The sequence below is a fragment of the Schistocerca cancellata genome, chromosome 3 (genome assembly GCF_023864275.1).
Source record: "Schistocerca cancellata isolate TAMUIC-IGC-003103 chromosome 3, iqSchCanc2.1, whole genome shotgun sequence".
Taxonomy (NCBI): Eukaryota; Metazoa; Arthropoda; class Insecta; order Orthoptera; family Acrididae; genus Schistocerca; species Schistocerca cancellata.
This window is the reverse complement of record NC_064628.1, coordinates 705,246,365-705,361,880: the sequence shown is the minus strand read 5'-3', so window position 1 is coordinate 705,361,880 and position 115,516 is coordinate 705,246,365. Positions and strand designations below refer to the sequence as shown.

The window sequence follows — 115,516 nt, the reverse complement described above, 5'->3', positions numbered from 1 at the left end:
TCATTTCCCCCATACATTATTGTATACTTATTTTTGTTTATACTTCCATTACCCGTCCATCTGATTTCTTGTACTGCAACTAAATCCATTTTATACCTTTCAAGTTCCTGTATGACATTTATCAGTGATCCTGATCTATAGAGACTTAATACATTCCATGTTCCCATATTCATAACCTTTAAATTTTGCAAGTTCGTCATCAAGTTTGGTGGCCCAGCATTCTTGTCATTCTGATTCGTAGCAATCCATTTTCTCCTACAGGATCCTGTGATAGGGTCGCTGGCCCTAAGCACAACCCCCAACCTGGAGGACCAGGGTCTTGATTTCGGGGATGCCTACCCCTAGAGCAGTTGCTTTCACTTCAGCTAACGAACTTGCTCTGTCCGGCCTGTTGGTCCGCGGGAGGTATTTGATTTCCCTCCTACCACCCATATCTGGGAGGCGTTCCCCGATCCGCCACCTGGGGACGCGCCCTCTAGGAGTTACAGGCTCTCCCTGCAGTAATTGCTAGAAATATTATGTCGAAGATAACAAATTTTATTTGGCGCGGGGAAATTTTTCGAGTATCTGCCAAAACTGCAACACTCCACCCCCTAAACGGAGGGATGGGCTTAGTCGACATCAAGAAAAAGGCAGCAGCTCTCTATGTCACAAGGACGGTCTCTATCATTAGCAACTACCCTTCGGGCATTACGGCGCAATTATTCACTGCCGTCAGGCCGCCAAGTCTTGACCCCCCGCTGAACATTCAGACCATCAGTTACAAGCTGAAATACATCCGAGATTATTACCTTGCACGCAGCTACATCAGTCAAGAGCTCTTAAGTTCTCGACATTTAGCGGCTCCAGCAATATTGGCATACTGGCGACAACACGAAGGACCGAATCCAATTGTTACGAAGTACAGTGGCATCAACTGGGATATAGTATGGCGTAATGTCAGTTCCAGTGTCCTTACTTCCGCCGCTCGAACTGCATGGTACAAAGCAATCAATGATGTGATTAGCACCAATGAGAGGCTACATAAAATCGGACTTAGTGATACAACTCTCTGCCATAGCTGTCAACTGGTGGATACCGTTATGCACCGTTATACCTGCGGAGAACGTGCACGGAATTGGGGCTGGCTGAGAGAAAAAATAGTCATTATTACCAGGACTACAACCACCAACATACCTCCAACTATGTTGTCTCGACCCGACGTGCGATATTATCAGCCGGCGAAAAATAACGTCGTTATGTGGTTGTTGGGCAACTATTCCAGCTATGTTTTTAATAAACTTGGTGGTGTCGATCACTTGGAATTCAAGATGATTATGGACATCGAATTCGCGCAAACCTGCAGATATCCTAATCATGGCAACATTTTCGGCAATATGCTTAAAATAATATTTAATAGAATGGGTATAGGGTAAGATATGTGAGTTTAAGGGGGTGGGCCCAGGCCGCGGGACACCAGTAGTGCCGCGAAGAGGCCCCACTGCTTCTGTCTCTCGTGTACTGGTTCCCACCCCCCCTATTCGCAGACTCCACTCCAGTACACTGGAAACTGAGGATATTTCTTGTGTTAGCAACGGAGCCATTTTTTTCTAATTTTCTCCAGAAGTAATGACAGACCAGCAAAGAAGTGTGTTTTAATTGTTGATTTCCATTTCCTTTTATTGTAAATGAAGGCGCCAGTGGTAAAAAAAAAAAAAAAGTACTTAAGGCAAAAAAAAAGTGGTCGAGTACTGGTCTCGTAAACCAGGGGTCTTGAGTGAAAAAAAAAAAAAGTGGCAGCGCGCTTGTCTAGTAAAACAGAGGTCGTGAGTTCGATCCTCACAGGAGGCAAATGAATTTTGTAACAGCACCTCCCACCGTGGCCCTTTCGAAAAAAGCGGTCTAGGATAAAAAAAATTATGAATGGGTGCGGTAAAAAAAAAAAAAAAACTGCAGTTCGAGAGGTCCTCGGTTCAATCCCGGGTGCCCCCTTCATTTTTCCGTATCTCGAAAAAACAAAAGACGATTGTCGCGGTGAGTTGCAAATACATGTTTGAGATGCACTCCGCACGCCATACCGAAGGCTTTGGAGCAACATTTCAATGGGAGGATGGCAGCCCAGGGTCTTGCAGGTCATCGTCCTCCCGCCATGAGGTCGAACTGTACGAAATCCACTTGCTTGGGGGAAGAATCTTGTACACTGAATTTTGTAATATGGTGATAGGCAAAAGTTTTCATGTACTGCTGCACGGAGAAACAAAAATTGGAGGAGCTGGGATTTGAACCCAGGACTTTCTGCATGCGAAGCAGACACTCTACCACTTTTTTTTTGTTTTTTCTTTTTTTTTCGGGCCTCCATCCACCCCTTATAGCCCGTCCTTCTGCTCGCCATTAAGTTGCCTTCGTCGGCGCGGCATTCAAAGGCCTTGAATTAAGGAAATTGAAAACGTGGTGGATTACATGCGTCGTGCACGATACAATCATCCATATGAAGGAGATAATAACTGAAATTAATCGCGGCTCCATTGCCTTGTGGTAACAGAAAAAGGCAAAGAAAGTAAAAGAAAAGTGAAAATCCATTTCTGCTAAAATTAAAAAGCTGTGTTCTGATCTCTGCGAAATTGAACGAGAACTAAAAGATTCCTCGAAACAGAAAACTGAATTTTCTTCGTCTTGGAAATGAAGCTTGAAACTCTTGCCATCGATTACGTCTGTATGTTTGTAACTTGTGTTTCGGTCAACATGACAAATTATTCACCTGATAGATGGTCCGTCTTATCTGGAGTGAGTGTCTTCTGAAAGCTCGTTAACATGAAAGTCAATCAATTGATCTGGTAGTCTCTTGTTTTTACGTTACAGTTTTGAGCAGGTAGTTGGCGAAATTATCCTTATAGTTTTTCGTTTTCATTAAGCAGATGGTGCTGAGTTGTTAGATAGACCCAGAAGTCTTCTTTACTCTTTTCTTCTTTTGTAAATAAGTAATGTACCGTTGCGGCTTTTAACCAGTTTAGTGCGTTCCTTCTCGTCCGTGGGTACGGAGTATCATCCGGCGTCAGAAAGGCAGCAGGTGTTATATATCTGGGCGATGTTCTACTGATGAGTGCTAACTTATTCGTGATATATTCCCATAATCTTTTACTTTGTCGCACACAAACCTGTGTTCATCAGTATCTATTAAATTACACGTTGTGCACAAAGGTGATTCTGCGAGGTGTATGGTATGTAGTTTGGAGTTAGTGGCCAATTTTCTGTTAACTGCGAAATACCAAGTGGCTTTCATTGTCGACGGCAAGTACGGACAATGGATGTTCTCCCAGATTACCTTCCAGTCGCAAAAGTTGTATTTTCTTCGATGTTATTTTTCTTCTTATCTTTCATAAGTTCCTGGTACACGTGTTTCACTGTCTTCATTTCTTGTTCGGGGATCCTTGTGTGTACATAACTGTACTCCAGTAAAAACCATTTTAAGTGGTAAAGTCCGTTTGGAATATGTTGCACCGTGATAGGTGGACTGAGGTCGGCCGGAGCTATCTCAGTAAGCAGGTGAGCAGCGAGACTATCAGCTGAGTGTTTCCATTGGTGGAAAGTTTTTGATATGTATAAAGCTTGCGCCTTCCTTCCAACATCGACAAGATTTAAGCCACCATTTTTTGTGGCAAGCGTTAAGGTGTCAAACTGAACTTTAAAAATATGGTGGTGGCTGACAAACTGTCCTAATGCTGACATAATTCGTTTTGCAGTGAGTGCAGGCATTGGTAAAACTTGAGCGATATAATTGAGTTTGGAGGTGAGGTATACATTTGCGACCGTTACTTTCTGAATTTCATTTAGTTTGCGTACTCTGTGTTCCCGTATGCTGGCACGAATAGTCCGTAGAAGCTTTCTATAGTTGGTTGCAATTGTGTGCCGAATATTAGTCTGAAAATCAATTCCAAGACACTTGAAGATCTTCAGCTGACGTAGTTGCCTGTGAGGGTGCGATCCTAGGCCAATATTGAATATTCCAGAATTTGTCCACTTTAGTTGTGCACCTAACGCTTGCTCATATTGCCTGACCATCTGTAGTGCGGTCTCCACTTCAGTTCTATTTAGTACAAGGAAATCGACATCGTCTGCATACGCCTTGCACACTACTCGGGATCCATGTATGACGATGCCCTGTAAACTTTGCGTCAGGGTAGCTAACAAAGGCTCAATGGCAATCGCAAAAAGCGCCATGGACATTGGGCAGCCCTGCCTGACGGAACTGGCTAACTCTATTGCTCGGGTAGGCTGGCCGTTGATGATGACTCTGGATAAATTAGTCGCTACCATCTGTCGTATAATTGCGACGAACCCAGGTGGAAAACCCATCACATACATGGTACGAAAGAGATACTAGTGGTTTACACTGTCAAAAGCTTTGTCGAAATCCAAAGACATGATGGCACATTTCAGCTTACAGACTTCCGCAATAGAGATTAAATCACGGTAGTCGCACAAAGTCTGTTGAATTTTCCGATCCTTGCCCACGCTGGTCTGGTAAGGGCCAATAATATTGGTCATTGTAGATTTAAACCTTTGGGCCAAAAGTCTCGCAAAGATTTTATAGTCGCTGTTGAGCAGCGTTATCGGTTTTAGATTTTTTACGTTTGCACTGCCTGAGTTTTTTTTTTAATTAGAACGATTATGCCTTCACAGAAGCTGGTGGGGATCACGTTGTTGTGGTCTAGAAGTTCGTTACAGATGCAAGTTATCTTCGCCTTTATGGTGTTCCAGAATTTTTGATAGAACTCGGCGGGAATTCCGTCAGGTCCGGGGGATTTATTCTTAGCACTTTCGCAGAGTACATATTCCACGTCTTCTTCGGTTGCCACGTCTAATAGCTTTTCCGCGTCCACGAGACTGACTGTGTTGCGCAAATTAGTCAAAAGATCATCCTGCGCTTGCACGTTAACTTCTTTATTTGACATCAAGGTGGTGAAGTAGTTTAGCACCGCCGCTTTAATCTCGTTGTGCGTAGTCAGCGTTGCGCCGTCCTCAGCAATTAACTCCGTCTGTATTTTACGGGACCCTTTCTTACTTTCTTGGATCATATGGTAGACTGAGCTGACTTCTTGGTGTACAGTAGTCTGGACCCGCGACCTGACTTTGTAGCCTTCTAGCTGCGTCTCCTTAGGGTTAGGAATTTGGCCTGGATTTTCTTAATTCGTTGACAATTCTCGACAGCCGAAGTGCCGAGCATATACAGTTCCCGCAGACAATGCAAATAGAAATTGATCGTCCTTTGAAGCCAAAAGCTCTTTTCCCGTGCGTAGTTCATGAAACACCACCTAATTTTAGGTTTGGCGCACCTGAGCCACCAATCAACGGCCGAATTATAAGAGGCAAATCTTTGCTCACATTCTCAACAGGTATTGAGGAAAGCTTCTTGACACGCCGAGTCTTGTAGATGTGAAACATTTAATTTCCACAGGACCCTGTATCGACACGTCCGTTGTCGGTCTAGAGTGATAGTACAGATGTATGCAGCATGATCGGAGAACGCCACTGGCCACACTTCTGACTGCAGAATGTTATTCCTCAAAGTGGGTGTGACATAAATTCGATCGAGACGGCTTGCCGAATGGGTCGTGATATGGGTAAACCCAGGTGCTGCCCCATGCTTGAGCTCCCAAGAGTCAACTAAGCACAAGTCTCGTACAATTCGTTCCAGTTCAAGTGATTTGTTAAGATTGGGAGTCCGGTCCATTGCACTGATGATACAGTTAAAGTCTCCTCCGAAGATGACATTGTTGTGGCGGACGCCAAAGAGAGGAACCATTTCTTCTGTAAAAAATTCCGCTCTGTGACGTCTATTACTGGAACCGGATGGGGCATATACATTAATTAGTCTGTTGTTATAAAAAGTGCCCGCAAGGCCCCTACTGTTCGGAAATTTTGTGACGTCATTAATAATTATACCTTCCTTCACAATAAAGGCTGTACCTAATTCGCAACCGGCCCCAGGATTAGTGATCACATTATAACCTGGTATGCAATCAAGTCTGATCTCCGTTACTTCTTGTACAAATAAAATGTGTACATCAGCTGCATATAAAAGTCTTTTAAATGTTGTAGTTTAAGAGCTCTACGTATCTTATTAATATTGAGAGTAGCAAGTCGATAGGCCTGTGGCGGAATTGTGGTGGACTAAACTGGAGCAATGCCTAAAATCAGTCCAATATCAAACATAAATAAACTGGAAAAACAAGTCACGTCGAAAAAGCACTTTGGAAGCAATGCCAGATAACAGAAACATGTATTGACAGTCACTTTAAAGGCAGAGTTAAAAATATTCTCCGTTTGAAAAGGGATCAGCCGTGCGTTCTTTTTGCGCGGTAGGTTCTGTCGAGGCGTTATCTTGCTCATTAACATCGTCGTCTTTGGAGACTGAAGTTATGGCTGTCACCGTTTCTGACGTATCCATACTGTCTACTTCGACATTGGGTTCTGTATCGTCTGCCCAACTAGTTGGCGGTGGCTGGGTCGAGGTCGTTACCGACCCTTCAACAGGATAGAGTTTGACCATGCGGACATCACAGTCGGCTCGGAGTTTAGCTGACTGTTCGGGGTTCAGAGGTAGAGCATGTGAGACATTGTCAAGGACTGATGGTAAACTGGCTGAGGGATGATCATGGTTTGTGCTATCAGATGCTTGTTCACTGAGTTGTTCACCTATCTGTTTATCCTTTTCGCGCAGAACCGGTGCAATCTGTTCTGCACCCTGGCGGGCAACTCTCCGTTTTTTAGTTGTTCTGGGAGACGTACGATTTTGTGGGCTTGGATCGTAACCTGCTGGAGATTCCCCCCGTGGAGTACCAGCGGCCGATGGGGACGCAAACGTTTGCATGTCGGATGCGTGTTCTTCTGTGACTACGACGGACGGTGATATTTCTACGGGTTTAGGTGGGGTCTCTTCCGGCGTTGCAACAGTCTCCATACGCGTCACTGTCGCAGGCACTACAGTATTTTCACGGACTTCGGTGACCGTGGATGTAGCCGGAAAGCCCACGCGCTACGGCGACGTACGTCACAGGCAGTGTTGTCATCGCGGGGGGCCTGGCAGCCTCGCCGGCAGGCAGCTGCGCCACTCGCCTCTGAATGCATTCTGCACGCACGTGACCTGTCGAGTTGCATGCGGCACACGTTCGAGGCTGATAATCGTACATTACTATCGCACGATACCCGCATACGTTAACATAAGACGGGATGTGCTTCTGCAGCTCGATTTTCAATTGCCGCACCCCATTAAGAACCGGGAATTTATGTGCACTAGACCAACGTTCCGCAATATTGCTTATGATTTTACCGTACGGACAGAGCACTGCGTTGATCTGTTCACTGGTTATTTCAAATGGAAGTTCAAAAATTCGAACAGTCCGTATTCCTAGGCCGGCATGCGAAACTGCAACTTCCCCCACATTTCCATCGCTGTGTTTAAACTTTAGAATACCACCACAAGATTCAACTATTTTCTCACACATGTCTGATCGAGCTAATTTAACGAAAACGGTGCTACTGACAATCGAAAGATGTATCCCGATTATATCCTCAAGTCCTATCTTTACTTCATCTTCTAACCATTGCTCAATTTCAAAAGATTTAGGTCGGACAAAGTTCCTGTCAAAAGTAAACTTTAGTGTATCTTTCCTACTCGGTTGAGACATCACGAAATCGAGTTCATTTTCAGATCACACCAAAACACTCGTAGACACCGAAGCAAGCGCAGCGAACTCACCACACGTAAACAGCGACGGCGCGGCGCGCAGCACAGCACGTCCGACCTCAACCGCGTCCGCTGGCTGACTGCCACTGAGTTACACCCCCGCCAGAGCAAGTACATCTGGGACGAGTCTCTCCTGGATACTACTGTCATTATTTCTTAGGTTTGAACGGTACAGTAAGTGTTCGAGGAACCTATTCATGACAAGACCTAAGCAGCGTCGACTCCGTGGCGCAACGGTAGCGCGTCTGACTCCAGATCAGAAGGTTGCGTGTTCAAATCACGTCGGGGTCACAATGAAATTTTCGTTTACGAAAGCCATAGGCGAGTATGTCAGTTTAATCAGATACCAAACGATTACAGAGAACGGACGAACATAACTTGCTTGAAAAAAGCTACTAGTGCAATTTTCGCATTCTGAGATTAAGGTGAAGGCGCCGACTCGCACTTTCTCCAGGCGCGAAGTGTCTAGTATTTTTGATATTTATATCGTTTAACGCTAATATATAACTGAGAGATAATGATTACGCGATATTTTGCTCGATTAGACGTCTTTAGCCAGGCAGAGTGTAATATTTTTCCTTAAGTTATGGGAATAGGAAGATCGTGAAAGGGGGTATAGCTCAGTCGTAGAGCATTCGACTGCAGATCGAGAGGTCCCCGGTTCAATCCCGGGTGCCCACTTCATTTTTCAGTATCTCGAAAAAACAAAAGACGATTGTCGCGGTGAGTTGCAAATACATGTTTGAGATGCACTCCGCACGCCATACCGAAGGCTTTGGAGCAACATTTCAATGGGAGGATGGCAGCCCAGGGTCTTGCAGGTCATCGTCCTCCCGCCATGAGGTCGAACTGTACGAAATCCACTTGCTTGGGGGAAGAATCTTGTACACTGGATTTTGTAGAATATGGTGATAGGCAAAAGTTTTCATGTACTGCTGCACGGAGAAACAAAAATTGGAGGAGCTGGGATTTGAACCCAGGACTTTCTGCATGCGAAGCAGACACTCTACCACTTTTTTTTATTTTTTTATTTTTTTTCTAGACCACTTTTTTTTATATAATGTGCTACACAAAGCGTGCTGCTGCAGGCATCTATTCTTCATTGCAGAGCTTCAATCGTGGGTGAGCTCCACCTACTCTTCAGCACGGTCAAAACGGTAGGACTCGTCCGGGATTTGAACCCGGGACCTCCTGCACCAAAGCAGGAATCATACACTTTTTTTTTTTTTTGCGCCAACTGGGACACGAACCCGAGCTCTCCTGCTTACATGACAGACGCCCTATCCGTCTGAGCCTTTTTTTTTTTTTTGTAACATTTGCTCCAATTTGTAATAAGAATAGAATGAACAAAGTGTACATCACTGCTAGGCCGCCGTAGCGCAATATAAGAAATGAAATGTCTTCTTGAAGTTTTTTTTTTTATTTTTATTTATTTTTATTTTATTTTATTTATGTATTTATTTATTTTTTTTTTTTGGGCCAAGTAGTAAACAGAAATTTTTCTGGTGCACAAAGGACTATCACTTCATAAGTGAAGGAAAGTTGCTCCGCTGCTCTGCGAGAGAAGGGAAATGTGAAAACGAAAAAGGGAAAAGAAAAAATGCCTTCTGCATTGGTGAACATCTGAATAGTATCGTAAATTTCCGACAAGTACTAAAGTCCCAGGAAGCAAATGGGATTCATACATACAGGTCACTGGCAACCTCTGCGATCCGAAATATTGTATTTGAAGCATTTAACCGTTAATTATGATGTTCAGCATATTTCCAAATATCCTCCTGTAGTCACAATGTTGGCTCATTTTAAAGTGTTCAATTTCTATGTAAGAATAATAGTCGAGGAAAGTAGCATGCCTATTCTGCATAATAAACGATGCTGTGTGGCCCATGATCCACGTTGCAGCGTTGTTTTTGGCTCGTGGATATCTCAGTTTTTGTGGCTGAATGATCTCTAAAAGATCTACACCACAGGGTGTCGTACGGTCTATCACCGACAATCGTTGACGAAGAAATGTAGTAATTTCTTCTGCATGTCCGCACGTGAACCTATGAAAAAGCGTATCGACCCTTCCGCATGCGTCACAGTTGGGCGTTGGATGAAGGCCAATTTTATGTAGCTTTTCATTCGTTGCTACTGTATCGTTGACTGTTAGATACCAGTCGGCTATGACGCATGACGGTAACACGTCGCTGTGCACATTCCGCCATACTATACTCCAATGTGTATGTGGATGTTTTTCTTCGAGACGATTCCTGTGGTTTGTTGTCGTGAGAAGCCCTATAGCTTCCTGTTCGTCAGGCTTCCGTTATCGACGATGTTGTGTCGAATGTAGCTCATTTCCATGTAGTACAGTCGCACATGTCGGTAAGAAAGTGGAATGCCGGCGATGTTAACGGGTGGGTCAAAGCTATGAGGCTTCCACCGCTGAATGTTTGTGATGATACTGGGCCTCCGGGTACGGAACTCCTTCCTGATGCGATTTAGGAGCAGGGTGACACATTTTTGTGTACTTTAATGAGGTTAAGGCCACCTTTGAACGCAGGTAAGGTTATGGTATCGAATTGAACTTTGAAAATGTGCCCCCTAAAAAGAAACCAACATAACGCTTGTTGTATACTCTTGGCTAGATGGTCGGAGATTGGAAGAATTTGCGCCAAATAAGTCATCTTGCTCGTGATGGCGATCTCGATGGTCTTAACTTTCTGTAGTATGTTCAAGTCACGGTCGGAGCGAAGTATCAAAGCAGCACGTAATTTATTAAGTATGTGTGACCAGTTCTTCGTCAGGAATTTGTCTGGTTTGGCCTCAAAAGTAACACCGAGGGTTGTGTGAGAATCCTTGACCTTGCACCAGGTAACATGGGATTGTCTCCGATACCGCCACCGATCTGCAAAGCTGTGGTTTTAGTTCCATTGAGTATTGCTCCTGAAAGAAACGTGAATGTTTGTAAAAGAGTTTCCGCTGACAGAAGTTGTTGCGATGATGACACAGTTACGCATATATCGTCAGCATACGCAATGCGTGGGATAGTGACAGACTCTACGCTAAGTCCGATCCCGCTATGCGCCAAGTTGTTCAGTAGCGGATCCACTGCAATGGCGTACAAGATCATTGACAGAGGGCATCCTTGGCGGACGGATTGCTCAATGGAAACTTCTTTTGTAAAATGGCCATTAATGATAATCCGTGAGGAGGCGTTTGTAGTAAGTTTGCGAATTAATTCTATGAGATGAAGTCCAAATCCTAGTTTCTTCATGCTTTTAAAGAGGAAGTCATGACGTACACGGTCATAAGCCTTCTCAAAATCTATAAAGATCAGAGCGCCCTGTCCTTTGGTTACAGCATACGAACAGATGATGTCCCTCAAATCGCACGCTGCTGAAATTGCACTTCGGCCTTGCACTGCACTGTACTGGTAACTGCCCAAAACCTTGTACATAACGGTTTGCATCCTTAGCTTAATCGATCTGGTGATGATTTTGAAATCGGCATTCAGGAGTGTGATGGGTCGCATGTTTTCGACCTTCCTGCTGTTCCCTTTTTTCGGTGAGGGCAGGATGATACCTTCCGTAAATGCCTTGGGTATAACTTCCAGGTGCCAGAGTTCATTCGCTATCTCGAGGAGTGTCGGACCGAGGAGGTTCCAGTAACGCTGGTAAAACTCAGCGCTGAGACCGTCTGGTCCTGGTGACTTCCCTTTCTTTGCACTTTGGACCGCCAGTCGGATTTCGTCCTCTGTGAAAAGAGATTCCAGATTTTCATTATCCTGTTGTGACAAGCGACAGCTCAACGTCCTAAGAAAATCGTCGCACGAGTTTTCATCAACGGCTTGCTTCTTGTAAAATTGACTATAATAGTCGTAGACGTGCGAGATGATGTCACGTTGCTTCGTGATGGTATCCTCAGCGTCATCAACGACGGCTTCAATCAACATGGCTTTACACCGTTTCGTCGTTCTCAGGATGTGGTACAGAGGGGCCCGTTCTTCGGCGGCAACGTCCTTGGGGTGGGCTCGCACGATGATGCCTTGCATTCGTTGGCGTTGTATCGCCGTGATTTTCGCTTTATATCGTTTGATCTTTATGTCGATATCGCGAGAAGGATTGGTAGCGCGACTGTACAGTTCTCTCAAACAGCGATAATAAAACTCAATAGCCTGTTTCTGCCAAAAGCTTTTTTGTCGGGCGTAACTCATGAGGGTGAGGCGTAATTTAGGCTTAGCACACTGAGTCCACCACTGGAGAGCGCTATCGTAACGACGTCGTTGCCGCTGGAGCTGGTGCCACGTTATGTTCACCTCCTCTTCAAGTTGGGCATCCTGCAGAAGGCTGACATTCAATTTCCAGTAGCCTTTCCCGCGGTATATTTGCTGGCGGTGTAGGTTAAGGTAACACTGATACGCACAATGGTCGGAGATGTTGACAGGAGCTATGTCACAGTTCACAGCGTGTCGCTGGAGGGCCTCGGACACATAGATCCTATCCAGCCGACTGGCAGAATGACTGGTTACGTAGGTGTACGCTACCCGTTCACCGTGCAGTTGTTGCCATGTATCGTGAAGACGCATGCCATGAATTAAATGTTCAAGTTCGATACATCTGTTCGTGTTAGGAGTTTGGTCTCTATCGTTGAGCACACAATTGAAGTCACCACCGAGGATGAGATGTGCACGATAAGCGCTAAGAAGAATGGGAACCTCGTTTTTATAAAATGTTGAGCGATCTCTCTTATGAGTGCTACCTGAGGGGGCGTACACGTTAACAATCTGCACACCATTCACTCGAAGAGAAATGCCACGACCACTAGGCAGCCGCTGCACATCCGCAAATGGTATACCGTCGCGCAGAAGTATGGCAGTGCCTACAGCATCCTGGAGATTGATGTTATCAATGAGAACGTAACCGGGCACTTCTAAGACTGTGACTACCTCCTGTAGGAGGGCAATGTCAACGCTGGTACCATACAAGAAATCAGTTAGCGAACGGAGTTTCACCGCACTTTGAATTCTATTGACGTTAAGTGTGGTAACGTTGTAGGTTTGGCTATCGCACATGATGGTTCAGAGGACAATGAGCTCTGTGTTGGATCGTCCTTCTCGACGGCTTTGAATCAAACTCGTTGGGAACGTCTGGAGTACGAAACGAAATGTCAAAACCAATAACGGGTCAGAGAGTGGAAATGTCGCAGCGCGATGGTCATGCGCGAGAGCAGCTACTGCTGCATCTCCTCGTCCTGCCGCCACCACGGCTCATTGCTGTCGGGGTGCTGCGCGGTGCGCGCGCCGCCCTGCCCGCCACCGCCGGCTGAGTCTGTCAGCGTGGTCGCGTCCGCTGGCCACCACGCGGGGCTGCGACTGACGTCAGCGAGTTCCTGCGGGAGCGCTGCTGCAGCTGCGCGCTACTCTGTTCGCTCTTCCTCTTAGCCGTTACAGTGCTCTGTTCCCTCTCAGCGCTCAGTAGTGCCTTCAGGTGTTTTGTTTGTTCTCGAATGCGTTCTTGCCTCGCTGTGTCCTCGCAGCGCACGGAGCAAGAAGACTGAGGTTCAGACTCGCTGCCACTTTCTGACACGTGTACGGGTCTCAAATCATCCGACTTTTCCTCTTTGCTACTATTCCCTTTGCTTCTCCTTCGACGGCCTTTCTTCGTTTCTGCTGCAGTCTCTACCGATATGGGTGGTTCAGGCAAACTGATCTGCACCCGCTCCTGTATCTCAGACGGCTTAGTTTCAGAGGTGGCTGGCGCATCGTTGGTATCCAGCGGTAACTGCCCCGGTGAGGATGACGGTGCCGGATCGACGTCCGTCCTACCGCGAATGTCTTTGGCACTGCATTCCACCTGAACTGGCATCTCCGCATCGCTAACACGTTCCGGCTGCCGACGTGGAGGTACCGTCCCCGCGACTACCTTACTCAATAGCGGAACAAGCTTTTCACTAGCGTCTGCAGGATGTTCCCGTGGAAGTTGAAATGGACGTCGACGTGTACAGTTCATCCGCAGATGTTCCGTTGAATGGCAGATGGAACAGGTAGGGGGTTGTCCAATGTAAGTTACCTGTGCACGACAGCCGCCAATGGCAACATACGAAGGTATATGCTTTTTCAAGTCGACACGTACACTTCGCACCCCGCTGTTAACTTGGTAGCGATATGCACTCGACCATTTTTCATTGGTAACTGACAAAACAGCGCCGTACAGTGACAGAGAACGTGCAATCAGATCACAAGGGCATCCGGGTGGCACATTAAATACCCTGACGGTTCTCACTCCGTATCCCGAAGGCACGATTTGGACGTTACTAATACTGCCATCATTACGACGAAATGGTCTCACACCAGCATGCTCCTCAATGAATTTCTCATAAGTGTCACTAGAAATAAATTTGATAAATGACGAGTACTGCACAAAGTCCAACTGGAACGTGTCGACTATATCTTCCGGCAATTTCAGATCCTCAAAAATCCACTCATGGATTTCAAAAGCCGTCGGTCGCAAGGCAGCACGATCGAAAACACACTGAACGCTGTTCGCTCTGTTAATTGTAGACATCTTACTTACAACAGTGGTACAGAAACAAACGTAAACAGCGCTCGCACACGATGCTCAGCTCTCCACCGCAGCACTGCTCGCGACGTAAACACTGGCCCGTGCTACCGCCCGTCACCGCGCGATATGCACTGGCCGAGTGCCTGAGCACGATTGTAACACTGAGTTACACCCCCGCCAGAGCAACTACATCTGGGACGAGTCTCTCCTGGATCCTACTGTCATTATTTCTTAGGTTTGAACGGTACAGTAAGTGTTCGAGGAACCTATTCATGACAAGACCTAAGCAGCGTCGACTCCGTGGCGCAACGGTAGCGCGTCTGACTCCAGATCAGAAGGTTGCGTGTTCAAATCACGTCGGGGTCACAATGAAATTGTCGTTTACGAAAGCCATAGGCGAGTATGTCAGTTTAATCAGATACCAAACGATTACAGAGAACGGACGAACAGAACTTGCTTGAAAAAAGCTACTAGTGCAATTTTCGCATTCTGACATTAAGGTGAGGGCGCCGACCCGCTCTTTCTGCAGGCGCGAAGTGTCTAGTATTTTTGATATTTATATCGTTTAACGCTAATATATAACTGAGAGATAATGATTACGCGATATTTTGCTCGATTAGACGTCTTTAGCCAGGCAAAGTATAATATTTATCCTTAAGTTATGGGAGTAGGAGGGTCGTGAAAGGGGTGTAGCTAACTCGTAGAGCATTCCACTGCAGATCGAGAGGTCCCCGGTTCAATCCCGGGTGCCCCCTTCATTTTTCAGTATTTCGAAAAAACAAAAGACGATTGTCGCGGTGAGTTGCAAATACATGTTTGAGATGCACTCCGCACGCCATACCGAAGGCTTTGGAGCAACATTTTGAAACATCCCCTTTGAACAATTATACATCACTGTGCTTAAACTGACACACAATATTTTTAGCGCAACGCAATCTGACTTTCAAAAATCCCTACAAAAGAATGGCCCTGACTAACATTAACCTATACCTTTCACAAATCACTTACCTCACAAAAATCTTCATTACTCGAACTACTGCAATACAGCGAGCGCCCCTACTGCCAGCTAAATAAAAGATTCAAACTACGGAAGGCACTAACTACTGATAGGCATAGTTAGCAAATGAAAGATTTTTTAGAGAACAAACAATGTATTTACGTTAATAGTCATAATATATATAGCAGTTCATGACATCCAGTCTAACAAATTTCAAAACTCCGCCATCTCTCTCCCCACATCCACCACTGCTGGCGGCTCACCTCCAACTGCGCAACGCTACGCGCTTTTCACATCCAGCTGCCGCTGCCCAACACTACAATGGCAGACAACAATGCAAACTAGCCACAGACTGCACACAGCACAGCCAGTGATTTTCATACAGAGCGCTATGTAACGTTGCCAATAAGAAAACATAAACAGCCTACATACATAGCCCCCATGCTCCCCACAAAAAATTTTACAAATTGTTTTGGGCAGTGGCCAATAATGATTTGATAAAATTTTGCATAATCGTAATTACAATAACAAAGAAATCAAATGCACACACTTATTGATACAATGCTGGTCAAAAGGTAAAATTTTCTCACAGTCCATAAAGATAGTCCTCATCATTCATCATAATAGTAATTACAGTTTTTTTTTCACAAAGTCTCATTAGTAAAAGAAATTGCACTCAGAAGTAGTGGATTTCCATGCAGTCTTAAAGAAGTAGTGTTGTCCTTCCAACGGAAAGACAGTGCTGACTTTTGACATGCAGACAGGTAATGGGCCACAACAGAGCAAACCCACAGCAGAGTCAGTCGCAGTTTTGTAGAATATTGGTAGGTAGGTCATCACAGAGTAGACCCACTGTAGTCCTGGTAGAGATTACGGTATTGGTGGGCTACCAGAGGTGCAGTTCCACTGTAGTCCTGGTAGAGATTGTGGTATTGGTGGGCCAGCAGAGGTGCAAACCCACTGCAGTCCTTGTAGAAATAATGATATTGGTGAGTCATCAAAGATGCAGACCCACTGTAGTCCATGTAGAGACAGCCAGCAGCCATCTGTTGCGACTGTGCAGGTGCACATTCACCATCGAAGAGTCTTGCGGAGAATATAGCAAGTCCATAAACCACCACTTGTACACTCACAAAGTTTTTGGAATTGTCCTTAGAACCAGCAGTGCTGTTATCCAGTCCCTTGCTGAATTATCAACACTCGTGCAGACACTAACAGTCCCTATTTCTCACATAATTGTCCATATAGTATGATCAACAGAAACGCGTGCAGTGAAATGTAACTTACAAGTTACTTAATTTGATGAACTGGTGTCAATATTATTATAAATTTACAACATAAGAATACAATTACAAAGGTACAAAATACTTCATTAAAAACATAACAATACAGATAACTTTTGTAGTAATACAGGCTTTACAAAAGAATAGAAATAAACATATACATCAATGTTACAGGAATTATGACATAAGTAAATACATAAAAGATCAGAATAACTTTTGAAACATCAACTTTACACATGAGCATTAAAACAAAACAGAATAAATAATGTCTAAGCATATTTACAAGGTAAATAACATATTATTAATGCCAATTATATTTGAGGATAACAGTATTCCTCACCATAGTGGATGTAGCTTAGTATTAGAAGAAGAAAAAATTCTATGAAACTACACAGAGACAGGAAAAAAACAAATACACAAGGGTACACAAACACATAGTGGGATAACAGAAAAGGAAAGGGCAGGGTTTGTTTTCAGTGTAACATTTGGTACTGCAGTCCAACCCAAAACTTCATTCCATAGATCGTTCCTCTTATTTCGACATTTGCTCCAGCCAAAAAATTCTATCCAAGCATGCTTTCTGTATTCTGTTCACACATTTCTTATGTCATTATTTATTTACCATTATCTTACCTCAACATTTATTTCCAAGAAAATCCTACCTACACCTGTTGTCCCTAAACCCTACTTTTTTTGTTCATATACTCTTTCAAAATTCTTTTTTTTTTTGGCCACACCATTTTCTTATAGCTTCTCAATGCATTTCTTCCAATTCATCATAGTTAGTTTCTTATATAGTCTACCCCCTCTTAAGCTAACTTAAATCTACTGAGCTCAGATGCTAAACTAAGGGACGAGGCAATGCAGCAGCACAAAACAATTAACACAAACAGCAATGACAAAAAAAAATGGAAAATTGCAAAGCAAGCTACAGTAAATCTAAATGACCAAGCAATGCAACATTACAACTAATATGAGCCAATGTGCAGCAACAAGAAAAATAAATCAGTAGTAAAACTAGCTTAACAGAGTAATACAAATTGAAATTTAGTAGCACTATGCTTGGCAAACAGCAGCAGTAAATGCTATAACTTATACCTAAGCATGACAAAGCTCAAGCAGAAAAATAAGTACACTAAAGACAACAATGCAGATAAGGGAAATGTCTATTCACATCTTAATGTCTATGTAATTAAAGTGGTGCACCACAAGAAGGTATTCTACAAGAAAATTACCAAGTAGTTGAAAAGAAAATTATATATGCAGTTACTGTTATTAGTCCCTTATTATTGTTCTCTCCATTCCAAGAGCTCCTTTTTTGAAGAATGTGGATCATAAAATAATTATTTAATAGATCTGTTGACAGAAAGTGTTCACATTAGCAAATGCATCTAAGTTTATTTTATAAAACTAATGCTGCAACACAGCTGGAAACTAGATATCAAATGAAATAAGCAACTATGAAAAGCAAAGCATAAAAATATCATTCAATAGTCATGTGACATTTCATAAGATAGTAGAAATTCTCTCAACTCTCGTAGAAAGATGCTTGTCATAATCAGGTGTGAAGATGTAGGAATGTTTCCCATCAATTCATAAGCATTTAAGTAAGTAGCACAAAGTACGATAATGTTTCCAACTAATGAGCATGTCGTATTTGCGATGCTTTCTACAAAGAAATGTCAATAGTGCGGATAATGGCCCCTTTTTTTTCCACCTGTGCCTCTGAAAGGCACACTCTAATGGCTTTTTTTCTGGGCATCTGTCGCACAGCTGGGTGCCCACGACGCATTACGTGAAGGTGGTCACTTAACTTTCTTACGGAAATATTTACGACACCAGTTTGCATTACAGTGACAGTCTCATATAAAAAATTTCACAGGTCGAGAATTTGCGTTGCAACTGTGTAGAAACAAAATCTTATGAATATAACAGTGTCCAAAAAATTTTCACCTGCATTGTGATACATTCACGCATTTACACACATTTCATAACTCTTTAAAGTACGATTCTCGGTTTCCAACATCCTTTTTCACAAGTCAGAGTCCCTAACCACTACTCCTTATTCCTTACCTTATTACACATATGTATTTATTATGATGAATTGTTGAAGACGTGTTGATGAATATGTATATCATAATAAAGATTCCTCAACAGCATAATACACATCGTCGTCGTAATAATAACATCATAACACCTCAGTCAAATCTCAAAAATGTCGTAGCTTCCTACAATAATTTCAAAACCTAAAAAAATTCTCTGCTCATTTAAATAGCGTCATCTACCTCAAACGTACTTTAAAAATCGTGATCCCATACCAAATATATCATTCAAAGCTCTCAGAATATCACAATGGGTCCAAAAAAATATGAACCGTTCACAAAGTACAGACAAAATACAATTTCGTAAGTGTAAAGTTACCCAACTGTGTAATTGCATAAACATGTGACACTGATGTAGTAAAAAAAATGTTTGTTTCTCTGTTAAATAATCAGGTGGCTGTGTAATTCTGTGTTGGAGAAATATGGTACCGATGTGTAAAGTTGTATAAGCAAATACCATATTAGCTAGGGCTCCTTGTGGTTGCCAAACACATGGTACACAAAGTAAGCGTGTACCCCCCTGAGGATTAATGTAATTATACCCTCAGGTGTTACAGAGTACAGCAATGGAATGAAATGTATAATGGAAAACCTTTGTGTCATTGTACTTCAAATATCTTTAAAAATAAATGTTTTAAGTATAAAATTAATCACTCAAATACGTGTACTGTAGCGTTAAACTGTGCATCTTGTTGTAAGATAATCTCTGTGGAAGTGTCGTAGTTATTGTCCTCCAAAAGCTAAGTTCTGCAGAAGTCAATGTACTTACCTCATGATAAACAAAAGTGAAATGCTTTGCGTATAGATATCTTAGTTATTACGCTTATTGTTGTGATGAAGAAATTACTGTGCTGTAATGTATTGTTCTGCTATGGAAAAGGCTGTATCATTGTACTATAACACAAAAGTTACTACTAACACATGTTTTACTTTCCAGAATAATACAGAAAAACTGTGCAGATATGAAACAGAAACACCGCAAAAGCAACATTGTAAATTGTCACTCATTAGTAGCGTCGTGATAAAATTGTGTAGCTGTCACATAAACTAACCACTGTCTCATCTGGTATCTCACAGAAAGTACTTTAAATCCAGAATGTATTTTCAAGTAAACCAAAATGGTGCATTAAAATCTCATTAGCAGTACCAGTATATGTTCTAAGTATGTGAGTCTTATAGTTGTTACGTAATCGTGCAACTAACAAGCAAGAATGTACAAATAACAACATTGTGTCATTTGTTCACTATAACAATGCATTCATAATTTCTGTTGAAATAAGTTCTCTTGGTTCTTGACTGGATATTTAACTTCAAACATTGTTGCATGTTAACAGTTTCTTAAGTATACTAGTAACGTGAAGTGAAACGTTTTATGGCAAAGACAAAGTTAAGATGCAGCTTATCTTTCAATAAACGGTTTTACATGTGAAATGTGGTGTAAACCTTTACTCTTCCTAGTACGCAGAGTTTCAACTTTAACGCAATTCTCATGTGGTATACGTCGGTAAAGAATACTGGAATTTTTCTCAAGGTTAGCGTCTATGTTATTTTTCTCTGAGCCAGCTGGCGCACGCGACAGCCTGCGGTGCGAGTCATTGTCTGTTCCTTTGTTGGCGCGCGTCGTTATTGGGATTTGGAGACCTAACTTCTACAAATTCACCGTGACGAGAGGGCCTTGCCCTGTTTAAATCCCGCCAGTTCTGATGCAATTCAGGTCTGTCGTTACGATCACATCGTCTGTCGTCATGTCGGTAGTTACTGTAGTTTTTTCTTGTCGGTTAAGTGGTGAGGAATTTCTCCCTGAATCGTAACTGCGCGCTGGACCGTTGTGTCTAAAGTTATTCTGTCTCCCGTAATAATAATTATTTTGGTTCCCATATTGTCTGTTTCTCTGATTGTCTCTGTGATAGTCATTACTGCGGAGAGGTGATCTTTCCTGTAATTATTACTACTCTGCCAACGGTTATCATATGGGTGGTGTCTGTTTTGGTCACGATTTACGTTATAAGAATAGCCTTGTCGTGTATTATTTCTGTCATCGCGGAATTGTGACAGATGTGACCTGTAATTGTTGTGCTCCTGTTTTCGTGTTCCGCGATTGTCAGTGTCAATTTCCAGTTGTTGTAACAGTCCCTGAAAAACGTCAGTGTCGTCTTTGCAACGTCCTGCTAAAATAATATGTCGTAAATGTTCAGGCAGTTTGATTAAGCAAATGCGGATGAGTTCTGAGGGGCTGTATGGGTTTGAAAGATACTGATTCTTATGCAACATGTCTTCAAAATATTTCATAAGACTGGAAAATTCAAATTGTTCGAAACGTTTCATCATTATGATGCTATGTTTTACTCGGTCTTGTGTAGCTTGAGACCAATACGCTGAGAGGAAGGCATGATAAAATTCTCCTTCACTGTGACAATCGTGAATGACCGATCGCATTCTTACAGCTGGTTCATTCTCCAAGTAGCCACACATAAATTCTAACCTGTGATCCAATGACCAGTTGGGAGGAAAACAATGAGAAAATTGATGAAGCCATGCTTGTGGATGAATGTCGTTGCCAGAATTCTTAAATGTTTTGAATTTACGTGTAGTAATGAACAGCTTATAGTCGAAATCATCGTGTCGGCGAGTAGCATATCGGTCATTGTTACGTCGTGTCGGCGGTTCCATCTAAAAATTCGGTGCACCTTGCGAATTTCTTTCATAATTTCCGAAGTGTCCTGTGTTATTATTTTGTGGTTGTTCCGTATTTCTATGTCCCTCTTCCCGTACTGGAGCGCGAGTGTCCTCTGAAATATGTAATTCTTTCTTGTATTACCTGCGTCAACTGATCTTGTACTGTGTATTGATTTGATTTTGATTTTGTTTGAATTTTCTAATTTGTTCATAGTCTTCTGTGTCAGTGAAGGCTACAGGTCTTGTGTCATTCAGATCATCATCTACCTTTGTAGATAAGTTAGTGACCTGATCTGAAAGTTCTGCTACTTTCTCCGATAGTGAACACATTTCCTCAGTGTGTTTTTCTGAACCAAGTTTCAGAGTGTCCATTTGTGTTGAAATGGAATCTACTGTGTCCTTTAAGTTTTCCTGAGTTTTTGCAAGTTGCGTAACCGAATCGGTAGATGCAACTGAGTCAATTTTAGCCCACAAGGTCTCATGATTTTCATGAACAATGGTTTGAAGTTCTTTTATGGCTGCTTCGTGATTCTGTAATGCATTTTCATGCCATGAAAAAATAGGTTGAAAATACTCGCAAATTTGTGTTTTTACGTCATTACAGACTTTTTGACATTTCGATTCAATGTTATGTAACTCAGTAGTTAAATCTTCACGTGTTTGTTCAAGTGTGGTGTCTAACTTTTGAAGATTTTGTTCCATTGTGTCTAACTGTTGCTGTGTTTGTCTCTGGTGTTGTTCCATTGTGTCTAACTTTTGAAGATTTTGTCCCATTTGTCTCTGATTTTGTTCCATTTGTTGCATTAATTGCAATAATAATGAATTAGTGTCTGGAATCTGTTTCTCTATGCTTTTTGGCAGTGCATTTTCACCGGCAACATTCACATTTTGACAAGCAGAAAATGTGTCTTGACTCATTTGAGAAAACGGTGAGGACCCAAAACCTAAGTCTACAATATTTGCAGTATTGTGTTCTGTCATTTCGGATTCCTGAGGCGAGCTGTTGCCGACCGATCGATCGATAATACTTCCCTGTTCACTACCTGGTTCACTGTCTACACCATTATTTGCCGCCCGCTCCATTTCCCTATGCACAATTACCAAATTACTACTTCGAATGTCTTAATTCACTACACAGTGGTGCTGATAAGCTACGCTCTTCGTCACTATTATTTATCAGTTTACTTTGGAGCCTAGTGTTACGTTTTTCACACGCCATTATTGTCACAATATTTCACACGACAACACAGAAAAGCACAATTTGAATAGCAAAAATAAGAGAACACATTAACATAGCACTGAAAATAATATCTAGTTAATTGCAGGCGCAGCTGCGAAATACGGGGTGCAAATCTAAATGCATGCCACAACTGTGTACAACAATGAAAAACTACAAATACAAAGGAAATTCTCTCTATAATTACGCGCTAGCAATAAACAAAAGCTACACTAATTACACAAACTACAAGAAAAAATCCGAAGATTCCAGTGAGATATCCTTGGCTAAGGGTCGACATATGAAGCGTCCCCTTTGAACAATTATACATGACTGTGATTAAACTGACACACAATATTTTTAGTGCAACGCAATCTGACTTTCAAACATCCCTACAAAAGAATGGCCCTGACTAACGTTTCACAAATCACTTACCTCACAAAAATCTTCATTACTCGAACTACTGCAATACAGCGAGCACCACTACTGCCATCTAAATAAAAGATTCAAACTACAGAAGGCACTAACTACTGATAGGCATAGTTAGCAAATGAAAGATTTTTGTAGAGAACAAACAATGTATTTACCTCAATAGTCATAATATATATAGCAGTTCATGACATCCAGTCCAACAAATTTCAAAACTCCGCCATCTCTCTCCCCACATCCACCACTGCTGGCGGCTCACCTCCAACTCCGCAACGCTACGCGCTGTTCACATCCAGCTGCCGCTGCCCAACACTACAATGGCAGACAACAATGCAAACTAGCCACAGACTGCACACAGCACAGCCAGTGATTTTCATACAGAGCGCTACGTAACGTTGCCAATAAGAAAACATAAACAGCCTACTCACAATTTCAATGGGAGGATCGCAGCCCAGGGTCTTGCAGGTCATCGTCCTCCCGCCATGAGGTCGAACTGTACGAAATCCACTTGCTTGGGGGAAGAATCTTGTACACTGAATTTTGTAGAATATGGTGTTAGGCAAAAGTTTTCATGTACTGCTGCACGGAGAAACAAAAATTGGAGGAGCTGGGATTTGAACCCAGGACTTTCTGCATGCGAAGCAGACACTCTACAACTGAGTTACACCCCCGCCAGAGCAACTACATCAGGGACGAGTCTCTCCTGGATCCTACTGTCATTATTTCTTAGGTTTGAACGGTACAGTAAGTGTTCGCGGAACCTATTCATGACAAGACCTAAGCAGCGTCAACTCCGTGGCGCAACGGTAGCGCGTCTGACTCCAGATCAGAAGGTTGCGTGTTCAAATCACGTCGGGGTCACAATGAAATATTCGTTTACGAAAGCCATAGGCGAGTATGTCAGTTTAATCAGATACCAAACGATTACAGAGAACGGACGAACAGAACTTGCTTGAAAAAAGCTACTAGTGCAATTTTCGCATTCTGACATTAAGGTGAAGGCGCCGACTCGCACTTTCTCCAGGCGCGAAGTGTCTAGTATTTTTGATATTTATATCGTTTAACGCTAATATATAACTGAGAGAGAATGATTACGTGATAGTTTGCTCGATTAGACGTCTTTAGCCGGGCAAAGAATAATATTTTTCCTTAAGTTATGGGAATAGTAAGACCGTGAAAGGGGGTATAGCTCAGTCATCAGTCGCGGCCGAGATGCCGTCGCGGTCGAACGTGTGTGTTGTGTACGGGTTGCAGTCCTCGCCGCGCTCGTGCTTGCTGCTGTTTACAACTTCTCAGTGTTTGTAAGTAACGATAAAAGCGCCTTATAATGGAGGCTAGATACCGCAATTGCAATCTTAAAGTTGAGTTCCCGTTCGGTTGTGAACGATCTACTGTACTCGATATCGACGACTGGCTTTTCGACCAATTAGGTTTACGAGACGGTGATGTTAATGGTTTGCAGTATGATTTTCTCGCTAACGCTCTGTACGTTGGTCTTAAAAATGACGACGTGTGTCATAGGATTATGACGACAACAGAAGGTTCTTCTAATTTTCGTACCTCTAAAGTCGAATTTTGAAAGTGGGGATCAGTTATGCTGGCTTCGGTTTGAGAACGGTCCACGTCTTTAACTTACCTTTCGAAATGGAATTCGAGCACATCAAGCGAACGCTTGAACCATATGGCAAAGTCATTCATATCTATGACGAGAAGTGGCAGGGGAACAGGCATTTCAATGTCGACAATGGTGTCCGTAATGTCAAGATTGATCTGCATCGCCATATCCCGTCCTTTGTAACTGTACGTGGCTTTAAGACCTTAGTTGTTTACGATGGACAGCCACGCACTTGCATTATTTGTGGGTCCCCTGATCATATAAAGGCAGGATGTCCACGTATTAAGTCCCCTCGCCGCGAATTTCGACCTCTCCTTGGTGCGGAGGGCGCCGAGACGGGAGATAAGTTAACGTACGCGCAGACGTTGGCAGACTCGCCTGTCTTACAGCGGCCGACCACACTGGCGGCCGCGTCCGAACCTGGCCCGGCCGACACCGCCACCGAGGTACAGCCTGCGGCCTCCGCTGCCGATCATAGTCACAATATCGCCGAGCAACATGACCGTCAGACTGATAACATACCTGACCTCCCACCTGCCAACCAGGTGCGACTTGAAGGGGAGAAAACGTCGGCTCCGCACCACAGTCGTCAGCAGTTGACGTCTGTAGTTCCAACTCCCACGAAAACACCGACTGTGCTCTCTGGTTCACCTTCCGGTAAGGTGACAGGCTCCGCCATCGGCGTCGATAACGCATCCGTCGGTGGCCCGACAACTGCTGGCAAATCCAGTTTCAAACAACCGGCCGCCAGATCTAAACGTGCTGCTCGGAAACAAAGTCAAGAGGAACTAGACGAGTTGGAAAGTAAGCTGTTGCGAACCCAGAAAATCCTCAAGAAGAATTCCTCTGAAGTGTTGTTGCCCAACACAGACGGGAACGGTACATCCAAGCCGCAAGAGGATGGTGGTTCTATGCATGTCGATGCCCGTACAGGTGAACCAATGGAAACGACGGCCCCAGAAATACCTGCGACGACCATTTCGTGGTCTGAGGACGTGGAATGAGACTAGTAGACTCAGGGATGACACAAGCGTACAAAATTGCAACCATTAATGTCAATAGAACCGTCTCAGACGTTAAATGGAAGAGCTTACGTGATTACTTGTACGCAGCAGACGTCGACATAGCTATGTTACAAGAAGTTGTTTCCACTAAGGTCGAAGATATCCCCAGCTATGAAGCCATTGTGAACATAGGCGATGAATGTGGTACAGCGATCCTGTATAAAGCCGGTATTCAGTGTGAATTAGACACCTTGCTAGAAACTGGGCGCGGGATCGCGGCAAAACTAAACGGGTTGCTTTTAGTAAATATCTATGCCCCAACTGGGTCTGACGGTCGACGCGACAGACGCGACTTTTATAGAGAGGATGTAGTACGCCTCTTCACTAACGTCCGACATAATATAATTTTAGGCGGGGATTTTAATTGTGTGTTACGCCGCGAGGACCAGTGCCCAAATTTTAATTTTTGTGAAGAGTTAAAAGTTTTAACCGATGGTTTAGGTCTGATAGATATCTGGACCCATCTTCGTCCACATGCTCAGGCGTACACCTACGTGTGCCATAGTTCAGCAAGTCGATTAGAATATATGTCACCAAAGGATTCCTGCACAATGTAATTGACTGTGAGATATGGCCTGTAAACTTTTCTGATCACTGTACCTTCCATATAACAGTCAACTCTACTAAGCAAACAACATTTTTGGGACGCGGTGTATGGCAGCTAAATCTCTCTCTCCTCGACGATGTCGAACTGCGACAATCCCTCGTCCGCACTTGGGACAAGTGTATGCGCAATCAAGCGCGATACGCACGACGTGTAGTTTGGTGGACTGAATTCGTAAAAACCACAATTAAAGAAATGTATGATCCAATACGCCCGGGACACAGCATACTGGAGGAAGCGCACATTACAGTTTTATTTCTCATGCTTGCGCGAGTTGTACGGTGATCCCGCACGGATCATCAGCCACAACCTTCAAATCAAACGCATTAAAGCCAAAATTACAACTCTGGTGCGGCGGTCACTGGACGGTCCTAAAGTAAGAGCGCGGACTGGGACTGATATTGTGCAGGAAAGGCCTCCAATTTTCCATGTTATACGGGAAGCTAAACGTGGACAGCAGAAGCTACTCCACAATCTTCAAGACGACCGAGGACGGGAGTACAACACGCAGAACGACATCAAAAATCATGTTGTCACATACTATACGAATCTTTATGCAGAGCCGGAAATCGACTCATCAATTGAAGAAATTCTTTTATCTCCCGTTGCAACGACAGTTACTCCTGACGACAATGTTGACCTTCTGAAAAATGTCACGAATGAAGACCTCAAGGTTATCATAACAGGATCACCACGTCACAAAGCGGCAGGATTAGACGGTCTCCCTGTGGAATTTTACATCCGCTTCTGGGACATTATTGGTGATGAATTAACAACTATGTACAATGAATTGCTGAACGGTGACCCCTTTCCAATAGACTTTACTGAAGGCATGGTCGTATTGATTCCCAAAAAAGCGCACAGCAGTTCTTTGCACGATTATCGACCCATTACATTGTTGAACAATGATTTTAAAATCTTGACTCGTCTTTTAAATCATAGGCTGAAACCCATTCTCACGAAAGTTATCGGCCCGTACCAGACGAGCGTCGGCACAGGTCGGTCTATGACGACTGTTTTATGTGCCTACAGGGACGTCCTACATTTAACTTGGCTCTGTAAATGTCAACTGGGGATTATGGTTTTTGATTTTGAAAAGGCCTTTGACAAGATTAGCCACAAGTTTTTAACAAACGTAATGCACAAAATGGGGTTCAATCATCAGTTCCTTCAGCTTTTACAGCACTGCATCTTTGGAACAACCTCGCGAATAAAGGTTAATGGTCAACTCACTACTCGTGTGCCCATCAAACAATCTGTTCGCCAAGGCTGCCCTCTCTCGATGTCGTTGTTTGCCATAGCGGTTGAGCCGCTGTTATTTAATCTGCATGAACAACTCGCCGGCCTCACGGTCTTTAATGTCAAAACGGTTTGCCATGCTTATGCTGATGACATTAGCGTCATTGTAAATACGACGGATGATATTGAAACGGTGCGCCGCCTGACCACACAGTACACGCATTCCTCCGGTGCGTTGATCAATAACCATAAATCTAAAATTCTTCCTCTCGGTTCAATTGATGAATATATGGTATCATCTTGGTTGCAACGTGTTGACAAGATTAAGCAACTTGGAATGACTCTGCTGCCGGACCAGCGTGAGATGACCAAGACGAACTGGCAACTTATACTCAACACAGTTCGAGCAACGCTCCAGGAACATAAGACTAGATCTCTGAACCGTCTCCAACGAGCCCAGTTTATCAATGTGTATGTTCTTAGTAAAATCTATCACATCGCCGCCGTGTTGCCAATACCCGATGACATCGCTCACAAGCTGCTTGTTGCCATCTATTGGTTTATCTGGAGAGGCAATATCTTCAAAACTCCACTTCAAACGTTAACACTGGCTCGCCACGCAGGCGGTTTAGGCATCAAGGATGTACGTTCACAGTGTCTTGCAGTCTTCATAAATAGAACGTCCTAACTACTTCGCAGTAATCACAATGGACTATCGAAGAGCCTCTTCACCTCTTTACTACCTCAGGATGTGCGGCCGCCAATCCATGTTGGGAGCACTAATTAACAGTTGGGATACGTCCGCGTCTATTACACGGAAATCAGTTACCTGCCTCAGTCGCCCCAACATTTTACTACCTCTACCCTTTACACTCAACTGACGAAGCGGCAGCACCGAAATCCGATCGAAACAAAACATCCGGAAAAAACGTGGCACCGTATATGGGCGAACATCAGCAACCCCATTCTGCCGTTGGACGTAGCGTCGGTATGGTATGATATTGTCACTGAAAAGATCATCACAGGCGAAAAGCTGCATAAAATAAAACTGCGTCCTACACCATACTGTACTCGTTGTCAGCTTATAGATACCCTGGCTCACACCTTCGTTTGCTGAGAGAATGTCGGCATCTGCAACTGGACGAGGAAAAAGCTGTCGATTCTTAACAGGACGTCGGAACATACGATCACTGTGGAAGATGTGATACACCCGGATTGGCGATTGTTCCCCGCCGCGAAGAATAATAGTTACGCCTGGCTCCTTAGACATTGTGCATACTACATTGTTACAAAACATCATGCAGATTTCAGCGCCTTCATTTTGTATCTTCAGGACCACCATTATCATTTGCAACGACGGCCTAGGTATAAACAGTTGTTTCAAAACTTTCTTATCTGCACTGTACCTCCAACCTGAGAGCCGTTCTACATTGGCTTACTTCCTCTCCGAAAACACAACTTTTACATCATTGCGACGCGCCGACACGTCAAAGGACATGTACCCACGCCAGTCAAGGACACAAAATGTTTCAAGAAGAAATGTTATATTTTCTAGGAGAGATTTTTTTTTCAGTGGCAGCGCACTGTAACACATTAAATGAATAACTAACAAGAGACCGTTAGTTGGCTGAATCCAAGAGGAGGAGAATGGGACATCGTGGTCAGGCCTCGGGTTTCGACCCATGACCGCCTTGCCCCTGACGCCTCCAATTGGGAAAATAATACTAAAATAGAAAAGCTAAAAAAAAATAAAAAAAGAACACAAAAAAATAGCTCAGTTGGGAGAGCGTTAGAAAAAATAAAAGTGGTAGAGCACTGGTCTCGTAAACTAGAGTCATGAGTTCGACCCTCACAGAAAGCATTCATTTTTTTAACTTTGCTGCTGAGAGCAGAGCTAGCTCGAGCAGCATCTAACAGATGGCAGTGCACTGAATGACAAAATAAAAAAAAATAAAAAACTAAAAAAAAAGAAAAAAGTGGTTAAGGCGTCTGACTAGAAATCAGATTCCTCTGGGAGCGTTGGTTCGAGTCCTACCGACTGCGTCCGTTTTTCATTTTTTTGTTTAAGAAGAAGGAGCAGAAAATATCGCAGTTTGCCTGTCGTTTTGGTACCTCGCTACACCTCACCTCTCACAGCCGTTTATAGCGCCTGTCCTTTTGATAAGCGCGAATTCCAAGCGTCATCATTATCGTCAACCGAGCAAAGTCGGGACATACTACAGGATGGCCTGCGTGGAGCAACGACGGAAAGAAAACGTCAATGTAACAGCACGTGGCTCACATACTCATACGTAAAGATCTGCGCCCGTTGCGGTGGCTGGGAATCGAACCCCGTTCAACTGCTTGGAAGGCAGCTATGCTCACCATTACACCACCACCGCACAGCCGCTGCTCGCAACGCCGCGCTATGTCGGCTTCCCGCCCGCCGGCAGCGGCCCACGGTGATAGTAGCTGTAGGCGCTTTACGAGGTGGGAGGGTGCATCCACACGCATTCGGGCAGCGCCTCCACGCACGCTGCGTCTTTGGGCAAGACTCGTCGCCGCGGCCGCAACGTTACTCACACAATAGTGATGAGCGGGCGCTTTAAGGCAGTATAGTGGGGGACTCCGCGTGTGTAGCACTTTTTTCGGTTGTATCCGACGTCGCTGGGTGGCAATCCCACTTTCCCTGCAGACAGCTGCTCGGGAATATGCTCGGGAAGCACGGACGTCCGCCTCCAACAAATGCAACTAACAAGATGAGAACAACAACTAAACAAGTGGTAGGTTGTTCGCCTACCACGCGGGCGGCCCGGGTTCGATTCCCGGCCGATGCATCGTTTTGCTGTTCTCGCTATAATGCTGCCGCGCCAATTGCTCGCTAGAGGTGCGTCAGCCTCAGGAATGTATAGCAGGATTCGCTGTGAGAAGAACCAAACATGCAGCACGCAAGAGACCCTACTTGGACGGTCGCGTGCTATTTCTGAACTATAGCGTCGGCCTGGCCCTACAGGCCGTTGTGTTCAGGTGCCGCAAGGGCGATGTACTGTAACCTCAGGCAGTGCCGTTTTCCGTTGAAAAAGCTGCGGCAGCAGTTTAGTCTAGCAAGTCGGGAAAGCACGCGTAGCAACACAGCAGATTCTTGAGAAAGCGCAAACTGTCTATCTCTAATATGCGACACTTACCAAGTTTCCTGGGCGGACGGCTGCGAAGTGCCTCGGTAGCGCAGTAGGTAGCGCGTAAGTCTCATAATCTTAAAGTCGTGAGATTGATCCTCACCCGGGGCATTTAATTTGCTGTACATCATGGCTGAATTAACGGCGTTGCTGTTGCTAGGGAACGAACTTAATTGTCGTTTGTTATCCACAAGGAGTCCACGCCTCAGCGTCACAATGTTTACTTCCAATTGTGGCAAGGAACAACTTTGATCTTTCTCCTCCCCTGTTATGAGTAAAATATGATGCAAACAGCAATGAATAGTCAGTTTCGAGCTTCTGCGCCATGCCAGTCTGCACGCGCAAAAATGCTCGCAAACAGAGAACACCACTGAGTCCGGATTCAGCACGAAGTGCGAGAGGAGAGGGAGTAAATCTCACGGTTACCGAGCAAATCCGGTGTGGTCTAGTGGCTAGGATACCTGGCTTTCACCCAGGAGGCCCGGGTTCGATTCCCGGTACCGGAACGGAAGTTTTTGCGCACACGACCCTCCATGTTTTGGCCTTCCAACCTTCGTTTGTCGCCCTCCTTCCGGAGCTTCAACCGAACGTAATCGGGGGAAACAGGCACAAGATGCAATTACTGTCAGCACCGGGATAAAGGGAGAAGAGGCACTGCTACCAGCGTCAGTGGGAAGCCGGTGAAGTCGCCAGTTGCGCCAGTAGCCAGCAATTACCGTAGTACGCCTACACACGCGTTCCAGTTATTCACATTGCTTGCAGCCGCTCCATCCACAACAGGCGTGAGCCCGGATAGCTAAGTCGGTAGAGCATTAGGCTTTTAACCTAAGGGTCCAGGGTTCGAGTCCCTGTCCGGGCGAAGATTTTAACGCTTCCGTAATGGCTCGTCTCGTAGCGCTGGTAGCCCTGCCGTAATCAGTGCACCGAGTTCGTTTCCTGTCAACATTATGCGCAGACCGGTTGGATTTTTCACGATTCGAGGGAAGCTTCGTCTACGAGCAGTCGTGGCCGAGTGGTTAAGGCGTCTGACTAGAAATCAGATTCCCTCTGGGAGCGTAGGTTCGAGTCCTACCGACTGCGTCCGTTTTTCATTTTTTTGTTTAAGAAGAAGGAGCAGAAAATGTCGCAGTTTGCCTGTCGTTTTGGTACCTCGCTACATCTCACCTCTCACAGCCGTTTATAGCGCCTGTCCTTTTGATAAGCGCGAATTCCAAGCGTCAGCTTTCGCGTCAGCCGAGCAAAGTCGGGACAAGTAGGGACATACTACAGGATGGCCTGCGTGGAGCAACGACGGAAAGAAAACGTTAATGTAACAGCACGTGGCTCACATACACATACGTAAAGATCTGCGCCGGGAATCGAACCCGGTTCAACTGCTTGGAAGGCAGCTATGCTCACCATTACACCACCACCGCACAGCCGCTGCTCGCAACGCCGCGCTATGTCGGCTTCCCGCCCGCCGGCAGCGGCCCACGGTGATAGTAGCTGTAGGCGCTTTACGAGGTGGGAGGGTGCATCCACACGCATTCGGGCAGCGCCTCCACGCACGCTGCGTCTTTGGGCAAGACTCGTCGCCGCGGCCGCAACGTTACTCACACAATAGTGATGAGCGGGCGCTTTAAGGCAGTATAGTGGGGGACTCCGCGTGTGTAGCACTTTTTTCGGTTGTATCCGACGTCGCTGGGTGGCAATCCCACTTTCCCTGCAGACAGCTGCTCGGGAATATGCTCGGGAAGCACGGACGTCCGCCTCCAACAAATGCAACTAACAAGATGAGAACAACAACTAAACAAGTGGTAGGTTGTTCGCCTACCACGCGGGCGGCCCGGGTTCGATTCCCGGCCGATGCATCGTTTTGCTGTTCTCGCTATAATGCTGCCGCGCCAATTGCTCGCTAGAGGTGCGTCAGCCTCAGGAATGTATAGCAGGATTCGCTGTGAGAAGAACCAAACATGCAGCACGCAAGAGACCCTACTTGGACGGTCGCGTGCTATTTCTGAACTCTAGCGTCGGCCTGGCCCTACAGGCCGTTGTGTTCAGGTGCCGCAAGGGCGATGTACTGTAACCTCAGGCAGTGCCGTTTTCCGTTGAGAAAGCTGCGGCAGCAGTTTAGTCTAGCAAGTCGGGAAAGCACGCGTAGCAACACAGCAGATTCTTGAGAAAGCGCAAACTGTCTATCTCTAATATGCGACACTTACCAAGTTTCCTGGGCGGACGGCTGCGAAGTGCCTCGGTAGCGCAGTAGGTAGCGCGTAAGTCTCATAATCTTAAGGTCGTGAGTTCGATCCTCACCCGGGGCATTTAATTTGCTGTACATCATGGCTGAATTAACGGCGTTGCTGTTGCTAGGGAACGAACTTAATTGTCGTTTGTTATCCACAAGGAGTCCACGCCTCAGCGTCACAATGTTTACTTCCAATTGTGGCAAGGAACAACTTTGATCTTTCTCCTCCCCTGTTATGAGTAAAATATGATGCAAACAGCAATGAATAGTCAGTTTCGAGCTTCTGCGCCATGCCAGTCTGCACGCGCAGAAATGCTCGCAAACAGAGAACACCACTGAGTCCGGATTCAGCACGAAGTGCGAGAGGAGAGGGAGTAAATCTCACGTCTACCGAGCAAATCCGGTGTGGTCTAGTGGCTAGGATACCTGGCTTTCACCCAGGAGGCCCGGGTTCGATTCCCGGTACCGGAACGGAAGTTTTTGCGCACACGACCCTCCATGTTTTGGCCTTCCAACCTTCGTTTGTCGCCCTCCTTCCGGAGCTTCAACCGAACGTAATCGGGGGAAACAGGCACAAGATGCAATTACTGTCAGCACCGGGATAAAGGGAGAAGAGGCACTGCTACCAGCGTCAGTGGGAAGCCGGTGAAGTCGCCAGTTGCGCCAGTAGCCAGCAATTACCGTAGTACGCCTACACACGCGTTCCAGTTATTCACATTGCTTGCAGCCGCTCCATCCACAACAGGCGTGAGCCCGGATAGCTAAGTCGGTAGAGCATTAGGCTTTTAACCTAAGGGTCCAGGGTTCGAGTCCCTGTCCGGGCGAAGATTTTAACGCTTCCGTAATGGCTCGTCTCGTAGCGCTGGTAGCCCTGCCGTAATCAGTGCACCGAGTTCGTTTCCTGTCAACATTATGCGCAGACCGGTTGGATTTTTCACGATTCGAGGGAAGCTTCGTCTACGAGCAGTCGTGGCCGAGTGGTTAAGGCGTCTGACTAGAAATCAGATTCCCTCTGGGAGCGTAGGTTCGAGTCCTACCGACTGCGTCCGTTTTTCATTTTTTTGTTTAAGAAGAAGGAGCAGAAAATGTCGCAGTTTGCCTGTCGTTTTGGTACCTCGCTACATCTCACCTCTCACAGCCGTTTATAGCGCCTGTCCTTTTGATAAGCGCGAATTCCAAGCGTCAGCTTTCGCGTCAGCCGAGCAAAGTCGGGACAAGTAGGGACATACTACAGGATGGCCTGCGTGGAGCAACGACGGAAAGAAAACGTTAATGTAACAGCACGTGGCTCACATACACATACGTAAAGATCTGCGCCGGGAATCGAACCCGGTTCAACTGCTTGGAAGGCAGCTATGCTCACCATTACACCACCACCGCACAGCCGCTGCTCGCAACGCCGCGCTTTGTCGGCTTCCCGCCCGCCGGCAGCGGCCCACGGTGATAGTAGCTGTAGGCGCTTTACGAGGTGGGAGGGTGCATCCACACGCATTCGGGCAGCGCCTCCACGCACGCTGCGTCTTTGGGCAAGACTCGTCGCCGCGGCCGCAACGTTACTCACACAATAGTGATGAGCGGGCGCTTTAAGGCAGTATAGTGGGGGACTCCGCGTGTGTAGCACTTTTTTCGGTTGTATCCGACGTCGCTGGGTGGCAATCCCACTTTCCCTGCAGACATCTGCTCGGGATTATGCTCGGGAAGCACGGACGTCATCGGACGTCCGCCACCAACAAATGCAACTAACAAGATGAGAACAACAACTAAAAAAGTGGTAGGTTGTTCGCCTACCACGCGGGCGGCCCGGGTTCGATTCCCGGCCGATGCATCGTTTTGCTGTTCTCGCTATAATGCTGCCGCGCCAATTGCTCGCTAGAGGTGCGTCAGCCTCAGGAATGTATAGCAGGATTCGCTGTGAGAAGAACCAAACATGCAGCACGCAAGAGACCCTACTTGGACGGTCGCGTGCTATTTCTGAACTCTAGCGTCGGCCTGGCCCTACAGGCCGTTGTGTTCAGGTGCCGCAAGGGCGATGTACTGTAACCTCAGGCAGTGCCGTTTTCCGTTGAGAAAGCTGCGGCAGCAGTTTAGTCTAGCAAGTCGGGAAAGCACGCGTAGCAACACAGCAGATTCTTGAGAAAGCGCAAACTGTCTATCTCTAATATGCGACACTTACCAAGTTTCCTGGGCGGACGGCTGCGAAGTGCCTCGGTAGCGCAGTAGGTAGCGCGTAAGTCTCATAATCTTAAGGTCGTGAGTTCGATCCTCACCCGGGGCATTTAATTTGCTGTACATCATGGCTGAATTAACGGCGTTGCTGTTGCTAGGGAACGAACTTAATTGTCGTTTGTTATCCACAAGGAGTCCACGCCTCAGCGTCACAATGTTTACTTCCAATTGTGGCAAGGAACAACTTTGATCTTTCTCCTCCCCTGTTATGAGTAAAATATGATGCAAACAGCAATGAATAGTCAGTTTCGAGCTTCTGCGCCATGCCAGTCTGCACGCGCAAAAATGCTCGCAAACAGAGAACACCACTGAGTCCGGATTCAGCACGAAGTGCGAGAGGAGAGGGAGTAAATCTCACGGTTACCGAGCAAATCCGGTGTGGTCTAGTGGCTAGGATACCTGGCTTTCACCCAGGAGGCCCGGGTTCGATTCCCGGTACCGGAACGGAAGTTTTTGCGCACACGACCCTCCATGTTTTGGCCTTCCAACCTTCGTTTGTCGCCCTCCTTCCGGAGCTTCAACCGAACGTAATCGGGGGAAACAGGCACAAGATGCAATTACTGTCAGCACCGGGATAAAGGGAGAAGAGGCACTGCTACCAGCGTCAGTGGGAAGCCGGTGAAGTCGCCAGTTGCGCCAGTAGCCAGCAATTACCGTAGTACGCCTACACACGCGTTCCAGTTATTCACATTGCTTGCAGCCGCTCCATCCACAACAGGCGTGAGCCCGGATAGCTAAGTCGGTAGAGCATTAGGCTTTTAACCTAAGGGTCCAGGGTTCGAGTCCCTGTCCGGGCGAAGATTTTAACGCTTCCGTAATGGCTCGTCTCGTAGCGCTGGTAGCCCTGCCGTAATCAGTGCACCGAGTTCGTTTCCTGTCAACATTATGCGCAGACCGGTTGGATTTTTCACGATTCGAGGGAAGCTTCGTCTACGAGCAGTCGTGGCCGAGTGGTTAAGGCGTCTGACTAGAAATCAGATTCCCTCTGGGAGCGTAGGTTCGAGTCCTACCGACTGCGTCCGTTTTTCATTTTTTTGTTTAAGAAGAAGGAGCAGAAAATGTCGCAGTTTGCCTGTCGTTTTGGTACCTCGCTACATCTCACCTCTCACAGCCGTTTATAGCGCCTGTCCTTTTGATAAGCGCGAATTCCAAGCGTCAGCTTTCGCGTCAGCCGAGCAAAGTCGGGACAAGTAGGGACATACTACAGGATGGCCTGCGTGGAGCAACGACGGAAAGAAAACGTTAATGTAACAGCACGTGGCTCACATACTCATACGTAAAGATCTGCGCCGGGAATCGAACCCGGTTCAACTGCTTGGAAGGCAGCTATGCTCACCATTACACCACCACCGCACAGCCGCTGCTCGCAACGCCGCGCTATGTCGGCTTCCCGCCCGCCGGCAGCGGCCCACGGTGATAGTAGCTGTAGGCGCTTTACGAGGTGGGAGGGTGCATCCACACGCATTCGGGCAGCGCCTCCACGCACGCTGCGTCTTTGGGCAAGACTCGTCGCCGCGGCCGCAACGTTACTCACACAATAGTGATGAGCGGGCGCTTTAAGGCAGTATAGTGGGGGACTCCGCGTGTGTAGCACTTTTTTCGGTTGTATCCGACGTCGCTGGGTGGCAATCCCACTTTCCCTGCAGACATCTGCTCGGGATTATGCTCGGGAAGCACGGACGTCATCGGACGTCCGCCACCAACAAATGCAACTAACAAGATGAGAACAACAACTAAAAAAGTGGTAGGTTGTTCGCCTACCACGCGGGCGGCCCGGGTTCGATTCCCGGCCGATGCATCGTTTTGCTGTTCTCGCTATAATGCTGCCGCGCCAATTGCTCGCTAGAGGTGCGTCAGCCTCAGGAATGTATAGCAGGATTCGCTGTGAGAAGAACCAAACATGCAGCACGCAAGAGACCCTACTTGGACGGTCGCGTGCTATTTCTGAACTCTAGCGTCGGCCTGGCCCTACAGGCCGTTGTGTTCAGGTGCCGCAAGGGCGATGTACTGTAACCTCAGGCAGTGCCGTTTTCCGTTGAGAAAGCTGCGGCAGCAGTTTAGTCTAGCAAGTCGGGAAAGCACGCGTAGCAACACAGCAGATTCTTGAGAAAGCGCAAACTGTCTATCTCTAATATGCGACACTTACCAAGTTTCCTGGGCGGACGGCTGCGAAGTGCCTCGGTAGCGCAGTAGGTAGCGCGTAAGTCTCATAATCTTAAAGTCGTGAGATTGATCCTCACCCGGGGCATTTAATTTGCTGTACATCATGGCTGAATTAACGGCGTTGCTGTTGCTAGGGAACGAACTTAATTGTCGTTTGTTATCCACAAGGAGTCCACGCCTCAGCGTCACAATGTTTACTTCCAATTGTGGCAAGGAACAACTTTGATCTTTCTCCTCCCCTGTTATGAGTAAAATATGATGCAAACAGCAATGAATAGTCAGTTTCGAGCTTCTGCGCCATGCCAGTCTGCACGCGCAAAAATGCTCGCAAACAGAGAACACCACTGAGTCCGGATTCAGCACGAAGTGCGAGAGGAGAGGGAGTAAATCTCACGGTTACCGAGCAAATCCGGTGTGGTCTAGTGGCTAGGATACCTGGCTTTCACCCAGGAGGCCCGGGTTCGATTCCCGGTACCGGAACGGAAGTTTTTGCGCACACGACCCTCCATGTTTTGGCCTTCCAACCTTCGTTTGTCGCCCTCCTTCCGGAGCTTCAACCGAACGTAATCGGGGGAAACAGGCACAAGATGCAATTACTGTCAGCACCGGGATAAAGGGAGAAGAGGCACTGCTACCAGCGTCAGTGGGAAGCCGGTGAAGTCGCCAGTTGCGCCAGTAGCCAGCAATTACCGTAGTACGCCTACACACGCGTTCCAGTTATTCACATTGCTTGCAGCCGCTCCATCCACAACAGGCGTGAGCCCGGATAGCTAAGTCGGTAGAGCATTAGGCTTTTAACCTAAGGGTCCAGGGTTCGAGTCCCTGTCCGGGCGAAGATTTTAACGCTTCCGTAATGGCTCGTCTCGTAGCGCTGGTAGCCCTGCCGTAATCAGTGCACCGAGTTCGTTTCCTGTCAACATTATGCGCAGACCGGTTGGATTTTTCACGATTCGAGGGAAGCTTCGTCTACGAGCAGTCGTGGCCGAGTGGTTAAGGCGTCTGACTAGAAATCAGATTCCCTCTGGGAGCGTAGGTTCGAGTCCTACCGACTGCGTCCGTTTTTCATTTTTTTGTTTAAGAAGAAGGAGCAGAAAATGTCGCAGTTTGCCTGTCGTTTTGGTACCTCGCTACATCTCACCTCTCACAGCCGTTTATAGCGCCTGTCCTTTTGATAAGCGCGAATTCCAAGCGTCAGCTTTCGCGTCAGCCGAGCAAAGTCGGGACAAGTAGGGACATACTACAGGATGGCCTGCGTGGAGCAACGACGGAAAGAAAACGTTAATGTAACAGCACGTGGCTCACATACACAACGTAAAGATCTGCGCCGGGAATCGAACCCGGTTCAACTGCTTGGAAGGCAGCTATGCTCACCATTACACCACCACCGCACAGCCGCTGCTCGCAACGCCGCGCTTTGTCGGCTTCCCGCCCGCCGGCAGCGGCCCACGGTGATAGTAGCTGTAGGCGCTTTACGAGGTGGGAGGGTGCATCCACACGCATTCGGGCAGCGCCTCCACGCACGCTGCGTCTTTGGGCAAGACTCGTCGCCGCGGCCGCAACGTTACTCACACAATAGTGATGAGCGGGCGCTTTAAGGCAGTATAGTGGGGGACTCCGCGTGTGTAGCACTTTTTTCGGTTGTATCCGACGTCGCTGGGTGGCAATCCCACTTTCCCTGCAGACATCTGCTCGGGATTATGCTCGGGAAGCACGGACGTCATCGGACGTCCGCCACCAACAAATGCAACTAACAAGATGAGAACAACAACTAAAAAAGTGGTAGGTTGTTCGCCTACCACGCGGGCGGCCCGGGTTCGATTCCCGGCCGATGCATCGTTTTGCTGTTCTCGCTATAATGCTGCCGCGCCAATTGCTCGCTAGAGGTGCGTCAGCCTCAGGAATGTATAGCAGGATTCGCTGTGAGAAGAACCAAACATGCAGCACGCAAGAGACCCTACTTGGACGGTCGCGTGCTATTTCTGAACTCTAGCGTCGGCCTGGCCCTACAGGCCGTTGTGTTCAGGTGCCGCAAGGGCGATGTACTGTAACCTCAGGCAGTGCCGTTTTCCGTTGAGAAAGCTGCGGCAGCAGTTTAGTCTAGCAAGTCGGGAAAGCACGCGTAGCAACACAGCAGATTCTTGAGAAAGCGCAAACTGTCTATCTCTAATATGCGACACTTACCAAGTTTCCTGGGCGGACGGCTGCGAAGTGCCTCGGTAGCGCAGTAGGTAGCGCGTAAGTCTCATAATCTTAAGGTCGTGAGTTCGATCCTCACCCGGGGCATTTAATTTGCTGTACATCATGGCTGAATTAACGGCGTTGCTGTTGCTAGGGAACGAACTTAATTGTCGTTTGTTATCCACAAGGAGTCCACGCCTCAGCGTCACAATGTTTACTTCCAATTGTGGCAAGGAACAACTTTGATCTTTCTCCTCCCCTGTTATGAGTAAAATATGATGCAAACAGCAATGAATAGTCAGTTTCGAGCTTCTGCGCCATGCCAGTCTGCACGCGCAAAAATGCTCGCAAACAGAGAACACCACTGAGTCCGGATTCAGCACGAAGTGCGAGAGGAGAGGGAGTAAATCTCACGGTTACCGAGCAAATCCGGTGTGGTCTAGTGGCTAGGATACCTGGCTTTCACCCAGGAGGCCCGGGTTCGATTCCCGGTACCGGAACGGAAGTTTTTGCGCACACGACCCTCCATGTTTTGGCCTTCCAACCTTCGTTTGTCGCCCTCCTTCCGGAGCTTCAACCGAACGTAATCGGGGGAAACAGGCACAAGATGCAATTACTGTCAGCACCGGGATAAAGGGAGAAGAGGCACTGCTACCAGCGTCAGTGGGAAGCCGGTGAAGTCGCCAGTTGCGCCAGTAGCCAGCAATTACCGTAGTACGCCTACACACGCGTTCCAGTTATTCACATTGCTTGCAGCCGCTCCATCCACAACAGGCGTGAGCCCGGATAGCTAAGTCGGTAGAGCATTAGGCTTTTAACCTAAGGGTCCAGGGTTCGAGTCCCTGTCCGGGCGAAGATTTTAACGCTTCCGTAATGGCTCGTCTCGTAGCGCTGGTAGCCCTGCCGTAATCAGTGCACCGAGTTCGTTTCCTGTCAACATTATGCGCAGACCGGTTGGATTTTTCACGATTCGAGGGAAGCTTCGTCTACGAGCAGTCGTGGCCGAGTGGTTAAGGCGTCTGACTAGAAATCAGATTCCCTCTGGGAGCGTAGGTTCGAGTCCTACCGACTGCGTCCGTTTTTCATTTTTTTGTTTAAGAAGAAGGAGCAGAAAATGTCGCAGTTTGCCTGTCGTTTTGGTACCTCGCTACATCTCACCTCTCACAGCCGTTTATAGCGCCTGTCCTTTTGATAAGCGCGAATTCCAAGCGTCAGCTTTCGCGTCAGCCGAGCAAAGTCGGGACAAGTAGGGACATACTACAGGATGGCCTGCGTGGAGCAACGACGGAAAGAAAACGTTAATGTAACAGCACGTGGCTCACATACACAACGTAAAGATCTGCGCCGGGAATCGAACCCGGTTCAACTGCTTGGAAGGCAGCTATGCTCACCATTACACCACCACCGCACAGCCGCTGCTCGCAACGCCGCGCTTTGTCGGCTTCCCGCCCGCCGGCAGCGGCCCACGGTGATAGTAGCTGTAGGCGCTTTACGAGGTGGGAGGGTGCATCCACACGCATTCGGGCAGCGCCTCCACGCACGCTGCGTCTTTGGGCAAGACTCGTCGCCGCGGCCGCAACGTTACTCACACAATAGTGATGAGCGGGCGCTTTAAGGCAGTATAGTGGGGGACTCCGCGTGTGTAGCACTTTTTTCGGTTGTATCCGACGTCGCTGGGTGGCAATCCCACTTTCCCTGCAGACATCTGCTCGGGATTATGCTCGGGAAGCACGGACGTCATCGGACGTCCGCCACCAACAAATGCAACTAACAAGATGAGAACAACAACTAAAAAAGTGGTAGGTTGTTCGCCTACCACGCGGGCGGCCCGGGTTCGATTCCCGGCCGATGCATCGTTTTGCTGTTCTCGCTATAATGCTGCCGCGCCAATTGCTCGCTAGAGGTGCGTCAGCCTCAGGAATGTATAGCAGGATTCGCTGTGAGAAGAACCAAACATGCAGCACGCAAGAGACCCTACTTGGACGGTCGCGTGCTATTTCTGAACTCTAGCGTCGGCCTGGCCCTACAGGCCGTTGTGTTCAGGTGCCGCAAGGGCGATGTACTGTAACCTCAGGCAGTGCCGTTTTCCGTTGAGAAAGCTGCGGCAGCAGTTTAGTCTAGCAAGTCGGGAAAGCACGCGTAGCAACACAGCAGATTCTTGAGAAAGCGCAAACTGTCTATCTCTAATATGCGACACTTACCAAGTTTCCTGGGCGGACGGCTGCGAAGTGCCTCGGTAGCGCAGTAGGTAGCGCGTAAGTCTCATAATCTTAAGGTCGTGAGTTCGATCCTCACCCGGGGCATTTAATTTGCTGTACATCATGGCTGAATTAACGGCGTTGCTGTTGCTAGGGAACGAACTTAATTGTCGTTTGTTATCCACAAGGAGTCCACGCCTCAGCGTCACAATGTTTACTTCCAATTGTGGCAAGGAACAACTTTGATCTTTCTCCTCCCCTGTTATGAGTAAAATATGATGCAAACAGCAATGAATAGTCAGTTTCGAGCTTCTGCGCCATGCCAGTCTGCACGCGCAGAAATGCTCACAAACAGAGAACACCACTGAGTCCGGATTCAGCACGAAGTGCGAGAGGAGAGGGAGTAAATCTCACGTCTACCGAGCAAATCCGGTGTGGTCTAGTGGCTAGGATACCTGGCTTTCACCCAGGAGGCCCGGGTTCGATTCCCGGTACCGGAACGGAAGTTTTTGCGCACACGACCCTCCATGTTTTGGCCTTCCAACCTTCGTTTGTCGCCCTCCTTCCGGAGCTTCAACCGAACGTAATCGGGGGAAACAGGCACAAGATGCAATTACTGTCAGCACCGGGATAAAGGGAGAAGAGGCACTGCTACCAGCGTCAGTGGGAAGCCGGTGAAGTCGCCAGTTGCGCCAGTAGCCAGCAATTACCGTAGGACGCCTACACACGCGTTCCAGTTATTCACATTGCTTGCAGCCGCTCCATCCACAACAGGCGTGAGCCCGGATAGCTAAGTCGGTAGAGCATTAGGCTTTTAACCTAAGGGTCCAGGGTTCGAGTCCCTGTCCGGGCGAAGATTTTAACGCTTCCGTAATGGCTCGTCTCGTAGCGCTGGTAGCCCTGCCGTAATCAGTGCACCGAGTTCGTTTCCTGTCAACATTATGCGCAGACCGGTTGGATTTTTCACGATTCGAGGGAAGCTTCGTCTACGAGCAGTCGTGGCCGAGTGGTTAAGGCGTCTGACTAGAAATCAGATTCCCTCTGGGAGCGTAGGTTCGAGTCCTACCGACTGCGTCCGTTTTTCATTTTTTTGTTTAAGAAGAAGGAGCAGAAAATGTCGCAGTTTGCCTGTCGTTTTGGTACCTCGCTACATCTCACCTCTCACAGCCGTTTATAGCGCCTGTCCTTTTGATAAGCGCGAATTCCAAGCGTCAGCTTTCGCGTCAGCCGAGCAAAGTCGGGACAAGTAGGGACATACTACAGGATGGCCTGCGTGGAGCAACGACGGAAAGAAAACGTTAATGTAACAGCACGTGGCTCACATACACATACGTAAAGATCTGCGCCGGGAATCGAACCCGGTTCAACTGCTTGGAAGGCAGCTATGCTCACCATTACACCACCACCGCACAGCCGCTGCTCGCAACGCCGCGCTATGTCGGCTTCCCGCCCGCCGGCAGCGGCCCACGGTGATAGTAGCTGTAGGCGCTTTACGAGGTGGGAGGGTGCATCCACACGCATTCGGGCAGCGCCTCCACGCACGCTGCGTCTTTGGGCAAGACTCGTCGCCGCGGCCGCAACGTTACTCACACAATAGTGATGAGCGGGCGCTTTAAGGCAGTATAGTGGGGGACTCCGCGTGTGTAGCACTTTTTTCGGTTGTATCCGACGTCGCTGGGTGGCAATCCCACTTTCCCTGCAGACAGCTGCTCGGGAATATGCTCGGGAAGCACGGACGTCCGCCTCCAACAAATGCAACTAACAAGATGAGAACAACAACTAAACAAGTGGTAGGTTGTTCGCCTACCACGCGGGCGGCCCGGGTTCGATTCCCGGCCGATGCATCGTTTTGCTGTTCTCGCTATAATGCTGCCGCGCCAATTGCTCGCTAGAGGTGCGTCAGCCTCAGGAATGTATAGCAGGATTCGCTGTGAGAAGAACCAAACATGCAGCACGCAAGAGACCCTACTTGGACGGTCGCGTGCTATTTCTGAACTATAGCGTCGGCCTGGCCCTACAGGCCGTTGTGTTCAGGTGCCGCAAGGGCGATGTACTGTAACCTCAGGCAGTGCCGTTTTCCGTTGAAAAAGCTGCGGCAGCAGTTTAGTCTAGCAAGTCGGGAAAGCACGCGTAGCAACACAGCAGATTCTTGAGAAAGCGCAAACTGTCTATCTCTAATATGCGACACTTACCAAGTTTCCTGGGCGGACGGCTGCGAAGTGCCTCGGTAGCGCAGTAGGTAGCGCGTAAGTCTCATAATCTTAAAGTCGTGAGATTGATCCTCACCCGGGGCATTTAATTTGCTGTACATCATGGCTGAATTAACGGCGTTGCTGTTGCTAGGGAACGAACTTAATTGTCGTTTGTTATCCACAAGGAGTCCACGCCTCAGCGTCACAATGTTTACTTCCAATTGTGGCAAGGAACAACTTTGATCTTTCTCCTCCCCTGTTATGAGTAAAATATGATGCAAACAGCAATGAATAGTCAGTTTCGAGCTTCTGCGCCATGCCAGTCTGCACGCGCAAAAATGCTCGCAAACAGAGAACACCACTGAGTCCGGATTCAGCACGAAGTGCGAGAGGAGAGGGAGTAAATCTCACGGTTACCGAGCAAATCCGGTGTGGTCTAGTGGCTAGGATACCTGGCTTTCACCCAGGAGGCCCGGGTTCGATTCCCGGTACCGGAACGGAAGTTTTTGCGCACACGACCCTCCATGTTTTGGCCTTCCAACCTTCGTTTGTCGCCCTCCTTCCGGAGCTTCAACCGAACGTAATCGGGGGAAACAGGCACAAGATGCAATTACTGTCAGCACCGGGATAAAGGGAGAAGAGGCACTGCTACCAGCGTCAGTGGGAAGCCGGTGAAGTCGCCAGTTGCGCCAGTAGCCAGCAATTACCGTAGTACGCCTACACACGCGTTCCAGTTATTCACATTGCTTGCAGCCGCTCCATCCACAACAGGCGTGAGCCCGGATAGCTAAGTCGGTAGAGCATTAGGCTTTTAACCTAAGGGTCCAGGGTTCGAGTCCCTGTCCGGGCGAAGATTTTAACGCTTCCGTAATGGCTCGTCTCGTAGCGCTGGTAGCCCTGCCGTAATCAGTGCACCGAGTTCGTTTCCTGTCAACATTATGCGCAGACCGGTTGGATTTTTCACGATTCGAGGGAAGCTTCGTCTACGAGCAGTCGTGGCCGAGTGGTTAAGGCGTCTGACTAGAAATCAGATTCCCTCTGGGAGCGTAGGTTCGAGTCCTACCGACTGCGTCCGTTTTTCATTTTTTTGTTTAAGAAGAAGGAGCAGAAAATGTCGCAGTTTGCCTGTCGTTTTGGTACCTCGCTACATCTCACCTCTCACAGCCGTTTATAGCGCCTGTCCTTTTGATAAGCGCGAATTCCAAGCGTCAGCTTTCGCGTCAGCCGAGCAAAGTCGGGACAAGTAGGGACATACTACAGGATGGCCTGCGTGGAGCAACGACGGAAAGAAAACGTTAATGTAACAGCACGTGGCTCACATACACATACGTAAAGATCTGCGCCGGGAATCGAACCCGGTTCAACTGCTTGGAAGGCAGCTATGCTCACCATTACACCACCACCGCACAGCCGCTGCTCGCAACGCCGCGCTTTGTCGGCTTCCCGCCCGCCGGCAGCGGCCCACGGTGATAGTAGCTGTAGGCGCTTTACGAGGTGGGAGGGTGCATCCACACGCATTCGGGCAGCGCCTCCACGCACGCTGCGTCTTTGGGCAAGACTCGTCGCCGCGGCCGCAACGTTACTCACACAATAGTGATGAGCGGGCGCTTTAAGGCAGTATAGTGGGGGACTCCGCGTGTGTAGCACTTTTTTCGGTTGTATCCGACGTCGCTGGGTGGCAATCCCACTTTCCCTGCAGACATCTGCTCGGGATTATGCTCGGGAAGCACGGACGTCATCGGACGTCCGCCACCAACAAATGCAACTAACAAGATGAGAACAACAACTAAAAAAGTGGTAGGTTGTTCGCCTACCACGCGGGCGGCCCGGGTTCGATTCCCGGCCGATGCATCGTTTTGCTGTTCTCGCTATAATGCTGCCGCGCCAATTGCTCGCTAGAGGTGCGTCAGCCTCAGGAATGTATAGCAGGATTCGCTGTGAGAAGAACCAAACATGCAGCACGCAAGAGACCCTACTTGGACGGTCGCGTGCTATTTCTGAACTCTAGCGTCGGCCTGGCCCTACAGGCCGTTGTGTTCAGGTGCCGCAAGGGCGATGTACTGTAACCTCAGGCAGTGCCGTTTTCCGTTGAGAAAGCTGCGGCAGCAGTTTAGTCTAGCAAGTCGGGAAAGCACGCGTAGCAACACAGCAGATTCTTGAGAAAGCGCAAACTGTCTATCTCTAATATGCGACACTTACCAAGTTTCCTGGGCGGACGGCTGCGAAGTGCCTCGGTAGCGCAGTAGGTAGCGCGTAAGTCTCATAATCTTAAGGTCGTGAGTTCGATCCTCACCCGGGGCATTTAATTTGCTGTACATCATGGCTGAATTAACGGCGTTGCTGTTGCTAGGGAACGAACTTAATTGTCGTTTGTTATCCACAAGGAGTCCACGCCTCAGCGTCACAATGTTTACTTCCAATTGTGGCAAGGAACAACTTTGATCTTTCTCCTCCCCTGTTATGAGTAAAATATGATGCAAACAGCAATGAATAGTCAGTTTCGAGCTTCTGCGCCATGCCAGTCTGCACGCGCAGAAATGCTCGCAAACAGAGAACACCACTGCGTCCGGATTCAGCACGAAGTGCGAGAGGAGAGGGAGTAAATCTCACGTCTACCGAGCAAATCCGGTGTGGTCTAGTGGCTAGGATACCTGGCTTTCACCCAGGAGGCCCGGGTTCGATTCCCGGTACCGGAACGGAAGTTTTTGCGCACACGACCCTCCATGTTTTGGCCTTCCAACCTTCGTTTGTCGCCCTCCTTCCGGAGCTTCAACCGAACGTAATCGGGGGAAACAGGCACAAGATGCAATTACTGTCAGCACCGGGATAAAGGGAGAAGAGGCACTGCTACCAGCGTCAGTGGGAAGCCGGTGAAGTCGCCAGTTGCGCCAGTAGCCAGCAATTACCGTAGTACGCCTACACACGCGTTCCAGTTATTCACATTGCTTGCAGCCGCTCCATCCACAACAGGCGTGAGCCCGGATAGCTAAGTCGGTAGAGCATTAGGCTTTTAACCTAAGGGTCCAGGGTTCGAGTCCCTGTCCGGGCGAAGATTTTAACGCTTCCGTAATGGCTCGTCTCGTAGCGCTGGTAGCCCTGCCGTAATCAGTGCACCGAGTTCGTTTCCTGTCAACATTATGCGCAGACCGGTTGGATTTTTCACGATTCGAGGGAAGCTTCGTCTACGAGCAGTCGTGGCCGAGTGGTTAAGGCGTCTGACTAGAAATCAGATTCCCTCTGGGAGCGTAGGTTCGAGTCCTACCGACTGCGTCCGTTTTTCATTTTTTTGTTTAAGAAGAAGGAGCAGAAAATGTCGCAGTTTGCCTGTCGTTTTGGTACCTCGCTACATCTCACCTCTCACAGCCGTTTATAGCGCCTGTCCTTTTGATAAGCGCGAATTCCAAGCGTCAGCTTTCGCGTCAGCCGAGCAAAGTCGGGACAAGTAGGGACATACTACAGGATGGCCTGCGTGGAGCAACGACGGAAAGAAAACGTTAATGTAACAGCACGTGGCTCACATACACATACGTAAAGATCTGCGCCGGGAATCGAACCCGGTTCAACTGCTTGGAAGGCAGCTATGCTCACCATTACACCACCACCGCACAGCCGCTGCTCGCAACGCCGCGCTTTGTCGGCTTCCCGCCCGCCGGCAGCGGCCCACGGTGATAGTAGCTGTAGGCGCTTTACGAGGTGGGAGGGTGCATCCACACGCATTCGGGCAGCGCCTCCACGCACGCTGCGTCTTTGGGCAAGACTCGTCGCCGCGGCCGCAACGTTACTCACACAATAGTGATGAGCGGGCGCTTTAAGGCAGTATAGTGGGGGACTCCGCGTGTGTAGCACTTTTTTCGGTTGTATCCGACGTCGCTGGGTGGCAATCCCACTTTCCCTGCAGACAGCTGCTCGGGAATATGCTCGGGAAGCACGGACGTCCGCCTCCAACAAATGCAACTAACAAGATGAGAACAACAACTAAACAAGTGGTAGGTTGTTCGCCTACCACGCGGGCGGCCCGGGTTCGATTCCCGGCCGATGCATCGTTTTGCTGTTCTCGCTATAATGCTGCCGCGCCAATTGCTCGCTAGAGGTGCGTCAGCCTCAGGAATGTATAGCAGGATTCGCTGTGAGAAGAACCAAACATGCAGCACGCAAGAGACCCTACTTGGACGGTCGCGTGCTATTTCTGAACTATAGCGTCGGCCTGGCCCTACAGGCCGTTGTGTTCAGGTGCCGCAAGGGCGATGTACTGTAACCTCAGGCAGTGCCGTTTTCCGTTGAAAAAGCTGCGGCAGCAGTTTAGTCTAGCAAGTCGGGAAAGCACGCGTAGCAACACAGCAGATTCTTGAGAAAGCGCAAACTGTCTATCTCTAATATGCGACACTTACCAAGTTTCCTGGGCGGACGGCTGCGAAGTGCCTCGGTAGCGCAGTAGGTAGCGCGTAAGTCTCATAATCTTAAAGTCGTGAGATTGATCCTCACCCGGGGCATTTAATTTGCTGTACATCATGGCTGAATTAACGGCGTTGCTGTTGCTAGGGAACGAACTTAATTGTCGTTTGTTATCCACAAGGAGTCCACGCCTCAGCGTCACAATGTTTACTTCCAATTGTGGCAAGGAACAACTTTGATCTTTCTCCTCCCCTGTTATGAGTAAAATATGATGCAAACAGCAATGAATAGTCAGTTTCGAGCTTCTGCGCCATGCCAGTCTGCACGCGCAAAAATGCTCGCAAACAGAGAACACCACTGAGTCCGGATTCAGCACGAAGTGCGAGAGGAGAGGGAGTAAATCTCACGGTTACCGAGCAAATCCGGTGTGGTCTAGTGGCTAGGATACCTGGCTTTCACCCAGGAGGCCCGGGTTCGATTCCCGGTACCGGAACGGAAGTTTTTGCGCACACGACCCTCCATGTTTTGGCCTTCCAACCTTCGTTTGTCGCCCTCCTTCCGGAGCTTCAACCGAACGTAATCGGGGGAAACAGGCACAAGATGCAATTACTGTCAGCACCGGGATAAAGGGAGAAGAGGCACTGCTACCAGCGTCAGTGGGAAGCCGGTGAAGTCGCCAGTTGCGCCAGTAGCCAGCAATTACCGTAGTACGCCTACACACGCGTTCCAGTTATTCACATTGCTTGCAGCCGCTCCATCCACAACAGGCGTGAGCCCGGATAGCTAAGTCGGTAGAGCATTAGGCTTTTAACCTAAGGGTCCAGGGTTCGAGTCCCTGTCCGGGCGAAGATTTTAACGCTTCCGTAATGGCTCGTCTCGTAGCGCTGGTAGCCCTGCCGTAATCAGTGCACCGAGTTCGTTTCCTGTCAACATTATGCGCAGACCGGTTGGATTTTTCACGATTCGAGGGAAGCTTCGTCTACGAGCAGTCGTGGCCGAGTGGTTAAGGCGTCTGACTAGAAATCAGATTCCCTCTGGGAGCGTAGGTTCGAGTCCTACCGACTGCGTCCGTTTTTCATTTTTTTGTTTAAGAAGAAGGAGCAGAAAATGTCGCAGTTTGCCTGTCGTTTTGGTACCTCGCTACATCTCACCTCTCACAGCCGTTTATAGCGCCTGTCCTTTTGATAAGCGCGAATTCCAAGCGTCAGCTTTCGCGTCAGCCGAGCAAAGTCGGGACAAGTAGGGACATACTACAGGATGGCCTGCGTGGAGCAACGACGGAAAGAAAACGTTAATGTAACAGCACGTGGCTCACATACACATACGTAAAGATCTGCGCCGGGAATCGAACCCGGTTCAACTGCTTGGAAGGCAGCTATGCTCACCATTACACCACCACCGCACAGCCGCTGCTCGCAACGCCGCGCTTTGTCGGCTTCCCGCCCGCCGGCAGCGGCCCACGGTGATAGTAGCTGTAGGCGCTTTACGAGGTGGGAGGGTGCATCCACACGCATTCGGGCAGCGCCTCCACGCACGCTGCGTCTTTGGGCAAGACTCGTCGCCGCGGCCGCAACGTTACTCACACAATAGTGATGAGCGGGCGCTTTAAGGCAGTATAGTGGGGGACTCCGCGTGTGTAGCACTTTTTTCGGTTGTATCCGACGTCGCTGGGTGGCAATCCCACTTTCCCTGCAGACATCTGCTCGGGATTATGCTCGGGAAGCACGGACGTCATCGGACGTCCGCCTCCAACAAATGCAACTAACAAGATGAGAACAACAACTAAAAAAGTGGTAGGTTGTTCGCCTACCACGCGGGCGGCCCGGGTTCGATTCCCGGCCGATGCATCGTTTTGCTGTTCTCGCTATAATGCTTATAAAGGCACATTTGGATGCCGAGCGTGAGTTTCCTCGGAAACGCGAGATATTAGTTAAATAAATAATCAGTGACAAATAAATAAAGCCTATGGCACACAACTGCAGCGCTGAGTCGCTGATAAAACAAAAGCACAATTACGTTACTCATATGTTTGATTAAGAAAGGAGAGCTCTGGTTGAAGTGGTGCGAGAAGCACGTATTTTATTTTATTGTCTGGCACACCGCCATATTTCATGTTATAGAAAATTACTGCGAGTTGCAACCACACTAGGCACTCGATTCTGTAAAGAATTTATATTTATAAAAGTAAGTAGGATTATGAACTGTAGGCTTATTCATTGAATATATCTGATTTAACTAACAGTGTCACTTTTTTATGTTTAGTAGACAATCACCTCTGTACGACGTTTTGGCATGGCTGGCAATTTATTGTATTATTGAGATTTAGATTATGAGTCCGCACCTACCGCAGCAGTCTTTGGAAACGATTTAACTACGAAGTCCGATTATTTCAATTTTATTTCACGGTCAACTACGAGTAACATTGCCTTTACGAAAAAGCCATTGTCAAGCGTCTGATACCGAATAATTATCCAGATAAGCAAATATCAATTACAATTACAATCACCATCATACAGAATAATTAACATTAAAATAATTAATATTTTATTTGATTTTATTTTATTTATTTTATATTGGCGACTGCGTGTCGGACTTGTTATTTTGTCATTTGTTACATTGTTCTCTTTGTTTTATGTAAAAAATCAACTTTCTGGACCTGGACGTCAATGTATGAGAGATAACAAAATTTGAAGACATTGCAATTCTGAAATTTTGCCGGAAGACGCAAAGAAGCTTCCGGCAAAATAAGGTAAGACGCAGCATCCTTGCATTGGCAGGCTTGACCAGACGTATAATTCAGTGTATTAGCTTTTCAGTAAATTCTGTAGTGTTTCTTTTCCGCATAACAGTTTCAGTGATAAATTTCATTCTCAGTACTTTTCCCTAAACAATAACGTATGCAACAATACCAATACACGAGTGTACAATATGGCCGACTTCTGTACGATACGTAGTAACATGGACAGCAGCCATTACCAATAATCTCAAATTCAGTTTATATTTTTAAATTAATAGACAGCCATTGTTGCTACGAGCGATTCATGCTCAACTGCATTTTATTTTAAAATCAGTGTCAAATATTTTCTTGAAACATATATCACGTGTGGCATGGTAATAACTAGAAAACAATACGCAAAAATGGAACAGCAAGGACGTACTATTCAGACGCAATCCGACTCGGACGTGAGACAAGTGTTAGAAAATGACTTTACGACAGCAACCGGTAGTGACGATTCATCAAACATTGACGCAAGTGTTGACAAAAATTTTGACAATAGGCCTTCCACCACAAAAATTTCAAAGTCTCAATCAGAGCCCATGTTAATGCATTACGTCACGTCTAATGACGCGGCGGGGGCAGAGACCTTGCAAACGGTAAACATTGCCGACATGTTACAAATGTTAATCAAACAGAACGCCGAAAACATGGCAACCTTAAAGACACAAAATGACGCAATTAAATCTGACCTCATAGCACTCAAGACAGGTAATGACACTTTATGTAAACGTGTGGAACTTATAGACGCCACACTGACCAAACAGATGACTGAACTCAGTACTAAATTTTCCCAGCTTAATACGAGACAAGAAAAGACTACAACTGACGTAGCACTTTTACAGACACAAATAAAAAACCTTAATGTCACGTGTGAAGTTCTTACTGAACAAATTCAAACATATCCTTCAGTACATGACAACCTTGAAAAACGAATTACTGACGTACAGAATAAATTTGACAATGTTGAACAACACCTGACTGACATCTTACAATCTGATGCCACAGCTCATTTTGAAAATATTAATAAAGAATTTAATGATTGGGTAGTGAACAAAGACAAACATTTTGATACATGCTTACGTGAAAATTTACCAACAATTGTGCACGACTCCGTAGCGCAATACATTACTAATAACAAACAGCTGATCAGTGACGCAGTACAATCCGTCACTGCACCCATGGGACAATTCACCGATCGACCACAGTCTGAATGTAACGAAAATATCAGTCAAAATGTACAGTTCAGAAACCAATATACATTCGAGTATGATACACACATTCCGCACACGACAAATACACAAGAACAAAACGCACCACGACTACAACACATACCACGATGTGCAAACACAAACACAAGCTATTATGATGGTAAACCACAGCAACATTATCGTAATTACTCGCCAGCTGGACATAGCAGTAATTACAGTGGGACAAATCCATATCATAATGCAAAGGAAGACGAAAGCTTAATGAAACACAGGCAATTTCAGATTTTTATCCCAGAAAAACGAACCATTCATCCGGTGATTTTTCTTAAATCTTTTAGTAACGCATTTCCACGCACTTGGAGTGACCGGAAAAAGATTTCATATATTGTCGGTTACATCCAAGGCGATGCAGCTGTCTGGGCATACAGTCAAGCTGACGTATGTACCACGTACAGTGAGTTTGAGCGTGCTTTTCTGAACAAATTCTGGTCGCAATCCGTCCAGGAGCGACTCAGAAGACAAATTTTAGAACCTGAAACTTTTAACAGTAAAAATGGCAACTTACGCAGATATTTTGAAAAATACTTGAACATGGGACACTTTTTAGACGAACCAGTCGCAACGCGTGATATACTCCATGCGTTGAAGGCCAAATTGCCTTTCAACATTAAAGAAAAACTTCTACATATCCCGGATGACGATTCAGATTATTTTTTAACAGCTTTAGATTCGGTTGACATGTTACTTGAAGACCAGCGCTTCGCGCGGCAAAACAGCAGCCACAATGTTTACACTAGTGGTATGCAAAACATGCAGGCTTGCCAACACAATTCTGGCGCGCCCACAGTTGGATACGCGGTACAACAAAAACAGCAAACTCACATGCCGTCTCAGTACGGAAATCAAAATCAACACGCGTATTCCAATACAAACAATAGTTACAACAGTAATAACACTTCATGCGGCAATCCATACAAAAGGCACCGCGGTAATAACTACAACGGTAACAACGGATACAAAGGTAATAACAAAAACACAAACAGAAATAGAAATAATAATAACTACGAGCCAAGACAGCATCAAGGTTGGACTCGTAACGATCAGTACTTTCATTCAAACTCTGCTTTACCACAGCAGTCACCAGGACAAAATTGGAGCATACCTTACGACCGACAGGTAAGTTATAATGCGCAACAGCAACAACAACCGCAAAAGTTTGGAGATCATAATAGGCAATATCCGAATGTGAATATAATAGAAATGACACCTGATGCACAACCTCAATCTGTGTCAGTACCTAGTACAAATGCTAATCCAACAAACTAGAAACAGTCACTACTTTGCCCCAGGTCGTGGCTGAAGAATTCTTGGGGGGCGGCTTCAATGTTAATCAGTTATTTGACACCACACTTGAACAACAGAATAATGATATGCCGAGTAATTCTAAACAAAAACTACCTGTTTTATTTATAAGATACAACCACAATAACAATATATCAGATGAACTTTTACAAGACAGTACACAATGTCGTTTAAACACAAATGAAATTGTTTTAGCATCCACTACTGGTGTAGTAGGTGGGATTCCAACTACTATTGTCCTAGATACAGGTGCAGCTGTGAGCGTTTTATCTTTTAATTTTTATAAAAAGATGTGTGAATTGGAACCTGTGCCTGAGTTTCCTGCCCAAAACTGTAAAATAACTACTGCACTAGGTAATAAGTCATGTAGGGTTACGAAGCAAGTTTTTGTAAACGTTAAAATAGGTAATGGAACCGTACAATGGCCATTCCTGGTTGTACAAAACCTTGTGACTAATTGCATATTAGGAATAGATATTATGAGCGAGAAGGACTGCATTATAGACTTCTCCAAAGGTAAATGTATTTTAAATGATAAAAGCAGGGTAATTATTATTGATTTGGACAGGAGAACTCTAAAGCATGACAAACACTGTACAGGGTACAAGGTTCAGTTAGTACTTGACAAAGACATTCAAGACATGCAAACACACTCATCTGACGCAGAGCTAATGGACTTGAAAACATTGCTTGATCATAAGATAAGTGAAGCTACAGCTCTCAGTGTACATGAACGTATAAAACTACAGGAAGTGTTATCCAAATATTTACAAGTTTTTACCAAACGATTAGGTGTTATCAACACGTATGTGTACAAGATTGAAGTTAAGCCTCACAAGATCTTCTACCACAAGACATATAACGTACCGTTATCTCAACGACCTGCTGTGTGGCAAGAATTAAAACAAATGTTAGACTGGAAGGTCATTGAACCATCCACCTCACCTTACTGTAGTCCTCTACTTGTTGTCAAAAAATCAAATGGAAGCATTAGGTTAGTGTTAGACGCACGAGCTATTAATGAAATAATTTTACCGGTTCACACAAAACCTGAAAATTTAGAAGAGCAATTACAGAAATTTCTAGATGCAAAATATTTTTCCACAATAGATCTCGCTAATTCGTTTTGGCAGGTGGGTATCACTCCTGATTCTCGGAAATATACTGCATTTATGTTCGGGGGGCGAACCTATCAGTTTTGTGTTCTACCCTTCGGACTGAATGTCAGCTCTGGGGTATTCATTACAGCCCTGGATACCGTGCTAGGCGACGATTTAGTTGAGACAGTCACACACTATGTAGATGATATACTTATAGCTACACAATCCTGGAATGAACACGTTGACACACTTCAAAGAATTTTAGAAAAATTTGCACAAGCTGGAGTCACAGCCAACCTAAGAAAATCAAATTTTGGTTGCAGTGAGATAAAATATTTAGGACATATCATTAATTCACAGGGCATACGTCCTGATCCCAGTAAATTAGATGCTATCAGAAACTTTCCTAGCCCTCGAACTAAAAAGCAGTTAAAATCATTCCTTGGGCTATGTTCATTTTTCAGACGTTTTTTGCCACAACCACTTTTGAACAGTAAACATCTGCTAAATCTACTCAGAAAGAATCAAGTTTGGATCTGGTCGGAACAGTGCCAGAATGACTTTAATACAATTAAACATGCTTTAGTGAATGCTAACATATTGAGCCATCCAGATTTCAATTTAGATTTTTGTATGACTTGTGACGCTTCACGTACTGGCTTGGGATGTTGCTTATTTCAAGTTGTAAAGAATAAAGAAAAGGAACAGATAAGAATTATTGGGTTTGCAAGTCGTACTTTAACTGAATGTGAGCGTACATACTCCACTACTGAGTTAGAAACACTTTCCATAGTATGGGCATTCAAGAAATTCAATTATTATTTATTTGGAAAACATACAGTAATTTACACCGATCACCAGGCCCTGACATTTTTGTTAACTTGTAAACTTGTACATCCTAGACTATCACGATGGGCAGTTACACTTCAGAACTACTCTTTTGAAATTAAGTACATAAGAGGTAAGGACAACACCATTGCGGACACTTTGTCTAGACTTCCACAAGGTATGAATGATACCAACAGTGACTTAGAAAATATAAATGACTACAGGATTCTCTTAATGCAAGACAAGCAGTATCACCAATATTATATTGATATGTGCAGAAACATGGCTGAATTACAAAAATCGGATCCTCACTGGTATAAGATAATAACATTACTGGTAGAAAAACACAATCATCCTTCGACTAAGTATTACAAGTTACACAATGATGTGTTATTTTATCGACGACATCCAAATGCTACTAACTGGTGTGTATGCATTCCCAAAGAGTCTGAACGTAATTTAATTTGGCACACACACTTAGTTTGGGGTCATTATGGGACGAAAAAGTGTTTGGCAAAGCTCAGCACATACTGTTATTTTAGCAATATGAGAAGAAAAATTTACAGGGAACTGAAAACATGTGTCATATGTCAAAAATCAAAACCTCAGAATTTATCCACAAAAACAGATTTCAAATGGTTCAAATGGCTCTGAGCACTATGGGACTCAACTGCTGTGGTCATAAGTCCCCTAGAACTTAGAACTACTTAAACCTAACTAACCTAAGGACAGCACACAACACCCAGCCATCACGAGGTAGAGAAAATCCCTGACCCCGCCGGGAATCGAACCCGGGAAAAAACAGATTTACATTCTATTTTACCCAGTAAACCCCTGGAAATTCTGTGTACTGACATCAGTGGACCGCATCCAGCAAGCTCTGGAGGCGTCAAATATATCTTAGCTTTTTACGATGTATTTTCTAAACATGTAAAACTTTATGCTTTAAAATCCGCCACTGCAAGTGCTATAATACGAAGATTCTCAAGTGATTACCTGACGCACGTGGGAAAACCTAAAGCAATTCTGTCAGATAATGCAGCATACTACTCTGGGTACAAATGGAGAAATTTCTTGAAGGACAATAACATTAAAAGTATATTTATTTCGAGGTTTAGTCCACAATGTAACGCGACTGAGAGACTTTTCCGAGAATTAAATCGATTCATGAGGACCTATATTTCATCAAAACATACTAATTGGGTGTCCTACCTAAGTCTTTTCGAAGACGTACACAATAACTTAAATATTTACGATACAAATTACACACCTAACGAGATCATGTTCAATTGCAAACAGAACGATCAGTGGATAGAACCATTACCTAAGTTGTCAGACAAGGAAATCACACCTGAACAGAAAATAAAAGAAGTATTAACTACATTGACACATCACGCACAAATACGAAACAAACATCACAGAAACATAATAAAAAGAAAACAAAAATTCGAGGTAGGAATGCTTGTACTACTTCGTACTCATCATAAATCTGTTGCACTCAAACGACGCAACGCTAAGTGGCGTCTGCTATATGAAGGACCTTATATAATTGTTAACATACCGCACCCTGGTGCGTATCTGTTACAACATCGTAGAACTAACAAAATTATTGGGCTATACGCACACCGAGATCTTAGAGCATTTCATACTGAATAATGTCAAAGTCATACCCATCAAAACATTGCTAAGCAACTCGTTACAACACAGATAATAAGTAGTATAGAAATTTTCATTTCAGCGTTCCAGAGTCGCAGTTGAAGACAGAAGAACTTTTCTTTCAACGCCGCGGCTCCACCGAGAAGACTGAATATTAAAGTAAAATTTATGATTACATAGCAGTGAATGATATATTAATTTTTCACGGAACATTTGTGACTGTAGGTACCACTGACTTGGTATGACACCTGACGAACTGACAGACGTCATCTGTGAAGCGATCTTTTACTTTGAGAAATAGATTAGACGCACATCTCTCAACACGAAAAGCATCTATCAGTAGTCAAGGCCACACAGACACTCTACACACACGCACAAAACGCGAGGAATCGAACATTTTCTCTCTCTTACTATTTTGAATATTTATTGAGTAGTGAAAACGCCTGGTCTTGCCTACTGATGTAATGAATGTTGTGTCTAACCTATCTTAATTTCAGATGACATCACAAAGCCGATAAAGAGGACGTAAATATCTGCAATTCATGTAATCAAATGTGACACAATGTAATAACCTATAGCGATGTAATGATGATGTAAACATGTTTATGTGCAACTGTATTATGTTTATACTAAGAAAATATGTGACGTGTGTATGTATAATTACTTTTTTTTTTAACTGATGTATCATGTAAAAATTTGAACAAAACGAGTGCCAAAAAAGACATTGCATAGTGAACCTCTGTTCACGGACATTAACGAACATTACTAACTCTGCAACTACGCAGAAACCTATGTGAAGGAAACGGTTAATGCCATTCATTATGCATCGTACCTATGTAAACGCGATGAACGATTTCCTTGATTAATAACTACGAACATTTAGGTGAGCTATATTCAGCAAAAAACTGAAAATGTGAAGTGCATAATTCGTGCATCGTCTAGTGACATTACTACAGTACCCAACTTCAAGATGTTAACTGGATTAAATGGACACAAAGTGCCTGTCCAGAAAACAACACGACGGGTGGAAGAATTTTGGTTGGAACTTCAGGGAATGAAATGTTCTCGAAATGTGACGGACACTCTTACCTGGACTGTCCAAGGATCGACGCCAGCTATGTGCCGTCCGAGGTTCTACAACCAAGCTTCCACGGAATGTAAAAAACGAACTGCACGTGGACCAATTACTCGACGGGTCACGTCTGATCTGTAATAAGCAATGCTTTTACTCACAACGAACTGCATCACAACGACTATAATGGAAATGGGAAATGGACATGCTTATGTATTAATCACGTTGTTATACAACGATGTTACTGTGATCAAAAGACTTTACCACGACGATACTAACCTGTAAAAAATTATTGTGCAGCAGATGAATATGAACTGTGATAACGACACGATGTGTATAGGTCAACGCACCTGAAACATACGGACATTTTTCTTTGAAGTATTTCAAAACAATACTATGTAACTAAGAACATTCAACAATCTAAGTTGTATTGTGTTATAACGAATATTGCAAATTTAAAACTAAGTTACCTGTCATAGAATGTAGTCTTCATATGTAATCTTGGTTGAATATTTTCTTGGTGCAACGACTGCGAGACGCGCGCACACGAACAATATGAACTGCAATACTGTGCCGCGTGATCTAACTGTACGACATAACGGCAGTCACACAGACGCTTCTGCGCATGCGCGCACTCTATCTGCCAACATAAGAACTTTTACGGGGCACCCGCGTCAATCAAAGTTTGTATATAATGTGTATAATGTAGGTTATGTAAGTAGTTGTAGATAACTTAGATTTTCTTGTGCCTTTAGGTGAATTGCTCGCCTGCAGGTGTGTCCTTTCGCCTCGCAATTCAGGGGGCAATATAAAGGCACATTTGGATGCCGAGCGTGAGTTTCCTCGGAAACGCGAGATATTAGTTAAATAAATAATCAGTGACAAATAAATAAAGCCTATGGCACACAACTGCAGCGCTGAGTCGCTGATAAAACAAAAGCACAATTACGTTACTCATATGTTTGATTAAGAAAGGAGAGCTCTGGTTGAAGTGCTGCGAGAAGCACGTATTTTATTTTATTGTCTGGCACACCGCCATATTTCATGTTATAGAAAATTACTGCGAGTTGCAACCACACTAGGCACTCGATTCTGTAAAGAATTTATATTTATAAAAGTAAGTAGGATTATGAACTGTAGGCTTATTCATTGAATATATCTGATTTAACTAACAGTGTAACTTTTTTATGTTTAGTAGACAATCACCTCTGTACGACGTTTTGGCATGGCTGGCAATTTATTGTATTATTGAGATTTAGATTATGAGTCCGCACCTACCGCAGCAGTCTTTGGAAACGATTTAACTACGAAGTCCGATTATTTCAATTTTATTTCACGGTCAACTACGAGTAACATTGCCTTTACGAAAAAGCCATTGTCAAGCGTCTGATACCGAATAATTATCCAGATAAGCAAATATCAATTACAATTACAATCACCATCATACAGAATAATTAACATTAAAATAATTAATATTTTATTTTATTTTATTTTATTTATTTTATATGCTGCCGCGCCAATTGCTCGCTAGAGGTGCGTCAGCCTCAGGAATGTATAGCAGGATTCGCTGTGAGAAGAACCAAACATGCAGCACGCAAGAGACCCTACTTGGACGGTCGCGTGCTATTTCTGAACTCTAGCGTCGGCCTGGCCCTACAGGCCGTTGTGTTCAGGTGCCGCAAGGGCGATATACTGTAACCTCAGGCACTGCCGTTTTCCGTTGAAAAAGCTGCGGCAGCAGTTTAGTCTAGCAAGTCGGGAAAGCACGCGTAGCAACACAGCAGATTCTTGAGAAAGCGCAAACTGTCTATCTCTAATATGCGACACTTACCAAGTTTCCTGGGCGGACGGCTGCGAAGTGCCTCAGTAGCGCAGTAGGTAGCGCGTAAGTCTCATAATCTTAAGGTCGTGAGATTGATCCTCACCCGGGGCATTTAATTTGCTGTACATCATGGCTGAATTAACGGCGTTGCTGTTGCTAGGGAACGAACTTAATTGTCGTTTGTTATCCACAAGGAGTCCACGCCTCAGCGTCACAATGTTTACTTCCAATTGTGGCAAGGAACAACTTTGATCTTTCTCCTCCCCTGTTATGAGTAAAATATGATGCAAACAGCAATGAATAGTCAGTTTCGAGCTTCTGCGCCATGCCAGTCTGCACGCGCAGAAATGCTCGCAAACGGAGAACACCACTGAGTCCGGATTCAGCACGAAGTGCGAGAGGAGAGGGAGTAAATCTCACGTTTACCGAGAAAATCCGGTGTGGTCTAGTGGCTAGGATACCTGGCTTTCACCCAGGAGGCCCGGGTTCGATTCCCGGTACCGGAACGGAAGTTTTTGCGCACACGACCCTCCATGTTTTGGCCTTCCAACCTTCGTTTGTCGCCCTCCTTCCGGAGCTTCAACCGAACGTAATCGGGGGAAACAGGCACAAGATGCAATTACTGTCAGCACCGGGATAAAGGGAGAAGTGGCACTGGTCCGCTGTTGGGCTGCTACCAGCGTCAGTGGGAAGTCGGTGAAGTCGCCAGTTGCGCCAGTAGCCAGCAATTACCGTAGTACGCCTACACACGCGTTCCAGTTATTCACATTGCTTGCAGCCGCTCCATCCACAACAGGCGTGAGCCCGGATAGCTAAGTCGGTAGAGCATTAGGCTTTTAACCTAAGGGTCCAGGGTTCGAGTCCCTGTCCGGGCGAAGATTTTAACGCTTCCGTAATGGCTCGTCTCGTAGCGCTGGTAGCCCTGCCGTAATCAGTGCACCGAGTTCGTTTCCTGTCAACATTATGCGCAGACCGGTTGGATTTTTCACGATTCGAGGGAAGCTTCGTCTACGAGCAGTCGTGGCCGAGTGGTTAAGGCGTCTGACTAGAAATCAGATTCCCTCTGGGAGCGTAGGTTCGAGTCCTACCGACTGCGTCCGTTTTTCATTTTTTTGTTTAAGAAGAAGGAGCAGAAAATGTCGCAGTTTGCCTGTCGTTTTGGTACCTCGCTACACCTCTCCTCTCACAGCCGTTTATAGCGCCTGTCCTTTTGATAAGCGCGAATTCCAAGCGTCAGCCGAGCAAAGTCGGGACAAGTAGGGACATACTACAGGATGGCCTGCGTGGAGCAACGACGGAAAGAAAACGTTAATGTAACAGCACGTGGCTCACATACACATACGTAAAGATCTGCGCCGGGAATCGAACCCGGTTCAACTGCTTGGAAGGCAGCTATGCTCACCATTACACCACCACCGCACAGCCGCTGCTCGCAACGCCGCGCTTTGTCGGCTTCCCGCCCGCCGGCAGCGGCCCACGGTGATAGTAGCTGTAGGCGCTTTACGAGGTGGGAGGGTGCATCCACACGCATTCGGGCAGCGCCTCCACGCACGCTGCGTCTTTGGGCAAGACTCGTCGCCGCGGCCGCAACGTTACTCACACAATAGTGATGAGCGGGCGCTTTAAGGCAGTATAGTGGGGGACTCCGCGTGTGTAGCACTTTTTTCGGTTGTATCCGACGTCGCTGGGTGGCAATCCCACTTTCCCTGCAGACATCTGCTCGGGATTATGCTCGGGAAGCACGGACGTCATCGGACGTCCGCCTCCAACAAATGCAACTAACAAGATGAGAACAACAACTAAACAAGTGGTAGGTTGTTCGCCTACCACGCGGGCGGCCCGGGTTCGATTCCCGGCCGATGCATCGTTTTGCTGTTCTCGCTATAATGCTGCCGCGCCAATTGCTCGCTAGAGGTGCGTCAGCCTCAGGAATGTATAGCAGGATTCGCTGTGAGAAGAACCAAACATGCAGCACGCAAGAGACCCTACTTGGACGGTCGCCTGCTATTTCTGAACTCTAGCGTCGGCCTGGCCCTACAGGCCGTTGTGTTCAGGTGCCGCAAGGGCGATGTACTGTAACCTCAGGCAGTGCCGTTTTCCGCTGAAAAAGCTGCGGCAGCAGTTTAGTCTAGCAAGTCGGGAAAGCACGCGTAGCAACACAGCAGATTCTTGAGAAAGCGCAAACTGTCTATCTCTAATATGCGACACTTACCAAGTTTCCTGGGCGGACAGCTGCGAAGTGCCTCGGTAGCGCAGTAGGTAGCGCGTAATTCTCATAATCTTAAGGTCGTGAGTTCGATCCTCACCCGGGGCATTTAATTTGCTGTACATCATGGCTGAATTAACGGCGTTGCTGTTGCTAGGGAACGAACTTAATTGTCGTTTGTTATCCACAAGGAGTCGACGCCTCAGCGTCACAATGTTTACTTACAATTGTGAAAGGAACAACTTTGCATCATATTTTACTCATAACAGGGGAGGAGAAAGATCAAACAGCAATGAATAGTCAGTTTCGAGCTGTGCACCATGCCAATCTGCACGCGCAAAAATGCTCGCAAACGGAGAACACCACTGAGTCCGGATTCAGCACGAAGTGCGAGAGGAGAGGGAGTAAATCTCTCGTTTACCGAGCAAATCCGGTGTGGTCTAGTGGCTAGGATACCTGGCTTTCACCCAGGAGGCCCGGGTTCGATTCCCGGTACCGGAACGGAAGTTTTTGCGCACACGACCCTCCATGTTTTGGCCTTCCAACCTTCGTTTGTCGCCCTCCTTCCGGAGCTTCAACCGAACGTAATCGGGGGAAACAGGCACAAGATGCAATTACTGTCAGCACCGGGATAAAGGGAGAAGAGGCACTGCTACCAGCGTCAGTGGGAAGTCGGTGAAGTCGCCAGTTGCGCCAGTAGCCAGCAATTACCGTAGTACGCCTACACACGCGTTCCAGTTATTCACATTGCTTGCAGCCGCTCCATCCACAACAGGCGTGAGCCCGGATAGCTAAGTCGGTAGAGCATTAGGCTTTTAACCTAAGGGTCCAGGGTTCGAGTCCCTGTCCGGGCGAAGATTTTAACGCTTCCCTAATGGCTCGTCTCGTAGCGCTGGTAGCCCTGCCGTAATCAGTGCACCGAGTTCGTTTCCTGTCAACATTATGCGCAGACCGGTTGGATTTTTCATGATTCGAGGGAAACTTCGTCTACGAGCAGTCGTGGCCGAGTGATTAGTTCCGCTTGAGACGCGACAGCGATCGGACGTGCTGTGTATTCGATCCGCCGTTTCCCTCGGGTTGTGAATATTTACTTTCTGTGTGTGACGTTTCTGTGTCTTCTTTTCTTCGTTGTTTCGTCGCCTTAGTGTTTGTTTTGTGTCTTGTGTTGTATAGCGGCTTTTGTCGCATTAATTAAGTGTTATGGCTTCCCGGTTGTTTCCGCGGAAGTGTAGTCTCAATTTTCAGTTTAACAAGGCCACCAGGAATGTTCAACCAACTTCGTTGGAAATTCACGAATGGATTGTGGATACGATTGGCATTACATCGGAACAGGTACATGCGGCGTATTTTGATACAGAACTTTACTGCTTTTTTGTAAAATTGTTGATCCCGGTTTTGCTAGGTAAGATTTTACTAAAACATGGTGAGCAAGTGTCGTTCCGTCATAGAGATGGTTCTGTTAGCAGTGTTACTGTTTGAAATGCTGAAATTTCGTATACCACAGTTCGGGTTTATAATTTACCCCCTAAGTTGAAAACAGTTATCTCAAGGAAGCTTTGCTTGGTTATGGTACCGTTCGGTCAATTCCAAATGAACGTTGGTCTGCACAACATAAGCTGCAATGTTATAATGGTGTCAGATCGGTTGAAATGCATATTAAGTCGAATATACCGTCCCATTTGGTTTTATGTGGTTATCGTGTTCATCTTACTTATGAGGGGCAAGTTGGTACGTGTTTTCTATGTAATGAAAATGGTCATGTTCGTGCTAATTGCCCTAAGCGGGTGTTTGTGCTTACAAATGGGCTAGCACAACGCCGCCAATTAACGGTCGCCGATCTTGTGCCAGCAGCTTTCTCCACTGTTTCCTGTCAGCCTCCTGCAGTCGATTCTTCACAACGGGTGACACCCTCCTCTGATGCAGGTTTTCCCCCGTTACCCACTCGCCAAAATGTATCGGCTGCTCCTACACCGATCCCGTCTGTTTCCAATAACAAACGCCGTCGTGCTAGTGATACCGGTAGCACTGATGACGAAGCTGCTGTTTCGCAGCCGGTTTGCGAATCTGACGAGAGAATTCCGTAATCTCCCATGCCTGTTTCGGATTCTATTCCCGCTGTGTCTCCTGCTTTGCCTGATGACGTCGAACTTGCTGCCACGCCGTCGGCGCAAGAGCCACAACATTCGGTCGAGGTGGTGTTGACATCCCCCCCCGACACAGGAATCACAACATGTTGACGACACTTCGGTGCAGCCAGCTGTTTGTCGGAAAATCTCTCCTAGAACTGCGCGCTCCGCTTCAGCAGATTCCAAACCTATCTCTCCGCCTCCTACATTTCCAATACCTACACCTTCTGATGCCGGTGCCGATGTTCCTGATGCAGGTTTCCCTTCGATGGCTCCTTCTTCTGATTCCTCTCGCCCTGCTAATCCTTCGGATGCCTTGGTTAACGTGCCTGATCTCGAACCCCCCACTCCACCTGCTCTTGAATCTGGTGTGCATCAGATACGTCGTCGGGTGAAAGTGCCCCCCAATCTTCACGCGGTGCGGAAAAAACACAAGCATGCAAAGGATGACTCTGATTCCGTTGATTCCGGGCAATCACCGTCTGCCATGTCTGATGTTGATGATATGGATGTAGTTGCTTCTAGTGTGGTGTAATTAGGGTTCATTTTCCCTTTTTTGGTTGATGTTGCAGGCGTACAAGTTTATTACCTTAAATATAAATAGCATTCAATCTGCTCTGAAGTTAGCGTCTCTGAAGCAGTTTATTTATGACTCTGCAGCTGATGTTGTTTTCCTGCAGGAAGTCTCCGTTGCACACCTGTTTGTTCCTGGCTTTCGCACTATTATAAGTTTTGCGCCTGAGTTTTCCACCGGTACTGCCTTACTAATTCGTGACGATATCCCCGTTACCGAAATTGAGCTTTTAGACTCGGGAAGGGGTATTGGTTGTCGGTTATTTGACACCACCTTGGTTAAAGTTTACGCCCCCTCTGGTTCCAGCAAACGGCAGGAAAGGTCTCGTTTTTATAAAGAGGATTTGATTTATCTTTTACGCAAAAATCCTGCGAATTTGATATTGGGGGGTGATTTTAATTGTGTATTACAAGCTAAAGACCAATCCCCTCATTTTAATTATTGTTTCGAGCTACATTCTCTTGTACGTCAACTACGACTACGCGATGCGTGGGAGGTTAAACACCCCACTTTAGTTAAATTTACATTTTTTACTGCCACCTCAAGTAGTCGACTTGACCGGTTGTATATTTCTGATCCCCTTAGTGTTTCTGTTTTAAATGTAGATGTTATTCCAGCCAGTTTTACGGATCATTGTGCCCTTGCGGTTATAATTAATTTGGAGCGTCTGCCTCTTAAACTTTATAGGCCGCTGTGGAAATTAAATGTCTCCTTGCTCGATGACCCTGACATCGAACCTCTAATACAGACGGCGTGGGACATGTGTTTACGTTCTCTGCGATACTATCCGTCTAAGCTTCACTGGTGGATCCACTGTGCGAAGCCAAAACCACGTCGCACTTAAATGTCCTACAGTTATAATAGAGCGCGAGATCTGAAACTGACTTTTGAGTATTATTATTCGGTGCTTCGCGAACTTTATGATCCTTCTAGAATGACATGTGCCCACCTTTCTGAGATTCGGAAAATTAAAGCCAAGCTCCTTAGTATTAAACGACTTCAGATGGAAGGATTGAAGCTTAAATCTTAACCACCGTCCACCTTAGCACAGGAAATGACTTCTATGTACCATCTGTTTCGTCACCAAAAGAACCGTCGACGTGTATTGATTGACGGCCTTATGGCAGCTGATGGTCGCCGGCTTACCTTGCAGAATCAAATAACCCATGAACTTACCTGCTACTATGAGACCTTATATGCTGTGGCTGATTCTGATCCGGTTGATGTTGACGAGATTTTAACTGCTATCCCATCAGTTTTAACAGAGGACCATAATACGGAATTTTTAGCTCCTTTTACTGCAGACGAAATTTCAGCTTTCATTGCTTGTTCACCATCTCACAAATCTCCTGGTCCGGATGGCCTTCCTAAGGAGTTTTTTGTTCGCTTTTGGACTATTATAGGGCCTGTTTTTATGGATATTGTGAATGAAATCTTGAATGGTGGCGCAATTCCAGCCGATTTCAAGAGAGGTACTGTTGTCCTGATACCAAAATTTGCTGGTTTGAAGACAGCTAGTGATTTTCGTCCTTTAAACCTTTTAAAATTTGAGTATAAGACGGCTGCTAGGGCTGTTAATGCTGGTGTATCCCTCTTGCTTACACCTGTGATAACTCCTTGTCAAAGCTGCTTTCCGGGGCGCTCCATATTGACGCCTCTGGCAGGGTATCGTGATGTGTCGATTGTCGCTGTCACCAATATTTCCTGTGCGCTTTTATTTGTTGATTTTAGTAAGGCTTTTGATCGTGTGTCCCATTCGTTTTTAGAGCTTCTGCTGCGTCGACTCGGTTTTAATGAAAAGGCGCTGCTGGTACTTAAGAATATGACGACTGGCATTCCTGCTAAGATTGACATTAATGGCCAGCTGACGAAGGTCATTGATATTAAACGTGGCGTCCCGCAAGGTAGCCCTTTATCCATGACCCTTTATGCTCTCTCCCTTCAACCACTCCTCACACGTCTCAACTCGACACTTCGTGGTCTTACGATCTCTGGGGTTACCCAGACAGCAACAGCTTATGCTCATGATTTGGTTGTTTTGCTTCGTTCCGCCGCAGAAGTGCCGCCGTTGAAAATGGAACTAGATAAATTTGCTGCGGCCTCAGGTTCTCGTCTCAACCCCCGTAAAAGCAAACCCCTGAATTTGCGGGGCTTTGAACATGTGGTTGTTCCGTGGGTTGCGGCTGTTGAACACCATACACATTTAGGTATCTATCTTGAACGGTGTCCTCTTCGTATGGCTGCGAAAAATTGGCAAGTGGCCATTTCCAAGCTTCAAGGTGTTTTATTCGAACACTCATGGCGTTCGATACCGCTACTGCAAAAAAGCGTGTATTAGACACTTATATGTAAAGTATATTACGTTGCTCAGTTGTTTCCACTTCCCCGAATGCAGGGTGCAAAAATGGTCCACCTTATAAACAGATACATTTGGCGGGGGCACATTTTTAAATTACGTTGTGATGTTCTTCCGAAGCCGCGTCTTGAGGGCGGCTTGTCGTTCACCGATGTCAGTGTCAAGGCTGCGGCCCTTTATGTTAAGCGCACCCTCCATCTTTTATTTTCCGAGTCCCCGACTGTTACTTCGCGATTATTCCATGTCGTTCGTCCTGCGAGCTTGTCACCGCCTATTAACGTAGGGCCTCTAAATGCGAAGCTACGGCATGTTCGGGACTTCTACATTGAGATTAGTTATCTGGATCTCCACTTACAACGTCGTCCCGTTTTTACTACGCGAACACTGCTTGACGAATGGCACAGATCTTCTTCTTCCATCCCGGTTGTTTTGCAATATCCCCGTTTTAATTGGCGTAACATATGGACGAATATTGGCTTACCCATTCATTCAGCAACTGTTGCCTCCCTATTGTATAAGGTAGTTAATCAGCTGATTCCTACGAACGAACGACTTCATCGTATAGGTTTGTCAAACGTGTGGTTGTGTTGATACACTTCCACACCGATTTACCTGCGCTGACCGTCTTCGCATGTGGTACTGGCTGCGCCGACAATTGGCGTTACTCACCAGGAGCTCGGATTCGGCATTTACAACTGACATTCTCTGCTGGCCGGACACGGTTTTTTATCCCCGGACAAAGAACAACACCATTATGTGGCTTCTTGGCCGTTACATTTTTGCAGTGGTTGATGGTGATGGTATTTACGATTTTATTTCGTTTATTGGTTACATGCTTCATGAGTACTGGACGCAACAATCTTTCCCACATCTTAAGAGGGACTTTGCGAATATGCTTAGTATTGTTTTCGAAAAGCAGGGGATTGGTTAAGTTTCCATTTCTATTGATCGCTCCTGCGCCAGATGCATTTATGGCACCGGTATAGGGGCATACGGCTCTCACTTCATGATAGGGAAGACATTCTCGCTAGCTCTTAGTTATTTTGCCTTCCTGCCGAGCTTTTACCTGTTTGGATAGACAACGCCACATAAGCCCCGTGTCCACATATAAGTATCATACGACTCCGAACCCAGGACAATTACTACGTATTTGTGCCACTGTGCTTCAGTGCAGGGAGGAGGAGACGTCATGGCCAGGCCTCGGGATTCGACCCCTGCCCAACGCGCCTTCACTGAGCTGCCCTGGGTCATTACAATGGAATAAAAAATAAAAAGTGGTTCCAAACAGAAAATGGATAAGGCATAAAAATAAGTGGATAACAGAGAAAAAAAGTGGTTAAGGCGAGAAATAAAAAGAAAAAAAAGTGGTTAAGAAAAAAAATAGCTCAGTTGGGAGAGAAAAAAAGTGGTTAAGGCGTCTGACTAAAAAAAAGTGGTTAAGGCGTCCGGTAAAAAAAAATCGCAGAGCGCTGGTCTAGTAAACCAGAAGTAAAAAAAAAATATGGATAAGGCATCGGTCTCTTAAACCGGGGATTGTGGGTTCGAGTCCCAAAAAAAAAAAAAAAAAAAAAAAAAAAAAGTGGTAGAGCACTGGTCTCGTAAACCAGGGGTCGCGAGTTCGACCCTCACAGAAGGCATTCATTTTTTTAACTTTGCTGCTGAGAGCAGAGCTAGCTCGAGCAGCATCTAACAGATGGCAGTGCACTGAATGAAGGGGAAGTTCTACAACCGATGAAGAGTGCTCTACTTGCATCAGAGGTTTACTGAATGTGTAGGCGAAAAAAAAAAATAAAAAATAAAAAGTGGTTAAGGCAAAAAAAAAGTCGTAGAGCATTCGACTGCAGATCGAGAGGTCCCCGGTTCAATCCCGGGTGCCCCCTTCATTTTTCAGTATCTCGAAAAAACAAAAGACGATTGTCGCGGTGAGTTGCAAATACATGCTTGAGATGCACTCCGCACGCCATACGGAAGGCTTTGGAGCAACATTTCAATGGGAGGATCGCAGCCAAGGGTCTTGCAGGTCATCGTCCTCCCGCCATGAGGTCGAACTGTACGAAATGCACTTGCTTGGGGAAGAATCTAGTACGATGAATGTTATACAATATGGTGATAGGCAAAAGTTTTCATGTACTGCTGCACGGAGAAACAAAAATTGGAGGAGCTGGGATTTGAACCCAGGACTTTCTGCATGCGAAGCAGACACTCTACCACTGAGTTACAACCCCGCCAGAGCAAGTACATCTGGGACGAGTCTCTCCTGGATCCTACTGTCATTATTTCTTAGGTTTGAACGGTACAGTAAGTGTTCGAGGAACCTATTCATGACAAGACCAAAGCAGCGTCGACTCCGTGGCGCAACGGTAGCGCGTCTGACTCCAGATCAGAAGGTTGCGTGTTCAAATCACGTCGGGGTCACAATGAAATTTTCGTTTACGAAAGCCATAGGCGAGTATGTCAGTTTAATCAGATACCAAACGATTACAGAGAACGGACGAACAGAACTTGCTTGAAAAAAGCTACTAGTGCAATTTTCGCATTCTGACATTAAGGTTTATATTGTTTAACGCTAATATATAACTGAGCGATAATGATTACACGATATTTTGCTCGATTAGACGTCTTTAGCCAGGCAGAGTATAATACTTTTCCTTGAGTTATGGGAATAGGAAGATCGTGAAAGGGGGTATAGCTCAGTCGTAGACATTCTGGCTCTAGCTGCCGACGCGTACGGACGTGCCACCGTTTCCTGCGTGTAGTCAGTGCTTCGCCAGTGTTTACATTTGCGTTTCGGTGTCCTTGCTTTTTGTGATTTTGTTCGTGTGTAACTTGTGTTTCTTCTGCCTACTGTGTTCTGTTTTTGTGTTTTCTACCGACGACTATTTGTCGTTTGTGGAGTTTTCGGTAATTACCGGAATCTCCCCTTGATTACTGCATACCATGGCTACAACTGTGAGGAAGAATACGCTGGTTTTTGCTTTCGCCAAGGAAACACGACGTGTTCAGCCGACTGCTCTGGAAATTCATGATTGGCTTGATCAGGTACTTGGCATTAATTCTGATATGGTGCATACCACTCAGCTAGATACTGACAACTACTGTGTTTTCGTAAAATTTTTGAGCCCCGTTTCGTTAGATAAATGATGTGTCGACAGAAGTGCCGACACAGTGTTATTTTGAGGGGGCCGATCTGCACGCTATAAGCTCACCCAGAATATCGTGAAGTCTGAAACAGGACGCTCAATGAATGCTATAAAGAAAAGTACGTTGCTTTGGGAATACTTAACTTTAATCCATCCTTTTGGTATACATCGTTCTTGTTGAGACATGCTTTAGACGATAATTATCAATTGCTATGTAAGGCTAATGGCGCCTTGCTAGGTCGTAGCCATGGACTTAGCTGAAGGCTGTTCTTACTATCTGCTCGGCTAATGAGCGATGCTTCGTCAGTGTAGTCGCTAGCAAAGTCGTCGTACAACTGGGGCGAGTGCTAGTCTGCCTCTCTAGACCTGCCATGTGGTGGCGCTAGGTCTGCAAGTACTGACAGTGGCGACACGCGGGTCCGACATGTACTAATGGACCGCGGCCGATTTAAAGCTACCACCTAGCAAGTGTGGTGTCTGGCGGTGACACCACAATAAAATTATTGGAAACTTCGGGTATCATGTAGAATTTTTGCATAGCGACGGCACTACAAGTAAAGTGGCTATCAGTAGAGCTGATGCTATTTATAGATCTGTGCGGGTGTTAAATTTACCTATCGAGATAGATAATCAGAAAATCAAGGTTGCCTTGTCTCAATATGGTGAGGTTAAAGATACAGTTAACGAACGTTGGTCGAAGCAATTTAAAATTCATAGCTTCATGGTATTCGTTCGGTAGAGATGGAAGTAAAGACGAATATCCCATCTCATATAACTGTTGACGGGCATAAAGCACACGTGATTTATACTGGTCAAACCCCTACGTGCCATATATGCAATGAATCGGGTCATTTAAGGCAGGACTCCCCGTAGTGTCTTTGTACTAAAAACGAACTTAGTCCAACGCCGTAAGATGACCTTGAGCGAAGTTTTGGCAACTGATAACACAGCGAAACAGGGTGAGGGTTCGGATCCTGTACCTAGATCTGGAAATATTGCTGTTGATGGTAGTGATTTTCCACTTCTGGTAACACGCTTCAATTGTGATTCCTCTGCCCGAGAGTTAGACGTACTGAACAAGAAACGGCCACTTGAGCATACAGATGATCGTTCCGATGATGAAACCTCCCTACAATCTCCTGCTGTACGTAAACAGAAAGCTAGCGATGAAAGTCTGCCTGTGCCCCAAGACGAAATGCAAGTGGATTTAGTTACGGTTTCTGATACATGTCGCTCATTGCCAGAAAATGAAACGGCAGCTGCCGACAGCGAAAAAGTAGAAGTCCCCCAATCAGTGACAACTTGCCCAGCTGTAAACAGCGATAATCAGCTGTTTACAGACGGGAAGTTCGCGGAAGCGGTAGAACAACAACAGCGCGACACCGCAACAGCACATCAACCTGCACCAGAGTGTAAACAAGAGGAAGTGTTTACTTCTGAACCGGAAAATAAGCAAACACCGTCGCAAGCATCACAACAAACGAAGGTAGCGCGTAAACAGCAGGCAGTGTTTACAAACCAGGTCTCTCTAGACACTACTGCTGAAGCGGCCGCACAGAGTGTTGCCACAACAAAATCAGGTCAGGGTTTTCAGGGCGTCCACCGCTGTACGCTAAAACCACAACCGAATCTTACTGTTTCTCGCACCCAAGCCAAACAAAAAGCCGAAAAGTCAGACGTCAAATCACAGAAAAATATACGCTATGAAATTGTCAGAGAAGGTGCCCCAGATGAGCCTCCTGATACGCTCAATGTCGAACAGCCCCTCAGTACTAAGGTACGGGATGACAATGGAAGACAAACTAACGTTTAGCAACCGTGTTACGAGGACTGATGCCGAATTCTGAACGACTGTAGTTCTATAACGGATTTCAGCGTACCAGAAGTACAACAGTTTTTAGCCAAGGTTGTAGGTGGCCAATAGCAAGTTAGAGTTGCAAGCATACTCTATCACTACGATCAATATAAATAAAATTCGAACTTCATTAAAGCTTGCTGCTCTCAAGGAATTTTTGTATGACTCTGGAACCGATATCGCGTTGCTACAGGAGGTTGTAACGACGGAACTTGTAATACCAGGACACACCGCAATTGTTAACGTATCTTGCGAAAAACATACAGGAACAGCGTTTCTGCTTAGGGAAGGAATTCCCGTGTCTCAAGTGGAGCGTTTGGAATCTGGAAGGGCAATTAGTATTAACGTTTTAGGTATCACATTGATTAACTTATATGCGCCCTCAGGAAATGGTAATAGACAGGACAGGGCAGCATTTTATAAAGAGGAAATTATATATTTATTACGTCGAAACCCAAACAGTTTTATAATGGGCGGTGATTTTAACTGTGTGTTAAATCGTAAAGATCAACAACCACATTTTAACCGTTCGTTGGAACTTAAACGCCTAGTAACCGACTTAAAACTTAAGGACGCATGGGAACTGAAATATCCAACGAATGTTGAATGTACGTATGTAACACAGACTTCGCGCAGTAGAATAGACAGAATTTATGTCTCCCAAAATTTGTAAATATGTCTACTTAATTCAGAAATCGTACCTGTATATTTTAGTGACCACTGCAGTATGAAGGCGTGCATTAATTTAGCTCCACAGACGATTCAGATTTTTAGGAACCAGTGGCATCTAAATGTCTCTCTCTTAATAGAGCAAGATTTGGCAGACGCAGTATCGGAAGCGTGGACCTTATGTCTGCGATCGATCGACAGGCACCCCACAGTATTAGACTGGTGGATTAAGGTTGCAAAACCGAGACTGAGAAAAGTGTGTATCAGATACAGCAGAGAAAGAGCGCGGGAGTTAAAAAACAGTATGGAATTTTATTACAGATTGTTGCGGGACCTCTATGAACAGGCAAACGTGTCAACCATTAGATTACAAGACATCAAACACACCAAAGCGAAATTACTCGCCATTAAAAGACAACAGATGGAAGGCTTAAAACTGAAGTCAAAGGCGAAGTCGGTGGTAGCTGATGAAACAACATCCTTATATCATCTGCTTCGGCATGCAAAGAATAGGCGACGAACTGTCATTAATTAAATTAAAACATCCAATGGGACAACACTAACGTCTCAGAAGGAGATTCTAAATGCAGTATACCAGTACTACTATGCATTATATTCTTCCAGCCCACCTCACGAGGGGTCTCTGCAAGAGTTTCTCAGTGTTTTATCCCCACAATTGACAAGTTCTGAAAACGACGAAATCCTCTCTGAAGTCAGTAACGAAGAGGTTCGTGAGATAATAACCAAGTCCCCGTTAAATAAATTTGCTGGACCCGACGGACTGCCTGTAGAATTTGACATTAAATTCTGGTTTTTAATTGGTGACACGTTTACATGCACTGTCAATGAGATTTTTAACGGGCAGACGATACCTGAACATTTTAAATACAGCAAAATTGTACTTATACCGAAAAACAAAGGGACGAAAAGTTTAAACAATTACCGCCCTATTTCACTTTTAAACTCTGACTACAAAATAGTATGCAGGATTTTAAAAAAGAGACTTTCCCCTCTGACCGACAAATTAATTAGTCAACATCAGTCATGTACAACAAATAGAAGTATTTTTAATACAATTTCTGAATATAGAGACATCATCGCCTTAGCATCAGTTTCCAATATCAAATGTGCGCTACTTTTTATAGATTTTAATAAGGCTTTCGACTAGGTGAAGGCCGGCCGCGGTGGTCTAGCGGTTCTGGCGCTGCAGTCCGGAACCGCGGGACTGCTACGGTCGCAGGTTCGAATCCTGCCTCGGGCATGAGTGTGTGTGATGTCCTTAGGTTAGTTACGTTTAAGTAGTTCTAAGTTCTAGGGGACTTATGACCTAAGAGGTTGAGTCCCATAGTGCTCAGAGCCATTTGAACCATTTTTTTTTTTACTCGGTTAATCACCGTTTCCTGTTTGAGGTACTGACAAAAATGGGATTCGTCCACAAAACTGTTAATGTTATAAAAAACATTGCTACTGGTCTGAACGCTAAATTAGCCGTCAACTGTCAGCTGACGCGGCAAATTCAAATAAACCGCGGCGTCCCACAGGGAAGTCCCTTATCTATGTTTTTGTTTGTTGTGTCGTTAGAGCCCTTTTTAAGAAGTGTTCATGAAATTTAAAGGGCATAACTATAACTGGTAGGAAAACTGTAGTGAAAGCCTATGCTGACGATGTTGGTGTCGTCATACGAGGGCAAGATGATGTAATTCGACTAGGGGCCATTATTCAAAACTACTGCCGCGCGTCGGGTGCGACAAAGAACGAAAATAAAAGTACAATCCTGGGAATGCGGGGTCTTGAACGGATACACATCGATTGGGCGAAGTCAGTTACCACCCATAAAACCCTGGGGACAATCCTGACGGCATGTCCAATGAGGATGACAGCCCTCAACTGGAAAGAGGTTTCAACAAAGATTCAAGGGGGACTCATTGAGAACTCACAACGACTTATGAACCAGGTTCAGAGGGTCAAGTTCATTAACTTATGATTCTCTCAAAGGCATTCTATATGGCACAAGTTTTTCCCTTGCCGAAGTTGATAGCTCAGAAAATAATGTCGAGAGTTGCAAATTTCTTATGGAAGGGGGAAATCTTCAGAGTTAACCTAAAAACGGCGACATTACATCCTAGAAATGGAGGCCTCGGACTGGTGGACATACGCAATAAAGCTTCTGCGCTTTTCATAAAAAGGTCTTAAAACATATTTCACGCCAACCCAAGCAGTATTACTACACAATTGTTTAAATGTGTCCAACCGGAAAGCCTTCAGCCACCGGCAGACGTACAAAAAATTAACCCCCGACTGCGATACGTTAGGATCTTGTACACTGAATTGAGCTATGTTAACGAGAAACTCAGAACTTCACTGCACATTACAGCCAGAGACATCATGAGAGAAAGACAACAATATGAAGGCCAAAATAAAATTGCCACGAAATATATGAGTTACAACTGGGATGCAATTTGGGAGAATATTAGTTTTAACGGGCTCAATTCACATGTGGTAACGGCATGGTACAAAGCCGTCAATAATATTGTCAGCACCAACGAACGGCTTTATAAAATTGGGAAAGCTGAAACCCCCTTATGTCAGAAATGTAAACTGGTTGACACCGTGATTCATAGATTCACGTGTGGTGGAAATTTCAACAATTGGAATTGGCTCAGGAAAAATCTTGCACTACTGCAACGAACGTCAACCAATTCCATTACTCCTATGATGCTTTTCAGACCTGAAATTAAGTATTACCCCAAAATCAAAAATAATGCAATACACTGGTTAATGGGACAGTTTGTCCATTACATTATAAATAAAATAGGTGGTGACGACGAAACGGAATTCAAGCTTTTTATGAAAATAGAGTACAGCAAAGTTAAGCAATATGCAGACCAAAGGAAAATGCATGGAAACATGTTGATCATTTTATTCGAAAGAATAGGTGTCAGTTAAAAAGCACAGTCTAACACTACAGTTACTATTTTAGGGGTACTGAAGGACTGAAATATGAGATCTACGTTCAAGATACAGAAACTGCCTCTTCTTTTATCAATTTCTGTTACGTCTGTCCCCCCAATAAGTGTCACATAAATTCTCGATGTCTATTGCAGTATAATAACATCTTTCCTACTCGAATGACTGTTGAATGATAACTCGAATGACAGCCTTCAAATCAGTTCTCCACCCAGACGTCGTACAACCAGTGATCAAAACCACAATAAAAAGAGCAGGCGAAGACCACACACGACTAAAACCGCTTTTCTATAAAATGTAAAATGCACTGAAGGAGCCACTCGGTGCGAGTAATGGCGGGGGCATCGTGGCCAGGCCTCGAGTTCTTTGACCCCTGCCCTCTTTGTCCCCGTCATGCGCCTACTGATATGCTTCCTGCAAGACAAAAAAAAGTGGATAAGGCGTCTGACTAAGGGGAAAAAAAGTCTTAGAGCATTCGACTGCAGATCGAGAGGTCCCCGGTTCAATCCCGGGTGCCCCCTTCATTTTTCAGTACCTCGAAAAAAACAAAAGACGATTGTCGCGGTGAGTTGCAAATACATGTTTGAGATGCACTCCGCACGCCATACGGAAGGCTTTGGAGCAACATTTCATTTCAATGGGAGGATCGCAGCCAAGGGTCTTGCAGGTCATCGTCCTCCCACCATGAGGTCGAACTGAACGAAATCCACTTGCTTGGGGGAAGAATCTTGTACACTGAATTTTATAGAATATTGTGATAGGCAAAAGTTTTCATGTACTGCTGCACGGAGAAAAAAAAATTGGAGGAGCTGGGATTTGAACCCAGGACTTTGTGCATGCAAAGCAGACACTCTACCACTTTTTTTTTTTTTTTTTTTTTCAGTGGAGGGCAGATTAGAACCAAAGACCTCTCGTTCCGCAGCTGTTCACGCTAACCACGGGACCACGGCGCTTTTTTTTTTTTTTTTTTTTTTTTTTAAATCTAATGAACCGCTGCAGGAGCAGGACGACGGGTAGGGCAGGGGTCGACACCCGAAGCCTGGCCATCCCGCCGCCACGCCCAAGCAACGTGTTCGAGTTCGAGGATCGAAGGATCAGGAGGAGGATGTAGTGGGTTTGGCGATGTTGTTTATATTTATTTATTTCTATAAGTTTTATAACATTTGTTTTATAGATTTATTTTTGGTTCATTACAAAGAAAGATCCTACAACTGCCGTAGCCGTGCGTCCGAGTCGTCTTCTCGTCTGTTGGGAGGGGTTCCCCCCTATTCCGTCCGTAGAGGATCAGTATGCTCCAGGATTCTTCTTCATTTTCAGCGTCTCATACCCGGAACGCCCCAGTGAGCAGGAGGATCCACTGAGTTACACCCCCACCAAAGCAAGTACATCTGGGACGAGTCTCTCCTGGATCCTAATGTCATTATTTCTTAGGTTTGAACGGTACAGTAAGTGTTCGAGGAACCTATTCATGACAAGACCTAAGCAGCGTCGACTCCGTGGCGCAACGGTAGCGCGGCTGACTCCAGATCAGAAGGTTGCGTGTTCAAATCACGTCGGGGTCACAATGAAATTGTCGTTTACGAAAGCCATAGGCGAGTAAGTCAGTTTAATCAGATACCAAACGATTACAGAGAACGGACGAACAGGACTTGCTTGAAAAAAGCTACTAGTGCAATTTTCGCATTCTGACATTAAGGTGAAGGCGCCGACTCGCACTTTCTCCAGGCGCGAAGTGTCTAGTATTTTTGATAGTTATATCGTTTAACGCTAATATATAACTGAGAGACAAAAATTACACGATATTTTGCTCGATTAGACGTCTTTAGCCACGCAGAGTATAATACTTTTCCTTACGTTATGGGAATAGGAATATCGTGAAAGGGGGTATAGCTCAGTCGTAGAGCATTCGACTGCAGATCGAGAGGTCCCCGGTTCAATCCCGGGTGCCCCCTTCATTTTTCAGTATCTCGAAAAAAAAAAAGAAAAAAAAGACGATTGTCGCGGTGAGTTGCAAATACACGTTTGAGATGCACTCCGCACGCCATACCGAAGGCTTTGGAGCAACATTTCAATGGGAGGATCGCAGCCAAGGGTCTTGCAGGTCATCGTCCTCCCGCCATGAGGTCGAACTGTACGAAATACACTTGCAGGACTTTCTGCATGCGAAGCAGACACTCTACCACTGAGTTACACCCCCGCCAGAGCAAGTACATCTCGGTCGAGTCTCTCCTGGATCCTACTGTCATTATTTCTTAGGTTTGAACGGTACAGTAAGTGTTCGAGGAACGTATTCATGACAACACCTAAGCAGCGTCGACTCCGTGGCGCAACGGTAGCGCGTGTGACTCCAGATCAAGGTTGCGTGTTCAAATCACGTCGGAGTCACAATGAAATTTACATTTACGAAAGCCATAGGCGAGTATGTCAGTTTAATCAGAGACCAAACGATTACAGAGAACGGACGAACAGAACTTGCTTGAAAAAAGCTACTAGTGCAATTTTCGCATTCTGACATTAAGGTGAAGGCGCCGACTCGCTCTTTCTGCAGGCGCGAAGTGTCTAGTATTTTTGATATTTATATCGTTTAACGCTAATATATAACTGAGAGATAATGATTACACGATATTTTGCTCGATTAGACGTCTTTAGCCAGGCAGAGTATAATATTTTTCCGTAAGTTATGGGAATAGGCAGATCGTGAAAGGGGGTATAGCTCACAGTTCCGCCGCAGCAGCGGCCGTGTGCAGACGTGCCGGAGTGCTCGCTCCGCGCGTGTTTGGCGGCGCCTGCAGCTGGTTGGGCCTTGTGAGTACATCATGGCCTTTGCCATGGACGATCAGTTACGCCGTTACTCGTTGCGTTTCCAGTTCCGTTCGGTTATGGCCGACCACATGTCTACGAATTAGTCAATTTATTCTTCGATAGATTGGGTCTTAAGGACGAGGAAGTTTTGGGATTTTCATACGATTTTCTGGCGAATGCCGTCTACGTGAAACTTGTTAGTGTCGAGCCTTGTTTACGTGTAATGGACTTAACTAAGGGTACTGCCGAATTCGTTAATTCAGATGGTGAAATTTGCAAAGTTGTCGTTAACCATGCTGGGTTAGGCCTGCGCACGGTTCGTGTATTCAACCTACCATTTGAAATTGAACTTGACCGTATTCGGCAATGTCTGTCCCAGTATGGGAACGTATTAGAAATTCACCAAGAGCAGTGGAGTGGACTTAAACACTTCAATGTGGATAATGGTGTCAGGGTAGCGCGAATTGACCTATCCAAGCATATCTCGTCGAATGTCGTGGTACAAGGCTTCCGGGCACTCGTCATGTACGAGGGGCAACCACGTACATGTGTCCTTTGTGGCTCTCCGGACCATATGAAGGCCGCGTGTCCCCGTGCTAAACCAGTGCGTCGTGTTTTACGACAACGTGATGCCCTTGCAGCTGGGCAGGATGGCAATAGGCCGACGTATGCCGAGAGCCTTGTCGGTCCGTCTGTCGTTAGCGCGCCACAGCTGCACGCGGCTGAGGTTGTGCCAGACGTGACCGCCGCCGTTGTAAACACAACTACGGCGAGCCGAATGCCCGTTGCTTCCGCCGTGGAAAACAATGCAACCGACGGGGCCGGAAATTCGCGCCCTTCTGATGCTGGCGTGGTCCGTGCGGAACTTCCGCCTCGGTTGCCCGATGAACATAGGCTCCCATCTGTGGAGAGTCTTCCACCTGAGGACTCTGGTGACCAGCCGCGAGTTTCCCATCCCTTTTAAGTGTCTTCTCCAGTCAGCGTAGTTTCCGGCAAAGAACAGTCTCCCACGGAAGCTACCTCTTCCACTGCGAAATCTGACAACAACGAACAAGTCGAGGACACCCGTCCTCAGAAGAAAGAACGACAAAAGAAATCGGTTCGTAAGCAGAGTGAAGAGGAAACTCATACTCTTGAACAGAAACTGCAGCGTACTATTAAGCAGTTCCGGACGGATGAATGTGCGAGAATCGTCACAGACGATGGAGTACAGGTCGTGCAGCATTCAGAGGAGACCGATGTGGGGACGCATTTCGATAGTTCTGGACCCGATGCATTTATGGATACCACTCCCTCGCCGGGGTCGAGCAGGCAGCCATCCCGGGCTGACGATACGCATTAACATGGTATCACCCTTTCTTATGCGGGATTACAAAATTGCAACTGCTCATATAAATCGAATAACATCTGATGTCAAATTAAAATGTTTGACTGACTATGTGTACGCCGCCGATATAGATATCGTTTTCCTACAAGAAGTCGTCACACCCAAGGTCGGGAATGTCACAGTCTATGAGGCCATCATCAATATCGGCGATGAGCCAGGGACTGCAATTTTATACAAAGCGGGCATCACTTGCAGACCTCGAGCGATTTTAGAAACGGGTAGAGGGACTGTCGTACAATTCGAAGATTTGCCTTTGATCAACGTCTATGCCCCGACTGGATCTACAGGCCGAAGGGATCGGAGTGTTTTTTATCGCGATGAAATTGTGCCATTATTATCCTGTGGTTGTTCGAGGATTTTATTGGGCGGCGATTTTAATTGTGTTGTACGCAGAGAAGACCAGTGTCCGAATTTTAATTTTTGTTTGGAGTTGCGAGATTTAATTGATGGGCTGGACTTACAAGATACCTGGTGCTCACTTCGCCCGCAGGTCACCGGATATACTTATGTTTCCGCTGCCTCCGCTAGTCGTCTGGATAGGTTTTATGTCTCTAAAGACATTTTAAGCGCTGCCAGGGATTGTGAAATATGGCCTGTTAATTTTAGCGACCACTGTGCGTATCACATCACGCTTAGGCACGTCTCGCAGGAAACCTTTTTGGGTCGAGGCGTATGGCAACTGAACGTCGCACTGTTGGACGACGGCGATCTGAAAGGGGATCTTATTGCAACGTGGCAATGGTGCCTCCAGCGCCGACAAAGATATAGGGAGCGTGTTCACTGGTGGACGGAGTTAGTGAAACCGCACATAAAGAAATGTATTTGTCAGTTTGCCAGGGCCAAGGCGTACTGGAAGAAACAGACGTTGGAGTTTTACTTTACCGCTCTCCGCCAGTTGTATAACGATTCCTCTGCACTGCCTGGCAATCTCCTTCGCATTAAACGTACCAAAGCCAAATTCACCGCATTGGTTCGTGAGTCTCTGGCAGGGGCCCAAGTCAGGGCGCGCGCTTCCGATGACACCTTTAACGAGTCAGCGTCCTTGTACCACGTCATACGGGAAGCTAAAAGAGGCAGACAAAAAATCATTACTCAACTGACAGATGACGAAGGTCGTGTTTATGATGAGCAAGGCGAGCTTAAAACTTTTATTCGGAATTATTTTCGGCACCCTTACTCACTGCCTGACACAGATGTAGCGGCGGGAGAGGATTTTTTGTCTAACATTACGGCATCGGTGGATCCGGACGACCACGGACAGCTCCTGGCAAACATAACTAACTTCGAAGTGAATTCAATCATTACGACTGCGGCGAAAGGAAAAGCTGCAGGATCATACGGTTTGCCGGTTGAATTTTATCTTCGGTATTGGGATGTTTTCGGCGACGAACTGACTCTCATGTATAATGAATTGTTAACGAATACTGCTTTTCCATCGCAGTTCACTGAGGGCATGATAGTCTTAGTCTCCAAACCGTCACAAGGGACTTCACTCAATAACTTACGACCAATCACCCTACTCAATGCAGATTTCAAAATCTTTACTAGGATTCTGAATGCCAGACTTAAGCCAGTCCTTAGTAAAGTGCTTGGTTCATACCACATGAACGTGGCTACTGATCGATCAATGATAGACTCCCTGTGCGAATACCGAGATATTGCATATTTGACTTGGATTTGTAAGACCACGTTGGCAATAGTCTTTTTTGACTTCGACAAGGCATTTGATAGGACTAACCACGGACTTATTTTCAGAACGCTGGAAAAACTGGGTTTCACAGCAGCATTTCGTACAGATGATAAGGAACTGTATCTGCAATACGTCTTCCCGCGTGAAATTCAACAGCCAGTTAACAGCCCCTGTGCCCATTCAACAAGGTTTGCGACAAGGGTGCCCGCTTTCTACGACCCTTTTCGCCATTGCTATAGAGCCACTACTGAAGACGTTTTGCGTCACCTTACCAGGTCTTCAAACGCTGAATACAAAGACCGTCTGTCATGCCTATGCGGACGATATTAGCGTCCTTATCAACAACGACGAAGAGTTCGATACCGTGCGACGGCTTGTACACCGGTATGCCAGCGCCTGCGGTGCACGCCTTAACGAACGGAAATCCAAAATCTTGCATTTAGGTCCGCAGGCTCGCTTTGCGAACACCGTTTGGTTAGAGGCAACCAACCAACTCAAGCACCTTGGTTTGATTCTCACTTCGAATCCACGGGAAATGGTGAGAGTGAATTGGGAACAGAAGCTCAACGTCCTTCGAGCTTTGATTCGAGAGCACAATATGCGGTCTTTAGACAGGATTCAGAGAGCACATTTCGTCAATTATTATGTTCTCAGCAAGATTTACCATGTTGCCGCTGTTCTCCCTATTCCTACCGATATTGCAAACAGAATTTTAGCTCTCGCAGGCTGGTACGTTTGGCGAGGTAATATTTTTAAAGTCGCTTTCAAGGCTACCGCTTTACCTCACTATAAAGGTGGTCTAGCCCTTAAAGATGTTGAATTACAGTGCTTAGCGATTTTTCTAGCTAGAACATCAAGGATCTTACGATGTAGTCAGACAGGTCTTACGGCACGTCTATTCCAGCAGTTACGACCACCGGATATGACGCCACCGATAAATGTTGGACCTATCCATCCCGAGCTCGTTCATATTCGCCGATATTACGTGGAGTCCAGCTATGTGCATCAACACCTGCAAGCATTCACTGCTGCGGCTGTCTACAGTGTATTTACGAATCGGCAACAGAATAACTCTATAGAAATGAAGTATCCTGGCAAGAACTGGCGACAAATTTGGATGAATATCAGCACTCCTCTTCTTCGTTCCCGAGTTCGTTCCGTGTGGTATGATGTGAACGAGGTGATGCCCACGGGGGAGAAATTGTGTAAGATCCAATTACGGCCTACACCGACTTGCGACACATGTGGCCATGTGGAAACATTGCAACACATATTATACTGCAGAGATCAGACGCAAATCTGGAACTGGACGAGAATGAAACTGGCTCTTATTAATAGAACGACGCCATCCGCAATACAACTGCAAGATATATTCCACCCGGACTGGCAATTATTTCCGAAATCTAAAAATAATAGCTATACCTGGTTAATTAGACAATACCTATATTATATGCTGACGACTAAAACGCCTACACTTTCTGATTTTCACATGTATCTTATGGCCGAATATTATGCAATCAAACGTCTACGAAAGTATAAAGAAAAATTTCAGAATTTTCTCACCGTTGCTTTGAATGATGGGAAGCTTTAAGAGTGCGAACCAATGGCTACGATCATTGCCTTTTATTTCTTTCTTCTATTATCAGGGTATCTATTTGTCAGTTCTCAGGACTCCATTGCTTCATAGGTGGTACAATGTGTGCACCTAAGGTCAAAGAGAAGCAGCATGCAACAGGATGCCAAACTTGTGGAGCCAGTATTTATTTCTGTTTTTTTTTTTTTTACGTAACACAGAAGACAAGTATAGTTTAATTTGACGAAGTTTAACACAGACGAGGCAGTATTTCTTTCTAGATACCCATATTTCCTCTATATGGAACTTTATTTTTCAATGTATTATTTACGATGCTGAAAGAGAAACCTCTGATCTTGTAGTTTCTGTCTCCACCAACTCAAGGAACACACAATAGTACCCAGTTACTTTAGTCAATAACTGCAAGAAAACACCACGGCGGCAATCTCGGCGAACATATTCTCAACGCTAAGAGATGACCACTTTGAATCATGCCTTCAGGAAACTGAAACATCGACGAATGCAGAACGACACGGAAATATTCATACCATTACTAAGTGAAGACGAGCTTGAGAAGAAAGAAAAAAGAAAAACTTAATAAATAAATGAAAAAAAACTACCACTAAAATCGCGCAAAAAAAAAAAATTGCTCAGTCGTAGAGCATTCGACTGCAGATCGAGAGGTCCCCGGTTCAATCCCGGGTGCCCCCTTCATTTTTCAGTATTTCGAAAAAACAAAAGACGATTGTCGCGGTGAGTTGCAAATACATGTTTGAGATGCACTCCGCACGCCATACCGAAGGCTTTGGAGCAACATTTCAATGGGAGGATCGCAGCCAAGGGTCTTGCAGGTCATCGTCCTCCCGCCATGAGGTCGAACTGTACGAAATCCACTTGCTTGAGGTAAGAATCTTGTACACTGAATTTTATAGAATATGGTGATAGGCAAAAGTTTTCATGTACTGCTGCACGGAGAAACAAAAATTGGAGGAGCTGGGATTTGAACCCAGGACTTTCTGCATGCGAAGCAGACACTCTACCACTGAGTTACACCCCCGCCAGAGCAAGTACATCTCGGTCGAGTCTCTCCTGGATCCTACTGTCATTATTTCTTAGGTTTGAACGGTACAGTAAGTGTTCGAGGAACGTATTCATGACAACACCTAAGCAGCGTCGACTCCGTGGCGCAACGGTAGCGCGTGTGACTCCAGATCAAGGTTGCGTGTTCAAATCACGTCGGAGTCACAATGAAATTTTCATTTACGAAAGCCATAGGTGAGTATGTCTGTTTAATCAGATACCAAACGATTACAGAGAACGGACGAACAGAACTTGCTTGAAAAAAGCTACTAGTGCAATTTTCGCATTCTGACATTAAGGTGAAGGCGCCGACTCGCACTTTCTCCAGGAGCGAAGTGTCTAGTATTTTTGATATTTATATCGTTTAACGCTAATATATAACTGAGAGATAATGATTACACGATATTTTGCTCGATTAGACGTCTTTAGCCAGGCAGAGTATAATATTTTTCCTTTAGTTATTGGAATAGGAAGATCGTGAAAGGGGGTATAGCTCAGTCGTTTCCGCACCAGTTCACCCAAGTACTCGACAATCTGATCCGTAATAGTACGTCGCGAATTCAAATTAATGGTCGCCTCAGTGGCGCTATTGATATCGAATGTTCGGTGAGGCAAGGCTGTCCGATGTCGATGGCTCTCTTTGCCATCGCCATAGAACCTCTGCTCGCTACGCTAACTGCACATTGGAGGGATTGGAAATCAATAGCCAGAAGATTGTGTGCCGTGCGTACGCAGATGATGTCGGCTTTCTTGTCGTGAACGCGCAAGAAGTGCGGTCCTCACTTCAAATACTTCAACGATATGAGGCGGCATCTGGGGCGAAGGTGAACTGGCAAAAATCTGGACTCATGAATGTCGAACGGGGAATAAATCTACCCAATCATGCCCGATTACGAGAAATTACCAGTATAAAGTGCTTAGGACTTGAGTTTCGGCGGAAGATACAGAATACCATTGCTGTTAATTATCGAGCTTTACTTCACAAGGTTAGGGCATGTGTACAACTGCATAGCATGAGGAAACTGAATGCTCTCCAAAAAATTGAACTGGTCAACACTTATATCCTCTCGAAGATTAACTATGTAGCCAAAGTGTTGCCTCTTCCCAGTGGCATTGCACATAGAATGCTGTCTGCCCTGGGCCATTTTGTGACCAGAGGCAATATCTTCAAAGTTAAATAATGTACGTTGACGCTCCCTACTCGGAAGGGCGGATTAAACCTCACTGATGTCTATAAAAAGGCACAGGCGCTCTATCTAAGCAGTATGTATAAGCTATGGACAAAATCTCCACACTGTCTCGCTGCTCACCTCCTCAACGAAATCTCCCCAGCGGACCTCAACCCCCCGATTGATGTACATCATATTCCACACGACCTTTATCATTTAGAATATTTCCTGTTGGAATATAGTTATGCTCGAACAAGAATTCCGGCGAAGGAAATATCGGTGGTGAAGCAACTTTATAAGACTTTGATCGAGTCCACATCCAGGAATAACATCGAAGACAAATATACAGCTCACTATTGGCGGGTCATTTGGGATAATGTTCATTCACGCCATTTACCGTCTCACGTGCGAGCGTCTTAGTATCTCACGGTGAATCGTAAAATAGCTACCAATGCCAGACTCCATTCCATTCATCTGGCCGATTCACCCTTATGCAACACTTGCCAGGTACAAGATAGCGAGGAACACCGATTTGTCTGCGAAAAAGTGCGAGATGTTTGGGCGGTCATACGACAGTTGTTGGCAAGCACCACTAGAACATGCCCTGCGACCATAACGCCAGCTGACTTCCTACTCCGGAGGTAGTGCCTTACCCGCAGACCAAAAGAAATTCAGTAAACTGGCTTAAAGGCCACACAGTTTACTATCTTTTCAATGTGAACGAAACGAGTAAAGAAGACTTTCTTCTGTATTTAATGATACAGCACCACCGACTACAGAAGACTAAAAACTATAAAGCTCATTTTGCAAACTTTTTAAGTCACACGATCACTTCACAGCCAATATAGGATGGTGTGCTTAAAGCCATTTCTTCCGACATGGTTGATTCCACTCTTCCTTCGGACGCCCGGAGTGAAGACCAAAGAAGTTAGTGCGGGGCAGACTAATTTACGAGTGCGTCACTTGGATCATTCGTCACATTCAGAAATTAAAAGAATGTTTGTTGTAGCGCGTTCCGTATCATTGGCGGATGCCTTGCAGAGAACTGAGTTTCCTAGTTTCTTGATTGTAACAGACAATCCGATGGAGAGAAACAACGATAGAAGACTTTTACTTTATTTTGTTCATCCAATACTTACTCTGCACCGCATGATTGCATCTCACTCCACAAATCAAAGTGCACGGATTTCCCGGCTCTCCTGCATACCTATGAAAATGGACATATTTCATTTACACTGCAAATGGATGCAACATTTCGTCTCCGGACTAATTTCTGTTTTTATGTTACTGTCGGCGGTGTCAAGCCGCAGCATTTCTTCATTACGTAGAAGAGGTAGGGTGCCGTGGTGACAGTTAAGGTGGGAGACAAAGTGGCCAGGCCTCAGATTGCATGACCCCTGCCCACCTTGCCTTTCCCTGCCAGACACAGCATTTTCAAAATGAAACCAAAAAAAATAAATAAATAAAATGAAATAAGAAAAAAATGGATAAGGCATCGGTCTCCTAAACCGGGGATTGTGGGTTCGAGTCAAATATTTTAAAAAAAAAGGAAAAAAAAGTCGTAGAGCATTCGACTGCAGATCGAGAGGTCCCCGGTTCAATCCCGGGTGCCACCTTCATTTTTCAGTATCTCGAAAAAACAAAAGACGATTGTCGCGGTGAGTTGCAAATACATGTTTGAGATGCACTCCGCACGCCATACCGAAGGCTTTGGAGCAACATTTCAATGGGAGGATCGCAGCCAAGGTTCTTGCAAGTCATCGTCCTCCCGCCAAGAGGTCGAACTGTATGAAAACCACTTGCTTGGGGGAAGAATCTTGTACACTGAATTTTATAGAATATGGTGATAGGCAAAAGTTTTCATGTACTGCCGCACGGAGAAACAAAAATTGGAGGAGCTGGTATTTGAACCCAGGACTTTCTGCATGCGAAGCAGACACTCTACCACTGAGTTACACCCCCGCCAGAGCAAGCACATCTGGGACGAGTCTCTCCTGGATCCTACTGTCATTATTTCTTAGGTTTGAACGGTACAGTAAGTGTTCGAGGAACCTATTCATGACAAGACCTAAGCAGCGTCGACTCCGTGGCGCAACGGTAGCGCGTCTGATTCCAGATCAAAATGTTGCGTGTTCAAATCACTCAAATCACGTCGGGGTCACAATGAAATTTAGGCGAGTATGTCAGTTTAATCAGATACCAAACGATTACAGAAAACGGACGAACAGAACTTGCTTGAAAAAAGCTACAAGTGCAATTTTCGCATTCTGACATTAAGGTGAAAGCGCCGACTCGCACTTTCTCCAGGCGCGAAGTGTCTAGTATTTTTGATATTTATATCGTTTAACGCTAATATATAACTGAGAGATAATGATTACACGATATTTTGCTCGATTAGATGTCTTTAGCCAGGCAGAATATAATATTTTTTCCTTAAGTTATGGGAATAGGAAGATCGTGAAAGGGGGTATAGCTCAGTCGTAGAGCATTCGACTGCAGATCGAGAGGTCCCCGGTTCAATTCAGTCTGCTTTCGGCCGGTGAGCGGCGAGGACGTCTTGTTTACGTCCCGTCCGCAGAGTCGCGGTCCCGTCCGCAGAGTCGCGAGCGCGCGTAGTTAGTTTACTTCCTCGCCGCAGCTAATACTCGCGTCCGTTAACACTGAGTCGCCATGGCTCATTCGTACAGAAAAGCTACCATCAAGATCAGCTTCCAGTCCGACTACGCACGACCACGAGCCTTTGAAGTCGAAAGATTCATCCGTGACGAAGTTCAAATACCAACACAGCACATCATCGGTATCCACCTATCCATCACAAGCAGCGTCGTTTACGTCAAGGTGGTCGATGACGAGTTATGTCACGCAGTTGTGAACAGATGTGCGAACACTCTCAAGTTCAAACACTCCGATGGTCACATCGGAGAGGTTACTGTTGACCATGCTGGACTAGGATTACGCACACTAAGAGTCTTCGAACTCCCTTTCGAAGTACCACCGGACGTCGTTACCTCATCTTTCCGCCCTTATGGGACGGTAATTAGCCACGTGACCGAAAAATGGAACACCTTCGAGACGTACCAAGTCCTCAACGGCGTCCGACAAGTGAAAATTGAATTAAAGAAACATGTGCCGTCCTACTTAGTCATACGTGGCTGTCGAGCAATAATAATGTACGACGGCCAACCTCGTACTTGTTCTGGTTGCGGCCAGGAGGGTCATGTGCGCTCGGCGTGTATTCAACGTCGGGTTACACAACTTCCATTGCATGACACGACACCACCTCCTACGCTCACGGCCCTCCCCCTCAATTACGCAGAAGTGACACGATCGACGTCATGACAGACGACAACCCCTCCAGAAGACAGGAAGCGTTAGAATGCGCACCTGTCGCCGGTCCTGGATTGACCAACACCATTACGGTGTCTGCAGGGGTTGAAGAACGCCGCCCATCGACTCCACATGAAGATTCGGACGAGAGAATGGAACTCGACACTAGGGATTGTACCGACCTCTGCCTTTCTCCCTGAGGGGGATGCTATACGGGAACCACAAACTCTTTCGGACACAGAAACCCACGTCCGCCAACAATGGTCACCGAGAAAACATAAAAAGCGACGTCGCACACCCTCAGACGATTGCCTCCAGCGGACGTCTTCTCCAGTTGACGACCGGACGGCCGACGAAACGACGAGGAGAATGGATGACACGAGTTCGCCCTCACCTGTCACTTTGTCTGATTTTGACAAACCCGATTCCGCTCCCTCGGACAAACGGATGGCCAGCACAGCGCCCGCCGTTGGTACACAACCGGCAACAACTGCGGATTCACCCTTAGTCACTCAGCCCACAAGTGTTCTACCGCAGCCACCGTTAACTTACGGACCTTGGGCGGATGACATTGAAGACGATTCTACGGCCGCTGTGGTGGATGAGGAGAGGGGTCTCTCCTCCCACACCTCGGTCCCTCCCGAGTAGCAACAGATGACGGCGCGGACGCGGCCAGCAGATCACAGGCCCCACCTTTTACGGCGACACTGACGGCAGCCCCCACCGCAGGAGACAATCTACAAACCTATCGCTTAACGACCATCAACATTAACACCATTCGGACACGTACGAAGTTGTCGCTGCTCCAAGACATGCTCAATGCAGCAGACGTTGACATTGCCTTTCTCCAAGAAGTCTTCGTCGCCGATTTCCCGGGTATGTATGGTTATACGGCTCATGTGTCCCACGCCTCGCCAACTAACAGTGGAGTCGCCATTCTCCTCAGAGAGGGCCTCGAGGCGGACGAAGTCCGATATCTCCCCGACGCTAGAGAGATGGCCGTAACGGTGCAAGGCGTCCGGTTTATCAATGTGTACGCCCCTTACGGAACGAATCGCCGTCGTGACCGATCGCTCTTCTTCGCAGAAGGAATAGCACCGCTTTTTCAGGGCAGGCACGATGACTTGATATTAGGGGGCGATTTCAATTGCTCCCAAGCACCTAAAGATCAGCTGCCACGCCAGTCACCGTGCCCCGAACTTGGGACACTCATCGGCGATCTCCAGCTAGTAGATACATGGGAACATGTCCGAGGAAATAGACTGGGATACACCCATTTCACGAGTCACTCGTCTAGTCGCATCGATAGGATTTACGTCTCCCGTTCTCTCGCGGCAACGGTGAGTGACGCGGAGGTGTGGCCAGTAGCCTTTTCTGATCACGAGGCCTATATATGTGCCGTCACCCTTCATCGCCAACGGGTGTGGCGCAGCCGACATCCCTGGAAATTAAACCTTGCTCATCTCGCTTCTCCGGATTGTCGACGCGCCATCGAAGACACGTGGAGTTTGTGCGTCCGCCGCCTCCCAACGTATCCTACGTCGATTAGTTGGTGGTTAACCTGCGCCAAGCCGGCCCTACAGCGAACCTTTATTACGTATGGTCGTGAGACTGCTGCTTGGAGGCGGCAGACCCTTGATTTTTATTTCACCGTCTTTCGCGAATGCGCCTCCTTGCCACCCACACCGGAACGACAGCTGACAGTTCAGCGTGCGAAAGCACAGATCGTAGCCCATATGCGCCGACACCTCGAAGGGACGATCGTCCGAGCGCGGACACAAGACAGACTCGCTACGGAACGACCCACCATGTACCACGTCATCCGAGAACGTACACTGCGAAGACGGGCACTGATACATGCCATCACCACTGAGGACGGCCATCACCACACCACACAACGCGATATTGCTGCAGCCTTCTTCGACCATTACGCACGAGTTTATTCTGCTCAATGTTCCGACCCGACGACGGTGACAGCAGTGTCACAACTGGTTTTCGGCATTGTCCCACAGGATTTACAAACTGAATTATTGAACGACATTACGGCAGACGAAGTTATCAACGCCATCGGTAAAGGAGCGGCGAATAAGTCTCCTGGCCCCGACGGGCTCCCTGTGGAGTTTTATAGAACTTTCCAGTATTTACTGGCTCCCAAGTTAACAGACATCTGTCGGGAGCTTATGTCCCCCGCGGTGCCGCTCCCTGCGACCTTCGTAGAAGGAATAATTATACCGGTTCACAAGCCTAAAGGTGGGGCTCGAATACAAGATTACCGCCCGCTAACACTCGTCAACTGCGACATGAAGATATTCACCAGACTATTAGCAAACCGTCTACGACCGACCCTACCTTACGTCATCTCGCCAGATCAGACTTCCCTAGGGGGTATCAACAACATCCACACAGCACTGTGTCGATACCGTGACTTAATAGCCCTATCCAGGGCACGCCGCATCCCGGGAGCGCTGGCATCACTAGATTTTAGCCAAGCTTTTGATCGAGTGGATCACGCGTACCTAACGTCCGTTCTCCAGCACATGCAGTACCCACAGCAATTCACAGACGTCGTGATGCGCCTACTCCGAGGGGCGACTTCCAAAGAGCTCGTTAACGGGCGTCTCTCGCAGTCCCTCCCGATTTTCCGCTCCGTCCGTCAAGGCTGCCCCTTGTCGACGTTACTATATGCTCTGGCACTGGAACCGCTCCTCTGTGGTCTCCGTCAACGCCTCACCGTTCTTACCCTACGTGACGGCACATTTCGCTGTACAGCATATGCATACGACCTGGTTCTCGTGTTCCGCAATCGCGACGATGTCAACAGAGCACTAGAATGGATTACCATGTACGGTGTAGCTTCCGGCAGCTGTCTCAACGTCGCCAAATCGGTCGCTATGGCCATAGGAGACGGGTTGACCCCAGCGTGTGTCGAACCCCTACAGCTTCGTGGCACTATCAGATGTCTCGGAATAGAGTTTCACGACGACATACGGCGCACCGCGGCTCTTAACTACCGCCGCTTATTACAACAAATTCGGGTCCAGATCTTCAACCTTCGTCTGCGGACCCTCGACATTCTCCAAAGGACACACTTCGTCAATGTTTACCTCGCATCGCGCCTTCCACACACAGCGCGTGTTCTCCCAATACCGTTACTGATGGCTCGACGTCTATTAGCGGCATTCGGAGCCTACGGCAGTACAGGCATGCTCTTCAAAGTCAGTTATGAGTCACTGACCCTTCCCCCAGAAAGGGGAGGTCTTGGTCTAGTCCATGTCCACGACAGAGCTGTGGCCCTGTATGTCAGCTCACACATCAAGCTGTGGCACCACCACCCGGAAAGTTTGACAGGTTTGCTGTTGGAGTCCTTAGCTCCGCCCTCCATTATGCCCCCACTGACGACGTAAGACATACCCCCACCCTTCTACTACTTCGGGAACTTTTACATTGAACACAGCTATGTCCGTATCGCAGTACCACCGACGAAACAGGCGTCGGCGCGGGATATACACTCCTGGAAATGGAAAAAAGAACACATTGACACCGGTGTGTCAGACCCACCATACTTGCTCCGGACACTGCGAGAGGGCTGTACAAGCAATGATCACACGCACGGCACAGCGGACACACCAGGAACCTCGGTGTTGGCCGTCAAATGGCGCTAGCTGCGCAGCATTTGTGCACCGCCGCCGTCAGTGTCAGCCAGTTTGCCGTGGCATACGGAGCTCCATCGCAGTCTTTAACACTGGTAGCATGCCGCGACAGCGTGGACGTGAACCGTATGTGCAGTTGACGGACTTTGAGCGAGGGCGTATAGTGGGCATGCGGGAGGCCGGGTAGACGTACCGCCGAATTGCCCAACACGTGGGGCGTGAGGTCTCCACAGTACATCGATGTTGTCGCCAGTGGTCGGCGGAAGGTGCACGTGCCCGTCGACCTGGGACCAGACCGCAGCGACGCACGGATGCACGCCAAGACCGTAGGATCCTACGCAGTGCCGTAGGGGACCGCACCGCCACTTCCCAGCAAATTAGGGACACTGTTGCTCCTGGGATATCGGCGAGGACCATTCGCAACCGTCTCCATGAAGCTGGGCTACGGTCCCGCACACCGTTAAGCCGTCTTCCGCTCACGCCCCAACATCGTGCAGCCCGCCTCCAGTGGTGTCGCGACAGGCGTGAATGGAGGGACGAATGGAGACGTGTCGTCTTCAGCGATGAGAGTCGCTTCTGCCTTGGTGCCAAAGATGGTCGTATGCCTGTTTGGCGCCGTGCAGGTGAGCGCCACAATCAGGACTGCATACGACCGAGGCACACATGGCCAACACCCGGCATCATGGTGTGGGGAGCGATCTCCTACACTGGCCGTACACCACTGGTGATCGTCGAGGGGACACTGAATAGTGCACGGTACATCCAAACCGTCATCGAAATCATCGTTCTACCATTCCTAGACCGGCAAGGGAAGTTGCTGTTCCAACAGGACAATGCACGTCCGCATGTATCCCGTGCCACCCAACGTGCTCTAGAAGGTGTAAGTCAACTACCCTGGCCAGCAAGATCTCCGGATCTGTCCCCCATTGAGCATGTTTGGGACTGGATGAAGCGTCGTCTCACGCGGTCTGCACGTCCAGCACGAACGCTGGTCCACCTGAGGCGCCAGGTGGAAATGGCATGGCAAGCCGTTCCACAGGACTACACCCAGCATCTCTACGATCGTCTCCATGGGAGAATAGCAGCCTGCACTGCTGCGAAAGGTGGATATACACTGTACTAGTGCCGACATTGTGCATGCTCTGTTGCCTGTGTCTATGTGCCTGTGGTTCTGTCAGTGTGATCATGTGATGTATCTGACCCCAGGAATGTGTCAATAAAGTTTCCCCTTCCTGGGACAATCAATTCACGGTGTTCTTATTTCAATTTCCAGGAGTGTATATCATGTCCTACAGCAGAGGCGCCCACCAAACATCGTGGAGACCAAAAGCCCTCAGGTTAATTGGAAGGTGGTGTGGAAGACGATTCACGCGATTCCACTGGACACAGCCGTCCGATCCACATGGTACATCACAGTCAATGGTAAACAGATCACCCGATCACGCCTCCACAAGATAAACATGGCGGAATCGCATCTCTGCGTAGACTGCGGGATACCAGACACGGACGAACACCGTCCCACATGTGGCGCGGCAGAAAACGTATGGCGCTTGGTGCGACAAATTTTGTCGTATTTTCTTTCTTCTTTTTTTTTTGTTTTTTTTTGTTTTTAGGGCGCAAAACTTCTATGGTCATTAGCGCCCAGCCCGTGACTTAAGACAGTAAAAAACCGAAATTGAAAACCAGTAGCAATGGGAACAAAGTCATAAAATTGGAGAAACTAAAAATAGAAGGAATGCTTAAAAATCCACTACAGAAAGGGGGTGGTTGTCCCCAAAAAAAGCTTCAAATGACTGACGTCATTTCACTGTCACTAATAAACTGTCGGCTGAGCGCGTGTCATCTGCTAAAATCGACGATAGATCAGGCGATAGCTGTAGACGGGAGCGTAACGGATTAAAATAGGGGCATTCAATTAAAAGGTGTCTTACCGTCCACAGCTGAAAGCAGTGGGGACAGAGTGGGGGAGGATCGCCGCTTAAAAGATGTCGATGGCTAAAAAGACACTGCCCTATCCGGAGTCAAGCTAAAATTACCTCCTCCCGACGACGCGTTCGGGAGGAAGAGGTCCAAGCGCTAGGAAGGGCTTTCACTTCCCGCAATTTATTACGGGAAAGTGTTGACCAATGCGCATGCCATAAATGAGCAACTTTGCGACATAAACCGCTCCGTAGATCGGTGAAGGGAAGCGACTGAATAGCTGACCGAGGAAGAGAGACTGCAGTCTTGGCCGCTATATCGGCCGCCTCATTCCCACAGATACCAGCGTGTCCCGGGAGCCAGAGGAACGCCACCGAGACGCCCCTCAGGTGGAGCAAGCGCAGACAGTCCTGAATCCGGTGGACCAGAGGGTGCACAGGGTAAAGAGCTTGGAGACTGAGGAGAGAGCTGAGAGAATCTGAGCAGATAACGGACTGTATCCGCTGATGGCGGCGGATGTAGTGGACAGCCTGGAGAACAGCGTAAAGCTCCGCAGTATAAACCGAACACTGGTCGGGAAGCCGAAAGCGATTTGGGGTGTCGCCAACAATATAGGCACTCCCTACACCTAACGATGTTTTCGAGCCGTCGGTGTAAATAAATGTGGCGTCCGTCATTTGTGCACATAGAGCAGCAAATGCCCGACGATAAACAAGTGTAGGGGTACCATCTTTGGGAAATTGACAAAGCTCACGGAGCAGGCAGATCCGGGGACGGAGCCAAGGCGGTGCTGTACCCCAAGTTCTCAAGAAGGTTTTAGGAAAGCGGAAGGAAAGAGAATGGAGCAGTTGACGGAAGCGGACTCCCGGGGGTAGTAGGGAGGAGGAGCGGCCTGCATACCCTACATCAAAGGAGGCGTCGAAAAAAAGGTCATGGGCTGGATTAGCAGGCATGGAAGACAGATGGCTAGCATAACGACTCAGGAGGACTGCTCGCCGATTGGACAGCGGAGGTTCAGCAGTCTCAGCATAAAGGCTTTCCACAGGGCTAGTGTAAAAAGCTCCAGACACTAAACGTAATCCACGGTGGTGGATAGAGTCGAGACGCCGAAGAATAGACGGCCGAGCAGAGGAGTAGACTATGCTTCCATAATCCAATTTCGAGCGCACTAAGGCGCGATAGAGGCGGAGAAGGACCACTCGGTCCGCTCCCCAGGAGGTACCATTCAGGACACGGAGGGTGTTAAGCGATCGCAGACAGCGAGCCGAAAGATAGGAAACGTGGGAGGACCAGCACAGTTTTCTGTCAAACATAAGACCCAAGAATTTAGCGACGTCTGAAAACGGAAGGTTGACAGGACCTAGATGTAAGGAGGGCGGAAGAAACTCCTTACGTCGCCAAAAATTGACACAAACGGTCTTACTGGGTGAGAAACGGAAGCCGGTTTCGATGCTCCACGAGTGGAGGCGATCGAGACATCCTTGAAGACGTCGTTCAAGAAGGCTGGTCCGTTGAGAGCTGTAGTAGATCGCAAAATCGTCCACAAAGGGGGAGCCCGAGACATCAGCAAGGAGACAATCCATAATTGGATTTATGGCAATGGCAAACAGTACCACACTCAGCACGGAGCCCTGGGGTACCCCGTTTTCTTGGGAGAAAGTACGGGAGAGAGTAGTGTTCACCCGCACCCTAAATGTGCGCTCTGCCATAAATTCGCGAAGAAAAAGGGGCAGCCGGCCTCGAAAGCCCCCAAGAGAACAGTGTGCGGAGGATGCCTGTCCTCCAACAGGTATCGTATGCGCGCTCTAGATCAAAAAATATTGCTACCGTTTGGCGTTTCCGGAGAAAATTGTTCATGATATAAGTGGATAGAGCAACAATATGGTCAACTGCAGAACGATGCTTCCGAAATCCGCATTGGGCTGGTGTTAAAAGACTGCGGGATTCCAGCCACCAAGCTAAACGGTAATTCACCATACGCTCCAAAACCTTACAGACACTACTCGTGAGAGAAATGGGGCGATAGCTAGAGGGGAGATGTTTGTCCTTTCCAGGTTTCGGAACGGGAACGACAACAGCTTCCCGCCACCGTCTGGGAAAGGTACTGTCGGTCCAAATTCGATTATAAAGGCGAAGGAGGTAACGCAGACTATGGGTTGATAAATGCAGCAACATTTGGACATGGATACCATCCGGTCCTGGGGCGGAGGAGCGAGAAGAAGAGAGGGCATGTTGGAGTTCCCGCATGGAGAAAACAGTATTGTAGCTTTCGTGATTTGGAGAGGAGAAAGCAAGATGTCGCACTTCCGCTGCACGTTTCTTCGGGAGAAACGCTGGTGGGTAATTTGAAGAGCTCGAAATCTCAGCAAAGTGCTGACCCAACGAGTTAGAAATTGCGACGGGGTCCACTAAGGTATCATGCGCGACAGTGAACCCAGAGACCGGGGAGAAACTAGGCGCGCCTGAGAACCGTCGAAGCCGACTCCAAACTTCCGAGGAGGGAGTGAAGGTGTTAAATGAGCTAATAAAGAATTTCCAGCTTGCCTTCTTGCTATCGCGGATGACGCGACGGCATCGCGCACGGAGCTGCTTATAGCGGATACAGTTGGCCAAAGTAGGATGGTGACGGAAAATGCGAAGAGCACGTCGCCGCTCACGTATTGCGTCACGGCATGCCTCGTTCCACCAAGGAACTGGGGGGCGCCGGGGCAATTCGGAGGTGTGTGGTATTGAACGTTCCGCAGCTGTAAGAATAACGTCGGTAACATGTGTGACCTCATCGTCGACGCTGGGAAAGCGACGGTCATCGAATGTCGCTAGAGACGAAAAAAGTGTCCAATCGGCTTGGGCAAATTTCCAGCGTCGCGAGCGCATATATGGCAGTGGAGGCTGCAGTCTAAGGACACATGGAAAGTGGTCACTCGAGCGTGTATCATCAAGGGCGAACCATTCGAAGCGCCGAGCTAGCGGAACAGTACCGACCGCAAGGTCCAAATGAGATAAATTTGTCGTGGAGGCAGACAAAAATGTGGGGACCCCAGTGTTGAGGCAAACTAGATCCGCTTGGTGGAAGACGTCTAGCAATAGAGAGCCACGTGGACAAGGATGTGGAGATCCCCAAAGCGGGTGGTGGGCATTGAAATCCCCAACCAGCAAATAGGGGGGTGGAAGCTGACCAAGAAGATGAAGGAGATCAGCTCGTGCCATTGGTGTGGATGATGGAATGTATACAGTACAAAGAGAGAACGTGTATCCAGAAAGGGAAAGACGGACGGCGACAGCTTGGAAGGAACTGTTTAAGGGGATTGGGTGATAATGGAGAGTATCATGGAGAAGAATCATGAGTCCTCCATGGGCTGGAGAGCCTTCAACAGAGGGGAGATCATATCATACGGACTGAAAATGAGGGAGAACAAAGCGGTCGTGGGGACGCAGCTTTGTTTCCTGAAGACAGAAGATGACCGGCGAGTAGGATCGTAAGAGGACCGACAATTCATCCCGATTGGCTCGAATGCCGCGGATATTCCAGTGGATAATGGACATAGGGTGAACAGAAAATGGAGGAATGTGACCAAGGGTGCTGTCAACTCAACGACTGCTCAGAGCTTGCGACCGACAGCATGGAATGGCATTCAGCCGAAGGCAGAAGATCCTGATCCATAGGTTGGTCAGGAGCAGCCCCTGCCACCAGCCATCGGCCGGTTGACCGGCCACCAGCAGTGCGCCTCGGCGACACAGAAGACGGCCGAGAGCGATTTCCGCCAAGTGGTGCTGTAGATGGGACACGCCTTGGCGGAGAAGGAGAGGAACTGGGTTTCTTTGTAGCCTTCTTGGAAGAATGATGTTTAGATGAAGGAGGAACCGATGGTTGTGAAGTTGCGGTACGTAAAAACTCTTCACGAGTATGCTCTTTTTTCGAAGACTTGGCGTCTGACTTTTGGGCTCGAGATTTAGCAGAACCCGACGAAGAGTGAGCCATAGAGTGGGCAGGCGAAAGTGGTGAGGTTGAACGAGCGATCTTTGCGCTGGCCGATCTGACGACCGTGGTACTAAAGGTGAGGTCGCAAGTCTGCGTGGCCGCCTCCTTTGTTGGCCGAGGAGAAGCAAGAACAGTGCTGTATTTTCCTGTCTGAGGCACGGTGGGCTTGCGACTGGCGAATAATTTTCGAGCAGCAAAGGTCGACACCTTTTCCTTCACTCTTATATCCTGGATGAGCTTTTCGTCCTTAAAAACGGGGCAATCTCGAGAGGAAGCAGCGTGGTCACCCATACAGTTGATGCAGCGAGGGGATGGAGGTGGACAAGCACCCTCATGGGCATCCTTGCCACACGTAACACATTTGGCCGGATTGGAACAGGACTGGCTGGTGTGATTGAACCGCTGACATCGATAGCAACGCGTAGGGTTTGGGATGTAAGGGCGAACGGAAATTATCTCATAGCCTGCTTTGATTATCGATGGGAGTTGAACTTTGTCAAATGTCAAGAAGACAGTGCGGGTTGGAATGATGTTCGTGTCAACCCGTTTCATAACTCTCTGTCTGACCAGGGCGTAACGGCAGTTCATATAGTGCTGAATTTCTTCGTCAGACAATCCATCGAGGGAGCGTGTATAAACGACTCCACGCGAGGAATTTAAGGTACGGTGCGGTTCCACCCAGACAGGGAAGGTGTGGAGCAGAGAAGTACGCAGCAATTTTTGTGCCTGGAGTGCACTGTGTGTTTCTAACAACAGGGTGCCATTCCGTAATCTGGAACAAGACTTTACAGGACCTGCAATTGCGTCGACACCTTTCTGAATAATGAAAGGGTTGACCGTGGAGAAGTCGTGACCTTCATCAGACCGAGAAACAACAAGGAACTGTGGCAACGATGGAAGAATCGTCTGTGGCTGAGGCTCAGTATACTTACGTTTGTGAGCAGACATAGTGGAAGGTGAGGAAACCATTGCGGAAGAATCCCCCATGATTACCGGCGTCTCCGATGGCGCGCTCCTCCCTTGTGGGGGCCCTCTCTGAGGGCACTCCCGCCTTAGGTGATTGTTCACACCTCAGGTCACACCTCCCGACAAACGGACGGAGGGACCAATCGGCACTTTCGGAAGGTATCAGCTCGGGTAATCACCCCTCCCTGGGCCTGGCCGTTACCAGGGGGTACGTACGTGTACTACCTGTCTACCCGGGGCGGGGAATTACGCGTTACCCCGTCACCGGCTACGCACAAAAGGCGTGTGTCGGCCTTCAGACATGCACAGGGAGGAAGAAAGAGAAAGGGAAAGGAAAGAAGAGAGGCCTCAAACGCCGCAGCGGAGAAAAGGGAAAGAGAAGAGGTAATGAAAAGAGAAGGACAAAGGAAGGAAGAAGATATAAAAGCAAGGAAGGCGAAGAATGCAGTACATTTACGAGCGTCCGTCTCCGGACGTAGGCACAAACCATACTCCCTGATGGGGAGAAAGTGAAGGAAAGAGCCAGAGGTGAGGGGAGGAGGGGCGAAGATAGGGATGGGGAAGGATGTGGAAAGGGAAGGTATGCAGCCCGGAAAGGAAGGAAGGCCACATTAGCTCGGGGTCCCATGCTCGCTACGCACGTATCCACAAAAGAGTTGTGGACCCCCTGGGGGGGTCGTATTTTCTACGAGTGACTCCAGAACACATTACACCTCGGTTTCTACTATTTCCGGATCAACAGTGTTCCCACCCGCCAATACCAACGCTGTCACGTGGATCCGTGCGCATGCGGTACACTACTTATTTCACGATGGACCTAAAGATGTATTAGACTTTTGGAACTACCTACAAGAACGTCATTGCAAGATCGTACGGAACCCAAAATACAGACAGTATTTTTCTAATTACTTAGGGAGTGCCCTATGCGACCCTCCAAGCAGCTGGATCATCAACAGGTAGAAGAATATACCCATTGAGTGAGCTGACATACCTAAGTTCGATTCTCGGTGGAACAACATGATATACGTGAAGACGTACCTGGATGATGAAGCGTAAGGTGAGTAGCGACACACCCTTCTGCATCCTGTATGAAGCACTTTTTTTCGTTTTCCCCATATACATTACCTCGGTGTCGGAACGTGCCGAGATATTGTTTTCTTTTTCTCAGAGCACGATGCACAGCTAGATACATTTATTTTTGTTGTGGTATAAAGTAAAACCACATTAAGAATGTATTAAACAGTAAATAAAAATAAATAAATAAATAATAATTCCCACAAAAGATTTTCCCTTCCCATCCCTGATTCCTTGACGGATGATGGGGACACTGCGACCAGGCCTCGGGTTACGACCCCTGATCGCTCTGCCTTCCCCGCCCTCCCCCACCTCCTTTAAAAAGAAAAAAAAAATCCCGGGTGCCCCCTTCATTTTCAGTATCTCGAAAAAACAAAAGACGATTGTCGCGGTGAGTTGCAAATACATGTTTGAGATGCACTCCGCACGCCATACCGAAGGCTTTGGAGCAACATTTCAATGGGAGGATCGCGGCCAAGGGTCTTGCAGGTCATCGTCCTCCCGCCATGAGGTCGAACAGTACGAAATCCACTTGCTTGGGGGAAGAATCTTGTACACTGAATTTTATAGAATATGGTTATAGGCAAAAGTTTTCTGCACGGAGAAACAAAAATTGGAGGATCTGGGATTTGAACCCAGGACTTTGTGCATGCGAAGCAGACACTCTACCCCTGAGTTACACCCCGCCAGAGTAAGTACATCTGGGACGAGTTTCTCCTGGATCCTACTGTCATTATTTCTTAGGTTTGAACGGTACAGTAAGTGTTCGAGGAACCTATTCATGACAAGACCTAAGCAGCGTCGACTCCACCGCATGAGACGCGGCAGCGTGCGGACGTTCGGAGCGCTCAGTGTCACTTGCTTTGTTTACGCTGTATTTTTGCTTTCTGCTTCACGTGATTGTGCGTGGTTGTGTGTTAGGGTCATTGTTTTCAGTGTTTGCTGTATGCAGTTAGCCCATTTTGGTTAATTTGCACGATGGTTCCCAAAATTCCAAGGAAAAATACCCTGCAGTTCGAGTTAGACAAGGCTACACGATCAGTTCAGCCAAGTTCACTGGAAGTTCATGAATGGATCGCCGATACAATAGGCATAACCACTGATCAAGTTCACGCTGCCTACTACGACCTGGATTTGTACTGCTTTTTCGTGAAGCTCCTGAATCCCCTCTTACTGGAACGACTTCTGCAGAAACATGGCGGCGGCGTCGAGTTCCTGCATCGCGATGGCACTGTGAGTACTGTCCAAGTTACTAACGCGGATGTCGAGATCTCTAACGTGCGTATTTACAACCTGCCCCCTGAAGTAGACAACTGTTTCTTAAAAGATGTGCTCACGACATATGGCGAAGTGCGTAACATTCGACTTGAAAAGTGGTCCAGGCAACATAAGTTGCAATGTTTTTCTGGCATCAGATCGGTTGAGATGCAAGTTAAAGTCAACATCCCATCCCATGTATTTGTTTGTGGGTATAAGGTGCAGGTTACATATTCTATGCAAGCTTCTACGTGTTTTAACTGCAATGAAAGTGGTCATTTACGGCAAAATTGCCCTAAAAGAATGACCGTCTTAAAGCCTACTTTCCAACAACGTAAGAGGCTCACTTTAGCTGATTTAGTGACAGGCACCCAATTACCAAGTAATGAGCCGTCCCTTTCCACTGATACTGTGACTGTACATGAAAAACCTTTTGAAGACGAGTTCCCTGCTATTCCTCTTGCGAAGGGCGGGGATCAGAACCCTCTCACCCGTCCAGTCACTGGGGTAGCGTCCAAGAGACGTCGAACGTGCGACAGTAGTAGTTCAGATGAAGGCGTCTCAGTACCAGTGACACCTGCCACACTTGATATCAAACATCCGGCAGGCGACATTGAGCTTTCGCAAGACGCTATACCAGCATCAAGTGTTGATGTTAATACTTCTTTGCCCGATGACGGTAGTGCTACGCCCCAGGTTGGTTCTTGCTTACCGTCCACGTCTGTCGAGTCGGTTCCCCAACAAACCGATAGTGAACCTCAGCACGTTGCCCAAAGTGACGTCGACGGTGTGTGCGCAGGTCCCCAACTCGTATCACAGCCACGCGACACAGACAACAAACACGCTGACGAGTGTGTCAACACAGAGCGAGATCTCAGCCTTGCTTGTCAACAACCTGACCGGGATAGTGTTTCCACACAATCCCAACGTGTGGGTAAACAAGAACTTAGCGCGTCTCCGGAAGGACTATCCGGCGAGACGCACATGCAAGTTGCTGTAGCAGGGCAACCAGCACAGGAGACCTGTGTCGATTCTACGATGCCGCTTTCTGCGGAAAAAGTCGCAAGCGTCGGGAGGAACAAAAAGAAATTCCAACGGAACTTGAATGTACCACGCAGCAAACACAAACTGCAAGCCCTCTCGGATGCGAACGATGGTGATGGCCACTCTCCCCCAGCTGGTTTACGAATGGATTGGTTTGCCCGAGACGATGATCACGTTAATTTAAAGTAGCTCCGTCAATTCCATGGCACAAGCGTACAAGTTCCTGAGTGTTAATGTTAACAGGATCACGTCTGAATTGAAACTTGCAGTCTTTAGGCAGTTCGTATATGAGTCTGCCGCTGATATACTTCTATTGCAGGAATTCCTTGTTTCCGATCTGGTCATTCCCGGCTTCCACTGTATTACCAATGTTGCCTTCGAACTTAGCACTGGTACAGCCATTCTCGTGCGTGAAGGCATCCCCGTCTCGGACGTTGAAACACTGGAGTCGGGGCGTGGCATATGCTGCAAAATATTCGGTGTCACGCTCGTGAACCTATACGCGCCCTCAGGGAGTGGACACAGTTCGTCTTTAAAGAACTTGGTCCTTGCGAACCTAATTTACCTGCTTCGTAAAAATCCGACTGCCCTCATATTAGGAGGAGATTTTAACTGTGTTGTACATCAAAAAGATCAGCGGCCGCATTTTAACTATTGTAAGGAGCTTCATGATCTGGTTTTACGAATGAATCTCAAGGATACGTGGGAACTCCTTCACCCTAACCTTGTGAAATTTACGTACTTCACTTCCACCTCGAGTAGCCGCCTCGACAGAATATATATGTCTTCTCAGCTCGGAGTACATGTTGTTGACTCGGAGGTCATTCCCGTCCCATGTAGCGATCACTGCGCCTACGCCACCGTTATACAACTGGACAGACAACCCACCAAACGATTCAGAAATCACTGGATGTTCAACATTTCCCACCTTCACGACGCCGATCTCGAGGTACTTGTCACACGAACTAGGACTTTTTGTCTTCGCTCTGTCAATAGATACCGTACGAAAGTAGAGTGGTGGACGTCCTTTGCTAAACCAAAGTTGCGTCGGACTTTGATTTCGTACTGTAATACGCAATCAAGGGATGCAAAGAGGACCACCGAATTTTACTATTCGATTTTAAGGGAGCTCTACGACAAATCTGGCGTCAATAATATTTACACGGCTCAAATAAAGCAAATCAAGGCTAAGATGCTCAGTCTCAAACGTAAACAACTAGAAGGATTAAAAATCAAGTCAAAAGTCAAATCTTTTGTTCAATCTGAGACAACTTCCATGTATCATCTTATTAAGCATCGGACGAACCGTAGACGCTTATTTATAGACGAACTGGCAACTGATAACGGGGAGCTTCTCACTCGGCCACCTGACATAGTCACGGCAATCCAGAGGTATTATCACGGCCTGTACTCGGACTACCCAACCAATGATGGCTTGACTGCTACTATACTCCAGTTGATGGACACGTCTGTTACTGAGGATGATAATCGTGACTTTCTAGCTGCGTTTAGTGTCGAGGAGACTTTAGAACTTATTGTTAAGTCGCCAGCTAACAAAGCCCCAGGACTGGACGACTTCCCAAGGAGTTTTATCTTCGGTATTGGGATGTACTTGGTGTTACTTTTACAGAAATTTTAAATGAAATCATTGCTGGGGCGCCTGTTCCTGCTGCGATGAAGGAGGGTAAAATTGTCCTTGTTCCCAAACGCAAAGGGTGTAAGCGATATGATAATCTGCGCCCGCTCACCCTGCTCAATTTTGACTACAAAACTATAGCCAGAGCTGTTAACACCCGAATGTCTCCGCTCATTCACAAAGTTGTCCGGCGGCACCAGGCGTGCGTGCCAGGACGGAATGCCATGTCTGCGATGTCTGAAATTCGGGACCTCATCTCCATTGCCTCAGTCACCAACATGAATTGTGCGCTGCTTTTTCTAGACTTTCATAAAGCCTTTGATCATGTGAACCACCGATACCTTTTTCACATAATGGACAAAGTAGGACTCGAGGAAGGGGTGATAAACGTCCTTCGCAATTTGATATCTGTTATATCAGCGAGGATACAAGTCAATGGACAGCTGACGCAACCGATATCCATTAAGCAGGGTGTCCCCCAGGGCAGTCCACTCTCTATGTCACTTTTTGTGCTGTCACTGGAACCCTTCCTTCGGTCTCTTTATCACCAGTTGTCAGGAGTGTCAATGTCCGGTCACACATTCATAGTCCGTGCGTACGCTGACGATGTTGCCGTACTGTTACGCAGTGACGACGAGGTGGTCCGTATTAAACGGGCGATCGACCAATATAGTGAAGTGTCTGGAGCACAACTAAGTGACCGGAAATGTAAAGTGCTCGATATCAGGGGTTTCGAGAGCTTAACTATACCGTGGGCGCATGTTGTGGAATCTCACAAACTACTAGGAATCACCTTGAATAGGTGCCCTCTCAAAATGGCGGCCTCCAATTGGAAGTCAGTGACGCATCTGATACAGGGTACCATTGTCGAATGTCGCTGGCGTGCTGTGAACATTATCGAAAAAATCAGGATTCTCAATACCTACGTCTTCTCCAAGGCGTATTATGTTGCACAGTTCTTTCCCATTCCCAAGCTTCAGGCCAGAAAGATCATGCAGGTTGCCAATCAATACATCTGGAAGGGCAACATATTTAAATTGTCCTCCGATACGCTGGCCAAGTCGAGAACTACTGGTGGGCTTGAGTTAGTTAACATCGCCGGGAAGGCAATGGCCTTGTACATCAAGCGGACCACGACTTTACTGCATGACAGCCAATGCACTGTTACTCAAAAGTTGTTCCTCACAGTGCGTCCAGCGAGTGTGCGACCGCCGATTGACGTCGGAAAAATCCATTACAAATTGAAACACATCAGAGAATTTTTCCTTCATGTTAGTTATGCAGATGGGGGTGTTCTACGGCGACGACCACTGTCAACTCGGGACTTGCAACGTGAGTGGGAGAAGTCGGCGGTCCCATAGACAATAGAACGGAAGTATCCGACTACCGGCTGGACAACGGTGTGGGCCAACGTCAGCTTGAAAGTACACTCTTCGGATGTTGCTTCAACCTGGTACAGGGTAGTAAATAACACGATTGCCACTAATGAAAAGCTACATGCAATTGGGTTAAGTGACACAAATCTCTGTCTCTGTTGTGGGCTCATCGATTCACTGATCCATCGGTTTACCTGCGGTGGCCATGCACTGAATTGGCGGTGGGTCAAGAAGAGGATCTCCGTACTTTCAAGGAGCGCGGAAGACAATCTGCAGCTGGATATCCTCATGCGTCCCGACAAAAAGTTTTACCCTGCGACGAAAAACAATACAGTCATGTGGATCCTGGGGCACTATGTTAACAATATCATTAATGTTCGTGGAGAGGACGATTTTATTAGTTTTCTAACCTACATGGAGCTGGCATACTGGAAAATTCAAAGTGTCACTGACAGTAAAAAATTTTTCGGCAACATGATGGACATCACTTTCGAAAAACATGGCATAGGATGACCACATTGGACGATGGAAGCAAGTCAAGAAGAAATGTATTCTGTTTTATTTCTATTTTTTTAAGTTATACTTTCTGTTACACCTGGTCAATGTATTTCTTTTCATTAGTCTCCCTTTAATTGTTGCTTATCATGACAATCTCACACCTCTAATGGAAGAGGAATGTCTTTCGATATGGATCACGACACACAAATGACACACGACAAAGAAGGAATGTTCATTTACAAATGTGTCAGCACTATATACCTCGGAGCAGAGGGTTAACAACTATCACCGCCAAAAAAATAATGTAACAGCAAAAATGAGAAACAAAGATTTATAACAAGTGTCTGCTTGAAGGAGTGAATCAGGGATGGGTGCGGGGAGCCATCGCGGGCAGGCCTCGGGATTCGACCCCTGCCCGCCTTGTCTCCACCTGCAAGGAACTGACTACTCTCCATTTGTAAAAAAAAAAAAAAAACTCCGTGGCGCAACGGTAGCGCGTCTGACTCCAGATCAGAAGGTTGCGTGTTCAAATCACGTCGGGGTCACAATGAAATTTTCGTTTACGAAAGCCATAGGCGAGTAAGTCAGTTTAATCAGATACCAAACGATTACAGAGAACGGACGAACAGGACTTGCTTGAAAAAAGCTACTAGTGCAATTTTCGCATTCTGACATTAAGGTGAAGGCGCCGACTCGCACTTTCTCCAGGCGCGAAGTGTCTAGTATTTTTGATAGTTATATCGTTTAACGCTAATATATAACTGAGAGACAAAAATTACACGATATTTTGCTCGATTAGACGTCTTTAGCCACGCAGAGTATAATACTTTTCCTTACGTTATGGGAATAGGAATATCGTGAAAGGGGGTATAGCTCAGTCGTAGAGCATTCGACTGCAGATCGAGAGGTCCCCGGTTCAATCCCGGGTGCCCCCTTCATTTTTCAGTATCTCGAAAAAAAAAAAAGAAAAAAAAGACGATTGTCGCGGTGAGTTGCAAATACACGTTTGAGATGCACTCCGCACGCCATACCGAAGGCTTTGGAGCAACATTTCAATGGGAGGATCGCAGCCAAGGGTCTTGCAGGTCATCGTCCTCCCGCCATGAGGTCGAACTGTACGAAATACACTTGCTTGGGGGAAGAATCTCGTACACTGAATTTTATAGACTATGGTGATAGGCAAAAGTTTTCATGTACTGCTGCACGGAGAAACAAAAATTGGAGGAGCTAGGATTTGAACCCAGGACTTTGTGCATGCGAAGCAGACACTCTACCACTGAGTTACACCCCCGCCAGAGCAAGTACATCTGGGACGAGTCTCTCCTGGATACTACTGTCATTATTTCTTAGGTTTGAACGGTACAGTAAGTGTTCGAGGAACCTATTCATGACAAGACCTAAGCAGTCGCGGCCGAGCCGCCTTAGCGGTCGGACGCAGCAGCGCAGCGTGCTCGGCGTTTACGCTCGCGTGTGTTTACATAGTGCGTCTTGTGACTTGTTAGTATTTGTGCAACATGGAGTCTCAATTACGGAAGTACACTTTAAAGTTCAGCTTTAGTTTCGATGTAGTGCGTCCTAAGGTTTACGAGTTTGATGATTGGTTTCGTGACACGTTTTAAGTGCCTGCAGAAGACTGCCTTGGCATGGGATACGACTTTTTGAGCAAGGTTTTCTATGTTAAATTAAAGAACGACGATATCTGCCAGAGGATTATGGCCACTACGAACGGGGTCGCCGAATACAAGACCAGCAATGGCGAGGTGAGTCGCGTTGCCATTACTTACGCCGGACTAGGACTTAGGGCAGTTAAAGTGCACTTGTTACCCTTTGAACTCGACTTTACGTACATCAAGGAGGCCCTCTCCAAGTACGGTACCGTGTACTCAGTAATCGCCGACCGTTGGGGTGGCAATATGTACTATAAAGTTGACAACTGGGTGAGAACTGTCCGGATTGACTTAGAAACTCACATTCCGTCTTTCGTTCATATGTGCGGTTTTAAAGCTGTAGTGGTTTATGAAGGGCAGCCTCGCACATGCTCTGTTTGTAACATGTTCGGCCACCTCAGAGCTCAATGTCCGCGCAGGCGACCTGTGCAGTTGCCAGCCGAGACAGGGCCGGACGGCCAGCCGCGTGCACAGTACGCCACCGTAGCCAGCCGCTTGTTTACCGGTGCGGGCATTTTCGCGAGCTCTGCCGTTAACGCGATGTACAGTGCCGCGCACGACACATCTGCCGTCACACATCCCAATGACGTGGAAATGCCCGACGCTCCGGCGGTCGTAATATCGACACGGAATCACCCATCATTCCTGAGCAAAGTTCTGCCGAGGGCGAAGGTGCAAAGGACTCTCTCCATACCACAATTGTAGATGAACCTAACGCGGAGATTGAGGGCACTTCCCACAAGTTGTCGGAAAACATCCGTTCCATCACCGACATTCCTTCAAGTGACCCTTTGCATCCCGAGCCCCCAGGGGCTCAGCATTTATTTGCTGGGTACGGGCTTGGCGACCCCGGGGTTCCTGAGCTGGAGACTGGTAGGCGCCACCAGTCCCCCGTCACCGTAAGCTCTGAGCGTACTTCAGCGACCACCGTGCGGCGCGGCGGTGGAACGTTGTGTGTCTCAGGGAATGGGGATCTTGGCTTGACCGCCCGGATCGCGAGGATGGAACAAACCTCTATAAAAAAACCCTCAATCTCAAGGTGTGCTGCGCGCTGATGAGATGCATGGCTGTTGAGGTGGAACAGTCGATAGCGGGCAACCTCTGGGGAACCTGCCGCACCTCAGTTGTATAAGGCTTACCTAGGCACGCGGGGCTCTGTCTAGGTGGACTTCTAGTTCCCTAGCTGCTCGTGGGACCGAGATGGATCCTTCGAACTCCTCTTTTCTTCCTCCCAGCGGAAAGGGTGGGCCGCTGGAAGGTTCTAACACCCAGTCTCTTAAGAGGGCCCGTGCAGTCAGTCCCCCTGACTCCGGCGCTTCTTTGAAAAGTCCAGTCTTAGGTAACAGAATACATTCTGGTAATCCGAATGTGTTTCTCATTGTGAAACGGAAGGAGGGTAGTTTCGAGAAGGTTTCGCCCTTCTATATACAAAAGGGATTGGAGGGAATCTGTGGCTCCTTAAAATCGGTAAAGCGCTTACGTAATGGAACCTTGCTAGTGGAAACTTCCACTTCCCAGCAAGCCAATAAACTTCAGTCTGCTAAATGCCTTGGAGAGTATGCCATAGACACTGAACTGCACAGCACCTTGAACTACAGCAAAGGTGTTGTGACATGCCGAGATCTAGCTGATATTCCCAAGGAAGAACTGCAACGTGAGTGGGCTCCAGAAGGTATCGTTGATGTCCAACACATCATGAAGAGGGTTGATGGCACTCTTGTCAAATCCGACTCCTTTATTCTGACCTTCAGTAGCACGAAACTTCCAGAACATATTAAAGCTGGCTTCCTTCGCATTAGTGTGAGGCCTTATTTCCCGGCCCCAATGCGCTGTTTCAAATGCCAGCGTTTTGGGCATACCACCTTAGGCTGTAAAGGCGAAGCGACTTGTGGAAACTGTGGTCTGGCTGCTCATGAAGGAGTTGGTTGCTCGCGTCCGGCAAAATGTATTAATTGCTCTGGGAACCACCCTGTTTGGAGTAGGGACTGCCGCATATTTTTAGAGGAACGCAAGGTCCAGGAAATAAAAACAACCCAGCGTATCCCCTATGGTGAGGCCAAGAAGATCTTTAAGTCGATGCAACCTCCCACATTTGCTACATCTTTTGCCTCCCTGGTTCAGAAGCCTACTCCAAAAGTCGACGCCTCAACGCAGACCGAGGTGGTCAGTGTTGGCACTAACACCTGTAGCTGTCAGTGCACTTGCAACGCACCCAGTGTTTCAGAGCCAGTAGCCCCTACTCGAACGGCAGACAAAGGTACAGTGGCGAACTTGGGCCAGCCCCTAGCGCCTCCAACAGCTGAGGCTGTTCCCAAACCCAGTGCGCCAATTCCCACTCCCACATCAGCTCCCCCAAAGTCCACCAAACCACAGAAAGCTACCGTCCAGCAGCAACAGCGCGTCAAATCCCGTGGTAAACCATCGGACCATGCGGATGTTGTTTTACGTGAGGCTTCATCTGACTCTTCCCCAGAGTTGATGGAGTACGATGTATGTGTGGGGCAATCATCTCGTCCCACGCCTGCCCCTACACCTGCTGCGGTCTCCCCGCCCCGTCGGAGAGACAGGATGAAGGTGCTACCCCCAACATAGATGGCTCCCATACTCCAGTGGAACTTGCAAGGGTTCAGGACGCATGTGGAGGAACTTCGTCTACTGTCTCAGGGTAGACCACTGTGTCTCTGTCTCCAGGAGACGTATTTCCATCCATCTTACTCCCCTGAGCTACGAGGCTACACACTCCATAAAAAGGACAACCTGCGTGGAGAGAGAGCTAGAGGAGGCGTAGGTATTTTCGTCAGGGCGGACTACCACTCCTCGCCTCTCTCACTTACAACGACTCTACAGGCCGTCGCTGTGTCCGTGCACGTGCGTCATCCATTGACGGTATGTTCACTTTACTTGCCCCCACATGATGCTCTTGATGAAGCAGCCCTCACCGACCTTCTTACTCAGCTCCCCCAGCCATTCATTATTTGTGGTGATTTTAATGCCCAAAATGTGCTTTGGGGCTCTGCAATTACCTGCCCCAGGGGTAGAGCAATTGAGAGGCTTCTCCTGTCATCCTGTGCCTACTTGCTCAATGGAGGACAGAGTACTCATTTCTCCACAGCGACTGGGTCGTTCTCTGCCATTGATCTCTCGCTTTGCTCTCCGGCTCTTGCCGCCAGTGCTCACTGGGAAGTGGTCGCTGACTTGCACGGCAGTGATCATTTCCCAATCTGGATTCACCTGCTCGATGGCGTGGGCCCCGAAAGGAGACCACCACGATGGGTGCTCAGTGGAGCTGACTGGACACTTTATAGCCAGTTGGCCCAATTCGACCACTGTGCGAATGTTGAGATGTGGGTGGATCATATTACCAAAACGGTCCACCACGCCGCTGCAGCATCCATTCCACAGTCCACAGGCCACCGGAAGAGGCCACCTGTGCCTTGGTGGAGTGCCGAATGCCGCTCTGCGATCAGGACCCGGCGTGCGGCTCTGCGTCGGTTCAAGTGTCGGCCGACTGCTGAGAATCTTGCAGCCTTTCGGGTGGCGAGGGCAAGATGTCGCCGCATTATTCGTGAGAGCAAGAAGAGGTCATGGCAAACGTTCCTGAACACCATTAATCGTTCCACCAAAAGTTCCATTGTGTGGGAGACCATCAGGAGAATTTCTGGCAGAGGAGGGAGGTGCCCCATAGCTGCTGTAATGAATAATGGCACTCTCCACACGGATCCGCGAGACATTGCCCAGACTATGGCAGCGTATTTTGCCACAGTTACTGCAACAACCAGTCAGGATCCAGGTTTCCAGCGCCATAGAGCCGTTGCTGAGAGATGTAGTCTGGACTTCCATTCCACCTCTCATGAAGTTTACAACTGCCCATTTTCTATGTGGGAGCTGGATTCTGCATTGTCTGGCGCTCGTGACACATCCCCTGGCCACGACAGGATCCATTACAGTATGCTGTGGCACCTCACAATGCGCAACAAAGACATCCTCCTCGCACTTTTTAATGCCATTTGGGCGTCGGGTCACTTTCCTGACGCGTGGCGTGAGGCGGTTTTAATCCCTTTTTTAAAACCCGGGAAAGACCGCTCGAGCCCAAGTAGCTACCGTAGCATTGCCCTCACTAGTTGCATAGGTAAGACCTTGGAGCGGATGGTCAACCGCCGCCTTGTCTGGATGTTAGAATCCCGGCAACTCCTTAGTCGCTTTCAGTGTGGGTTCAGGAGGTTTCGTTCCACCTTCGATAACCTTGCCCTCCTGGAGGCGGCTATCCAACAGGCTTTCCTACGCCGTCATCACCTTCTAGGTGTATTTTTCGACATCGAGAAGGCCTACGATACTACTTGGAGGCGTCTCATCCTGGAGCAGCTTCACGAATGGGGTTTTCGTGGTTGTCTTCCTCTTTTTCTTCAGTCTTTCCTCTCGCCACGATATTTTAGATACCGAATTGGTGACGTCCTGTCTGATCGCTTTGAGCAGGAGAATGGTGTCCCTCAGGGTAGCGTTTTAAGTGTGACTCTGTTTGCCATCGCTATTAATAGCATTACGTCCATAGTGAAAAGTCCTGTCCAGTGTTCTTTGTTTGTGGATGATTTCTCTTTGTTCTGCTCTTCTTCAAGCCTTGCAACGACAACCCGTCAGTTGCAACTTACGATTAGGCGTTTGGATGATTGGGCGAAGAAGAGTGGTTTTCAGTTTTCCACCGAGAAGTCTGTATGTGTTCTGTTTAACCGTTCTCGTTCGCTTTTAACCTTTCCTGAGTTGCGCTTGAGGGATACTATTCTTACTTTTAAAGACACGGTGAGATTTCTGGGGCTCATTTTTGACTCGAGGCTCACGTGGTTACCTCATCTTAAAGACCTGAAACGGCGGTCGCTTCAGGCTTTAAGTATTTTAAAATGTCTTAGCCACAGTACATGGGGAGCTGACAGGACTTGTCTGCTCCAGTTTTACAGGGCGTTTGTGCGGTCTCGGCTCGATTCTGGGTGCACGGTGTATGGGTCTGCGAGGCCTTCTTACTTAAAAATGTTGGACGTTGTGCACCATGAAGGGCTTCGGTTGGCCACTGGGGCATTCCGAACTAGCCCCATCCCCAGCCTCTGTGCAGAGGCTGGTGAACCGCCACTTCATATGCGGCGACGGCTACTTACAGTGCGCCAGGCGTATAAAACTTTGTCCACACCCTACACCCCTGCATACCATACCGTTGCTCAGCCTCCTCTGGCACGATTGTTTCATAACCGGCAACGTGCGACGCAGCCCTATGGGATTCGCGCACAGGATTGCCTCAGTGCGATGTCTATGGCTGGTCTTCGTGTTTTACGTCGCGGTTGGAGCAGATCTCCACCTTGGCTCCTCCGGAGACCCAAACTTATTTTAGATTTGACTAATTTTAAGAAAGATGGCACGCCAGATTTTACGTTCCAATCTCTGTTTTTTAACCTTTTAGATGTGCATCGCGGTTTCACTGTCGTTTATACTGATGGCTCCAAACAGGAGACTTTCCTTGGCTGTTCTGTGGTGTTCCCTGATCATGTTACCCGGATTCGCCTCCCTGCTGAATATACCGTTTTCGCAGCGGAGCTCCACGCGATCCTGACGGCACTGGAGCAGATGAATCGTGTTCGGGGCGATCGATTTCTTCTCTGCTCCGATTCTCTTAGTGCCTTACAATCACTGCAGAACCTGTACCCGACTGAAGAGATGGTCCAGCTGATACATGACAAACTGTACTTGCTCCAACGGCGGGGTAAAGAGGTATCCTTCTGCTGGGTGCCTGGTCATGTCGGCATATGGGGCAACGAACAGGCTGATCGGGCTGCCAAGGAGGCCTGCAGAGAGCAGGATGTGGTCCAGTGTCCTATCCCCTTGCAGTCAGTCATCGCTGCACTCCACAGGAAGTGCATGGAGTTGTGGGAGGCTGAATGGCTGGCGGTGACGGCCAGTAAACTGCGGTTAGTAAAGTCAACCACTCGGCCGTGGCGTTCCTCCTGCCGGCTGCTCAGGCGGGAAGAGGTGGCGCTCACACGTCTTCGGATCGGGCACTGTCCTCTGACACATAGCTATTTATTACGGCGGGAGGATCCTCCGTTTTGTGATGCTTGTGGTGTGCACATCACTGTCCGGCACATTTTGACAGACTGCGTTTTATACCGTGATGCAAGGGCAGAAGCACAAGTTGATGGGGATCTGCCCTGTGTTTTAGCTAATGATGAGACGTGTGTGTCTAGGGTTTTTAAGTTTTGTGATGTGTCTGGACTCTGGCCTCAGCTTTTAGGCTGGCGGTTTTAGTGTATTGCAGAGTGGCTGACTCCTCCCTTTTTTCCTTGCGGTCAGCCAGCCACTTCCATCTGCTCCATTGTTTTAGCTCCCTCTACCTTTTTCTTCCTGTGTTGTCCATGTTTTACTGCTGCCGCCCTGCTTCATCCCACGCTTCGGTGTGGGTGAGCGCATATTTTTCAATAATTGTTCCCCGTGTTTTATGTTCCGTTTTATGTTGCGTTAGATGTAAATGTTCTGAGTTTTTTCTTGACACCCGTCTCACTATGATACTGAACGGGCGCTGAAGACCTTGCTGTCGTGCGCCCACAAAACCCTTCTACTACTACTACTACTATTTGCATCCCGACCCCGTGAACACTAAACAGGTGACATTACAGCCTGCTGAAAATATTGTAGTTCTTGCAGATTCACCAGATAGCCAATTAAATACCAACTTTCCCCATGCAGCATCAGGTTCCAGGAAAGCTAAAAAGGCAGATTCCGATGCACCAAAAGATGCCAAACGCAGAGTGTCACCTGATAAAAAGAAACCTCGCGTTGCTCGCGACGGTGCTACACAGACTGCAAAACAGTTGAAGCCCGTGGCGCAACAGGTGGCAGCAAAATTAAAAACCGGCCAATCTGCTGCTCCCGAACCGCCCCCCACCCGACGGAGTAGAACCTATGCAATCTGATGGCAGCCGGCAGCAGCCTCCGGGACCTTCGTGGGGTTCGGACGAGGAGACAGACCGCAACGAGGGCCCCTTATAGGTGTTTGTACTGCTGTAATGATGTGTGTATGTGTATGCATAGTGGTGATGGTATTTCCCAGCTTGCGTTATTTCTGCCTCAATGACTGAAATCTTTACGTATAATCTGACGTCTATTAACATGAACAGAATCCAGACCGATGTAAAACTTCGAGCGTTTACCGACTTCATCCGCCGAACGAACGTAGACATTGGGCTACTACAGGAAGTTTGCGTGGAACCGACAGTAGCTGGTTTTACCACTATAGTAAATATTAGCAAAGAAGACCATACTGGGACCGCAATTTTATTACTAGACGGCATCCCCCACTCAAATGTAGTACGGCTCATTAATGGCAGAGGCATCGCCTGTATAGTTAACGGTATTAAGATTGTCAACTTATATGCACCATCCGGCAGCAACCGCCGACAGGAACGGTCCTCTTTTTATAAAAACAATATACCCTTTTTAATTG

The 115,516-nt window shown here is 47.0% G+C and overlaps 57 non-coding genes across 57 annotated transcripts; 51 read left to right on the top strand and 6 right to left on the bottom strand.

The window, feature by feature from the left end:
* Window positions 1-7,945: 7,945 nt before the first annotated feature.
* Trnaw-cca (transfer RNA tryptophan (anticodon CCA)) lies at window positions 7,946-8,017 on the top strand. The gene has a single exon. It is a non-coding gene; the product is annotated as a tRNA-Trp (tRNA).
* Window positions 8,018-8,335: 318 nt separating this feature from the next.
* Trnac-gca (transfer RNA cysteine (anticodon GCA)) lies at window positions 8,336-8,407 on the top strand. The gene has a single exon. It is a non-coding gene; the product is annotated as a tRNA-Cys (tRNA).
* Window positions 8,408-14,562: 6,155 nt separating this feature from the next.
* Trnaw-cca (transfer RNA tryptophan (anticodon CCA)) lies at window positions 14,563-14,634 on the top strand. Its single transcript has one exon. It is a non-coding gene; the product is annotated as a tRNA-Trp (tRNA).
* Window positions 14,635-23,570: 8,936 nt separating this feature from the next.
* Trnaa-cgc (transfer RNA alanine (anticodon CGC)) lies at window positions 23,571-23,642 on the bottom strand. Its single transcript has one exon. It is a non-coding gene; the product is annotated as a tRNA-Ala (tRNA).
* Window positions 23,643-23,760: 118 nt separating this feature from the next.
* On the top strand, window positions 23,761-23,832 carry Trnaw-cca (transfer RNA tryptophan (anticodon CCA)). Its single transcript has one exon. It is a non-coding gene; the product is annotated as a tRNA-Trp (tRNA).
* A 5,970-nt stretch (window positions 23,833-29,802) lies between these two features.
* Window positions 29,803-29,874, bottom strand: Trnag-ucc (transfer RNA glycine (anticodon UCC)). The gene has a single exon. It is a non-coding gene; the product is annotated as a tRNA-Gly (tRNA).
* An 812-nt stretch (window positions 29,875-30,686) lies between these two features.
* On the top strand, window positions 30,687-30,759 carry Trnam-cau (transfer RNA methionine (anticodon CAU)). The gene has a single exon. It is a non-coding gene; the product is annotated as a tRNA-Met (tRNA).
* A 323-nt stretch (window positions 30,760-31,082) lies between these two features.
* Trnae-uuc (transfer RNA glutamic acid (anticodon UUC)) lies at window positions 31,083-31,154 on the top strand. The gene has a single exon. It is a non-coding gene; the product is annotated as a tRNA-Glu (tRNA).
* Window positions 31,155-31,434: 280 nt separating this feature from the next.
* Trnak-uuu (transfer RNA lysine (anticodon UUU)) lies at window positions 31,435-31,507 on the top strand. Its single transcript has one exon. It is a non-coding gene; the product is annotated as a tRNA-Lys (tRNA).
* Window positions 31,508-31,646: 139 nt separating this feature from the next.
* Window positions 31,647-31,728, top strand: Trnas-aga (transfer RNA serine (anticodon AGA)). The gene has a single exon. It is a non-coding gene; the product is annotated as a tRNA-Ser (tRNA).
* A 1,147-nt stretch (window positions 31,729-32,875) lies between these two features.
* On the top strand, window positions 32,876-32,948 carry Trnam-cau (transfer RNA methionine (anticodon CAU)). Its single transcript has one exon. It is a non-coding gene; the product is annotated as a tRNA-Met (tRNA).
* A 323-nt stretch (window positions 32,949-33,271) lies between these two features.
* Trnae-uuc (transfer RNA glutamic acid (anticodon UUC)) lies at window positions 33,272-33,343 on the top strand. The gene has a single exon. It is a non-coding gene; the product is annotated as a tRNA-Glu (tRNA).
* Window positions 33,344-33,623: 280 nt separating this feature from the next.
* Window positions 33,624-33,696, top strand: Trnak-uuu (transfer RNA lysine (anticodon UUU)). The gene has a single exon. It is a non-coding gene; the product is annotated as a tRNA-Lys (tRNA).
* A 139-nt stretch (window positions 33,697-33,835) lies between these two features.
* Trnas-aga (transfer RNA serine (anticodon AGA)) lies at window positions 33,836-33,917 on the top strand. Its single transcript has one exon. It is a non-coding gene; the product is annotated as a tRNA-Ser (tRNA).
* A 1,157-nt stretch (window positions 33,918-35,074) lies between these two features.
* On the top strand, window positions 35,075-35,147 carry Trnam-cau (transfer RNA methionine (anticodon CAU)). Its single transcript has one exon. It is a non-coding gene; the product is annotated as a tRNA-Met (tRNA).
* A 323-nt stretch (window positions 35,148-35,470) lies between these two features.
* On the top strand, window positions 35,471-35,542 carry Trnae-uuc (transfer RNA glutamic acid (anticodon UUC)). The gene has a single exon. It is a non-coding gene; the product is annotated as a tRNA-Glu (tRNA).
* A 280-nt stretch (window positions 35,543-35,822) lies between these two features.
* Trnak-uuu (transfer RNA lysine (anticodon UUU)) lies at window positions 35,823-35,895 on the top strand. The gene has a single exon. It is a non-coding gene; the product is annotated as a tRNA-Lys (tRNA).
* Window positions 35,896-36,034: 139 nt separating this feature from the next.
* Window positions 36,035-36,116, top strand: Trnas-aga (transfer RNA serine (anticodon AGA)). The gene has a single exon. It is a non-coding gene; the product is annotated as a tRNA-Ser (tRNA).
* Window positions 36,117-37,273: 1,157 nt separating this feature from the next.
* Trnam-cau (transfer RNA methionine (anticodon CAU)) lies at window positions 37,274-37,346 on the top strand. The gene has a single exon. It is a non-coding gene; the product is annotated as a tRNA-Met (tRNA).
* A 323-nt stretch (window positions 37,347-37,669) lies between these two features.
* Trnae-uuc (transfer RNA glutamic acid (anticodon UUC)) lies at window positions 37,670-37,741 on the top strand. Its single transcript has one exon. It is a non-coding gene; the product is annotated as a tRNA-Glu (tRNA).
* A 280-nt stretch (window positions 37,742-38,021) lies between these two features.
* On the top strand, window positions 38,022-38,094 carry Trnak-uuu (transfer RNA lysine (anticodon UUU)). Its single transcript has one exon. It is a non-coding gene; the product is annotated as a tRNA-Lys (tRNA).
* Window positions 38,095-38,233: 139 nt separating this feature from the next.
* On the top strand, window positions 38,234-38,315 carry Trnas-aga (transfer RNA serine (anticodon AGA)). Its single transcript has one exon. It is a non-coding gene; the product is annotated as a tRNA-Ser (tRNA).
* A 1,156-nt stretch (window positions 38,316-39,471) lies between these two features.
* Window positions 39,472-39,544, top strand: Trnam-cau (transfer RNA methionine (anticodon CAU)). The gene has a single exon. It is a non-coding gene; the product is annotated as a tRNA-Met (tRNA).
* Window positions 39,545-39,867: 323 nt separating this feature from the next.
* Trnae-uuc (transfer RNA glutamic acid (anticodon UUC)) lies at window positions 39,868-39,939 on the top strand. The gene has a single exon. It is a non-coding gene; the product is annotated as a tRNA-Glu (tRNA).
* A 280-nt stretch (window positions 39,940-40,219) lies between these two features.
* On the top strand, window positions 40,220-40,292 carry Trnak-uuu (transfer RNA lysine (anticodon UUU)). The gene has a single exon. It is a non-coding gene; the product is annotated as a tRNA-Lys (tRNA).
* Window positions 40,293-40,431: 139 nt separating this feature from the next.
* On the top strand, window positions 40,432-40,513 carry Trnas-aga (transfer RNA serine (anticodon AGA)). Its single transcript has one exon. It is a non-coding gene; the product is annotated as a tRNA-Ser (tRNA).
* A 1,156-nt stretch (window positions 40,514-41,669) lies between these two features.
* Window positions 41,670-41,742, top strand: Trnam-cau (transfer RNA methionine (anticodon CAU)). The gene has a single exon. It is a non-coding gene; the product is annotated as a tRNA-Met (tRNA).
* Window positions 41,743-42,065: 323 nt separating this feature from the next.
* Window positions 42,066-42,137, top strand: Trnae-uuc (transfer RNA glutamic acid (anticodon UUC)). The gene has a single exon. It is a non-coding gene; the product is annotated as a tRNA-Glu (tRNA).
* Window positions 42,138-42,417: 280 nt separating this feature from the next.
* Window positions 42,418-42,490, top strand: Trnak-uuu (transfer RNA lysine (anticodon UUU)). Its single transcript has one exon. It is a non-coding gene; the product is annotated as a tRNA-Lys (tRNA).
* A 139-nt stretch (window positions 42,491-42,629) lies between these two features.
* On the top strand, window positions 42,630-42,711 carry Trnas-aga (transfer RNA serine (anticodon AGA)). Its single transcript has one exon. It is a non-coding gene; the product is annotated as a tRNA-Ser (tRNA).
* A 1,147-nt stretch (window positions 42,712-43,858) lies between these two features.
* Trnam-cau (transfer RNA methionine (anticodon CAU)) lies at window positions 43,859-43,931 on the top strand. Its single transcript has one exon. It is a non-coding gene; the product is annotated as a tRNA-Met (tRNA).
* A 323-nt stretch (window positions 43,932-44,254) lies between these two features.
* On the top strand, window positions 44,255-44,326 carry Trnae-uuc (transfer RNA glutamic acid (anticodon UUC)). Its single transcript has one exon. It is a non-coding gene; the product is annotated as a tRNA-Glu (tRNA).
* A 280-nt stretch (window positions 44,327-44,606) lies between these two features.
* Trnak-uuu (transfer RNA lysine (anticodon UUU)) lies at window positions 44,607-44,679 on the top strand. Its single transcript has one exon. It is a non-coding gene; the product is annotated as a tRNA-Lys (tRNA).
* Window positions 44,680-44,818: 139 nt separating this feature from the next.
* Window positions 44,819-44,900, top strand: Trnas-aga (transfer RNA serine (anticodon AGA)). Its single transcript has one exon. It is a non-coding gene; the product is annotated as a tRNA-Ser (tRNA).
* A 1,157-nt stretch (window positions 44,901-46,057) lies between these two features.
* Window positions 46,058-46,130, top strand: Trnam-cau (transfer RNA methionine (anticodon CAU)). The gene has a single exon. It is a non-coding gene; the product is annotated as a tRNA-Met (tRNA).
* Window positions 46,131-46,453: 323 nt separating this feature from the next.
* Trnae-uuc (transfer RNA glutamic acid (anticodon UUC)) lies at window positions 46,454-46,525 on the top strand. The gene has a single exon. It is a non-coding gene; the product is annotated as a tRNA-Glu (tRNA).
* Window positions 46,526-46,805: 280 nt separating this feature from the next.
* On the top strand, window positions 46,806-46,878 carry Trnak-uuu (transfer RNA lysine (anticodon UUU)). The gene has a single exon. It is a non-coding gene; the product is annotated as a tRNA-Lys (tRNA).
* A 139-nt stretch (window positions 46,879-47,017) lies between these two features.
* Trnas-aga (transfer RNA serine (anticodon AGA)) lies at window positions 47,018-47,099 on the top strand. Its single transcript has one exon. It is a non-coding gene; the product is annotated as a tRNA-Ser (tRNA).
* Window positions 47,100-48,246: 1,147 nt separating this feature from the next.
* Trnam-cau (transfer RNA methionine (anticodon CAU)) lies at window positions 48,247-48,319 on the top strand. Its single transcript has one exon. It is a non-coding gene; the product is annotated as a tRNA-Met (tRNA).
* Window positions 48,320-48,642: 323 nt separating this feature from the next.
* Trnae-uuc (transfer RNA glutamic acid (anticodon UUC)) lies at window positions 48,643-48,714 on the top strand. The gene has a single exon. It is a non-coding gene; the product is annotated as a tRNA-Glu (tRNA).
* Window positions 48,715-48,994: 280 nt separating this feature from the next.
* Window positions 48,995-49,067, top strand: Trnak-uuu (transfer RNA lysine (anticodon UUU)). Its single transcript has one exon. It is a non-coding gene; the product is annotated as a tRNA-Lys (tRNA).
* A 139-nt stretch (window positions 49,068-49,206) lies between these two features.
* Trnas-aga (transfer RNA serine (anticodon AGA)) lies at window positions 49,207-49,288 on the top strand. Its single transcript has one exon. It is a non-coding gene; the product is annotated as a tRNA-Ser (tRNA).
* Window positions 49,289-60,482: 11,194 nt separating this feature from the next.
* Trnae-uuc (transfer RNA glutamic acid (anticodon UUC)) lies at window positions 60,483-60,554 on the top strand. The gene has a single exon. It is a non-coding gene; the product is annotated as a tRNA-Glu (tRNA).
* Window positions 60,555-60,850: 296 nt separating this feature from the next.
* Window positions 60,851-60,923, top strand: Trnak-uuu (transfer RNA lysine (anticodon UUU)). The gene has a single exon. It is a non-coding gene; the product is annotated as a tRNA-Lys (tRNA).
* Window positions 60,924-61,062: 139 nt separating this feature from the next.
* Trnas-aga (transfer RNA serine (anticodon AGA)) lies at window positions 61,063-61,144 on the top strand. Its single transcript has one exon. It is a non-coding gene; the product is annotated as a tRNA-Ser (tRNA).
* Window positions 61,145-62,289: 1,145 nt separating this feature from the next.
* Window positions 62,290-62,362, top strand: Trnam-cau (transfer RNA methionine (anticodon CAU)). Its single transcript has one exon. It is a non-coding gene; the product is annotated as a tRNA-Met (tRNA).
* Window positions 62,363-62,683: 321 nt separating this feature from the next.
* On the top strand, window positions 62,684-62,755 carry Trnae-uuc (transfer RNA glutamic acid (anticodon UUC)). Its single transcript has one exon. It is a non-coding gene; the product is annotated as a tRNA-Glu (tRNA).
* Window positions 62,756-63,035: 280 nt separating this feature from the next.
* Trnak-uuu (transfer RNA lysine (anticodon UUU)) lies at window positions 63,036-63,108 on the top strand. Its single transcript has one exon. It is a non-coding gene; the product is annotated as a tRNA-Lys (tRNA).
* Window positions 63,109-69,463: 6,355 nt separating this feature from the next.
* Window positions 69,464-69,535, bottom strand: Trnaa-cgc (transfer RNA alanine (anticodon CGC)). The gene has a single exon. It is a non-coding gene; the product is annotated as a tRNA-Ala (tRNA).
* Window positions 69,536-69,653: 118 nt separating this feature from the next.
* Trnaw-cca (transfer RNA tryptophan (anticodon CCA)) lies at window positions 69,654-69,725 on the top strand. The gene has a single exon. It is a non-coding gene; the product is annotated as a tRNA-Trp (tRNA).
* A 7,706-nt stretch (window positions 69,726-77,431) lies between these two features.
* Window positions 77,432-77,503, top strand: Trnaw-cca (transfer RNA tryptophan (anticodon CCA)). Its single transcript has one exon. It is a non-coding gene; the product is annotated as a tRNA-Trp (tRNA).
* A 318-nt stretch (window positions 77,504-77,821) lies between these two features.
* Window positions 77,822-77,893, top strand: Trnac-gca (transfer RNA cysteine (anticodon GCA)). The gene has a single exon. It is a non-coding gene; the product is annotated as a tRNA-Cys (tRNA).
* Window positions 77,894-84,378: 6,485 nt separating this feature from the next.
* Trnaa-cgc (transfer RNA alanine (anticodon CGC)) lies at window positions 84,379-84,450 on the bottom strand. Its single transcript has one exon. It is a non-coding gene; the product is annotated as a tRNA-Ala (tRNA).
* A 3,082-nt stretch (window positions 84,451-87,532) lies between these two features.
* Trnaa-cgc (transfer RNA alanine (anticodon CGC)) lies at window positions 87,533-87,604 on the bottom strand. Its single transcript has one exon. It is a non-coding gene; the product is annotated as a tRNA-Ala (tRNA).
* Window positions 87,605-106,842: 19,238 nt separating this feature from the next.
* Trnaw-cca (transfer RNA tryptophan (anticodon CCA)) lies at window positions 106,843-106,914 on the top strand. The gene has a single exon. It is a non-coding gene; the product is annotated as a tRNA-Trp (tRNA).
* Window positions 106,915-107,232: 318 nt separating this feature from the next.
* Trnac-gca (transfer RNA cysteine (anticodon GCA)) lies at window positions 107,233-107,304 on the top strand. The gene has a single exon. It is a non-coding gene; the product is annotated as a tRNA-Cys (tRNA).
* Window positions 107,305-107,588: 284 nt separating this feature from the next.
* Window positions 107,589-107,660, bottom strand: Trnaa-cgc (transfer RNA alanine (anticodon CGC)). The gene has a single exon. It is a non-coding gene; the product is annotated as a tRNA-Ala (tRNA).
* Window positions 107,661-115,516: the final 7,856 nt, after the last annotated feature.